The sequence below is a fragment of the Pinus tabuliformis genome, chromosome 3_1 (assembly GCF_031772625.1).
Source record: "Pinus tabuliformis cultivar Carrire ecotype Pingquan chromosome 3_1, CPIR1, whole genome shotgun sequence".
Taxonomy (NCBI): Eukaryota; Viridiplantae; Streptophyta; class Pinopsida; order Pinales; family Pinaceae; genus Pinus; species Pinus tabuliformis.
Window position 1 is genome coordinate 715474504 of NC_142301.1, and position 144179 is coordinate 715618682.

At 35.7% G+C, this 144179-nt stretch overlaps 3 protein-coding genes across 3 annotated transcripts; all 3 read right to left on the reverse strand.

The window, feature by feature from the left end:
• Window positions 1-52734: 52734 nt before the first annotated feature.
• On the reverse strand, window positions 52735-79328 carry LOC149189256 ((R)-mandelonitrile beta-glucosyltransferase-like). Its single transcript, XM_089411776.1, has 2 exons — window positions 78713-79328; window positions 52735-53896 (listed from the first exon to the last, which is right to left on the reverse strand). The coding sequence occupies exons 1-2, from the start codon at window positions 79254-79256 to the stop codon at window positions 52941-52943; spliced, it is 1500 nt and encodes a 499-aa protein (XP_089267902.1). The 5' UTR covers window positions 79257-79328; the 3' UTR covers window positions 52735-52940.
• A 3272-nt stretch (window positions 79329-82600) lies between these two features.
• On the reverse strand, window positions 82601-96706 carry LOC149189257 ((R)-mandelonitrile beta-glucosyltransferase-like). Its single transcript, XM_089413176.1, has 2 exons — window positions 95940-96706; window positions 82601-83863 (listed from the first exon to the last, which is right to left on the reverse strand). Exons 1-2 carry the CDS (start codon window positions 96400-96402, stop codon window positions 83322-83324), a joined length of 1005 nt encoding a protein of 334 aa, XP_089269302.1. The 5' UTR covers window positions 96403-96706; the 3' UTR covers window positions 82601-83321.
• Window positions 96707-116590: 19884 nt separating this feature from the next.
• LOC149189258 (UDP-glycosyltransferase 85A8-like) lies at window positions 116591-130184 on the reverse strand. Its single transcript, XM_089413177.1, has 2 exons — window positions 129546-130184; window positions 116591-117827 (listed from the first exon to the last, which is right to left on the reverse strand). Exons 1-2 carry the CDS (start codon window positions 130084-130086, stop codon window positions 116863-116865), a joined length of 1506 nt encoding a protein of 501 aa, XP_089269303.1. The 5' UTR covers window positions 130087-130184; the 3' UTR covers window positions 116591-116862.
• Between the last annotated feature and the right edge of the window lie 13995 nt (window positions 130185-144179).

A 144179-nucleotide genomic window follows, 5' to 3' on the forward strand; every position in this document is an offset into this window, starting at 1 on the left:
TCAACTTCAAAGTCTCCAAGGAAAGGAAAATTTCTTGAGGAGATTTATAGCAAATTATGCCGAGATTACCAAAGGATTTATACATTTGCTTAAGAAAGGAGTTCCATTTTTATGGGACGATTTTGCGTTATGATCTTTTGATGCTTTGGAAAAAGCATTAACCTCTACTCCATTATTGAGTCCACTAGATTATGGCATAGATTTCCTTTTGTATCTCACTGTGGCAGAATCAACCATTGGTATGGTTCTAGTTCAGGAGGATGATGCTCTTAGTAAGCATGTAATATACTACTTGAGTCAAGGTTTAGTAGGACCTGAGCTATGCTATTCTCCCATCGAGAAATTGGCCTTGGCAACTATCCATGCTGTCCAGCGACTTTGCCATTACATTTTGTTGCACAAAAGGTTCGTCTTGGCAGCTGTCAATCCTTTGCAGTTTGTCCTCAGTAGGCGAGTGATTGGGGGTAAGTATAATCAATGGATTATTATTTTGCAAGAGTTCAATCTCGAATTCTTGTCAACTAGATCTAAGAAGTCATTAGTTTTTTCAAAATTGATTTCGGAGCTGCCTTGTGAGGAAGCTATTGTTTATGGGGAAAATTTTCTCGATGAACATTTACTTCTCATTCCTTCACAAGATCCCTGTTAGGAGATATCATTATATATCTCCAGACTTCGAAGTTTCCACCTACTTTCTCTAATGATGAGCGTCAAAAGTTACGTCACCTTGTCAAAAACTATGTTATTATTGGTGATATATTTTATCGTAGAGGGGTTGAATCAATCCTTAGGTGGTGCTTAACTTTGGAATAAGTTGATTCTGTACTTAATGATTTCCACAGTGGAGCTTGTGGCGGTCATCTATTAGGGCTTGCAACAGCCCAGAAAATTTTGTGAGCAGACTACTTTTGTCCTTCACCGTCCTTATCAAATTTATACTCGAAAAATGTGTGAACATCTAGCTCCACCTTTTCTTGTTATCATTGTAGGTCCATTTACGAAGTGGGGAATTGACTTTATTATTTGTAATCTAGCTTTAGTAGCGAATCACAAGTACATAATTGCAGCCGTAGACTACTTTACAAAGTGGGTTGAATTCATGCCTACTTAGAAAAACGATAGTGAGACAACAACCTTGTTTCCCATCAACCGGGTTATTTCACAATTTGGTATCCCAAGAGAGATTGTCACTGACCATGGTAGTCACTTCCAGAATCAACTGAGGACAGAATCGGCTCTCAAGTTGGGCTTCCGGTAGGAGCATTCATATCCATATTATCCTCAGGCCAATGGGCAAGTCAAAGCCATGAATAAGTCCCTTAAGGCTATCCTGGAAAGAACAATTGATAAAAATCCATCCAATTGGCACATCATGTTGTACCTGGCGCTCTGGGCATATCGAACATCAGTTAAGATTGCCACCAGTTTTACTCCTTCTCAACTAGTTTACGGGTTGGAATATATTTTCCCTGTCGAATGTGAAATTATCTCTCTTAAGCTAGCTGTAGAACTTCTTCTAGAGATGTCTAGTCTCGATTAACGCCTCGTCATTTGGAACATCTTGATGAGAAGCATTGAGATGCAGTCGTAATAAACAAAGCCCATAAGAAGAGGATAAAAACTCAATATGATAAAGTTGTCTGTCCTCAGGTTTTTTCTGAAGGTGACCTTGTCTTAGAATATGACCAAGAAAAAGATGCCCTAAGGGCAGGAAAATTCAAATATATGCGATATGTTCCCTTTATAGTCAAGTGATTTTTAGGAAAAGGGGCTTATGAATTAATTGATTTTGAAGGGAACAAGTTGGCGGAGCCAAAAAATGGGCTCTACCTTAAGAAGTATTTTTCTTAGGCTTCGGCCGAGCAATTGCTTGTTTGTATATATTGTATCTTTGTACATATTTGTCTGGCATTTTGTGATATCGACATTTTTTATCTGCTTTGGCAGGTATTGATGGATGATTTGATATATTTTGGATTCGTCAATGGTGCAAGTCAGCACACTCAGAATCTTGCTTTCATGGCTTGGGTGATTTATTATCCATCTGGCTAGTTGATGGTGTTGAGGGGAGTATGTATTGGCCCTGCTTCGAACAACATTTCCGAATATACTGTCATTCTTAATTTACTATCTGAAGCAATATCTTATGGGATTGATTCATTGGTAGTTTATCTAGACTCACAATTGGTGGTGTCGCAGTTAAATAACACTTATCGAGTTCGTGATCCTTATTTATATCACCAATTTTTGAGAGTGAGAGTGTTGCAACGATCATTTATTTATATTACATATGTTCACATTCCACGATCTGAGAATTCATTAGCAGAATCTATTGCTAATCAAGAATTAGATTAACACATTAATCATTCATCTAATTAAATAACATACAAAAAGTTTGAATCTGTATATATATCACAAAATATCCTGTATAGATAGAGTGTTCAAAAAATAATATACAAAGTTGGGACAAGATGCCCTCAAAATTTGGGTTCATGCCCATAATCATGTCCAGTCATACATAGATCTATCTAATGACCCGGCTCAAGATGAGTGGCTAAAAAGTTAACCACCGCATTGGCTGCACGCTGAAGTATCAGGACCCAGTCCTGTGGTACCCCTACCACATGGCGCTACATCTCCTCAGGTAGATCCTCTATGGCTATCATAGGTACTTGGTGAGCTAGTCCCACCAAGTTTTTCTGAACAACATAAAGGACTCTCTCTGTCTCAGCTGCTACCCCTTCAACCCCTCTTCCACGCCACCTGTGCCTCGGAAATCCATCTGGTCTCACTGGACCCACATCTGGAACATGGTCATTTTGTGAATATTTTATCTCATCAAAAATATTTTCTAAGTTCATTTCATATTAAAAAATTCAAAAAAAAATATTAAAAAATTCACAAAAACTTAAAAATTGTTACCTATGTCTCCCCATGCCACATTTGGTGGTAGCACTAAGCCTAGATCTCCTCAAAAATCCATACCGGCAGATGGGTAGTCGCCGACTGCAATGATCTGTTGATCCCACCAGGTTAAAAACGCATCATGAAAGCTCGTTCTAGGCATGTCCCCACCTCCAAGGTGTTTCATCAAGTCTTCCCATCTACCCATGCGTGGATCTCTAGGGTTGCTGATGGACACTGATACTTCTCAAAGAAGAATGAACACACTATGGTTCCATAACCAAAATTCTTCATCTGAACCTTCTGTATAAAGGTCAATTGGCTCTTCATGTTAGTCAAAAGAGGCATGAACTAGTCAAATATCATCGTAAGACATTCCACTGCCAGGCTCATAGATACTCTTGACGCCTAATGCAGGGAATCTGACCCATTTACCCATGCAATGGTAAATAGAAAAATCCTCATAGATAAAATTTCCACATGTTTGATTGGAATTTGACTTCCAATCTTCTCTGGATGTCCAGGACAATATATATGGACATAGTCTTCCACCAAAAGACTACCCCTCATCCTGTCTATCGAATGCATGGCCTCCCCTCTTTGGGAGAGACCGATAACAAAATAGATATCTTCGATCTCAATCCATAAAGGCATCTGGTCTATCATGAAAGCATCATCCTCTGCGCTCCAGTAGTGGATCAATAGTTCGAGCAAGTGGGTATTGGCTTTCATATTTGGCATTTTGAAGAATTTCAATAAGCCACAGCCTCTCAGAGTGTCTAGTGCATTTTGGTCATTCATTACCTCATTATCAATAGTGGTATGCTCTCTTTCCCTCCAAGTGATAGTCATCCTGCAAAAAATTGGAGTTTCAACTGTTAGTTTTTATGTTAAAACTTTAACTCACGTACACGCGAGTTCCCTTTACACACAGTCGCGTGTAGGGCCATCATATATGTGGGTTGATCACATCCAACTTGCGTGTATGTAGAGTTGAATTTTTGGCATAGTTTCCCATGATCAAAACTTTGAGAAAACTTCTAAAAACTATCATAAAACATTACAAGTATGATTTGAGCATTACCTGGTTACTTTGTGGTGATTTGAATGGTCCAATTGTTCAGAGGAAAGCTTGCTTCATTTTGCTCCACAGCTCTTTTCTCCAAACAGAAATGAAAAAACTGTGAGTCTAAAAGTCATTATATAACTTTGAAATTGCAAAATATTTTTTCAAAATTTGATTTTTTTATCATGGATTTTTGACCTGTGGGCTTAGATTGTCATGAGTGGATTTTTTTTTCAGGATATTTTGGATACTTCTTCGCGATGTTATTTTGGTCCCATGACCATTGACCCGTCATGGCAGGTATCGTTCTCTCACTGGCATTTAATTTAGGGAAAACCATTTTCTGTTGCATCTTGCATACTAGCCTCCATTTAGTGATACATTAGCCATAGGGTTAGCAAACCATTTCACTCGTCGATTTTTAAATCATGATGCAATGGTAGAGCCATCCTTTACATGGGCATCTTAGTTAGAACCTCGCTGACATTGGTTGCCCATGCTGCTATATTGAGCAGGCTCGGGAGTCCTCTTTTATCCCACCATGAATGATGCGTTGAAGACATTCTCCTTTCTTCCGCACTAATTTCTGGCCTTATACCCTAGAGGCTCATTTGTGTTGAGTTGTACTACTGCATTGCATTTTGACTATTTGCACCTTTTCACCTTGAGCCAGCTTCACTTGGACTCGTGTGTAAGCCACTTATCTGACCATGTCTTCTGCAAAAATCAACCATGCAATCACTTAGCCTCTGTAACTTGACGCATCCTTTTACCCATGGAAATAACATTCCTTCGAGTGTCCTTAACAAGTTTTGCCTCCCTGCATTGAGTATAGGAATGTTCCCCTCCCAAGAACTAGATCATCTATCTCTTTGACACTCATTCTTTCCACTGTACTATAGCATTCTTTTATTCTTTTTCCAGCTTAAAGAAAAAGACAAAGAAATTTATATATTCCAAAAAGAGCAGGAACAGGGCAACATTTCCATATTTTGTTGGCAGCTAGAGTCAGTGGTGGCACCCTTGAACAAAGCACTCGAAAGAAAGTCTCTACTCCATTTGGGTGGCATTTAGTTTGACTTAAGTGAGCCTTAACCTTGTTATTGAGTCAGTACTCCTCCAATTGGTTACCTCTTCCAATCATATGGAGAGTTTGCTTATGCCTCTTGCATGACAAACTTATACAAAGTTATGACATGTTGCCATATAGTCGTCATTGAGTCGTGCTTTCCTTCAAGGGAAGTAAACCTGAGTCGGCCTCTCTACGGTGTCCCTTGACCTAATTTTCAGTCGGCCATCCCTGGATTTCAGTTTCATGTTTGTCATCATATCAGTTATATTAGTCCTTTGCTCGTGTCAGTTTGAGAAGGTATCCATTTACTTCTTACTAGCAGGTCTTGTCCTTATCGACTACGACATATTGCTCTCAGGGCAGGCCTAGAGCCGCACCCTGGCCCTATTTTCATTATTGATAGGTCACCTTGTGCTCAACATCGATCAATATCATGGGTCTTTGACTGAGTGGCTTCCCTTGTGTTCGACATCAGCTTACATTATCACACATTGGGATTCGTGTAGTGCCTTGATTTCCATTTGACCCTATTGGTCGATTCCTCGCCTCTGTGTCAGATTTCATTATTGGTTGGTTCAGAGGGTTTCTATTGTGTGCTAGCTACATCTTGTGTATGCCAGAAACGTGCTTCAATTGGGTTACTACATCTTTTTCATCTGATTCCTTCCACATTATTGGCCGACAGGTTACACTCGCGCTAAATTGATGAAGGATGCCTTAATGACTTCCTTCTAGCGGATCTTTTCCTATCAACTACAACTCATTTTCTCTGGGACAAAGATCTAGAGTCTATTTGGCAGTACCTTGGGGTTTGCAGTCATCAGCGGAAAATTCCTTCGCTATCGATAGTGGGAAACCATCATTGTCTCCTGATTGATAGATTCTTTCAATTGTTCGCCTTCAGCTCATTTATTCACACTTGTTAGATTGTACTGGGTACCTTGACTCTCATTATCATTATCAGTGAGTAGTCTCGAATTTGTTAACAGTATACTTCAATGACCGGTATCAAATGATTTCTCACGTGGTCGACTTCAGATCATTCATTCCCATTGTGTAGAAATGTACCACGACAGTCGGTGAAGACCTCAGGTTGCATCGGCATCTTTTGGTTCACTTGTCGGTTGCCTCTGTTGCTACTAGTTGACACCATCCACCTTATATGTTGCAGTTCTTCACAACAACATCTTGTATGCTGGAATCCGAGTTGCGATGTAATATCATTTTATTCCATCATGTTCATTTGGTACTATTTGTTATAGACATTTTTGTGCCCTACAACCTCAAGCATGAAATGTCCATAAACCAAGGGCTCCTAAGTCCCTAAACGTGTTGTTCTAACCCCTAAAGGAACAAGGTCAACAGATTACAGCTTCTCCCAGAATTTCTCCACCAGAAACTGCTCGGAATTGGTCAAAACAGGATCATTGCAGCTGCTCCATTGGCTAAGTGCGTTGCATCTCACCTAAATACACTGTGAGGGTGCGTTGCATTTCAAAAGTGCCTTCTATGGGGTGCGATGGGCGAGAAATGACAAATGGCAATGTCATTCCGCAAAGTGGAGAGGCAATGGAAGCTTGTATAATCTTCTCCTGTGACACTTGCCTCACTAAATTCGACCAAGGATGAGTAAGAGGCCCTCAGTCTCCAAGTGGAAGCAAGAACTGACAGAGAGAAGACACTAATCAAATCACAAGCTGACTCATCCTCCCTACAGATATCTATATATGGATCCCTCATCCCAGAGATCCAGAGGCTGGAATTTTGCATATTGTAAGGAATTGCTATTGGTTTCTAAAGACAAACATCAGATTGTTGGGTGATCTAAGCTTTGTTTGAGGTGAAGAGGGGCTTCTTTGCTGGGAGGTTGATGCTGGGTCAGAACAACTGGTTGTAACTCCTCCTGGACCTTTTCTTGTTTATCAATAAAAGCTATTTGAGTTTTCCTCCATGCTTTTCTATCATTGATGCTTGTTACATTTGTATGGTCAATTTAAATCTGATCCTAAGTTGTTTATGATATAGATCCATGTCTTTGTATAGTGCTATGCTTCTGTGATCTTACAGGTACTTTGTGAAATTGGGCATGAAAGGGAGCAGGTAGCTGGGGACTATCAAAGAAGAGAGGGATCGAATCAAAGGATCAGCGCAAGACAGAGATTGGTCTTTCTATTCCTCTCTATCTATAATTCATAAAGGAAAAACATAAGTAGCTTTTCTCTGTTTGTTTCTAAGGCAACTATCACACCTTAGTGGGATAGAGCAGTTCTAAATAGACGCTTTTCCCTGCAACACTATTGGATTAGTTTTTGACATCAGTGATTAGCTTCATCCTTCAGCATCATTGATCATCTTCTTATATATGATATTCAGACATGTACTTTTTTCGATCATGATCAGATGATCCATTATATACTTTCAGTTATTTATACTTGTATACATATTGGATCCTCTTGTACTTGATATGCAGACACGCTTTACTTTCTTTAAGCATGGGTATGTCCGCCTCAAACAATGGTTTCTTTCTGATCCCTTTTGATGGCTTGGCAAGCTGATTTCTAGTGAAGTCCTTCTCAGTATCGACATGATTCTTTTCATACACTTCGTGCATTTCAGCCATCATGTGCCCCTTCTGACCTCATATATTAGGGGGCATATGTTATAGCACCATTTACCACTCTTGGTATTTGTGATGCTTTGTTTATGGCCTAGACCAACCCCTCCTTCTAAAATTGGTCCAAATATATAAAAAACAGTGTTTTATTCCATGTACGCTACTTTGCGCTCATCTAAAAGCATGTACACGTAGGTCAGTCAATACCCAACCTGCATATATGTATTAAAACACTTAAAAAACTTAAATTTTCATTATTATGGGTAGAGTTCATGGGTTTTACCTGTTAATTACCTCCTATTGCCCGTGGCCCAACTATTTCCCAAGTAAAAAACTAATTGGGAGAAGTATAAATAGACCTCTATGGGAAGGCCTTAAGGAGGAGAAGAAATAGACTTATTATACTGAGATTATCCCTAACTGAGTCTGATGAATCCCTGTGCCACATGCACTTTCCCAAGCTTCAGGAAACCCTTGTTTCCTTGATTATAGATATTCTCCCTTTTGCTTGAGATATCATGGTGTTGGTTATGGAAGAAGATTGTTGAAGGCTGGGATAGGATGAATCTAGAGGATAGTTCCTCTTGGAGCCGGAAGAAGAAGACTCAAGTGAATTCTCTCCATGTTATTTATAGCTTACTGCAATAAAAGAACTGTTTTCTTGTTTCCGAAATTAACTATGTTTATTCATTAAGTTATGTTTTAATTCATTTATGAATGATGTTTTGATGTATGATCAATCATTTGTTTATATGATATAAACTCAATTACATGAATATGCATTACTTCTATACTGTTATGTATGTTTGAATTGAATGATTTTCAAGCTCGAAGAACATCGAGAGTTGCAGAGGGTCTGAACCCTGCGGGACCTACTCGAACGAAGGAAATCTGGGTACAGTCGCTCTTACGTAGTTTGATTATATAAGAATTTTGCCTGAGTTATATTAGTGTTTCTTGTTGTATTTTTTCTGCTCTGTTGGGGTTCTAACCCAAAGCCCTAGGGTGCTTCCGACCGAAACAGTTTCCTTTCCTACGTATCACGTAGGTGGCTACGGAGGGGAATCCTGTGGCACCTAAGGCAGACGTTGCATCACATTCATTAGTACTTCTGGAGGGTGACCTTACGAAGCATGGGTGCTTGCACTGGCAAAGGTTGTTGTCTAGAGGGCAATGTAACTATTTCTGATACCTTTGCTAGTAGGCCTGGGCTGTCATTACCCCAAAGTATTTTATGAAGGCCCTTGATTTTTGCTTTCTTTTATTTTGGTGTCCGGTCCTCATCACTCGGAGTGGAAATAATTGGAAGTGATTTGATTGACTGTATCTTTAGGGAATTTTAAAGAGTTCTCTTTTTTCCTAGCTGACCTAGCTTTACAATTTTTTTGAGTCTTTAATTTAGATTTCTTAAAAATAATTAAAAGTGGCTGATCAACTAGTTCATCGGCCTAGGAGGATTCATGGGCTTTCACCTACAAGTGCTGAGCCTTCTCCTTGAAGGCGTAGGAGCAATTTTTCCAGTGATTTTTAATCAGTGGCAGCAGATGCATCAAAGATTGATCCTCTAGTTGGAGTTATTGATTTACAAGATATACCTGGTACAAGTACAAAGTTGGAGAGGAACACTCCAGTTCTTTCTAGAGTCCTCTTCCAGTTGGAAGACGTTATTGAGATCGAAGAGCTTCAAGAGTGTCTTTTGACCCCTAATTCTCCTCTTCCTCCCAATCACCCAACGTTTTATTATACGTCGAGACTCTGAACAATAGGCCTTCGAGCCCAGGTTTATTTTGATATTTTCCTTCAATGACCATTACTGGGAGCATGGCATACACCATGAGTGATACTACTATGCAAACTCCTATATTCGTAAAAGGAGGAGGTGTTGGCTTGATGGGCTCTGACAAGAGTTGAGTGTTAGTCAGCAAAGAAAATCCCTACACTACTGGCCCTTTCAACATCATCTCGCGGAGCACGGACCGAAGTCTCACCTGAAGTAGGATGGGGGGATGCAAGAACCAAGTTTTTGCACCCTAAGATGGTTTTGATTTCAGTCTATACTTCCTGATCCTGCCTTCATGTAGATCGATAAGTCTTTAGGGCTTATCAATGTCCCTTCTCTTCCATCCTTCAGGACCTCTACGAAGGTACTTGATTAATCTTCATGTAGCCCTAACCTGAGGTCCAGGCACTTACATGCCTCTGTGATTGAGTTATTGTATAAGTTCCCAAGTTATCTTAAGTGTTACCTAATCTACCCTGCATTTATAGTTACCTTCACGTAATCCTTTACTCTTGCTTGCATTCAATTAATAGATATAATCAAATACATTCATGCATCAAATAAGCATTATAATGTAAACCCAGATCATAACATAATATAATCAGATGCATTAAACATAGACAAAATACACAATGATTATAGAATAATTCTCTTTATTGATATCTAAAGTTCAGTACAGAATCTATCCACCCTACGTACACAGCTGCAGGGGTCCACGCACTCAACTGCGGACTTCCACCCTAGGCCTCTGCGCACTTAGTTGCAGATCCTCTACCTACGTTAACACTCGAGAACACTTAGAACTTCTTACCCAAAATCCTTCCTCTTATTTTTTCTTCATAGACTCTCTTAAGACTTCCCTTTTATACAATCCCATGGTCTGCATACCATGGGTAGATCTTTACAACTGACATGATACAAAACAAGGGTGGACAACCCTTTGACCACTTTGTGCTCTGGGACCACAAAATGTGGAGACTTTACATCTTTATTACACAATTTGGGCCTTCTGCCCCAAAAAATGTGCTTTTAGCCCCGAAACTGGCTCTTGGGAGAACCCGTTCCCAACAAGCCCCCAAAAAAAACATGGTGACTCATCCTCAAGTCATTTTGTGGGTGTGAAGACCCCCCAGCTCGAATTGTGAAACTACTACCTCGGCAGTGCACTGTGCGGCTGCCTACTTTATTTCCTCGACCAACTGCTCTATTTTTGGCCTTGCACTGTCAACTTGGAGCTTCTGTTAAGTCTCATGTAGACTAACTAGCTTGTCTTCAATGGAGGTCATGATCAAGTAGGCCTCGTGCAACCAAGGCTTCAAGCATGCCTTCAACACTGCCTCTTTGTGTTGAGTTGCATCTACCTACTCCATCAATGCCTTGACCTCCTGCAGCTTCATGAGTCTCTATGTGAGGGAAATAGTATGCACTATCCCTTTTAGCTCATCGTAGCATGGCTACAACTCTCGCACCTTTGTTTCCAGCCTCTGCACAGTAGGGTCCTCTTGTAAGCTAGTTAGGACTTTGAACGACTATTCAAAAAGCATTGTGCAGTTCACCACTACACTTTCTACTGCTATTATTGCTTATGTGATAGTAATCACGGGCTACTCCTTGACTTCCTGTGGAGTTGAAGGTTGGGCCCTCAATTGCAGTTCTGCAATTTGGAGGTTCAGCACCAACTGAAGCTTTGCCAATTCTATGTGGGCACCGCGCACCCCCATAGCAAGTTTTCGAACGCACACATATACCGGCTCATCTGCAGGAATGGCCAACTCTGGGACCATTCGGCATGCTTCCTCCATGACCTAGACTATGTGCTTGTTCTTATCGGTCATGTTGTTTGCAGTGGCGATGGCAGAATCTCGTTGTACAGCTATCTGATCATTGTTAATGATCTGCTCGCTGATCACTTGTAAAGCGTGTTTTTTACGGGCCCTGAGCTCTGCAATCAGCCCATCCTACAACAGGTTGAGTTCCTCACTAGGAATCATTGCCACGTTCAACCTTACTCACTTGAGTGTGCTAACAGCGGGCCTGTAGGCTTCAATTTCTATCATCAGTGCCCCATCTGGCAGCACTATGGCTCAGGAGTTCTTTGCACGCAGCATCTCGATGACTTCTGAAGTACCGATGGCCAAACTAGTGGATGTCACGCTGGTTTTTGTTGTTTGAATCTACAACTCTCACAGATTAACCTAAATATCCCCCAACGCCTATTGTTGCCGCTGCTTAAATTGCTGCAGTATTTTCACAGTGGCATCCCACACTGTATCCCCAATGTCATTCAAATCCCCCTTTGTTAGGGTGATTGGGTCCATGGAAGTATTTTTTGCCTTGGACTTCTTCCATAGCCCTAGTTTTTCTTGTCCCCTTGGATGCTTGATACAGAATGGATGTATTTGTGGGTCCACTCCTCCCTGTTATTTTGGATCGTCCTCTTCTTCCTATTATTCTAGGGAGGGTGACTTCTCTTTGTCAAGGTCATGCTCCTCTCCTCCTATCTGTCCACTTGTCTCCTATGTGGTAGCGCGGTCTACCCTAGCCTTATCCTCAGCCTCCTTCCTCCTTTTCTCAGCCAACTCCTCCATCTTGAGCTTGGATTCATACTTCTTCTGCTGTGTGGATGTCTTGTTGGATCCCGTCATTAAATCTGAGGTAGTGTGCCATTATGTCGGCCAACTTTCAATAACCGCTTGAATTGCATCATTTTTAGCTAAGTAGGGCAAGTCATTCCACTTATGATCGGGGTCTTTTCGTGCCATTATGGATACATGGTGGAAATCAGCCTTAAACTCTGTGTACGGCTGCAATTTATCAAACACAGTAGGCAACAACCATGGCTTGTGGTTGATGTCCATCAGCACATTCATCTCCATCAAGATCCAAAATATTTTGTTGTCCTTGATCCAATGAGGATCCTTAGTCGCCCATAGCGAAGCATACTTTGTAGCCTCAGGCAAGTCCGTCGTTACTGAGGGAAATTGGATGTCTTTAGGTAGCTCCCAGTCTACTAGCATGATGGACAGTAAGAGCCACGTGTAGTGGAAGGTCTTGTTGAGATCTTGCACCTCACTGGAGTTTGCAAGGAACTCACCGCAAAGGTAGCGTGCCTAATTAAACTGAACCCCCTCCATGCATTGGGCCACTAGAGCTATGATAGGCACCAGTACTTCATCGGAGTGACACTTTCGCATGACCTTCCCTGCCAATATTTATGTGGCCACTTTGAATCCAGGGTCAGAAATACTTGTAATCACATAGCCGCGCAGCTTCTTTACTAGTCCAAACTTCTTCTTCATGGCCTCCACGAGGGCCAGTTCACCCACCTTTCCACCAAACATCATAGTCGGATTCTCCCCTGAATATTGAAGCCTTGTGATTCTGTGGATTAGTCTATTAGTGATGGGTATTGGCTTCTCTAGCCATAGGCACCCATCATGTACCAAGCACAACAACTGCTTGATTACCAACAAGGTAATGGGTGTGCGATTGTAGTGCAATAACCATAGCAGGTTGTGTAGGCCTGCCTTATCCATGCCTTTAAGTCACTTCTGTGGTTCCAATGAAGTCACCCAAGTGGTCTTATGGATGACGTGGTGCATCACTTGGTCTGTCGCCAAGTGAGGGAATCACTCGGTATTAGTTAAGTCCCAATCCTCCAATTTCAACATTAGAATCTACGCCAAGCGCGGTCCTTAAAAAACAACATTGTTCGATAGCAGAGGTGTGTACAAGGTGACCTTGCTCTCATCAATGTCCTTAGGCACCTTGGCCTTGCTCGTACGCAGAGGGACATACTCAGGAAATTTAGTAATGGGGTCAGACCCATCAACTTCAATGTCCTTCGTGTCAATCCCCAGATCCTCATCATCCATTGGGATATCCCTAATTTCTTCCTCCTCTGGTTCCAGGTTAATGATTTTTCCCTTTTCTTGAGCACTAGGCTTTTCCTTCGGCGGGTTTCTCCTAGGTGGCGCATGCACCGGTGGTGTCGCGGCCTCATTTCCTTTCTTTCCTTTCACACCTTCTTAGGTCTAGGTAGGACTTGGTCTAGGTGACCGTGGTGACTTGGGTATCTCTGCAACCTCTGGAGAAGTTCCCTTTACTTCCATAGCAATCTCTGGCATAGCCCCTTCGACTCTCACTGCTTCCCCAATATCTATAGTTTATGTCTGTGTTGACATGACACTATCCAACAATTCTTCAGTCTCCTTTGGTAATTGCTCAAACGCTGAAATCACTATCAAATCTTCAAAGAATTCACAATTCATACGCATCTGAGAGATCAACAATTGAATGCTCAAAATGCCAAGTGTTCTTCATTGGGCAGACACATGTAATTTATAGACCATTTTGAGTTCAAATCATATTATTCCCCCAAAAAATCAGTTCATTAATGCTTGATTGGCGGTAGATTTTCAAGAATCTCACCCATAAATTTCATCTTAAATGCCACCCCTTGCTCCATTTGACCGTTTCTCCGTCGTCAAATCATGAACAGTGACTTTAACAGTCACTTTCCAGCTGACCTGTGCTGTTTCATCTTAGGTAGCACAAGCTTCTGCACGCTCATGTGGTCTCTGTGACATCCCCTCATCCCATGCAATTCATTCATCACGCAGTTCCCCAACCTGTGCAGTGTAGTTTATAGTCCCACGCCTCCTTTCAGCTGCTTGGAGTGCTAAGACTATGCTTCCTTCATATAGTCATCTAGTCGGATCACCATTGTATGGCTTCAATCGGCTACCATTCACTTTTCCTGGGAAGGGATCCCCATTTAACTTATCCAACTGAACTGCTCCACCGTCGGTAATAACTTTGATGACATAGGGCCCCAGCCAATGCATCCTAAATTTTCCTGGAAATTTATCAAACTTGTTGTCATATAGAAAAACTAGATCATTTACCTAGAAGGTGCGAAGTTTAATGTGTCGATCATGCCATGCCTTTTTGTGCTCCTTTTGAACTTGTTGATGAAATCTAGCTAGAAATCGGTCCTCTTCAAGCTCTGCTAGCTACGTGAGCCTCTCTTCGAAGGCTCTGCATTTCGCCATTCTGGTGAGTGTTGCTATGCATAGACTAGGTACAATGTATTCCATTGGCATCACAACTTCTACACCATACACGAGTCTTAAAGGCATTTTCCCAGTCATCATCTTGCAAGTCATTCTATAGGCCCACAGTAGGATCCAAAAGTGGACATGATGGGCATCTAAATTAGACATAAATTAAGGCCCAAGCCTCTAAATTAAACAATAACTTAAGGCCTATGACCATCCTTCAACACATTAAACCTCTCTTTTTGCATTAGATAATTTATTTTTAACTTTAATATATTCATTAGGAAGGTTTACGATTAATTGGATATTTGTGCCTAATAGTACTTCCTTTTGTGGAATATAATGAGAATATTGGGCAGAGGATGAAGAGTTGCAGGAGGAGATCATCTAGTGACTTGTTCCATACTACTGGATGATCAATAATAAACAATAAGTCAAGAAGATATTATGGAATTATGGCACAAATGGTGGAACTCCAATGATTGAGCAAATCTAGGAATGTGTTACACTAATCAAGGGAGTAGATCCAACAATCAAAGGGACTAGATCCACTAATCAAGATATTTTGGTGGGGAAAGCTTCCTCCATTCATGGGGAATGATTTCTAATCATTTTGTATAAGTACCAAATCGAATTTGCATCTAGGGGACTTTTTTTTGAATCTTCAAACTTTTAGATTTTGATTAGAGTTATGATGTAGAGAGATTGTACTTTTGCAACTCCATTGTATTTTCTAGTAGAGATGTAATTCTTTTTCTGAAAATAATGAAGATTGGTGTCATGTTCAGCTTCTAGATCTTGTTCTCCTCCATAGGTCTCCGAGTTTCCTTGGGCTTGGCCATCCCAGGAACCTCAGAGCCCTTTTTGTATCACTGTCTTTCCTTCTTTTTATTGCTTATTCACATGCATCTCTAGTTCTTATGTCTTTCTATTTTTGCATTTAGCTTCTTGTTGTAGGATTGATTTAATGGTTAAGTGATAAAATTATAGATTGAGTTGTCAATGAAGTTAGGATAGAATTTGATTCATAAAAGAGGAAAGAATGTAATGACAGAGAGTTTAGATGATCGAGAATAGAGTGGGTAAGCGAGAGGTGTGATAGAGATAGGGTTTGATATTGAAACAAAGGTCAGACAAACTGTTGTAATCGAGTCGAGAGGGTGAAGACTCTGTAATTTCCATTTTGTTGAATAATTGATTGAAGTGTGGTGTGGACACACTATTCTGGTGTAGGAATTCATTTGTCTCTATGTATCGATGTTCTAGACGTTAATCGGGTGTTTTTATCTATTTATGTGTTTTATTGGTAAAATCACAGGCGATTAGCATTAAGATTTAACAGTAAGATTTAGTGCTAAACCCTTGGTTAAATGTCTTTCCTTAGGTTCCGTATCGATTAGCGTTAAGAGTTAACACTCAGAGTTAGCGTTAAACCCTTGGTTAAGCATCTATCTTTAGGTTCATTATTGATTAGAATTAAGAGCTAACCCTAATATTAAATGCTAAACCCTTAGTTAAACGTCGTTTCCTTAAGTTCTGTATTGAGCACGTGGGTGGTTTAACAAGGATGGTGAGTGGTATCTCACGTGCCCTAAAGGTGGGAAGCAGTATTAAAAAAATTTCACTCGATTACCCTTAGCGGGCGACACATAGCATAAGAAAACAACTTTTCTCACTTGCTTTCAGAGTATTAACGGTCATGCAAGATTTCATGCGAGATTGCGCAATAGTTGTTCAATTGGACAGATCACATTGATGGTGGAGATCGTCCTTTCTAGTTGGCGAGCAGGTTGCGCGATAGCCTTTGGATTGGATGGGTCAGATCCGAAGGTAATCACATTGGAAGTTGCACACGATTTAATCTAGATTTTAGACGCGATGTTTTATGGACTTTGATTTAGTCCAGTTGAATTCTAGATTGATCATAGCCGTTTGTTATGAAAGGACGAGATCTGACGGTAATCGCGTTGGAATATGCAGCTAATTTAATCTATATTTCGGATGCAATAAAGTTTTGAATAGGATTAAATTTATTTGGGATCTGGTCATAACGTCAAAGAGTTGATAAATGTGATATCCGTTGGATCTAGCAAAGTGAGATCAATAGAAAGGATTGAAGCGCTTGATAAAGTCAGATAAGCAGGACCCTCTGGGTGAAAATCCATGTACAAAGTCTATTTGTGCATGCTGATTGGTTACAAAGCTAAACCGTAGTTGAATTACAACCTACCACCTCATTTTCGTTAAGACAAAACGACAAAAAGAAAAACAAAGTTATTTTATTCATTTACATGCACAACAGTAGAAGGTTTTATGGTTTGAATTTGCATGCTTAGGACAATAGGATTGCATACATGTTAACTTAGCATTCTTTTGCAGAAAATCCTCTTAGGAGTTAGTTAGAAAATGGTGTGTTTTATCATTTGATTTCATTCTCTTCCCTTGTACTTTCTTTCTTGCAATAGGTTAAGGTTCCATTTCAACAATTTCATCTTATGCAATTAGTTTAGGATTTGACTTCAGTACATGCACTCCATTACATCATGAAAACAAAGGAAGGACACATTGTATGTTGCACATATAGTGTTTATACCTCTTAAGTTTGTACGAACCCTAGGTTGATATTTAAAGTTGGTAGCAGTGGGAGTTGTAGCATTCTTATTGCAATACCAAGGCTCATCACTTTTTGGCAACGTTGTCGAGGAGGTGTCAAAGTATGCATTGTTTTCTTCCCTAATTGATTCATTTCCTTTTACTTTTTGCAAAAACTAAAAAGATCAGTTGCATTAGGTATATTTAATTTAAATTGTAGAAAATTGCATTGCATTATAGTTTTCATTCAATCATAAAGAAAAAAAAAATTATCCAACACCAACCCACCCTCCAATTTGATCACATGGTGCAGTAAGAGCCATATCACCATCCAATTTTGCAGGTAGAAGAAGAAGAAGACGACAAAGAATGGGGAAGAAATTGATGTTGATGATGAAAATGAGGAAAATCCTATTGGATTTCCCATTCAAGGCACTGATGGAAGTGTACACATGAAGAGCATCCCTCCCTCTTTTCTTCCAAAATTTCATGTTCTAAGGTCAGAGGATCTGAAAACCTTTCTCTTTGAATTTGAGATTGTTTATAGATCTTATGGTTACTTATTAAAAGCTCAAAAACTGAGATTTTTTCCAGCAACTTTGAAGGATAGATCTCTTAGATGGTTCATGAGTTTAGGGACTGATTCAATAACATCGTGGAATGATATGCAAAAGATATTCCTAGAAAAATATAAAGATCATGACCTTAAAGAAGAAATATTTAGAATGAATCAAAGAGAAGATGAGAATCTAGAGGATCTAGCAGAGAGGTTCATGTATAATGTTAAGAGGGAAAAGCTACACCATTTAGGATCCGACACACTAAAACCCCTTTTACTTAAAACAATTAGGGATGAATGGATTTATCTCCTTAATCTCATGAGTAGAGGTGATGTATATCAATTGTCATCTGAGGAAATTTGTGAAACATGCAAACACATATCAGGAGGAAAAGCAAGAGTCAGTAAGTCAAGCTAAACATGGAAATTTGTTTGATGATTTTAAAATAGAAATTCTTAGCAATCTAACAGAACAAGTAGAAATGTTAAGAATACAATATGAAGGAAAAGAAAATGCTAATATTTGTGCTACAAAATCACAGGATGTTAAACATTGTACATCATTACCAAGGTTGAAGGAAGTTCACCAAGAGAACAATGGAGCAAGTCAATTGCCAATGCAGCAATGTTATATAGCTCCAAGAGGACCATGGTATCCTATTCAGCGTGATATGATGAAAGAGCCTAATTCCCAATTTCAAGGTTATGCATATCCACCTCAAAGTGATTGGAACACACCTTTTCCTTGGCAACATTGGCCATCTCAACCTCAAAACCAATCTTGGCATAAGGTTGGCAAGGAACTTATGGGAACCATCCACAATATCCTCAATATCCTCCATACCAAACTCCATGTTATCCTTACCATTCACCTCCACCACAACCACAACCCCATCCACATCCATCTCAAATATACACTCCCACTCAACTACCTATACCACCATTTCCAAACCTACACATTGAAGTAGCTCAGCCCACTTACAATGTTGAGATACAACACTTCCAAACATCTCCTCTTGAGATCAATGGTATTCACCATAACTCGGGAAGACCATTGCAAAAAAAAGATTCTCTTGATATATTTGAAGGACAACATGCATAAGAAGAAGATTCAAAAGAGAAGATCAAATAACCATGGGCTGCATTTGAAGAAGAGCAGACAGAAAATCAGAGAATGAGAAAGCTCCCTCATGGTTATCATCAAACCCTCCATGTGTTCAAGAGAACAATAAAAAAAAAGATGAAGATTTGAAGGTCATGAAAGAAGAAGACATCCAAGATGATCCAAATCAGAAAATGGACTAGGGATATCACAACTACATTGAAATATGGTTCCAGACAGTCACTAAGTTGTAGCATCACTCTCTTCCTCGACAATGCTTGATCCTTTCAAAGTCAAATCATTTGGTCTCTAAAATCCAAGTACATGACAAAGCATACATTTCAAGCCTCCACATCATTTTCTCTGTGATATTTGTGTGCACATGGCTCCATTGGCAGTATTCTTATACTTGAACGTGATTTTGTTTTCAAGTACAGTAGGGTAGGAAAAAAAAAAGAGGAAAAAGATGAAAATAAGAGAAAAAACAAATCTTAGGTGAAAGCCTCCTTTGAGGTGCCTAAGCAAACCTACTAGCTAAAAACCTCATTGAGGGAGCTAGTAGGCCTAGAAGAACAACAAAGAGAATAAAATAAATCCTTGCTCCATGCACCTGTTTGATAAATGCATGTACTCTCCAACATCTGCAAGCAACAAGAACAAGTTGGTCAAGCCTAGTCAAAAGAGGTCAAAATTTGACTTTCTCCTCCTTTGCTCAATTGCTCCAACAAGGCCAAGGCCATGCCAATCCATCACCCTCATCTATTTTCACCATCCACCCATCATTCTCAAGCTTCTACCATTCAGTTTACTTGTTTTCCTAAAAAAGTAGAGGATGCTCTGTTTTACTACAGAATACAAAAATACATGGAGCAGAAATTTATTTTTTCCATAACTTGAAAACCATGCATCCATTTGCCAAGTTGTTTCAGGGGAGATGCATATGGATGATAGTAACATGCCCAAGAAATTTCAACAAATTCAGTGCACGATTTCCAGGAAATTGGCATCCATCACCTTCATCCATTTTTCATTTTCTCGAGAGTCGTGCATCCATTGACCAAACGTTTTCTATGGGAAGGTGCATAAGTATGATGGTAACATGCTCAGAAAGTTTCAGGTCAATCCAGTCTACCGTTTGGCAGATATGGACAAAACAAGTCACTATCTTATAAACCTAGAGGATACAGAACAACACCTACAGAATTAGCAGCGAGCAGTTTTAAAGGAGATCCATAGGTCAAATAAGCTCCTCCAGAGCTTAGCAGCAGCACCAAGATCATCAGCATCACCATCCAACACCTACACATCAACATCAACTCAGTAGCAGCATGCATGTCTCTCTAACAACCATAAGGTAGGTACAAGTATGCAATATCCTTGACCTCTTCTCTTGAGCATATTATAGTTAGAAATTTGTTGTCAATGCATGAGAGATGAGGTTTTATAAGATAAGGATGGGTCAACAATCTTAGCCGCCTTCAACTAGTTGATTTCATCTCACTCCTTCACTCATGCTATATTGAAAAGTCAAAAGGGTGATGATTTCAAAGAATGAGGACAACAGCTAAAAGAAGAAATTTTTGCAAAAGCCAAGTCACCACAACACTACAAGCCTTCCATCCACCTCATATTCACTATCTATTCATCATTCATCCATTCCATTTCATTCTTGAAAAAAACAAACAAGAGCATCCTCTCCATTTTCACAAACCTACACTACTCCCTTTGAGCCCTAGCATCATCATCCAATCCCTCTTCATCATTTCTCATCACTCACATATAGTTAGAAGAATATGAAGGAAGAAGGAATGACTACTACAGGAAGGAAGAATGCTGCTACAAGAAGGAAGAAAAGAAAATTGTTCTAAAACCCCAAAATGACAGTGCCTAAGAGATACCTAATCAAATTAGAGAACTCCAATGCCATTAGGCAATCATCTAGGCCACAAGGAGAAGAAGAAGGAAGCAGAAAGAAATAAGGCATTCACCAACAAAATATGAATCAAACTGCAGTGATATTAGAGGTGTTCAAATGGAAAAACAGGGTAGCAGAAGGTTGATAAAGGTGTGGAAAACCTTGCCAAATTGAAAAATATTCAAGAACCAATCTTGAATAAAGAAAAGAAAGCAAGCTAATGATCTCAACAAAAAAATAATTTTTCTTTTCACACACATATTTTTGGGCCTGTCCTTGTAGAACTTGCAGCCAATATTCTTAATACACAATAGAGAGGCCACCAAGGCCATGGAGGAGGCACAATGAAGACACTAAGTTTCTCAGACGATGAGCAACCCTTTCAGCAGGCGGGTATGATGGGCCTCTAAATTAGACATAAATTAAGGCCCATGCCTCTAAATTAAATGATAACTTAATGCCTGTGACCATCCTTCAACACATTAAACCTCTCTTTTTGCATTAGATAATTTATTTTTAACTTTAATATATTCATTAGGAAGGTTTATGGATAACTGGATATTTGTGCCTAATATTACTTCTTTTTGTGGAATATTATGAGAATATTAGGCAGACGATGAAGAGTTGGAGGAGGAGATCATCTAGGGACTCGTTCCCTACTACTGGAGGATCAATAATAAACAATAATTCAACAAGATATTATGGAATTATGGCACAAATGGTGGAAATCCAATGATTTAGCAAATATAGGAATGCGTTGCACTAATCAAGGGAGCAGATCCACCAATCAAAGGGACTAGATCCAATAATCAAGGGATTTTGGTGGGGAAAGCTTCCTCCATTCATGGAGAATGATTCCTAATCATTTTTTATAAGTACCAAGTTGAATTTTCCTGTAGGGGACCTTTTTCTGGATCTTCAAACTTTTATATTTTGATTAGTGTTATGATGTAGAGAGCTTGTAGTTTTGCAGCTCCATTGTATTTTCTGGCAGAGATGTAATTCTTTTGATGAAAATAATGAAGATTGGTGTCATGTTCAGCTTCTAGATCTTTTTCTCCTCCATAGGTCTCTGAGTTTCCTTGGGCTTGGCCATCCCAGGAACCTCAGAGCCCTTTTTGTATCATTGTCTTTCCTTCTTTTTATTGCTTATTCACATGCATCTCTAGTTCTTATGTCTTTCTATTTCTGCATTTAGTTTCTTGTTGTAGGATTGATTTAATGGTTAAGTGATAAAAATAGAGATTGAGTTGTCAATGCAGTTAGGATAGGATTTGATTCATAAAAGAGGAAAGAATGTAATGACAGAGAGCTTAGATGATCGAGAATAGAGTGAGTAAGCGAGAGGTGTGACAGAGATAGGGTTTGAGATTGAAACAGAGGTCAGACAAACTGTTGTAATCAAGCCGAGAGGGCCAAGACTCTGTAATTTCCATTTTGTTGAATAATTGATTGAAGTGTGGTGTGGACGCACTGTTCTAGTGCAGGAATTCATTTGTCTCTGTGTATCGGTGTTCTGGACCTTAATCGGGTATTTTTCTCTGTTTATGTGTTTTATTGGTAAAATCACAATCGATTAGCATTAAGAGTTAACACTGAGATTTAGTGCTAAAACCTTGGTTAAATGTCTTTCCTTAGGATTCGTATTGATTAGCGTTAAGAGTTAACACTGAGAGTTAGCGTTAAACCCTTGGTTAAGCATCTTTCTTTAAGTTCCATATCGATTAGCATTAAGAGTTAACCCTAAGATTAAGCGCTAAACCCTTAGTTAAATGTCTTTTCCTTAAGTTCTATATTGAGAATGTGGGCTATTTCCAAGGATGGTAAGTGGTATCTCGTGCACCCTAAAAGTGAGAAGTGGTACTCAGAAATTTCACATGATTACCCTTAGCGAGCGACACATAGCATAAGAAAATAACTTTTCTCGCATGCTTTTAGAGTATTAATGGTCGTGCAAGATTTCATGCGAGATTGCATGACAGCCGTTCGATTGGACGGGTCACATCGACAGTGGAGATCGACCTTGCTAGTTGGCAAGCAAGTTGCACGATAATCGTTGGATTGAATGGGTGAGATCCGATGGTAATCGCATTGGAAGCTGCACATGATTTAATCTAGATTTCGAACGCGATGTTTTATGGGCTTTTATTTAATCCAATTGAATTCCGGATCGATCATAGCCATTTGTTATGAAAGGACAAGATCCAACGGTAATCACGTCAAAAGATGCATGTGATTTAATCTAGATTTCAGACACGATAAAGTTTTGAATATGATTAAATTTATTTGGGATCCGGTCATAACGTCAAAGAGTTGAGAAATGCGAGATCTGTTGGATCTGGTAAAGTGAGATCAACGATGAGGATTGAAGCGCTTGATAAAGTTAGATAAGAGGGACCCTCTAGGTGAAAATCCACGTATAGAGTCTGTTTCTGCGAGCTGATTGCTTACAAGGCTAAACTGTAGTCGAATTACAACCTACCACCTCATTTTCGTTAACACAAAATGAAAATAAAAACAAAGTTATTTTATTCATTTACATGCATAGCAGTAGGAGGTTTGATGGTTTGAATCTGCATGCTTAGGACAGTGGGATTGTATACATGCTAACTTAGCCTTCTTTTGCAGCAAAGCCTCTTAGGAGTTAGTTAGAAAATGGTGTGTTTTAGCATTTGATTTCATTCTCTTCCCTTGTACTTTCTTTCTTGGAATAAGTTAAGGTTCCATTTCAAGCATTCATCTTATGCAATTAGTTTAGGATTTGACTTCAGTACATGCACTCAATTACATCATGACAACAAAGGAAAGACACATTGTATGCTGCACATATAGTGTTGATACCTCTTAAGTTTGTACGAACCCTGGGTTGATATTTAAAGTTGGTAGCCTTAGGAGTTGTAGCATTCCTATTGCAATACCAAGGCTCATCAGGAAACAAAACAGACACTTCTTTAGATTGAGTGTGATCTGGTACCTTCGACAGGTATCTAACATTAAGTGCAGACTTGCCACATCACATTGACCAATCCAAACATTGTCCAATCATCAAAGTACACTTCCAGGAACTTACGAATAAAGTCTTTGAATGCCGCAATGACTACGTGCGAAAATATGGCTGCGCATTCTTCAGCGCAAAAGGCATTACAGTATACTAAAAACATCCCCATTCCATTTCAAAGGTCATCTTGCTTCTATCTTCAGGCGCGATTTTGATCTGATGATACCCAGAGAACCCATCAGTGAAAGCGTATGCTTCTTGGCCGCTTGCATTATCCATTCATCAGTGAACAGGGTCGGGAAGGGGTCATGCACGCAAGCATCATTCAGCTTCTGAAGATCCACACATATCCTTATTTCTTCTTTCTATTTCTTTTCCTGAACCACTATCGAGCTAAGCCAATCAAACTCTTCTACCGGTTCAATAATCCCTGCCACGAGCATCTTATCCAACTCAGTGTGAACCCTTTCCTTATACTTAGGATTAAGGCGGTAAGGTCTTTGTTTCACAAGCTTCGCGTCTGGTTTTAGGGTGATCTTATTGACAACCAGGTCTCCTATTATCCCTTTTAGATTAGAGAAATTTGTGGGGAATAAATCTTGATATTCCCGTAGGAGCTCAACAACCTTCTCTACTATCGCATCATCCCAATAGTCCCCAATTTTTGCAAATTTTGGGTTCGCCTCTATGCCAATGTTGAACTTCATGGTTTTCAGTAGCTTAGTTATGTCAAGCTCATCAATCTATAGACCTTCAACCTCGTGGTGACCTTCATTTGTTATAATATTAACTTATCGGGCATCCTCGTCTTCTTCTTCAACGATCACGTTATGGAATTCTAGTGCATGACTCAACTTGGTAGTCCAATCAGGTTGGATCAGGTCCAAAGGATCTTATGGTATCCAAAAGATCGTTTCTTTAACCTCCTATAGCACCATGTGAATACAGTCAAACCCATCCTCAAAGTTGAATGTCATTAACAATCCCTAGCACAGGATATCCCATTCCTCCATGCCATGGCATAGCTCAGTTTCCAAGTACCAATTAATTGGTATGACACCAAGGGTATGACAAAACAGATGAACCCATTCAGGCTGGGGCTCCGTGCCATAAACCTTATTCCATTTAGCCAGGTGATTACGCGAGTCATCTTGTCCATCATACTTATCTGACATCCACAACTTTGGCTACCCAAAACATATTCTCATCATCCTCCTATAGTCACGCCAAGCACTAAAACTATCTTGCAGGCATAGCGTATAGTACCCAGTCCAAGGCCTAGAAGCGATGCTTCTCCAGTACTTCTCTTTCAAATGCATCTAAAAAGCAATGAACATTAGTTAGCCCATCATAATGAGGCAGATTACTGACTTCAGATGACACACAACGCAGCGATTTGGTCATCATATTACAATGCAGTGTCAATAATTCATGCACCCAGTTCTGCCAATGCTCCAATTCTTCATCCAAATCTGACATGCATGACTTTCGCGATACAATACAATGCATCCATCCACTGTTGGATTCACCCAATCCTGGTCTTGCATCATTATTTTGTAAATCTGGTCCAGATCATCATCGCTTTCATAATCTCGGACTGGCTCTTTATAGCGCAATCCCTCCGCAGTATCCAGTGGCACCACTATGCAGAGCGACTTGTTTTCAAATATCATCTTCTGCTTCTTCAAGTTGATTAACCCATTCATGTTAGTGGCCCAATTGATTCCAAGGAGCGTAGGGTAGGGATTGTTATCATCCACAAACTCTATTACCTAAAAATCCACCAGTGTGTTTACACCCTTAATGTCAATTGTGACCCCTTACAGCCTCCCCATTCGGATAATTTTCTGTTGATTTGTCATCCTTAACTATATCAGAGACCACTGGAGCACAGGTATCCCCATTCTTTCCCAGGTCTGTTCTGGAAAAACATTCGTGTCGGACCCCTAATCCAAGATAACTTGGTCCATCTCATATTCCCCTATTTGCGTGGTGAGTCTCATCTCCCACCCAGTCCTTGCCTTATGCTTGCCAAGCTTCCTGACCATGCGCGGTTCACTCATAGTGCTATCATTACCATCGCACTGATTACTCAGATCCTGCAGGCCCTTCATAGACTTACTGTCACAAAGCAGGTTCATGCAGGTCTCCAAGAACATGGTAAGCATGGACGGGTCCATTTCTTCAGCTGGTTTCTCTTAACTTTGGGAGGTAGAGGACCCAGCGAAGCTTTTATTCACTTCCATAAATGTTTCTTTTGCACGCTCCAAATCAAACCTAGTCTCCTTTTTTCGTGCTTTGCAGACCCATACACCCTCTAGAGGCTACCTCCCTTTATCCTCCCTAGTAATGGTTCCACTCTGTAGCATAATGTTTACCTTAGGGTCTTCCTCGTGAGGCTCGGCCCTCATCATCTGGAGGTTCTGCATCGGTTGCAGAGACTAGGCCCCATTTTCACGAATCTTAGCCAAAAATATTGGGCAATCCTTAGTCGCACGGTCAAACTAAGTACAATACCAGCATGACAATCACGTTGGATTCAGACAGTCCCTCGTGTAGTGTCCTGGGCCCCCGCAATTGTAATAAATCAGCTATCCTCGACCTCTTCTAGACCCTCCTCCACCTTGTCCTCGGCCATGTTCCTGATATTCACCTCGTGTTCTCCCAACACCTTGGTATGGAGGAAGCGTATCTCTGCATTCTGTATGCAGGTGTATTATCCATCATCAATTCGTAACTTTGACAATTGTGCTCGTCATGGCCAACTGGTGTCGAACAGTTGCTACGGTGTTTGTACAAATTTCTGTAGCAAGTGGCAATTATCAGTGATTTGCTTCCCTGCTACCTGACATATATCACACCATATAGAAGGTCCTACACTTGGCCTTTCTACGGCCTCCGGTCATAGAGGCATTGTTCCTCCTATTGCAATGTATTTCATGAACACTAGGTAGTGATCCTTGTCATGCCCCTGAACCTTGCATTTTATGCACCAAATCTCTTCACACACCTCTAGCCGAGCAGTTTTGTCCTACTTCAAACTTTGCATTTCGAGACAAAGGTTTTGCAACTGTGCATGAATCTGTTGAACCCCCAAATTTGGGTCTTGCATCAATGTTTCGTGCAGTCTCATTGAAATCTCCAAGGCTTCCACCTAAGTCATAATCTTCTATTGTGACAGTGCAACCCTCAGGTGAGGTAGGAGTGAAGCCATGAACCACTTGCGGTGTTGCCCATCTATCAGATTCATATTAGCTTTGCGGATTTTACACTTCAATCTCTGATCTAATTCCCAAGGGGCCTCGCCTGGTTTCTCGTGATTTCCTTGAATCCCACAATCAACTGCGCTTCGGACTTAGGCTTACTGAATTCCTTATTCAGTGTAGTCAGGATCTCTAATAGCATAGTTGCCTAGTTGTCATTAGAGCACTTGATGTACCAAGTTATCGTGTGATATTGTAAATCACTAAACAATGCCATCCTTACGTGATCATCAGCAACGCCCTGACCTTCCCATACAGCCTTTATGAAGAACCAAAATTGGTCGAGGTCCTCATTCCCTATGCCCTTGAATACAGGTAGTTTTATGAGTTTTCCATATTCAATAGTGGAGGTGGCGGTGGTGTGGGTGATGGGGTGAGCGGTGGAGGCAAGGATGGAGGTGGTGTGGATGGATGTGATGTGGGTAGAGGTAGTGTAGGTATTTTCGAGAACCCTCGTCTTATCAATTGACTAGTGCTTAGGGGAGAAATATGCGGTGTCCCTTTGTCATCACTTAAAGGGAGTCCGATCAGTGGGCTATACTTAGGACCTTTTCTTCCTCCGTCCCTGAAAGGTTTTCCACTTCGTGTAGCTACAAACATCAAGGTAACCACATAACTCGTTGAACACACAAGAGCATCTTAATCCAAGTATTCAGTGATTTTAAATACTTACCTTGCGATCATTTGAAGAAGTGGCACTCTGCTTCACTGTAACTAACAGAGGTATTGAATGCAAAATTGATCACAAATCCTTCTATGATACATCCGAGCCAATGGTCAACAATGCACACGATCTTATCTTCAGAAGCTTCTAACCTTCGTACTAGCTTCGGTGTCGAAACAATCGACTTCTCAAGCCTCCACCTTCCTTGACCATCTGCCAACTTCACTATCCACTCGTATAACTCAACCAAGAAGGAACGGAAGAAGATTTCATGTATTTTTGTGTACGAGTATCTGTCCAACCACTGTTCTTTCAATAATCGTGGGCTCTCGTTTTCCTATGCCACGAATTCCTGGATCTTTCTATCCAACCAGGTTTCAATTTATTTCTTAGTTGGATTCCAATGATATGAAATCACACATCTCTCATGTAGATCCCGGTCCTAGCAATGGAACCATTTGTTGGCTTGATGGGCCCTGACTCGAGTTTAGCACTAGTCGACAAAGAAAATCCCCACACTACTGGCCCTTTCAGCATCAGCCTACGGAGTGTGGACCGAAGTCTCACTGAAAGCAGTATGGGGGGGATCAGGAACCAACTTTTTGCACCCTGAGATGGTTGTGATGTCATTCTATACTTCCTGATCCTTCCTCAGTGTAGATCAGTAAGTCTTTAGGGCTTATCGATGTCCCTTCTCTTCCTTCCTTCAGTACCTCCGCGAAGGTACATGACTGATATTTTCGCAGCCCTAACTCGAGGCCTAGGCACTTACGCGCCTCTGTGATTGAGTTATTATATAAGTTCCCAAGATATCATAAGTGTTACCTAATCTACCATGCATTTATAGTTACTTTCGCGTAATCCTTTACTCTTGCTTGTGTTCAATTAACAGATATCATCAAATACATTTGCGCATCAAATAGGAATTATAATGTAAACCCAAATCGTAACATAATATAATCAGATGCATTAAATAGAGACAAAATACACAATGATTATAGAATAATTCTCTTTATTGATATCTCAAGTTCAGAATAGACTCTATTTTCCCTGCGCACACAGCTGTAGGGGTCCATGTACTTAGTTGCAGACTTCTACCCTAGGCCTTTGTGCACTAAGCTGCAGAGCCTCTACCTATGGTAAGACTTGAGAACACCTAGAATCTTCTTACCCAAGATCCTTCCTCTTGTTTTTTCTTCTTAGACTCTTCTAAGACTCCCTTTTCATACAATCCCATGGTCTACAGACGATGGGTAGATATTTACAGCTGACATGATACAAAACAAGGGCAGACAACCCTTTAACCTCTTTGTGCTCTGCGACCACAAAATGCGGAGACTTTACATCTTTATTACACAATTTGGGCCTTTTGCCCCAAAACATGGGCTTTTAGCCCTGAAACTAGCTCTTGGGGGAACCCATTCTGAATAGGAGGAATGATTTCCATACCTTCCATTACCCCTAGCACTGTTATACTTGGCTCTACTTCCATTTCATCTTTGAGTAGGGGCGCCCAACCCTTTAGCTCTAACACTGGTTTATTCCCCTACGGAATTCTAACAAGTGCAATTCCTTCAGTTCCGTTAAGTATTCCATCAGCTGCATCCACATCCATGACTTCCATGGCAAGTGGGTCAGCTTCTTTTTAGGGTTTCCCATTTGGGGGTGGTCACATACCACATTACAACCCATCTTTAGGATCAGTACCTTTTACCTCTATGGTCCAACCTCCTATATGACCTTAAGGAAGTGGAGCCGAAAAACAAGACCTTACAAACCTCCCTCGAGTGTTAAAGGACCCCCAAGAGCTAATCCACCACTCCAGGTTCCCAACTGTTACAGGTTTATTTTGGCACATCACTGCCAACTTACATGTCAATGTTATTAGGGTTCATCAGCCCCCAATATAATTGTTACATGCCCTAAAGAAGTTAATCATCAAAATTCCTCACTCCCAAAAAAGTTCCATCATAGAATACATCCAAAAAGTGTCTCTAAAGAGATACTTGCAGGAAGCCTTTTATCAGGCTGCAATGCATTGTAGGTACCACACTGACTAAGTGCTATGAATTGCACTTAGTCCCACTTTAGTCTGCAATGAGTGAACTTGGGCAAAGTTCCGGGAGGGTTTGAAAATTCCCTATCCATGGGAAACCTCTACAAGCTTCTCAAGTGCCACCTACCCCTCTGAATTCGCCCAAGGATGACAAAAGGAATTAGGAAACATCAACCTCCTATTCTCTTATCTGTTGATTATAAGAAAAGTAGTGAATTATTTTAACTATTGTTTCTAGGTTATCTACCAAACCTAGAGGGTTAGCATTTTTTAGAAACACTAATTATTCCCAAAACAAATTGGCGACCATACTAGGGAGCGTTTTCCCTTTTTTGTAGTTTAGTATCCTCTTACAACGTTCCAATACACTATGCTTTCTATCAATTATTGAATTCAATTCTAATATACTAACAATGGAATCGAATTTGAGCCAAAAACACCTTCAAGGTTGCTTATTGTAATCATCGCACTGTCCTTAACTGAGACCTACTATGCATTGCACTTCCTGCATGAATACATTGTTATGCATCACATTGTCTATCACCACAGCATGCACTGATTTCTTGAAGATCAGTTTTTCCATCTAGGAACTGAAGTTTTTGTCAAGTTTCATCTTTGATTGAATTGCTTGCTGAACATGAATGATGTCTCATCTCTGAAACCATCCTTCATCTCTTTAATTTGGCCCTATTTAGACTAGGATTGGTGAATGTTTTTTATGTATTTGTTGTATCATTTGCAATCCATTGTCGAAAAATAGTCTTTGATCGATTGTCGTTTCGATAGAAAAGTGTCTTAAAGTCCTCATTTTCTTCGAAAAGTGAAGTGTCATAAAGTCCTCCTTCATAGCTAATTGATTAATAAATTTTGTGCATTTGATTTGATTTCATTCAAAGTGTCGAAAAGCTTCATTTCTTCAAAATTGAAAGTGTCATACAAGTCTTCCTTTCTCTTTGAAAGAAAATTGTCGTAAATCACCATTTTTTATGAAAAAGTTCTAAATCGTTTGTGCATTAGTTTTTCTTATTGTATCATTCACATTAAGAGAAACTGAAAACAAATACATGCATTTGCATTTTAGAGTCATATTTTGTGTGCTAAACGGAATGGTTTAGGGAATTGCATTAGTTTGTGCTCTTTGTTGTTTGCTCAAAAGAACTTCTATGCTCTATCCCTTATAGTTTGGATTTTCATTGTTGAAATTAAACAAAAAGAGTGCTTATCATTCTAGTTGCATTCTTAGGAATTTCAGAACACATTTCGCGGTGAACCTTCAAAGGAAAATTTCTAAGCAAGATCAACTTAAAATAAACATCAATTAATCTAACAATGCTTTGGAACTTAACGAAAACATCTAGAGGTCTAGGCTAGAGATGTGTTCTAGCATCTTTAAACCTAGTGGCTGTCGTTTTCATTGAAGGTTGGGTGATTCCTCCTCTTTGATCCAATAAGTACTAGTACAGGCTTGTGCTCCCTGTACCGTCACTATATAGTGAGAGACCCCAATAGATTGAAATACTTTATCCTTAGGAAGCTTAGTCTTCTACCTTACCGATCGTAATCCACTGAAAACAAAATTCGGGAAGATTGACTGCCGTACGAAAAGTCCTTGGTAATTTTTCTTTCATTTATCACCAAGGTGTATATTGCAGTTTTTCAATTTGTCTAGTAAAAGCTCTTGTCTAGAATCTCTAGAGCAGTCACTTTCGTTCCTTTTTGACTCTTTAAAAGAAAAAGGATCATCTTAGCACTTGTCCTTTCAGGCTCATTAAAAATCGAAGGCAACTAGAGTCATCTTTTGCTTTTTCTCGACTCTTTAAAACTTGAAAAAGCAAAGTTGTGTCCAAGTGTTGTTAAAATTAATTAACCACGAATAACATCCTTATTCCTTAGTTGAGTTTTAAGTTGATAAAGTAATCCGCAATCGTGGAAGAAAGTCAACCCAAACCCCGTCATTCGCAGAGAACAACGATTCAACATCCTTTGCCTCCCGAAGCAACACCAATTCGGAGAAAGCGGTCTCATTTAACTAAGTCTAGCACAAAAAGAACTCCTAGTTCTTCTTCAACAACTTCAAAGACTCCAGTTTCTCCAATTATTTCTGGTACATCTATTCCTAAAGAGGAAGTTTCACAGTTACCTGAGGACATTAGTACTGATCCTAGTATAATAGTAACTGAGGTTGTCCAACAACAAGTTGATCCTCAATTTGAAATTGTTCAACTAGGAAGTTTTTCTGAACCCGAAATAGCTCCATCAGGAGTTGGTCCAGAATCTATCCTAGTCCAAATCGAAGTTACATCTGAACCAAAAGTTGTTCAGTGACCTCCCTTTGAAACTGTTGTTCATTTACCTGAACATCTGGACTTCAAATTTCAACATTCAGAAGTTGTTATTCCTCCGACATCAGTCACTATAGAAACTACACTTTCATTAACACTAGAAATCTTTTATGGACTTGACGGTCAACTTCTTCCACCAGATTTGATTGCTATAGAAGAGATAGTAGAGGATTCCACACCTGAAAGCCCGTTTCACTTTGGACCTGGGATTAACCTTTATCCTGCTACTTTTGATTACTTTGCTTCATCTAATCCAACTTCCTTGCAAGTTCCCGTCAAGTCTTTAGGACAGCTTTTGGCCCAATTAACTACGATTGAACAACCGTCAACATCCAAGACTGTATGATTTGATGCAGCTACAGCAGAATCTTTTGTTGTCACTCCCTCGATGTTTTCTGCCACACCTGAGTCACACCTATATGGTGAATCATCTGTCCCATTTGGTTACCAATCATTGTCTAGAACCCACTCAGGGGTTGCTTCTGCACCATGGTCAACACCCATAAACTCGTCCAGAATTCTACCTGGTTTTTCCCACATGGGAACTCAACAATTTGATCCTGCACCTTAGTATCAATTTGGGAACTCTAGTCACCAAAGACCAGTGTATCCATTAAATACTGGATTGCCACCATATGGAGAGCAATATGCTTATTCATCGTTTCCTCCCTTTTCCGGGGGACAACCATATGGTAATTTCCCATAGTATTCAAGTCAAACTAGAGTTAGAGTTTGTCAATGGAAACCAATAATGCCAGATCAACCAAGGCTTGTGTATCCAACACAACCAATGCAAACTGTGTCAAATATTCCTACTACACCAGCTGTTACTACTGTGCCACAATCACAATCTCAATCTGTTGTATCTCAACCAATACAAACTGATCCTTCTTCCTTGGAACCACAAGTTTCAAGGAAATAGGTTCAAGTTTCTCAAGTTGTTATACAACAACCACTTGTTTATGGAGCTCAACAAAAACCTCTGGTTAGTATACCTTTATTCAATATGACCCAGGCTTACACTGGTATAGTTGATCCATAGATTGGCCAATCTTTCATTACTGGGTAGCAACAGTTGGTTCAACAACCGTGGCTATCACAATTCCAACAACCTCAATTTCAATAGTCCCAGCCTCAGTTTGGACTTGGTTCACAAGCTCAAACTGGTTTTGGTCAATATCAAGCTTACCAAGGACCTAGGCAACAAGGCTTTGTAGGTTATGGACAACCACAATTCCAATCTGGTTATCAACAACCACTTTATACTAGTTTTATCCAACAACCTTACCAAGGTTACCAAATGCAAATGCCCTATGCTAGTATGCAAAGACCTATTGCACAGGCAATTCCATCCTATCCTGGGTATGCTCCACCTGACTTGAATCGAAAATTGTCATTCGTAGCAACTTTAGAATTACCAGATTTAAACCGACTCACTAATGATCCAATTGCATATGCACCTTGGTGGCCGGTGATTCCTCATAAGTTACCATCTGATATTCCGAAGTTTAATGGAAATCCAGGAGAAGACCCATCGAATCATGTTATGACCTTTCATTTATGGTGTTCATCCAATACTTTGAATGATGATTCGATCAAACTTCGTCTTTTCCAAAGAATGCTTATTATTCCAGCTGCTAAATGGTATATTGAATTACCAAGAGCTTCTTTCAATAACTTCACCATTCTAGCCACTACCCTTTTGACCCACTTCTAGTTACCTATCAAGTACGAGACTGGAACAGAACTCTTGACCAACTTTAAATAGACTACCTCCACCCATATATCAGATCATATTCATGAGTGGCGGCGTCGTCGTCGAATGGTTAAGACGTATGTTCCTGATCAACTTTTAGCTGAGTGGTTCATAAAGTCCTTGTTGCCATCAATCACTGAGGATGTGGCAAAAGGAGGAGTTGTCACAGAAGAGCAAGTTATCACTCGTGCCCAATATTTGGATTTGATTTACACACAATCAGGCATGCTCTATGATAAAATTCCCGATGCACCTAGACCAGCCTTCACTGTTCCACCACCTCCAAAATTGAGTAGGGACTCTCATGCCGGTGATGGCATGATCAATTCTTCAAGCACACAGATGACAAGAGGACCATATATTCAAACTCTTGCTATTTCCAATAAAAATGAAAATCCATCAGAAAACACTCTTACCTCAGAGATTAATGTCGTGTCATCTGACAAAGGCAAAATCCAAAGCAACCAGGAGGTAAGAAAAGGGGAAGAACAACTAAAAGAAACAGGAAAATTCCACTCCTGATAAATCATCTGAATCCCCTACTACGGCTAGGAAACCTCGTTATCCATGTCTGATATGTAATGACGAGCATTATACAAGAGATTGTCCACATTGATCTAAGGTCTCTAAACTTCTAAAGACTTCGAATACCTCAGCAGTGTTGACAGATCCATTTCCAACCCCAGACACACATTCGATTGCAACTGATAATGCTTCCACATCCCAAGTACTCATGTTGTCTATCGCAAATATGCAAAACGATGTTTTGGTGTCAACAAGGAATAAAGATTATGGAAATCCATCGTCATCGAATAACCAGGCTACTGATCAACCTAGTACTTCGACCTCGACTTCACTAGAAGTTGTTCCACCAATTGTACCTAAATTAACAATAAAGCCACCAAAGGGAGTTGTACACAAATCAACATTCAATCCTCGTGCTCGAGCAGCTCAAAACTATAATATAGTGGAAGATCTGGCTCAATCACCTTCCGCTATGTCGACACTTGAGGTGCTGTAAAACTGTCCCTCCCAGAAGCAAGCTTTATTGTCAGCTATAGGTGGAATAGATCCTACGGATTCTAATCTTGTGGTTTTTAACCATACAGGATATACACCACAGTTACCAGCATAGTTAGCTTTCCTAATACAAGTAAAAGCTCTCAATAAAAATGTTCACCGAACTATTATTGATGAGGGAGCATCTACTTGCATTATGTCCATGAGCTGCTGGAAAACTCTTGGTTCACTGCCCTTGTCATGATCACCAACTACATTAAAAGCTTTCTATGGAAGAACATACACTCCATATGGGATTTTGAGTAACCTGCAAGTTGAACTAGGGGGAAAAACCGTAAATGTTGAGGTTGAGGTAGTTGACAGACTCCTTGATTACAACATTTTACTAGGAAGGCCTTGGGTATATGCTATGGTTGCTGTTGTTTCCACATACTTTCGAACAATTGCATTTCCCTTCAAGGGTGGAATCACAGTCATTGATCAGCTAGCCTTCTTTGCCAATAGTTCACAGGCTACAGGAAGCATTCCATTGATACATGGAAACTCACAATCGCTTCAAAATGTTGGAGTAGGTCTCCTAAAAGATCCTTCCCTAATGGGCACTTTTACCCTCCTGTCACCATCTGGTTTCACGGAAGTGGCAAGAGTGGAGAACTGCAACATGATTTCTTCTACATCATATGATTTTAAGAACAATTCCAACTACTTTGAAATTGATGATTATGGGAAGGTAATGCCGCCAAGCCCCATTCAATCATTATAGCAATCAATCTATTGGGCTTGTGTGGCAAACCCTAATCCTCACTCAACAATTGCATGGGCAGATAGGTCTTTAGAATATGGCACCTCTTTGGATCCTTTTTCACATATACATTCCACCGATGAAGGAATCGTCCAATCAATGATGATAGGAGAGACGCTGTGGGAAGATTATCATCATCATTCCCACCTTCGAGATGACAATGAAGATTATTCAAATGAAATAAATCACCCATCAATCATTGATTTCTTATTGAATTCTGTAAATACAGTAGATTCTGAGCATAATCTATCTAACATAGAAGAAAAAATTTCTATAAACATTTCGACCAAGCCTAACATTGTAGAAAATATTCATGTCGGCAAATCTTGTTCTCCCTTAGAACTAAATAATTAATGTGCTCTTTTCCGCGAACTTCGAGATGTATTTGCATGGTCTTATGAGGACATGCTAGGCATTGACTCAGGCATTGTTGAACTTGAAATTAAAATGTACCCTGATGTCAAACTAGTATGACGGCGGCTTCGACCCGTTCATCCTAAGAAAGTTGTTGCCATTAAAGCAAAGGTTGAAAGACGTTTTCTTGCTGGCTTCATTTTCCCTGTACCTCTTACTAATTGGGTATCTAATATTGTTCCAGTGATGAAAAAAAAGGGACAATTCAAGTGTGCATGGATTATAGGGATGTAAACCAAGCATGTCTGAAGGACAACTATCCTACACCTTTTATCGACCAGATTATTGACGAATGTGCTGGATGCGAAATCTTTTCATTCATGGATGGATTTTCTGGCTACAATCAAATCAATATCTGCCCACAGGACCAATCAAAAACTGCCTTTATATGTCCGTGGGGCACATTCGCATATCAAAAGCTACCCTTTGGTTTGAAAAATGCAGGGGCTACATTTCAGAGGGTGATGAATTATGCCTTCCATGACATCAAACACATTGTTCAACCTTATCTTGATGATTTTCCTACTCATTCGCGAAAACGGACTGATCACCCGCAACATTTGAGAGCAATATTTTTACGTTGTCGACACTACAAAATAAGACTCAATCCACACAAATGTGTGTTTTGTGTTGGCTCTGGTTGATTGCTCAGATTCATAGTTTCTAAAGACAGAATTCGACTCGATCCCATAAAGGTTCAGGCAATTCTTGACATGCCTCCACCTTCAAATTTGTTACAGATACAAAGACTTCAAGGGAAGGCAAACTTTCTAAGGAGATTCATTCCAAACTATGCTGAATTAGCTAAAGGTTACACACGTCTATTGAAGAAAGGGGTACCCTTCCATTGGGACCAAGTTGCGCAAGCTTATTTTGATGCTCTCAAAGATTCCCTGATTAAAGCATCATTAATGTATGCCCCAAACTATCAAAAAGACTTTTACCTGTATCTCGCTGCTGCAGATACAACCATTGGTATGGTTTTAGTTCAAGAGGAAAGTGGAATCGAACATCCTATATATTATTTGAGTTACAATCTCAATGATACAGAAAGTAAATATTCATATGTTGAAAAGTTAGCATTGGTCATCGTTCAAGCTGTGCAGAGATTTCATCATTACATCCTCCTTCGTAAAACTACCATTGTATCAGATTGCAACCCTATGACATACATCTTGTCACGTCAATTGCTGGGGGGCAAATATTCTAAATGGATAGTTATCCTACAGGAGTTTGATTTGGAGTTCATCAAATCTAAATCAAATAAATCTCTCGTCTTTGCTAAGCTACTTTGTGATCTTCCCTCATCCTCTAATGATTTAACATCAAAAGCATCAATCTTGGATGAGTCTCTGTTTCAGATTTCGTCAAGTGATCCATGGTATGGAGATATACTGGTCTATCTCTAGACCGAAGCTTTTCGGCCTAATACCTCTCGCTCTGAACAACGATGTACTCTTTACCAAGCCAAAGATTTTCTGATCATTGATGATACACTTTATCGTCGTGGTGTCAATATGATCTTACGTAGGTGCCTTACTCATGAGGAGGTCGAGAAAGCTTTGAGTGAATGTCATTCAAGTGCTTGTGAGGGGAATTTATATGGTTACGCAACTACACAAAAAATTCTGCGAGCTCATTATTTCTAGTCATCTATATTCAAAGATTGCATTCTTGTTATCAGAGGGTACCATTCTTGTCAGATTTTTTATTGTAAAACTAGATTACCAGCTGCACCACTACATCCAGTCATTGTTATTGGCCCATTCGCAAAATGGGGCATTGATTTCATGACATGTAACCCCACCTCGGCCGGGGGGCACGGGTATTTTACAATCGCTGTTGACTATTTTACCAAATGGGCCGAGGCGATGCCTACATTGAACAATACTGGCGAAATAGTTTCTCTCTTTCTTTTAACCATGTGGTTTCTAGGTTTGGTGTGCCACAAACTATAGTCACAGATCGTGGGTCACATTTTCAAAATCACATGATGATTGAATTAACTACCAAATTAGGACCGCCGCATGATAGTTCTACTCCATACTACTTGCAAGCTAACGGACAAGTTGAGGCAATCAACAAAGTCCTTAAGCGCATGTTGCAAAGAATGATTGGAGTCCATAAACGGAATTGGCATTTAATCCTGTACTCAGCTCTGTGGGCATATCGGACCTCGGTGAGAAATGCAACTGGATTTACGCCTTTTCAGTTGGTATATGGTTTGGAAGTAGTCTTACCAATCCAATGTGAAATCTCATCCCTCAAGCTCGCAATTGACCTGCTACTCGATACTTCTAAAGAAGAAGCACGTTTCTTGGAATTAATCCATCTAGATGAAACCCATCGTAATGCCACTTTGGCTAACGAGGCGCATAAGAAACGCATCAAGGCACAATATGACAAGAATGTTAAGCCTCGTGTCTTCTCAGAAGGTGACTTGGTCTTGCTTTACGGTCAGGATTCTGACAAACTAGGAGTAAGGAAGTTTGAACCATTATGGATGGACCCTTATATTGTTAAACGTGTGTTGACAAAAGGAGCCTACGAGTTAGTCGATTATGATGGGATTCCATTGTCACAGCCCCGGAACGGGTTATATCTTAAAAGTTACTATGCTTAAATTAAGTGTAGTAAAACTCACTGTACATATGCTTTGATTGCATTTTATGTGTTATTTTTCTTTTAGATTTTTTATTTGATTAGAACAATGTAAAATTTGAAACGGGAACTGATACTGTTACCCGTTTTGTAGAGATAGCAAAAAAGTGACCCGATTTTGAAAAGGGATGATGCAGAACACACATGTTGTTTTTAGAGCATAGTTTTTGGCACTTAAATTTTTTTAAATTCTTGTTATGTACATTGCTTTTTAGAATGATAGTGATTTTCATGCCGATTTAAAAAAGTGGTTATTCTGCATCAGACCCTTTTTTTAAAAAGCCTGTTTTCTTGACTTTAACTTTTCTAATGTATGAAATGTAAATAATTATTTTGTAGATTTAATAATTTTGGAAGTGGTCTTCCTCTTCATAGTTTTTTGTTTTTATTTTTATTTTTATTTTTATTTTTTTGTAGTGAGGTTTTTATTGATTTGCATATTTAAAGAAGAAGGTCGATATTTTATATATTTATACATCGTTAATTAAATTTTCAATCCAAATGAAATAATTCTCTCTAAAAAACAAATAAAAAATTATATATAAAAAAAGACAAAAATAAAAAAATAAAAAATGTTAAAAAAAATATCTTATAAACCACAAAACAATTTGGAAATAAAAAACAAAATTAATATAGATATATATAAGTCAGTAAAAATTGAGGGAAAAAAATCATGAGCAAAAACTAGGGAAAAAAAAATTAAAAACAAACTAATTAAAAAAAAAATAATGAAAAAAATTTTAAAAAAAAAAGTAAAATTAATATTTAAAAAAAAATGTTAAAAAAATTATCTCACAAACCATAAAAGGATTTGGAAAACAAAGAAAAAACACAAAATTAAAATATACCATAAAAGGATTTGGAAAACAAAGAAAAAACACAAAATTAAAATATATATATATATATATATATATATATATATATATATATATATATATATACAGTAAGTAAAAAAACAAAAAAAAACAAAAAAACGGGAAAAAAAAAATTTAAAAACAAACTAGTTTAAAAAAAAATAGAAATTAATGAAAAAAATTTAAAAAATAATAAAATTAATATTAAAAAAAAAAAAAAAATGTGTATTTTTTTATTAAAAAAATAAAATAAAATGTAATTATTTTTTATTAAACATAGATATTTTGTTGAAAAAAAATCAAAATTTAATTTTTTTTTAAACAATCTCTTTTATTCTTAAAAACAAATTTTATTTCTATTTCTATTTTTTATTTAAAAATAAAATTATCCAACATATCTTTTATATTTAAAAAAAAAAAAAAAAAAAACTGTATTTTATATTTTAAAAAAAAAAATTACATTAAACTTTTTTTTTAAACAATGTTTTAAAAAAAAAATGAATTTTTTTTTTTTTTTTTCACAATTATTTTTTTTTTAAACCATTTTTTTGTTACAATTAAGAATAGTTTTTTTTTTAAACCACTTTAATTTTCTTTATTTAAAATTTTAAAAATTATTAAAAAAAAATAAAAATTTTAAAAATGAAATCAGTTTTTTTTTTTAATTAAAAATTTTAAAAAATTAATATCGTTTTTTTTTATTTTTTAAATTAAAAATTTTAAGATCGAGGGCCCGCACCCCGGCCGCCCGTGGTGGCGCTGCTGAGGGCGGAGCGGCCTGCATGCAGGCCCTCCGCCCAAAGCAGTGCCACCACGGGCAGCCGGGGGGCGCCAATTTTTTTTTTTTTTAATTAATAAAAAAACATAAAAAACATTTAATTTTTAAAATTTAAAATTTTAAAATTTTTAATTTAAAAAATTAAAACGATATTAATTTTTTAAAATTTTTAATTTTTAAAATTTTATTTAATTTTTTAAATTTTTAATTTTTTAAAGTTTTATTTAAAAAAAACAACGATTTCATTTTTAAATTTTTTTTTTTTTTTTTAATAATTTTTAAAATTTTAAATGAAAAAAAAAAATTAAAATGGTTTTAAAAAAAAAAACTATTCTTAAATATAACAAAAAAATGGTTTAAAAAAAAATAATTGTTAAAAAAACAAAATAATTTTCATTTTTTTTCTAAACGTTGTTTAAAAAAAAATTTAATGTAAATTTTTTTTTAAATATAAAATATAGATTTATTTTTTTTAAGTATAAAAGATCTGTTGAATAATTTTATTTTTAAATAAAAAATAGAAATAAAAGTAAAATTTGTTTTTAATAATAAAAAACAAATTTAAAAAAAATGAATTTTTTTTAAACAAAATATCTATGTTTAATAAAAATTAATTACATTTTTTTTTAATAAAAAATACACTTTTTTTTTGGTTTTTTTTTTATAATTTGATTTTTTTTTGTTTTTTCTTAATATTAATTTTATTAATTTTTAAATTTTTTTCATTAATTTCTTCTTCTTTTTTTTAAACTAGTTTGTTTTTAATTTTTTTTTCCCGGTTTTTTCTAATATTTTTTTTTTCTCTATTTTTACTTACTTAATATATATATATATATATATATATATATATATATATATATATATTGTTTTTTTGTCTTCCAAATTCTTTTATGGTTTGTGAGATAATTTTTTTAACATTTTTTGTTTTTTATTTTTATTTTTGTCTTTTATATATATTTTTATATTTGTTTTTTAAGTAATCAACATTTTAATCTTAATTTTAGTAGCTTTTAATTTTTTTATAATTTTCTATTTTTTTTTTTAAATTTAGTTTGTTTTTAATTTTAATTTTTAATTTTTTTGTTTTCTTGTTTTCTTGTTTTTTTGTTTTTATTTTTTTTTATTTTTCTATTTTCACCCACTTAATTTTTTGTTTCTTTTAAATGTTTTTTTTTTTTTTCCATATATATTTTATTTTTCCAATTTTTTTTGGTTTACAAAATTACTCACTTTTTTCCCCATTTTTTTAAAATATTTTTTTTACTATTTAATTGTTTATAATTTTATTTTATTTTTTGAGCTTTTTTAGTTCTTATCATTAATTTCGTTTTTTTTACATTTCATGATTGATTTTTTTTTTTCATTTTTTTTTTTGTTTTATATTTTTCTTTTAATAGATATTTTAATCTATGTTTTGTTTTTTTGGTTTTTTTTTTGTGTTTTTTCATTGTTTTAATTTTTAAATTTTTTTTTTATTTTATGTTTTCATTATTTTTTTAAATTTAATGTTTTTTCGGGGTCATGATAAAATATTTCATGCCATTATTTCGAGATGTTGAAATTTAACTTTTGAAAAAAAAAGTCTTCTTCCAGAATCAACCCTTTTCATTTTGAGGGTGTTTTTTGGATAATTTTTGCGCAAAAAATTGGTTTTCACCGCCATTTTTAAAACATGTTGAAAATTTACCCAAGAAAAGAAAAAGTGTTATTCCAACATCAACACTTTTCACTTTTAGCACTGTTTTTTATGTTTTTTCGGGGTTTTTTGGCCAGAGTTCCCGTTTTGAGTTTACAGTTCCCGTTTTAAAGTTTACATTGTTTTAGGTAATCCACTTCATTGTTGCAAATGTCTTTTTCGGAACCATTTATTAGGTATGCTGACAGGGTTAGTCATAGTACGCAGAACCTATCCTCTGCAGCATGGGCCATTTTTGCTCCAAGCGGTGAGTTAGTGAGTTTCAGAGGGATATCTATTGGTCAATCAACAAGCAATATTGCTGAGTATAGTGTGTTGATTTAACTCCTCTCTGATGCCATTTTACATGGCATACATCGAATCATTGTTAGGCTAGATTCACAACTATTCGTATTACAACTTACTAGCGTCTATTATGTTCGAAGCCCAACAGTCCATCGCATGTTCCATAGAGTTCGAATTTTGGAAAGACATTTTGAATTTATTCAATATCAACATATTCCCAGAAATTTAAACACATTGACTGACTCTCTAGCAAACTATGTGTTAAATAGACATTTGCAACATATGTAAAGAAAGCAATTTTCAAATCACATCATCATTTGAACAGGATTTCATCACTTAACCACAATAAAACCTTGAAATCCAAATAGATAGTTGTATATAAGTTTTTTACAAATAGTTTCTGTCCAAGGCAAAATCGGTCATCTGACCCAAAAAACTCAAAAATGAATGCAGAAAATATCCTAATAGACTAGTGCTGCTGATGATAATAGGTCACAGCCTGTGCTACCATACAAAGGAGTCTCATCCAACGACTCGGCATGCCAATGGTATGGCGTTGTAATCTCATGCGTAACTCCTCAATCCAGACATTCAGAATATTGAGAGTTAAACCCTCTACGTGATCCTGCAACTAAGCCAAGGTCTCTACTATGTCTAAATCTCTGAGAACTGACCTCCCAACAACTCTCTGCACTGGTGCACCTGCCTCCCGTGGGCGTACCACAAGTCAAATGGATCCAACATTTGCATACATATACGAGTTTATTTAGTCTTGGTAACAATCAAAAAACACAAAAAAAGGTAAAATCTTCAAAAAGAGAGGTGTGGTCAAATCAATTTACCAATAGCGCTCCACTGCGCCCCAGCTGGCAATACCAGATCTGGATCACCACAGAAGTCCATCCCGGCATATGGATATTCCATGAAAACCATCTCCTGACAGTCGAACCACTCGAAGAAAGCAGAGCAAAAATGAGATCAATGATTGGCCAGCATACCTATCCATAACATCTACCCACCTCTGCATCTGTGGGTCTCTAGGTCCAGGTACTCCCAGAGAAATGTGTTGTGGCTACATAAGTGGGATTCTCTTCAAGGTGATGGAAATAAAGACAGACCCATAACCAAATTTTTTTTTCTTTCCAACCTTCACCTTGGTTAGTTGTTCTCTCATAGATGGAAGAATTGCCTCGCACCAGTTGAATATCTTTGGTTCCAGGCATTCTAAGGCACATTGCATATAAGATCTGTTTGCTAAATGTAAAGCTGCATTGCCAGCCAGTCTAGCAAGGGTAAAAAGGATTGTTCTCAAAGGTCGATCACTAACATCTTGGATATGAATCTTTCCATCTCTGTTGGGTTGAGATCCTTCTTGACAGAATTGATGAATATAATATCTCACTGATTCACCTCCTCTAGTGAATCCTGATAATGAAATGGGGGCACCCCGCCTCAATAAACCTGTCAGAAAGTAAACATCCTCAATGGTAAAGGGGATCTCTTTACCCCTAATGTGAAAAACCTAGTCAGTAGGATCCCAAGCATGAACAAGATATTGTAGTAGTTCAATTTGTTGCTGCATGCTGGATAAGCGAAAGAACTTCAACAACCCACAATTCCTTAAAGCATCAACTATGCCCTGATCATTTAAGGGAATCACGTCTTGTTCCTCGTGTTCTCATTCTCTCCATGTAACAACCATTTTGATCCAATGAATATCTGAAACACAATCATTAGATAAATTAGGATCCAACTTGTGCAAAATCAGTTAAAAATTTGGGAAAAAACAACTATTTAATTTTAGTTTTTGCGCCCATCACACTTTCCCTTTAGAGACAGTGCTATGCATTGCATGCTGCCTTTTAGGTGCATGAAATGCATCGCATTTTTTGATAGGGAAAGGATGCGATGATCCAGAAAATGCAAGATGAAACCCTAGGTGCCTGAAAAATTAAGAATTTTTTCTCAAAATTGAAAATGAATGGAATAGAATGAGAGAATATTGGGATAGCTCCTACCTAGTCCTGGCAGTGCGAGAAATGATCCACAGAATCCTTCGCATTCAGTTGGTGAAGTTTGGGGTAAAAAAGTGCTCCAAAGCTCCAAATCAAATGGTAAAATTGAATTATCAAACTTGTTTTTTCTATTTACTTTTACTTGTAAATCAAGTAAATGATGTCTTTTTATTCATTTTTATCTATGAACATGTATTTTTAATCATCTTTGGTGGAGTTTTGAGCAGGATGAACGACTGAAAGCAGAATCTGATATATTAAATGGCAAATTAAGCATCTTTGACCACAAAGCAAACCTTTTGTTTCTTTTTCAAGCTTTGATAAAAATGAAAAGAAACCATAGAGTCCTCTTTAAACTCTTTTCAGACTCTTTAAATAAGAAAAGATAGTCGAGCGTTTGTCCATTCCAGCTCGTTAAAGTATTGGAAATGACATCTCTCTTGTATTATTTTATCCTTTTTCAGACTTGAGGGATAATTTTTACGAAAGAGAACTTATAGAGCTTTCTTTTCGTCCCTTTTCAAACTCTCTAAACATGAAAAGGACTGAGTTATGTTTGTCGTTAAACTTGTTAAAATATCATAATAGTGACAAACTTGTCCATCTAGGCAAGACCGAGTTTCACCTTCGCTAGACTCGTTAAAACATCAAATAGTGATGGGTTTGCCTGAAAGGGTGAATTATAGAATAAGCATAAGTTATCCTCCTCAAGCTTGATAAAAATAAAGAGGTACTGGTAAAAAATGACTGGGGAAAATGGGAAAATTTGAGAAAATTTTATGGTAGCAAGTCGCTCTTGAACATGACACTTTCACTTCATCTCCATGATTTGTTGTGTTGAGTCATTCAGCTTGATGGTTATCACACCATTTGTCTCTCACGCCATCCATCACTTTTGTTTTAGGTCAACGCTACCAATTCATGTCAGTGTCACAAGAGAAGTCATCCAATTAAAACTTCATCCGTTGCAATACTGTAAACCTTCATTTTCATGACTGCCATTCCTCAACCTTGTGTCATCAGTCGATTCTCATCTCCAAAATCATTTACTTCGTTTCATGTCGTAGATGTGGGATACACCAAGGCCCTCCTACAATGAGTCACTTATTGTCGAAATCAACTCATCATCCAAGAAGTTGACTTAGAAACACCCTTTCAGTGCTTTGAAGCTTGCATACATTGACGACAAGTTTCTCACCTCCAGCAACAGGTTGACATAAATGGCCTTCGACCGTAAGACTTTGCATGGTGTTAGAAATCCAATCATTTATTCACACCATGCAAAATGTACTATAATACCTTAAGGATCATCATTATTATCGGTGATCCCTCTCGCGTCTATTAACAGCTTACATCATTAGCTAGTAATCAAGTGATGTCTCTCCATGTTCGACCTCAGAACATCTATTCACATGGTTAAAATTGTACATTGAGTGAAGATTGAACGAGATTGAAGACCCCGGATCTAGTTTCATCCATCCAGGTTGCGATATATTTAGGAGTACCAAATCAAATGTACAAAGGCTTTACACATATGGTCATCATAATCATGGATCACAAATATATATCTGAAAAAATCATAAGTCTATATTTGTAGACGACTATTTGATCTATGTACATGTAATGAAATTTTATAAGTTGAGCATGGGAATGCCTCCCTCAGCTAGTTCATGAGAAAAATTAGATTATCATGATGTATTGTATTGTAATTGATGCAGGTCACCTTCCATTTCGAAACGTCCGATCCTCATGGTAAAGCATTTCACCCAACATAGATATTTACGACCTCATACTTTAGGGGGCAACTGTTACAGGTTTATTTGGGCACATCAACGCCAACTTACATGTCGATGTTATTAGGGTTCATCAACCCCTAATATAGTTGTTACATGCCCTAAAGAAGTTAATCATCATAATGCCTCACTCCCGAAAAGGTTCCATCACAAAATACATCCAAAAAGTGGCTCTAAAGAGACACTTGCAGGAAGCCTTTTATCAGGCTATAATGCATTGCATGTACCACACTGATTAAGTGCTATGCATTGCACTTAGTCCCACTTTAGCCTACAATGAGCGAACATGGGAAAACTTCCGGGAGGGTTTGAAAATTTCCTATCCATGGGAAACCTCCAGAAGCTTCTCAAGTGCCACCTACCCCTCTAAATTCACCCAAGGATGACAAAAGGAATTAGGAAACATAAAACTCTTATCTCCCTCTTTCATGGAACCAATTTCTTAAAATAGAAAGGCATTCATCATCATCATTGATGACCCAACCTACTTCACTCATCTATAAATAGATCACTCATCCAAGAGATCTGGGGGCTGAATATTTCTAAGTTTTAAAGAGATGTTGATGGTTTTAGTATTGAGTCTAAGTATTGTGGTAATTTTGGAATGTCTTGTTGTTCATGAGGTGAAGAAGTTTTGAAGCTGGAAGGATGACGCTGAATTGAACTCATGGGTTGTAATCCTCCTTTCTATCAATAAATGTTTTCAACATTTTTCCCTTATTTTTGTGTAATCTGTTAATGAATTCATAGGTTTGTCATATTTTCGATTCTATGTTATTTATGGATAATAGATCATTATGCTTTGACGGGTCTTTGTTTCTGTAATTGCACAGGTACTTTCCAAGTGAGTTAAGTACGGAAAGGAGCAGCTAGATTGGTCAAGGGAGAGAGGGATCAAGCGAGGAATGAAGCGAAAGTTGCAGGTTGGTTCCTTATAGTCTTTCTCTTATCTTTTGTTTATAGGAAAAGTATTGAATTGTTTTAACTATTGTTTCTAGGTTAGCTACCAAACCTAGAGGGTTAGCATTTTTTAGAAACACTAATTATTCCCGAAACACCAACCCCTGAGTTAATATATCCTTTCAATGAATTAAACCCCTAGTCACTCACATGACAAGGCATGTATGTGACTGTCTAGTCGCTCCCACAATTCCTTCAAGGGGGATACAGTAGTCTTTTTCATCCATTTATGTGCTAGAGACCGCAATATTTAAGCCACTTTTTCAAGGCTAGCATCCAAACCACTGCCCAGAACTTTATGAGACTTTCGAGACAATAAATGACACCAAGACAAATATTCTATCATAAAATTTGATTAATGAATTTAATTAACTAAGCCAAACCATGACATTCATTCCGTCAAACACATGATGAACATGCAACCTACAGGTCATGAGTGTAAGTTTGAACATAAGGATGTGAAAACATATTATAGGTTTAACGACAAGAACCATTGCCTTCTCAGATTACTTTTCATAACATCAATTATGTCTTGCATTCATTATTCATTCAGTTACAAATAAAAACATGGAAAGAGCCATGACTAAGAACTGTAAAATAACCATGCTTATAACCAACATATAACCAGATAAAAGATAATGAAAGAACAACCATTAAAGCCACATAATAACAAGTACATATACTCATCAAAAGAAAGCGAAACTTAGCTCATATTAAACATAGTAAAAATCCAACCAGGTTCAGGACTTCCACGTACCACCCACCATAGATTGGTTGAACCAAATCTTTCTTTCAGCTAGTCACCCTCGTGCCAAATTTCAAGCATGAATATGGGATCTCATGGGATAAACCAATCCATTAATAACCAAGGGAATCCAGAGGTTAAACCACCTCCACCGTCACCATACCATGACCTCACCTAAACCGATACTGATATCACAAAACCAAATTGAGCTTAGATGCCTCATAATTGATTCTCCAATACATTGAGGAATTTTCCCATGTCCACCCTCCGCTTTATCGTGTATGCCACTATTACAGTTCAAGAGATTCCTAGACCTTTGGGAATTTCTTGAGACCACCTCACCCCAATCTAAAATATTCTAGCAATCTAAAGCTCAAACCAAGAAAAGTCCCATCACATCACGGCTATCGAGAAATGGAAAGGCTAGGCTAAAATCCACTGTTGAAAACAAGAAAAATCCATGCCAATGATAGCAAAAGCACCAAATACCAACATGCACATGCCATGCATGTCAAAACCAGCTAGGAAATCATACATGCAACGTGTTACCTGCAAGTATTCCTCCTGAGGCTTCTTGATTCAACTTTTCCTTACTTGATCCTTTCTTTTCCTTTGCTTTCCTTCTCCTTCCTTTGCTTTCTTTCTTTCATTCTCCTCTTGGTGTTGTTCTCCTCTCTTAGACTAATTCCAATATTGAACTGACAAAAAGTTGTGAGTTGATCCTCATAATCCCTTTTATCATTGATGCCTCTAATTTCTTCAATTTTCCATTATTTTCCTTCATGTTCCTCCTCACATGCAACCCTGTGAACTTCCACCTCCCTTTTCTCCTATTTTCCTTTATTTTCATAAATAAAATTTCAATTAATGCCTCTATGCCTTTTCAAAGCCTTTTCCATTGCCTTTACCAATTTTCTCCTAGCCATAATAATTGAAAATAACACCAACTAGGATGTTTTGCCCAACATTGGTTCATTGTAAATGGGTTTACAAATCGACTAATGTAGCAAATGAGTTTTTTGACAAACTTAAGGCATGTCTTGTGGAAAAGATATTTTCACAAATTGAAGGGGTTGATTATCCTAAAAACCTTTGCATCTATTGTAAAGATGAATTATATATTCCTTGTGTTGTCTCCTTATGCCTTCCAAAGCTATTTAAATGTACAAGTTCGAGGTTATGAACCTCTTTCTACAAGGTGATATAAATGACGAAATCTACATGGAGAAGCCTCATGTTTAAGAGTAGGATTCTTCTAATATTTGTTGACTTCAAAGCTCATTGTATGGTCTCAAACAAGCTCCTCAACCTTGATATGAGAACATGGATAGTTTATTCGCTCCTATATGGTACAATCATTGTCATTCTCATCCTATAGTTTACATTTAGAGGAAGAAAACATATATTTTTACTATTTGATCCTCACAGGGAGTTTTTCATCTAGTTATGCAATTCTTAATAGTTAGGAAGTTATTTGGATTCGAGAATTAATGATAGAGATTGACATTCATCATTTCATCCCACTGAACTACAATTATTTGGCTTGGTTAATTTTCCTACTGAACTACAAGTTGCTCACATGAGGTCTAAATAAATGTTAACAATATGTTGAGGTCTGAAATTTTAAGTGAAATTTATGATTCAGTTGTTGATAGTAGTCATTCATTCTTGGTTAATTTTCCTACTGATATACAAGTTGATCACATATTCACTAAACCTTCCACATCAATTTTAATGTATGTTGAGGCCTGAACAAATGTTAGTAGTATGTTTGGACAACGATCCGCTACTATGAGAAAATGAAAACAAAATTGTAATTAAACTCTGTAAAAATTGAAATAAATAACTTGAATATACTGTGAAATGTTTTTTGATGGTATGTCCCCAAGGTTGGTAAATAGTATGAATGTAAAAAATGCAAGCTCAACAAGGGTTGAACTTATTTTATAGTTTTTTGCACTTGAATTTGATTGGTAGTAAGGATTGACATGGATTTATATCTATTAAGTTTGAATGTGTGATCTAGATTGATTTGGATGTGATCCAATGGTTAGGAATTTGTTATGGTTGATCATTGTGATTTAAACTGTTTTAATGGGAAATTTAATGGCTTGGGTGTCATTTATTGAACACAATGATTGAATTGTTGAATAACACAACAATTATGCCTAACACACATCAACTTTTTATATGTGTGGGCATGAATGTGCATTTGGGATACATAGCTTCAGTTGAGTTCAGTAGGGGTTGAAGTGATGAATACTTTGTATTTCTGGAATAGACCATTTTGGAAGGATTTGTAGTTTTATTTGTTTTCTAGCTGGGAAAAGATGTTTTGTACTCTTGATATTTAAAAAACTATTTATGAACATTTGTGGGCCTAGTGAATATTTTGGGAATTCTTGGACATAAATTAAAAGATATTTGCACTTAATGTTATATATTTTTGTTTAAATATTGGTTGCACGTCTCTCAATTTATAGTGGCTTGGGGAAATAGTACTATAAAAACCACTGATCGTTTCACAACATTAGGCATCTCCCCTAAGTAATATCAATTATCAAATTTTATTTTTTTATTATTCTAGGGTAGAGGGGATTCCATGCTTTGTTTCTCTCACTTTTCAAATCCATATTTACTTTTGTTGCTTAAAGTAGACGTCAATATTATATGTGGAGATTAAGTGGGGCATCACCCGTCATTTGTCATATACGCTGTTACTCTTTCATGCTAAATATAGAGGAGAGGATGAATGAAAGTACTGGGATAAGGCACATATTACACATGCACCAAGCTTTCTTTCCTAGTGGCTAATAAGTACCATTGCATCTTGCATGTAGAATCTGCTTTCCAACATAGACTTATTCATTTCTATTTGCACTGTTTATGCCTAATGATTATCCAAAGCAGTAGACCATTTTCCTGTTACCCCGCAAAATTCTCTGAACTTTATCTCCATTACCCCACAGGCCTTTCATGTCACCTTGTCGCTTTGTTGCTTTTGTCAGTTGTGGGTTGGATTCTAAATTTTACGACTTCGTCATTTCTTTTTTAAGGAAAGCAACAAGACAAGAGCCTAATCGTATTTTAACATTTTATGTTATATTTTTCTATCAATTTTATTAAAAGTTTGGTATGGTTTAGTCGGAAACAGTTGTATGGTTTATATAATTTGACTAGATACTTTAAAATCTATTTTAAATCATTAAAATTCATATTTAGGCTCACGTCGATTTACCATTTTTATTTATTTTTTAAATAATTTATATGTGTTTTTCTAATATGTTAATTATTTTTATAATTAATAATAATAATAGTTTAAAATAAAGTTGGGTGAGACATGAATGGGAGGAGTTATGTTTAACTAAATGAAGAAATATTTTAACTTTCAATGTTTATGATTTATACTTAAATGTGTATAGTGTAGGATCACATATTGTGATTCAAGATAAAGATGAACTTCTAGTAAATCCAAAGATCCATTATAGATGAGTCTATGCTTATGTTGAAGTCTCATCTTAAAATCTTAGTATTGTAGGTGTTGCATAGTGCCATACTTATCTTGGAGTCTCAACCAATAGAATCACTAACTTCTTTTGTTATCTATAGTTTTATATGAACTTTATTTCATATATGTAGATATATATGTATATATGGATGGTAAATTTGAAAGTTGCCGATCAAATTGATGGTTTGGAAAATTAGGTAAAGGCCAAGAAAGAACTGGAAGAGGGGTTTAACTTTTAGTGGAAAAATAAATGAGGGGATAATTAGTTTAAGAAGCAAAATAATTAAGTTTTGGAAGATAATGGATATATAATGACCCAAAAATATTTTCATTTGGATGATTATAGAAAATAAGGCATTGACAATGGAATCACTATTATGTGAGGTCAAAATAAAAACAAAATAAAAATTTAATCAATGGTATATAGAGCTCTAAAGAGAGAGGTGAGAAGTAAAAGAAAAATGAGAAATTGCAATGTCGAATGAAGAGTATTAAAGAGGAAATAGCATGTATAGAACCAACAAAACAAATTCTCAAAGCCAATTTAAGGTCCCAAACTCTTCTCACACATCAATGTTAGCTCCACATTTAAATCCTAGGATTAGATGTAGTTATTTCAAAGTATAATGTTGAGATGAACTTTGTTGGACCATCTATTTTAAGTGTATAATGAAAAGAACTTAATACATAAAAACATTCTAGTTTGTCTTGTCTTAGTAGCTTGAGTTGTTGGGAGCTAGGTGTGTTCTTCCATCCAGTTGGATTCAATCTTGAGAGATATGTGTGGCCCATTGTGATGAGGTTAAAAGGGTAGGTGTTCAATTCCAAGAGACATGTTTGGCCCATTGATAAAGCTAGAAGTGTAAATGGACCAACTACAAAGGATGTTTCTCAACTATTGCTAAGTCACAAGTCATTGCTATATTTGACTTGTAGACATTCTTACAAACAATAACACCTAACTACACAACTAGAGTAAATTCCTTTTACCTAATTATGTCATAAAATATCCTCACCAAAACCACTAAGAAACATACATTAATGTATACCCCTAATAACTACCTAACATATTAAAAAGATCAATTTCTAATTTCTTCATCACCAAAACTCCACCTAACTGCATCTATAAATAATAATAAAACATTAGTTCTCACCATCATATACAAAATTTTTGACACCTCCTAAAAATTTCCCAGCAATGATTCAATAAGGGGTGGTTGATTAAACCTGCATTGTAACTTTTCATAATAAAATTGTCCCTCACCTACTTACATGAGAAGATAACGTCTCAACTATTTGCTGGCATGATAAGATAACATTCTAGGTGATGGATATGACACACATCTTTCCATTAATTTATTTAAACCATGAAATGCAGTGGGGCTGATCATAACATTTATGTGAGCCATATATAAAACATAAAATATATATTAACCAAAAAAATTTGTGTTCAATAGAAATATTAAAAATATATTTTTCAAAAGCCAAAAATTTCTTTGGTTAAGAAGGGTATTACAGGCATTCCTGAGAGGCTTTAAAGCCCTCTCCATCCCTGTTCGTCTAGGAAACGGGAGAGTTATCCAAAGATTCAGCACAAATTTTGATAGCGATCATCACCTTATTCTCAAATCTCCATGTATTTTTATGGCATATTCTGAAAACCGAGTCACATGGTTTCATTTTCGGATCGGACAGCTTTACTCATCGTCGTCATGTCTCTAACGAAAGTGTTTAAATTCAGGAAGGAAGATCCTCCGGGGAGGATGGACTTCACTGCGGACTCCTTCAGCCTGAGAACATTGTCTCTCATCTTCTTTCCTTCGGGTGTTGTCATCATTCTCCTGATAACATCCTCCACTTCTTCTTTCATGACCACCTTGTGGTTATCTACCTCCACATCGTGGAAAGCTAGGCCGAATTTCCACACCTCCTTGGCGAATCTGCAGTTAAGGAACTGATCAGCGGCATATGGGAATCCCACTACGGGAACTCCCATGCTCATTGCCTCCAAGGTAGAGTTCCATCCGCCGTGTGTGAGGAACAATCCCACTGAGACATGGGCAAGTACTTTTGACTGTGGTGCCCACCTCACAAACAGTGCCCGCTCCTTTGTTCGTTCTTCAAAGCCGTCGGGTAATATCGCAACCTGGCCTTCTGCGATATCCGACCGAAGAACCCACAAGAAAGGTTGTCCGCTGCCCTCTAGCCCTAGCGCTAGCTGTTCTCGCTGTTGCTGGGATTTCGCAGCCATGCTCCCAAAGGAAACGTATATAACTGATTGTGGTTGTTGCACATCGAGCCATGCGAGGCAGCTCTCCTCCTCCTCCAACAGACTACTGCACGAATACCTTCCCTGTAAAAAATTGGGAAGAAAAAGAGGTCCAATCGCCAAAGCAGGACAGCCATTCAAAGAGAGCGCTGTTATTGCATCCCTCCCTTCGAGTTCCTCGAACGTGTTCACTAATACGTAGTCGCCTTTGCTTTGCTTCTGTGATTCGTAAAGAAAGATATTTAAACGAATGCCCGACGGATCGTGGTCTCCTTTCCGGTAAATCAGGTCGGTTGGCTTCAATGGTGGGATGTTTCCCGGAAGGCAAGTGATGAGCTTTTCTTGATTTCTGGCTTCCCTTACGGAACAAGTCACAAAGAAAGTATAATCATTATCTTTGCAGAGCAAATGAAAAGCATTTACGTTTCTATAGAAGATTAAAATAGAAATGAAATGATTGCTTTATCTTTCATTCTCAATCTCCGATACTTCCTTGCAATTAGAGTCACGAGGATTAGCTCGATATACATCGTAAATATATAAATGCCGAAAAGATTCCCGTAAACATGAAAAATTAAAGATAAGAGTAATAATCAATCATTTCTTATAAATTTGTTTTAATTTTAAATTTAATAAATAATTAATATTAATTAAATAAATTCATGTTTTTCAAAATCTGGATAAGTCTAATGGGATAAGTCTAATAGAAAAAGATTGAAAATTTTGTATCCTTAAGTCACCCAAAACTCACTTTTATAAGAAAATCGAAGACGAAAATAATAATTAATAATAATAATTTTTTAACAATAAATAACTTTGTTAACTAATTAAAAATTAATCAAAAAATTATAAAGTGATTAAAGGAGAGAATAATAATAAATAATTTTGGAATGAAGATTTTTACATTTTACTGAAAATAAACGGTAAGTTTGAAAATAATAAAATAATAAATTAGAAATAAAGGTGGGTAACCCTTAATCATGAATTTTCAAATTTATAGTCTATGAAGATCGAATTTTCAGATTTAGGATCCATGAAGATGGGTCAATTATTCAGTCGAAATATTGGACATTGAAATTTCTCCATGCATTTTTTCCTAAAAATTTTTATTTTCAATAATAAATTATTTTTAATAAATTTATTTTTATTTTAAAATAATTATTAATAATAAATAAATTTATAAATATAATATATGAAATTATTAATATAATATTATTATATTTTCTAATTTGAAATAATGGGAAAGCTAATTTTTATAACATTTAACATAAAAAAGAAAATTAAATTAATAAATAAAATGTAGGAAAAAAAAATGTTACTGGAACTATTTCTATGTTGGTTGATGGTAAAAGAAGAGGTGAGATTTGAAAGATGGAATACTACCATTTCTAAAAGCACGAGAAACTACTTAAATTATTTCTAAAAACATTGAATAAAAAATGTTGCTAAATGCAAAGCAGTGTTTCCTATTAACTATATATATATATATATATATATATATATATATATATAAAAGAAGTAAAGGAGACAAAAATTGTCAAAGCTCATTATCTCTCTCACTCTCTTTCTCTCTCTCTATATATATATATATAAGTAAAAAAATGTCAAATTAGATATCTGTAGGCACATTATAATTTACTTAGCTACAATATTTCACATTGTGTATGCATATTATATATAAAAAAAATATGTTAGTTAATTCTAATTTATTTATTTTAATAAATAATATATATTTTTTCCCGCAATTTAATTGGTGATGAGCTAGTTGCATTTGCAATGACTCAGTGGTAGATTGACAATTCCCTAATTACAAATTCCTCTACTAAATAAATAATAATAATAACAAAATTTTGAAAGCAATTTTTACTTTAAATGTTAAAATTCAAATAAATAAATAATATATAAATTTTTAAACATAAAAGGTACAAAGAGAGTTAAATATTGCGAAATAAAAAAAAAAAATAGGAAAACAATTCAAATCTAGTAGAGAATAATGTTTTGATATACCACACAATTTCAACACTTTATCTTCATATCTAGCAAGACAAAGTGTGGACCACTATCATATCTTCCTCGATGTAATAACAAAATTTTACTTTTAACGTTATAATTAAAACATTAAAATTAATAATATAACTTAGATCTATATATTTAAATGAATGAATAATCTCCTTGCTTGGGGTGTGAGACGGTTGGGGTGTGAGACGATAACCGGGCATTGATGGGATTTGTGCCATGGCCAATTGAGTAATGGGAAAGGACAGTGGCCAATTGAGTAATGGGCAAGGGCAGTGGGTGGTTGATTTCTGACCATCACACACTCGCGTTCAAGTGCAAGGTGGCAAAGTGCATGACAGACATTAAATGGGAGTGGAGTGACCAATGAGATATCTCATCGTTGGGGTTTTTTGCAACAAGCCTAACTCAGTTTGGAGGTATTGTTTCAGTTTGCTTGCAATCTCCAGGCTACCCGTGAAGGCATCTCAACATGTTAGCCATCCAAGTGTAAATGGCTTCACCCTCTTCCTAGTGGACGACGACTGCGGGTATGTTAACTCTATGTGTTAATTTCATATCCTTATCCCTGAGATTCATACCCTTATCCTTAAGATTCTCTACTCTCTAATACCTCGCTAGAGGCATGTCTTTGAGATGTTATCTTGGGTCAGAAGGGAAACCTCTCATGAAATTAGGGAGGCAGGAATAGTTTACTCTGGTGGGTTGTCTGAATATAGTAGAAGTATCTCTATCTATTATGGAATTTTTCTTTCCAGGATGTGCATGCATTTTTGGTTTGAACAATGGAATTCAGTCTTCACTTCTTGCATGAGGGAATTTTTCTATTATTTAGTATCTTTGATGTACATGTTGCCTTGTATGAAAAGGGGATTCCTCGAAAAGGAAACTCCCGAATGGACACTGGGTCTTGCTCCAAGAACACTAGGGGAGCCATGGGTTGTTGTGAAAGGCCTGTTTTGACAAACCCAGTTCATTATCATGGTGAAACATTTGGTTTATAGTCTTCATGCTCATAGTCATGTTGTATTATGTTGTTCCAATAATATAGATTCGAACTCCCAGTGTTTGTGCTAGGACCCTAAGCTAGGTTGTCTCCCCGAACTAACAATCTTGGCTTTTGATTTCAGGTTATTCCATTACCTTTATGGTTGGCATAGCTTCAGAATGGCGTGTTTGTTCTCTGGTAGAGATAACTCGACAAGGAGAGGCGCGGGAGGAATCAAGGTAGTGGTCAGAGGCAAGGAAGCCAACCCAACCATGTCCAGCTAGGGGACGGGGTCGTAGATCTGCCCCATTTCTAACTCGGGAAGCTTCTCAAACCTACCATCTCAATACTCAAAACCTCAAATCACCTGATAATTTTTTAGTGGAAAGTTGACTTAAATCAATATGCAAAAAGAGTGGATCTAGATATGGAGGAATGGCAGGATCTTGTGCCGGACCCTGGACATTCAAGAGGCTACTCTTCTCAATGTAAATAGATTGTGTATCTTTATTGGTTGATGAAGAATATCATATCTAGAGCCTTAACGACTTCATTTGCTAGACCTTCCAAGACTGAAACAAAATTCTAGGAAATTCACAAGGAATTTCAACCCATTCAATTCTAGATTCAACAATAGAATGCCAACCTCGGCCGCATAGAGAAGCACATTCCATGCCTTCCTTAGAACAAATTGTTAGGTTCCAGTGAAAAATACCCAAGACCCGTGGACTCATCTAACGAGTAGTAGCATGACTTGCATAGTTTGTCTTTTTACATTTTGCTATGTATAAATGAATGATTTGCAAACTTTGATGTTTTGTCTTAGTTATCTCGTCACTAGGAGAATTAAGGACAATCAAGCTTATATATCTATGATATATAGTGTCAAAATCTTTTGTTTTTGGATGGCTTATAATGCGGTAAGGATGCCAACAAACCTACTTTCCCAATAGGCAGATTAAGGCCACTTAACCAAATGGATACGGATATAAAACCTACTTATTTTTATTGAAAATGAATAAAAAAAAACTATCAAACTTACACACAAAAAATTAAATAAATAATTATATGAAATATTAAAAATACAATAAATTTTAAACCCAAAAATACAAAATACATTATAATTAAATTATAATACTACAACTCACATCAATGAATAAATAATAATATAAAATATTAAAACTACAATAAATTTTAAACATAAACATCACAAATTCATTTTTGCATCATTCCCCATAAACAACGCAAATAAGTATTGCTAAAGAAAAATAAGAATAAAAAACATTCCAGTCGCGCTTAACCTTCAAAACCACTTTATTGGAATACGAATTAATGTTTTGATTTCTTGGATGGTAGAATTTCAACATTTTATCTTCATATGTAGCAGTACAAAGTGTGGGCCTCTATCTTTTCTTCCCTTGTAATCTTCTTCATATATATAAATCTTACTCTGTCATGGAATCTCGTGAAATGCAGCAGCATAAGAAAGTTATCGAAACGCGTTGAATATTTTCATCACAAGAGGAGAAAACTTGCCTTCGTATGGTAAAAGTCTTTTGGATTCAACATGTAAATCAGGATAGTAAAGCAGGAGCAGCTAAGAATGAAAATATAATTTTATTGTGCTCTAACTCTTTTCCTTCAGAGAAGCATGACTATTCGACACAAAGTCCTCTTTGTAGATGAGTAGGCAACCAAAGTTAGCGAGTTAGACATGTGATCAGGATTGGTTTTGTGCTTATACGAAGCTGCTGTAGATCCTAACTATTCGTGTAGTAGACAATAAGACAACATGGAAAGTCAAGGAGACATCCGCGGAACCTTGACTATGTAGGCCTCCCAGGGACACACAAATTTCTTAGTAGTGAAGTCCAAATACCTTCATCTGCATATGTGCTGTAAGTTTTAAGGCCTGGACATAAAAATTCCTCGAAACCATATATGTTTGGTCGATTGCAAAAGACACTAATATCTTTTCACATTTATATTTGAACCTAAACCAATGCTTAATGGAAATAATTCCATCATTTTCACATGATTTGATTCGATTAATGTCCTTGGCATCAATCAATCATGAAAAAAATAGGCTTTTAGTTACATTAACAAAATAACAATTTTCGATTTGGTTTAAAGTTCGGAGAATACTATAACGATCATGTTATACACTCGTATATTTATTAACTTTTATCAATTTATATAATTACATTATAAAATTTCATGAAAATTGGTGATCCCTTTGAAAACTGGCCAATTCTCGAGGTGAGCAAATTTCATTGGCAATATGAGAGAAATGTTTAGAAAATGAAATGATAACAATTTTTTAATTTTTTTTTAAATTAAAATAAAAAAGACTTTAATCATTTATAAATTTAAGCATTATAACTTGCCATGCTCAATGCAAAACTAATAGTGGTCAATAAGCAAATCGATGAAGAGTTCTACCTAGCTAGGGACTAATAACACAGAGAAACTACCTAAAATGACATGCCATAAGAGGGATATTGCAAAGAAAATAAAATGCAAATAAAACATTATATATATATATATATTTTAGTGTAGTTATATAAATAAAATGGGTGTGAAATGTTGATAGCTATCAATCTATAATAAATGTCAAAACACTTACTTCATGCTACATCTTTCAAAAAACACATAAAAACTATCTAAATTAAATTATTATAATTATTAATTATAAAAACAATTAATATATGATTTAAACAATATTTTTAACCACGGAGATTCATCTCACTTTAACATAGAAATTCTTAACATGTAAATAGATTTTGATACAATATCATGGCTTATCAATACCACATGCCAAATATGACACATTGATATGACGTTTTCTTTTATTAATTAATTTGAGATAAAAAAAATAGCAAAACATAACTAATTTGGAAATAAATATTAATCATCAATTTATGAGTAAAAATATGAATGTTCTAGCATATTCCCTTGAGACTAAATCTCTACCAACCACCTAATAATTACATATAATTGAATTAAAATTTTTGAAGGCCTATTTTGAAATAGACATGCCTATTGGCATACATAAACGTTGGTAAACATCCATAGGCATTATTCCATGATAAACATCCAAACACTTACGATACATTACATTTCAAGTTGCCAAAACTTAAAAAGTTAGTTAAATTATAACTTTATATAAATTATTACTATATTAATTATAAAAAGTATTAATATTGCATTAAAAAAAACATGTAACAAAATTATCAACCATGGAAATTTACCCTCACTCATGAGATTCTTAATTTTAAATAGACTTTGTCACAATACCATGGCTTATCAATACCACATACCCAAAAAAATTAATCATTTTACACGTGCTCATATGATAATTTTTTAATTAATCAATTTATTTAAAAAGGAAAAAAATGAATAACTATTTTGGAGATAAATATCAACCTTTGATCTATGTATACAACTAAAAACATTCTAAAATATTCCATAGATACTAAATCCATCACAACAATATACCATATACTGAATAATTATTGATAATTAAATTAAAATTTTAGAAGTCTTGTTCCAAAATAAACACACCTATCCATGTAATAAATGCGAAGAGGTATGTCATAGCCGTCACCTAAAATGATCTCTAATCATGCAAGCAAGTAATTGAGTGCACATTTTATTATGAAAAGCTACAATGAACATTTAATCAACCATCCCCTTATTCAAGCATTGTTGGGAATCTTTTTGACGCGTCAAGATCTTGGATATGATGGTGAGATTTAGTGTTTTTTATTATTATTTATATGTGGAGTTTTAGCAATGAAGAAATAAGAAATTGATCTTATTCTAATATTTTAGGTAGTTTCTAGGGTTTTATTTAAGGTATATGGTTCTTAGTGATTTTGGTGAGGATATTCTATGGTATCATTTTGTGGAAGGCATTTACTCTAGTTGTGTAGTCATGTATTATTGTTTGTAAGAATGTCCACAAGCCAAACATAGCAATGACTTGTGACTTAGAAAGCATTGAGACATGTCTTTCACATTGGGAGCGTTTACTCTTCTAGGCTTATCAAAATAGGTCAATCATGTCCCTTGGAGTTGAACCTAGTGGGTGCGCTTATCCTTCTAGCCTCATCAGAATGAGCTAAACATGTATCTCAGAATTGAACCCAGGTAGATGGAAGAACAAAACTTTCTCCCAATAACTTGAGTTGCTAAGACAAAACAAACTAAAATGTTGTTATGTACTTAGTTCTTTCCTTTAGAGACCTAACATCGATGGTTCAACAAATTTCATCTCAACATTATAATTTGAAATAACTACCTCTAGTCCTAGGATTTAAAGGTGGAGAAAACATTGATGTATCAAGATAGTTTGGGATCTTAAATTGACTTTGAGAATTTGTTTTGCTTGTTCTATACATATTATTTCCTCTTTAATACTCTTCTTTTGATATTGCAATTTCTTTGTTTTTTTTGGTGACTTCTCACCTCTTTCTTTAGATATTTATATAGCATTGATTAAATTTGTATTTTATTGCTATTTTCACCTAGCATATTAATGATTTTATTAACAACACCTTAATTTGTATAATCATAGAAATACAAATATTGTTGGCTCAGTATATGTTTGCATCTCAAAATATTTGATCCATGTTGATGCTTGGGTGCCACCTGCTACTAAAGGAATACCATTGTTTCACCCTCTACTAGAGGAATATCAATGTGTCAATCAATCCTCTTCATTCTTCTGCCTTGATCTGAATGGGAAAATTGGTTTTGATGTGCTAATCTCCTTTTTAGAATATGTTAAAAGTGCTTAAGGATTCATGAGGTTAATTGCAAGTTAAACATGAGTTTTTGAGTGCTTTTATGTAAATTTTATGTGCAAATTAACATAAACAAATGACTGAATAACATCATATAACAGACATGAACATCACCAAAAATAGTATCACAATAGCACGTGATGAAGGACTTCACCCCTCCTGGGCTACGTCTCCTTGGTCTAGCTTCCAATGGCTTGACCCTCTCTATTATGCTCAAAAGTGTGAATACATCAATTTACAATGCTCAAAAAGCTCTTAAACATGTTCCAGTGGCTCTAGAATGCCCAAAAATGCATGTGTAGCTTTTTTCTTCTCTTGCTTTGGTCAAAAACTAAAGAAGTTATGGCTTCCACAAGTATTTCTGCTAATCACACCTCAAATTCCCCAAAATTCGGCACCATCCTACAAACTTGCTCCAAATCACTCTAACGGAGCAATAATTTCAACGATTTTCGGTCGAAATTGTATGACATTTTAATTAGCCTCCAATGCCTTATATCCGAAATTTGTGGCTATATGGGGGCCATGTGCCTAGGGCTAAGGCCAACAGCCAAGCCCCCACTCCATTTTCTAGTGGTCGTATCGGTGGCATGTGCCCAAGTGCTGGTCCCCATGGGTTGGCCCTTTCCTCGGATTGGCGCGCCCATACAATTAATTATATGTCGAAACAATTATATGTTAAGACTTATGGCATGACATATTGGTATGTGGCTTGTCTCGTTTCTTGGAGGTCATGGGTTCGACCCCCACTGCTGCTACCCAGACCTTGACCCAAAATTTGGTGTCCTCTCAATTGCCATGTGGCGGCCTCTAGCTAGGCCACGTGTCAGCCCTTGGTTGACCACCAAATAGCCAACCAAAAACCGCCAAATTGCACCCAATGAGAATGTGCCACTTGGCACAACCTGATTCGCCAAATGCCATTGACCAGTCAAACAACAACATAGACCTGCATAGTCAGTAACACGTGGATGCTGACTGGGCTACCACATTTTACAAAAATTCTTCTGTTTGGGAAAGTGAACAGAACATGATTATGGGAGCATATGGTGTCCATTTCGCACGAAATGAGTTGTGTCAGATTCAGGATGACACGAAATACGTGGTCATTCAGGTTCCACATTGATCCAACAACTTTGAATTTTGGGCTATTTTTTTAGCACATGATCGTTCCTCCCGATTGGATGCCTTTTGGACCCCAAAATATCACTTTCAATTTTCCAACAGGTGCATATACAGTTCCCTCACCTTTCCAATCTCTATCCATTTGGATTTCGAAGGATTTTTTCCTTTGATCCCCTCTCGAAGGTAATCCACATTCCCTCATTTTGAAGACCTTGTTCTTCGGTCAAGAATGGTGTCTTATTGTAGTTCATTAAGGTATTTAGGAGAAAAATCCTCAATGGAAAGAATTTGGACATTTTCTCCTTAATATTCTATCAAAGGAGGCTCATACAACCTTGAGTTCTCAACATTAACAATAACATAAATTTGCATATATGAAGGAAAATCCAACCTTAAGGCATTGTTACCAATCTTTTCCATAATTTTGAGTGGACCATATCTAATTGGTTTTAGATTTCTACCTTCTCCTTGGAGCCTCTCTTTGCTAATGTGAAGCCAAACTTCATCACCGAATTGGAACTTGTGATCTACACTATGCTTGTTGTTCCTTTCTTTGTACATGCCTTGGATCTTTTCTAACTTTTCTTGAGCTCTTTGTTGTACCAATTGAATTTTTTCAATGAACCTTCTTGCTTTGTCTATGTCACTATGACCATCAATAGAAACATCCTTTCTAAAAATGAAATCCAAAGGAGACTTAGGAAAGTATCCCAAACATGCTTCAAATGGCGATGTTTGAGTTGAAGAGTGCTTGCCTTGGTTGTAAGCATGTTGACTGTAGTATAAATGTTTATTCCAAAAATTAGGATACCTGCTGCAATACCCACGAAGAAGATGTATCACTGTCTTGTTCACCACCTCTGTTTGACCATCTGTTTGTGGATGAAATGTTGTACTCTTTTTCAATTTGGTGTCCATGAATCGCCACAAACTTGACCAAAAGTTTCCCAATAAAGCAAGAATCTCGATCACTAACAATGGATGTGGGTAATCCAAAATGCACCCATACATTTTGAAAGAATAACTGAGTAGTTTTTTCAGCTGTAATTTTCTTTTTACATGGCATCAAAATACACATTTTTTCTGAACATATCCACATCTACATACAAATAATCATGACCTCTTTTTGACAATGGAATACCTCCTACAAAATCCATAGAAGCACTCTCCCACGATCGTGAAGGAACCAGAAGTTGTGTGTACAATCCTAACTTCCTATTGCTAGGCTTACTGATTGCACCCTTTGAACATTCTTTAATAAAATGTGACACACTTTCAAGCATATGAGGCCAATAACAATACCTATGTAGATGTGCCACCATCTTACTTACACCAAAATGACAAGCATTAAGAGAAGTGTGTGCCTCTTTTATGATGTTGACTCTTTCTCCCTATGGAATACAAAGCTTTCCAAAATGGTACAACAAGTTATCATGCAAATGATAATTCAATTCCACTACTTGGTTATCTTGACTCAATCTTGCATAAACATCATGAAACTCATTATTTAATGCATATTTCTCAATATAACTTTCATGAAAAACATAATTATGCTTGAGTAAAGTCGATGCACTAATAATAGGCCTAAAAATCATATTAGCAACTTTATTGTAGATACCTTTCTTATACCTTATTACCAAGTGGAATTGTTGAAGAAAACCCATCCATCGGAAGTGCCTTGATTGCTACAACTTAGATTGAGAATGCAAGTATTGCAATGGCTGATGATCAATGTGAATGATTATTTCCTTCCCATCAAGTAGTGTTTCAACTTTTTCACACATTGCACAAATCCATACAATTCCTTGTCATGTGTAGAATAATTAATCGCCGCACCATTGAAAGTTTCTGAATGAAAAAAGATAGGCTTACCATGTTGCATGAGGATTGCACCCATGGTGTAGTCACTAGCATCCATATGGATCTCAAATGACTATGTCCAGTCTGGAAGTGCAAGTACTAGAGCTAAACTGATCTTTTCCTTCAATGAATCAAAGGCATTTTAATGTTTTCCTTCCCACTGAAAAACCTTTTTCACACTAGTCAATGCATGAAAAGGAGCTAATATAGAAGAAAAGTTAGTAATGAATTTCCTTCAATATTGGGCTGCTCCCAAAAGACTTCTTACCTTGGTAACTGTTGTGGCCCTTGGCCAATTCAAAATGACATCAACCTTGCAGGGATCTATTTTCAAATCACCTCCTCCGATAATATGACCCAAGTAAACAATTTTTTTTTTCCAAACTCACACATTGACATCTTTAAATACAATTATTCTTTCTTTAAGATATCAAGTATTTTTCTCACATGCATGACATGTTCATGACGAGATTTATTGAAAACTAAGATGTCATCTAAGTAGACTATAACAAACACATCAAGAAAAGGCCTCAACACATCAGTCATCAAACACATGAAGGTAGCAGGAGCATTACATTAACTAAAAGGCATAACTAGCCATTCAAACAAACCTTGTTTTGTTTTGAATGTTGTCGTCCAAATGTCTCCTTCAACAATTCTAATTTGATGGTAACCACTCCTTAAGTCCAACTTAGTAAAATAATTTGCATCTTTGAATTGATCAAGTAAATCATCTATTCTAGGCAGTGGGTCATGGTTCTTTACCATAATCTTGTTCAATGCACGGAATTTCACACACATGTGCCATGTTCCATCCTGCTTTGGAACCAAAAAATAGGTGACCCACGTGGCGAAGAACTTGGCCTAATGATCCATTTATCCAACAACTCTTGAATTTTACTTTTAGTTTCTACACTTTCCATCACTGACATCATATACATTCCAATGTTAGGAAGAGGACTATATTGCTACAACTGTATCTCATGTTGGATTCCTCTCTTGGGAGGTAATCCTTTTGGTTCCTGAAACATCTCACCATATTGGTTAACAAAATCAACCAATTCAGATTTCAATCTTGAATCACAACCTTGAAAAGCTTCATTATCAATATCTTAACTGGGTTTGATCATTAGAAGCACAAAATTCTTGCTAGAATTCACTAGTCCTTTCATCTGCCCTGCATTAACAAGTGAAAGATTTAGTTTCTTTCTATGAGCTCTCACAATATATTCTACTCCATCTTTGAACAAATGGTATTTTTTTCATGTCAATGGATGATAGCCTTTCTGTCATAGAGATACGGGCTGCCCAAAACTATACCACATATGTCTAATGGCACAACATCAAGCTCCACTTCATATATGAAATTTGCAGTAATGGAAAATTTCAGTTTACACTTTCTAGTTACTTGAAATTGTGCATTGTCACACACCCATTCTAATGGATATGGCCTATGATTTGGAATGGTTTCCAAGTTTAAACTTTTGACAATGTTTTCAAAGATGAGATTAACTTGAGAGCCACTATCAAAAAGAGTATCAATTTTTCTATAATTTGAGATTACCCTTATGTGAAAAAGTTATATCATCTTCTTTTCATTTGGAGTTTCATTGTGTAAACTTGAAGTACTAGTACTAGAAATGAATTCTTTTCCTTTCATACCCATGGATGTAATTTTAGTTTCATGACCCAAATCAGATCCTAAATTCTATTGATTGGTTACGATTTTCTTTTATTTTCCCTTGTTGTTGAATTTCTTTGGTTTTATCTCGAGATAAAGCTTCGAACAATGAGATTCATCAATGCTTGCATGTTAATTTCTCTCCTTCCTTCTTAACAGATGCATTTTTCTTTCCCTTCCCTTTGAAACCCTTTTCTTTTCCTTTACCCTTAAACTACTTTTTACTACCCTCTTTCGAAGTATTTTTCCCTCTTGCCTCAATATGAGTGGCTTGCACACACACCTCATCTACATTATTGGGATTAAACACAAGGATAGTATGCCTAAGGTAATTTTGTAAACCCCCTATGTACTTCAACAACGTGTCTTGTGATTAAAAATCCACACCTAACATTAGAGACCTTTTCCTAAATTCTTGGGTCTAATCTTACACATTTTGACCTTTAAGTTGTCTAAAGTTATGCCAATTCATGATGGATTTCTACATATATGCTAGAGGGTAGAATTGTCTTTTAATTGCAGCAATGAAATAGGCCCAAGAAATTGATATCTTATCATGTTTTTTTAATCTATTCTTATGCCTTTGATTCCCACCATACTAGTATTGCACCCTCCAGCCTTAAGAAATTTAGCTGCATCTTTATGTCATCATCTTGAAGGTTTTGAATTATGCAATAGACCGCCAACTAACAAACCCAATTGTCAAGCTTCTCTGCATTCACTTCACCATTATACATGGGAATTTCAAATTTAACATCACGTTTTAACAGGGGTGATTTACCAATTCCTTTTGAGGTATGTTGATGAGTATGAGTAAGTGTTGTATTAGTGGAAGAGGGTGAAGATTCCTGTGAAGATAAAGATGAATAAAATGGGGAGAGGGTGGAGGTTTACCTCCATTTCCATTACCTCCTCCTCCTGAAGAACCTTCTCCTTTGGGAGGCTTGGAGCTTTCACCCTATAGTCTGGTATTCCTCTCTTCATAGAGGACCTTCACCATCTCTGTCATATCAAAGAAAGCCTTCCCAAACACTTTCTTATTCTCTATCATGTTTGTAGGCTCTACTTCATGAGACATGCTCACTGAAGCCTCAACTGCAACTCGAGGAAGAATTGGTGGTGGAGCTTGTGGCAACCTTGCACTCCTTCTCCTTGACCCAACTTTAGTGCTTTCAACCAGCTTCACTTCTCCTCTCTTGAGCTTCAACATTATAAGCATGGCATTCACTTGCAAACAGTTAAATCCTTTATGCACAAAGAAAACCAAGAGCTCTGATACCAAACTTGATCTGAATGAGAAAATTAGTTTTGTTGTGCTAAATTCCTTATCATAATATGTTAAAAGTACTTAAGGATTCATGAGGTTAATTTCAAGTTTAAACATGAGTTTTTGATTGCTTTTATGTAAATTTTATGTGCAAATTAGCATAAACAAATGACTGAACAAAAGGATATAACCAACATGAACATCACCAAAAATAGTATCACAGCAACATAAGATCCAACTTCCAATTGCTTGACCCTCTCTATTTTGCCCAAAAGTGTAAATACATCAGTTTACAATGCTCAAAAAGATCTAAAACCTATTCCAATGGCTCCAAAATGCCAAAAAATGCCCATGTAGCCTCTTTTTGCTCCTGATTTGGTCAAAACTTGAAGAATTTATGGCTTCCCCGAGCCTTTCTACTAATCGCACAACAAATTCCCCAAAATCCGACACTATCCTATAAATTCGCCCCAAATCACGCTAACGAAGTGATAATTTTGGTGATTTTCGAGCGAGATTGTCAAACGCTTTAATTAGCCTCCAAGGCCTTACATCTGAAATTTGTGGCTATATTGGGGCCATGTGCCTGGGGATAAGGCTAGCAGCCTACCCCCCTCTCGCCAGGCCCCTGCTCCATTCGCTGGTGGTCGTATCGGTGGCACGTGCCCAAGGGTTATCCCCCACAAGCTAGCCCTTTCCCTAGATTGGTGCGCCCAAATAGTTTAAATATATGTCAAAACCATTATATGTTAAGACTTATGGCATGACATATTGGTATGTGGCTTGTCTCGTTGCTTGGTGGTCACGGGTTCATTCCCCGTTGCTGCTGCCCAAACCTTGACCCAAAATTTTGGTGGCCTCGGGCTACCACGTGGTAGCCTCTAGCTAGGCCACGTGGCAGTATCTGGCTAGGCCATGTGTTAGCTCGTGGTTGGCCACCAACCAACAAACAAAAAACTGCCATATTGCACCCAATGAGAATGTGCCACTTAGCACAATGTGATTCACCAAAGGTCATTGACTATTCAAACTACCACATAGACTTGCATAGTTAGTGCCATGTCAATTGTACGAACTACTAACTCGGCTATCACATTTTGCAAAAAATCGCTTATTTGGGAAAGTGAACAGAACATGATTCTGGGAGCATACGGTGTCTATTTCACGTGAAATGAGTTGCACCGAATTCAGGATGAAGAGCACTACACGATCATTTAGGTTCCAAAATGATTCAACAACTTTGAATTTTGAGCTATTTTTTTGAGCACTTGATCACAGCTAGCTACCTAATATGCTTGTGCAAGTGTTCAAGACAGTGCATGATAACCATACGATTTCATGTCACTCTAAGATCATCCATCCTAGTAAAAATTTGACCTGCCAATACATGTCTACAATGTGCATGTAAAGATTGAGCCTACCCCTTGGGTGTCTTGGATCTCGGATTCAAAAAACCCATTCAGCCAACACTTCTGTGTTTGAGAGAGTAGTCCTATGAGAGGATGATTCTCCCTTAGATCAATAGATTCCTTCCTAAATGTTGGCCAGTGTAAGCTCGCGATACCAAGATGCAAATACTTCTAACCTATGAAGCATACAAGTGTCGCCTCAATGGAACCATTCTTGTTAATAATCAACCCCTATTTGAACCCAATCCTGTTGGCATGGCATGTTGGTCCTACTAGGAAAAGGAATCTAGACAATGACTAGTCTCAATCCCATGTGTGAGAGTTGCAAAGGTGCAAACCCAAAAAGTCTTCAACTTGAACAAAACCTCCAAGTCTCCCTCAAGTGAGAAAGGGACTATATAATTCCACCACCCATAGATTTTTTGCCCAACTTACAACACTAATAGAGTCAATAAACCACATGAAAATCCACCTCTCGATAGTGCAAAAGCTTGCTGCCAACAAGACTTTGACTCTATTCGTAGAGAGGGTGAGTTAGTAACACTAAAAGAAGAAAACAAGCAAGATAGGAGGTTGAGGCTCTACCGCAATAATTGCCCAAGGAAACAAGGAAAAGGAACTAAAAATGAGAAACAACAGATTGACCTATCGGCTACAACTTCCCCAGGAAAAACATCCCACCACCAGTATCGAGAAACCAAAAAGATGGAACTCCACTCAACATGAGATAACCTCCATGCAATAAGAGAGCCAACACTCGTCAGATAGGGTGGAAGACGATAATGGAAAACTTAGAATAGAACTGGGGGAATGGGCTTAACAAATCACTCTAATATTTTCAAAAAACAAAAGGGGAAATCTCTACTTTGATAAACCGTCACGAGAGAGTGAGGATAGAAAAAGAAAAGGCCAACGCTCTCGTTTATACACCACACAGAACCTCTTGCAATAATTCCAACTTAATTGAAACGAAGGAAAGGCATGGATAAACATAATGATACCAGGTAGTCAATGAAGCCACATTGATTAGAGGAGGATATCAGTTGCGTGCAGGAAGCAGACCAACTAAGGGTTGGAAACACCACCTTGTAGACACCTTCCTCTTGCTACATGTTTAAATACCCTAATCACTAGCGGGGTGGACACATCCTACACCACTTGCTTCCATCTATATGTAGCCAAGCCTCCAACATTCCATTGTTGTGAATTTAACAAAATAAGTGAAATTGCTGCCTCTCCTGGCATCATACGAATACGACATCTTCCCTCACCAGCCACAGCCTATCATCTTCATCTTCCAATGAGGATGAAAAATCTTGCTCAATATCGAATATTCTCATGTGTTATGTGCATTGAACTTGATTAGGGGCGGGCGCCACATCCCCTCACTCATTTTCCAGCTTAGGTGGCATTGTCTAGTACACACCCACTGCCACATTTGTCACCCCATTCAGAGTAAAATAACATAAAATCTAATTAAATAATAACTTTATTGTTATTAAAATAATTAATATATAAGTTAAATACATATACATTTAAAAACCATGTAACAAGTATTTTAAACCATGGAGATTCATACTCATTTTATCATGGAGGTTTGTTATAACACTGTACATTGATTTATCAATACAAGATTGTCCAAAAAAACAATAAATCATTTCACATTGGAAATATTTTATGTATTATTTATTTTAATTTTGTTTTACAATATTTTTTAATTAAATTGAAAAACAAAAAAGTATAACTACCTTTGAAATAAACTTTAGCTCTATATCTCTTGCTACTATTTAAAATATTTTGTGGAGAAACCATGTTCCAAAATAAACACATCACTCACAATTTTTTTATCTTAAATTTAATAGTTTTAGATTGCATTTTATATTTTAAATTTATTTTTTTATAAAGTTTTAAAAATAAATATGAGTTAAAAAATTAATTGAAAAAAAATATCTTTGTAAAGGAGGGAAAAACTATTTTTCATATTTTTTTTTGAATATAATTAAATTAAAATTAATTAATAAAAATTTAAAATAACAATGATAATAAGTTGAGGTGGGGAGACATGTTGCTACCATCCTACTAGCTAGCTCATGGGCTAGCCACACACCCCGTGTTTAATATATGTCATGCAACATTACCATTTGGAATAATGCTCCATCGTACGCTCTCACACCTAAGCAACTTTCAGTTGGCCGTAGGAGGAAGACATTCGGTTTCAAATCATAATACTATGATCGATAAATCATTATTTGGCAATGTACAAGGTGTGACTTTGGTGTATCTTCTTAGGAATGGAGGCAATCCAACAACCCAGAGCTTGGGGTTTCTTCTTCTTTAACCTCCATCACATGAAAGTTGGCATTCTCCTTCTCCTCATCAATTATTTAGGGTGAGAGTTAGCTAAACTTGGGTCTCTTCCTCGAGGATACAAAGAAGAGTTACCTAATACAAGTGGTTTCCCTCACCCGTCCTTGTGGATTATATACAATCCAATGTTTTTGGGTGGTTTATGTTGGAATATTAATTCCAACTGCCGTGCAGCGTTGCCAGAAGCTGCCTGTAAACGGCGGCTGCAAAACCATTGAAGAAAACCATGAAGACTTCCCTGCACCGCCTTTTGCCATAAGTGGTATTTCCCGAAGGGCCTCCGAACACCCCGACTAAATGACATGCGTCCATTGTACGTCTCGAAAACTGCCCATTCCCCGGGCGGTAAACATCGTTTGGTTTGTGTGGCTGAAGGATGCGAAATGCGTCCGATCTGGTCAACGCACATGGATCTCATACAACCTGCCAGAACATTAGTTTTTGATTTTACCGTCGGTTTCATTTAATGCATTTAATGATTTGTCATAGTCTTAGGTAAAGTTTTTAATGTTTTACAGCATGTAATGTTTTTTTTTAGCCCATATGGAGTGTATGCGTTGACTTGTTGTATTGTATTGTACACAGGGATGAAAAAAAACCAAAGCACTGCAGTGCGAAAGAGTTTATTGCACATGGAATGAAAATAAACTGGGTTCGCAGCAGCGAATAGAAATCAGGGGAGATGCACAGTAGTGCATAAGATATGCATTTGTATTTGTAATGCTTTGTGTGTGCACTCATTTGTATGTGAATTGAGTGTGTAATGAAGTGGAAAGGAGAGAGCACTGAAGTGCGAAAAAAATTGAAACCAGAGCAGGGATGAAATGAAGAAAGACTCCCGGCAGTGAATGAAATTTGGGATTCTTCTTACAGGTGCTTGTAGTTGTTCGTTGAAACGAATGGGAATGGAATGTAAATTTTTTTTATTGAATATGTAATGTGAAAACCCATGAATGTAATGAAAAAAATTTCACTCAGAAGTGAATGTGAAAGTTTTTTTAGCAGTAAACCCATGTAAGGAATTTTTATTTTTACAGCAGTCAATGTAAAAACTTTTCACATAGCAGTGAATGAAGATTTTACACAGCAGTGTAAAATTATTTGTAAAAGAGGCAGAGTAATTTCTTTTTGTGAAAGTTCTTGGTGAATCCCTTTGAGAGACAAGAAGAAATTTGTATCAGGCAGTTTATAAATTAATACAAGTTTGTTTTGGCTGAGAAACTCTGCTTGGATCAGAAAACTTTTTTAACTTTCCTGTACAAAAGATCCTGTGGCAGAAACAGAGCATTTTCTCGGTTCTTTTATGTTTGAAATCACCAGAAATTTCCAACATGGTGTCCAGCAGATCCAGGGTCTTTGGAGGGGAGAAAGAAGCTGAAGGAAGGAGTTTTTTTGTTGCAACAACTTCTCCAACAGAGTGAAGTCTCAGGCAAAAGAATCCAAGGTACTTCTCAGATTAATTTTCATTGTTACTGCTGAAGACAGTTAGTTGTTTTAAAACACAGCCAAGTATTTGAAGCATAGTTAAGAATGGCAAGGTCAAAGAAGAAAGTCTCAAATCCTCCTAAGGATGTGTCTCCCTCTACTACTAAAATAGAAAACAATCTATTTGAAAGCATTCTATTTGAGGCTCCAAGGTTCAATGGGAACTTTGATATATGGGAAATAAAAATGAGGACTTTCTTAAAGTCTGAAGGGATTGAAATTTGGGAATCAGTGATTGATGATAGCAAGATGGATAGAGAATCCAAGGAGTATAATGCACAAGCAGCAAAAACAATCTTGGATGGACTGCCTGATTCTGTAAAGAAGAATCTAGGAAAATATTCATCAGCAAAGGATATATGGGACAAACTTCATGACCTTCACGTAAAGGGAGCACTAACCATGACCATCAGTCAAGAAGGAAATTCTGAACCCATCATAGAAGCTGAAAATGAGAAGGTTGACCTCATCAAGCTTCAAGTACAAGAAAGGGATGAAGAGCTCGCCAAGCTTAAGAAGGAACTTGATCAAAGCAAAAGGAAGCATCATGAAGAAGTCATATCCATGACAAATCAATTGAATAAAGCAAAGAAGCAGGAAGATGCCTTGTCAAGTCAACTTGAACAAAGGCACAAGAGAGTGAACAAACTTGTAGAAGAGATTGGACAGTACAAGGTAGAGGTATCCTCCCTTAAGTCTGAATTACAAGAAGCCAGGAAACAGGCACAAGAAGCTGAGAAGAAAATAGAGCGCAGTCAAGAAAAGAATGAAGAAATCTTAAAAATGAAGTCTCATATCATCTCCCTTAAAATAGTAGCAGCTGAAGCTACTCGTAGCAAGGAAGAAACTGAGGAACAACTTGCAAAGAAGAATAATGAGTGTGAAAGATTGGAAGAAGAGATTGTCCTCCTCATGAAAAAGGTTGAAGGGATGAACAAAATCATGAAGAGCTCTCAAGCCTTGGATGACATGCTCAGCCATCACAGATCTCCATCTGATAAATCAGGACTCGGGTATGTAGGTAAACCCTCAAGCAAGAATGAAAATGCTTTAAGCAAAGGAGATGTAAAGAAGCCAGAAAGAGATTGTGATGCTCCTAGTTCTAGCAAAGGCAAGGAGAAAGATCAAGGTTACAATAGAAGAAATCCTACTCCAAGTAGAAAACCAGCTCCAAGAAGAAATATTGATGATGTCAAAGAGGCAAGAGGCAATGGTTATCATCAAAGGATCTCAATGCAGAAAGGCTTCAGAAGTACATCAAAGAAACCTCAATCTCCTAGGTACCAAAGTTCATTTTTTGGTTATTGTTATTCTTGTTCAAACTTTGGTCATATGGAAAAAGACTGTAGAGCATTTCATAAAGATAGATGTTATGGTCTCCGATAACCTCCAAGAAACAATTTACAGGAATAAATCATGAAATCTTCATGAACAATGTAGAATGTTTCAAGTGTCATAACATTGGGCATATGGCACGTGATTGTAACTTAACATGGGCTCTTACACAAGCTAGACCCATGCAAAAGAAGAAAGTTACACAAGTATGGAGAAGGAAGGAAATACAGTCCGAAAGTCCCTTGAGCTCTCCAGTCGATCTAAGTTTCTTTTGAGAAGACTCTGCCAAAAGGAGACAATGCATATAGTTAAGGAGAGCCTGTAATTCTTGATCATTATTGCTGAAATATATTAACAGTCATTTTTTTTATGAAGATCTTCTTATAGGGGAGAGATATGGAATTAAATCTGCCATAAAAGTAGAGAAGAAAAGTCTGCAGAGCATGGAGATTGCATGGAGGATGTATTGCGCAGCAGAGCGCAAATGAAATATTTTTGTTAATCCCTCTGAAATGTAATACGCAGCGGTGTCGAAAAATGTAATGTTTTTGCTTTGTTTTTATCACATATGCAATGCAATATGCACAGAAGTGCGGAGAAGAAAAAGGGGCAGCGTTGAAATGTGAAGTGCAGTAGCGCGGTGAAAAGAAATGTTTTTACGCACAGCAGTGCGAATGTAAGTGCAGTGAAGTTTTTGGTTATTGTCCATTTTGAAAACAAAAGGAAGAAAAACACGCAGTAGTGTGCAGAAGTGAAAATTATTTTGTGGTAATGAGAAGAGGGCAAAACGCAGCAGAGCATAAATGCCCAGTGTTTGAGAATGCAATGAAATTTTTCACACAGCAGTGAAAAGGGTAATGTAAGTCTTGTTTTTGTTGTTGGAGAATATGTAGTAAAAACACATAGCAGTGTGAATATGAAAAATGTAGCAGCATGAAGATTTTTTTTTGTTGAAGAAACGAAATGTAATGGGTAGTAGCACATGTAAAAGAAATTTTTCTTTACAGCAGTAAATGTAAGTGCAGTAAGTGTGTCGTTCGTTGAACTGAAATGCAATATATTGCAACAGCAGTGAATGTAAGAAATATTTACACACAGCAGTGTAAAACTGTAAGCTGGGATAGAGTAAGTGTTCCAGAAGAGACAGAGTATTTTGTTTTTGAAAAATGCACAGCAGTGCAGACACAGTAGTGCTTCAGCAGTGTTAGTTTTGAAGACAGAGAGAGAGTATTTTTCAAAAGAGATAGTGAAGATTATTTTTGTTTTGGAACTGCACTTGAAGCAGTCTCTTGGTGAATCCCTTTGTTAAAGAGGAAGATGTTGTTCAGCATAATCTCCAGTGAATCCCTCTGTTAAGAGGAAGATCTATTGTCTTTGGTGAATCCCTCTGTCAAGAGGAAGATGCTTTTCAGCATAGACTGGTGAATCCCTCTAGTTAAGAGGAAGATGCTCTTCAGCATAATCTCTTGGAGAATCCCTCTGTGTGAGGAAGACCCTTTTGTTGTTTATGGAACTGCATCTGAAGCAGTGTTGGTGAATCCCTCTATGTGAGGAAGATCTTTGTGTAACAGCAGTTTTGTAATCCCTCCGTTAAGAGGAAGACCTTTTTTTTGTAACAGGTAGCAAAAAGGATTCTTAGATGATCGGAAAAGAACATCCAGTTATGTTTTTCACATGGGTTCAGGAGCCATTTCATGGGCTTCTAATAAACAGCCTATCGTGGCGTTGTCTACAGCAGAGGCAGAATATGTGGCAGCTACAACAGCAGCATGTCAAGCAGTGTGGATGAGAAGAATGTTGAGGAGCTTAGGCCAAGAGTAGGCAAAAGCAACAGTGATTTTTTTTGTGACAATAGGTCAGCTATTGCAATATCTAAGAATTCGGTGCTTCATAAGAGAACGAAACACATTGACACAAGGTTTCATTACATCAGGGAATTGGTAAGAAATGGAGAAATTGTTTTACAACATTGCAGGACTCAGGAATAGGTTACAGACATTTTGACAAAGCCACTGGACCAGAAAAGCTTTGAATTTTGAGGAAATGTTTGGGTATGACTTAATGCCCAGCAGTTGAAATTAAAGGGGAGTGTTGGAATATTAATTCCAACTGCCGTACAGCGTTGCCGGAAGCTGCCTGTAAACTGCGACTGCAAAACCATTGAAGAAAACCACGAAGACTTCCCCGCACCACCTTTTGCCATAAGTGGTATTTCCCGAAGGGCCTCCGAACACCCCGACTAAATGACACGCGTCCAGTGTACGTCTCCAAAACTGCCCATTCCCCGGGCGATAAACATCGTTTGGTTTGTGTGGCTGAAGGATGTGAAATGTGTCCGATCTGGTCAACGCACATGGATCTCATACAACCTGTTAGAACATTAGTTTTTTATTTTACCGCCGGTTTCATTTAATGCATTTAATGATTTGTCATAGTCTTAGGTAAAGTTTTTAATGTTTTACAACATGTAACGTTTTTTTTGTTAACCCATATGGAGTGTATGCGTTGACCTATTGTATTGTATTGCACACGGGGATGAAAAAAAACCAGAGCACTGCAGTGCGAAAGAGTTTATTGCACATGGAATGAAAAGAAACTGGGTTCACAGCAGCGAATAGAAATCAGGGGAGATGCACAGCAGTGCATAAGATATGCTTTCGTATTTGTAATGCTTTGTGTGTGCACTCATTTGTATGTCAATTGAGTGTAATGAAGTGGAAAGGAGAGAGCACCGAAGTGCGAAAATAATTGAAACCAGAGCAGGGATGAAATGAAGAAAGACTCCCGGCAGTGAATGAAATTTGGGATTCTTCTTACAGGTGCTTGTAGCTGTTCGTTGAAACGAATGGGAATGGAATGTAAATTTTTTTTTATTGAATATGTAATGTGAAAACCCATGAATGTAATGAAAAAATTTCACTCAGAAGTGAATGTGAAAGTTTTTTAAGCAGTAAACGAATTTTTATTTTTACAGCAATCAATGTAAAAACTTTTCACATAGCAGTGAATGAAGATTTTACACACCAATGTAAAATTATTTGTAAAAGAGGCAGAGTAATTTCTTTTTGTGAAAGTTCTTGGTGAATCCCTCTAAGAGAGAAGAAGAAATTTGTATCAGGCAGTTTATAAATTAATACAAGTTTGTTTTCGCTGACAAACTCTGCTTGGCTCAAAAATTTTTTTTAACTTCCCTGTGCAAAAGATCCTGTGGCAGAAACAAAGCATTTTCTCTGTTCTTTTATGTTTGAAATCACCAGAAATTTCCAACAATTTAATGGTAAACGAGTAAGGTTGGAAGTGAAATTTCCATCCATCCTCGGTTCTCAAGTTAAATTTTATCGTTTCCGTGAGTGTCAAATCACCTCTAACCACCAGTAGTCCGGGGTGGCATCAACAAGAAATTAGAATTTAATTATCAACTTATTTTTCGAATAGCTCATCTGTTGACGACTTAGTGTCCTTTGCTTCCACAGTAGCAACTCAATCAATCTGCGCTCTACTCTACTCAAGGGTCAGTGCTCAGAGACCTAGCCCCCTTCAGTCTCGTTATTCTCTTTGAGAAATAACGACCAGTTGAACATAGCTTAACGTGGCAACTTGTTGGTAGTGTTGACTTTCTCTTTCAATTGACATTCATCATGCCCCAACATAGAGCAAGAGTATGTTGAGGTGCTACATATTACCAGGAACGTGAGCCTTCAAGGGTGCAAATGTAGGGTGAGGGTTTGACATCCAGATATGGGGAGCTCATTTCTCAACCGGTTCAAAAGGAAGTTGCCCACACAAAGCATGAACTAGTTGATGAAAGGTGCACTCTCACTGATATAAAGCTTTGACAAAGGTGGAATACTAGATTCCAAATGCAGGACATACTAGAAACCTCTACAACTAATACAAGTACACTTTTGATTTTTATTGACACTTCAAATTTCATGTGGGAAGAGTTTTAGTTAATAAGAATGAAATCAAAAAAAGATATCCCACTTACAGAAGCACATGATGTCAATGGATCAAATACTCGTATGTGGGCATCCCACTTACTCCCCAGACAACAACAAGAATCCCATACTACAACAACCATGGATTTTAGTACCTCTAATTAAATGTCTGTAGCTATCATGTTTTTACTATTTGGATGTTTATGTTGTGTAGTTTTTTAGCTCAAAAATAGTTGTAGAGACCAAATAATTAGTTATAGTATTTTTGTTTTCATGATCCTGACCACGGCTCTTTCTTCCGGAATCAATACAACAATTAAAATTTTGTATTTGGTATAGTTTTTCCAAACCAAAATAAACTCCTGTACAGATAAATATATATCTTTAATCAGAAGAAATAAAACATATTTACTTATAAAAAAATACTTATTAGGTGAAATTATTCAACAATTCTCGCAAAACGTGAAGTGTCCACCGGTTAATCCTGGAAGATCACTGTTAAATTCTGTAAAATTAAATTCACAAAACGTATCGCGTCCTACGATGAATCTTTCATGATCGTGGATAAATTATGTAAAATAAAATTCTCAAATACATAATTAAAATGAAAAATAAAACAACGCTGTGCACTTAACGGAAGAAACGATTCAAATTAATACCTAAATAAATGGACACCTAAAATTATTTATAGTTATCCCAGTTTAAATTGAATTTACGGAAACGGAGAAATAAAAAAGAATATGTATGGCATATTTGGGATTTTTTTACAACTTTGCTCTGGTATACTTTTCTATTTATCCAATTCAAAATATTCAGAAATTAAATTCAACGGACTAAATGTTAAAAAGAAAAATCTATACTGGATGTAGACTGCAAAGAGAAAGACATACCATTTACTGGAATATGTCCCTCAGAAGCAAGCAAATTGCTGTAGCATTGAGAAATGGAGGCAGCAGCACATAGAGGCCAGAAGATAACTCTGGGCAATTTCATATTGCTCGCGACTTGCTCCGTGCAGGACATGAAGGCGTCTGTGATTATGAATGTGATGGGTGGAAATGATGGTGATTTGCCATGATCAGTGGTAAGCAGGTCCTCCAAAGCAGGCCCTAACTTTTGCAGCGAAATTAATAACTCGGTCGTGTTGGAGATGCGGCCATGGTTAGGCGGTAAACCATCAGGAATGGACAGAAAACGAATTCTCCCTCCTTCCTGCTCCAAATCTAGATCGCCTTTGGAAACAGGAGATTCAGGTTTCTTTGAAGTTTCCACCATGCGTTCATGTATCCACTCAGTATTGACGAAAGTGACAAACACTCCCCTAATAGCCAACAGCTGCGCCAATTCCATGAGAGCATTAACATGACCCTGTGCAGGAATTGGCACAATCACTGCGTGCAGAGCATGTTTCCCCTCTTGACTCGTCATATTCATATCAATATTGCCCAGCTTTATTCGTTTCTTTCCCTTAATCCAGTACCACAGTTTCTTGCTCTGGATTTGAGCTGCGAATTATGCACCCACATCTGATTGTCATCGACCTAAGCAGTGATGTCAGCATCAAATAATTGCGGTCCATGTTTTGTTTTGTGTACTTCAACTTGCTATTTGTCATCAATGGCAACTTGCCAACAAACTTTCCTAAATCAATCTCGTTCTCATGATTCACACCTATCTTTATTTAATATTAACAATACCATGTTTATTAAGTATTTAAAAATTGGAAATTGATGGGCAGTTGAAAAGTGATTTCTTTTTTAAGATTTTATAATGTTTTTACTACTATTTCCCCGCAATTTTATGCAATGATGAATGGAAGTACATGGATAAATACAGAGGCAATGATGAATGGAAGTACATGGATAAAGATAAGATAAGCCATGTATTCCACATGGGCCCAGCTTTCTTTCCGGTGGCTAATAAGGACCATTGCGACAGGAATCTACTTTCTAACGTAGATTTATTCATTTTTATTGCATTTTTTAGTAGGGTTAGAATTTCGAAACAAATACACTTCGCCCACCTTTCTTTCCGGTGGCTAATAAGGACCATTGCTACAGGAATCTACTTTCTAACGTAGACTTATTCATTTTTATTCATTTTTATTGTATTTTTTAGTAAGGTTAGAATTACAAAACAAATACACGTTTTAAATATGATGAACATTTTCGCATTTCCCACTAGTATTCAATAAAAAAATTTACAATTTTACAAATTTCATATCTATATTTAACAGACAAATCACCTTATAATAAATAATTTCATAACAAATAATTTGCCTGTCAATTTCTATCCCTCCTCTCTATGCTTATCCCTGCTCTCTATGCTTATTGACTACTTTAATAGCATACCATTTTTCTCTTAACCAGAATAATTTCCTAACAAATAATTTGCCTGTCAATTTCTATCCCTGCTCTCTGTACCTCAATTTCTATCCCTGCTCTCTGTACCTATTGACTATTTTAATAGCATACCATTTTCCTCTTACCCAGCAAAATCCTCTGAACTTTAGTCACCCTCCCACTTTTGTCATCTGTCGGTTGGATTTAGAATTTTACGACTGGATCGTTTCTTTGTTTCGGAAAGCAACGGGACAGGCTAATCGTATTTTGACATTTGAAGTCATAATTTTTAAATCAATTTTATTAAAAAGTTCGGTATAGATTAGTCGGAAACAGTTGTATACTTTATACAATTTGACTAGATACTTTAAAATTTATTTTAAATAATTAAAATTCATATTTAGTTTAATATGTGTTTAATTTTTTTTATTATTATTAATGTATATATATTTTTTAATATGTTAATTATTTTTATAATTATAAATAATGATAATTTAAGATAAAGTTGAGGGATGTAAGAGTGGAAGGGGTTATTTTTTTGTCTAATGAAGAAATATTTTATATTTCAATGTTTATGGTTAAGTGTGTACAATGTAAGATGAGATGTTGTGATTGAAAACAAAGATGAGCTTTTTCTAGTAAATCCAAAACTCCATTATAGAGGAGTTTATGCTTATCTTGAAGTTTCATTTTAAAATTTTAGTATTGTGAGTGTGGCATAGTGTTATATTCATTTTGGAGTCTCAACCAAGAATCACTAACTTCTTATGTTTCCTATAATTTTATGTATTCATATATGGATGGGGGTAAATTTTTGAGTCACCTATCAAATTGATGGTTTGAAAAATTAGGTAAACGCAAAGAAAGAAGTGGAGACGTGGTTTAACTTTTAGTGGCAAAGTAGATGAGGGAATGATTAGTTTAAAAAGCAAAAGAATTAAGTTTTGGAAAATAGTAGACATATAATGACCCAAAAATAAGGCATTGATAATGAAATTATTGATAGGTCAAAATAACAAGAAAAATAAAAATCTAAATAATGGTATATAGAGCTCTAAAGAGAAAGATGAGAAGTAAAATAAATTATGAGAAATTACAATGTCAAATGAAGAGTATTAAAGAGGACATAAAGAGTATTAAAGAGGAAATAACATATATAGAATTAACAAAACAAAATTCTCAAATTCAATTTAAGATCTCAAAGCTCTTTTCATACATTAATGTTGGCTATTGTAGGATTAGATGTAGTTATTTAAAATTATAATGTTGAGATAAACTTTGTTGGACCATTATTTTAAGTGTCTAATGAAAAGAACTTAATACATAACAACATTCTAGTTTATCTTGTCTTAGCAGCTTGAGTTGTTGGGAGCTAGGTGTGTTCTTCCATCTAGTTGGGTTCACTTCATTGTGATGAGGCTAAAAGGGTAGGGGTGCCCACTGGGTTCAAATCCAAGGGACATGTTTGGCCCATTGTGATAAAGCTAGAGTGTAAGCACCCTTACTATGAAGGATGTTTCTCAACAATTGCTAAGTCACAAGTCATTGCTGTATTTGACTTGTAGACATTCTTACAAACAATAATACATGCCTATACAACTAGAGTAAATGTGTTCCACCTAAAGATGTCATAGAATATCCTCACCAAAACTACTCAGAAGCAAACCTTTAAGTAAACAGCTAATAACTACCTAACATATTGAAAAAAAAGATCAATTTCTAATTTCTTCATCACCAAAACTCCACCTACAAATAATAAAAATAAAAAAGCATTGGTTCTCATAGTCATATCCAAGATTTTGACATGTCAAAAAAGGGGAGGTTGATTAAACTTTCATTGTAACTTTTGAATAATAAAATTTTTCATGAACTACTTGCACGAAAAATAACATCTCAAGTATTTGCTTGCATGATAAGATAACATTTTAGGTGATGGATATGACGCATTTATTTCTATTAACTAAGTTGGTATGGGTGTTTATTTTGAAACAAGATTTCCAAAATTTTAATTTAATAATTTTTATTTACTTATCAATAATAATTATTAGGTAGATGATATGAGTCTAATCTATAAAAAATATTTTAGAATATTTCTAGTAATATACACAAATCAAAAATAATAATTGTCTTTTTTATTTTTTAATTAAATTAATTAATTAAAAAATATAATATATACAAGTTTCATAACCTAAAACTTTTTTAGCATACAATATTGATCAACCATAATATCAACTCATAATATTACAACAAAAAAATCATAATATTAAACCTTGATATTACAACAAAACCTATTTAAAATTAAAAATCTCATGACTAAAAAATAAATCTCCCTATTTAAAATTTTTACCATGGTATCTCCATATGATACAGGAGAGTTGGAATATTTACTACATCATGTAATGGAAAACTAAGAAAGCCTTAAAATTAATGAATTTATTTACAGTGAGGCTAATCATAACATTTATGTGAGCCATATATATAACATAAAATGTCTATTAACAAGAAAAAAATGTTAAAAATATATTTTTCAAAAGCCACAAAATTCCTTTGTTAAGAAGAATATTACGGGCATTCACCCAGTGAACACAGAGGTGAGTGAAACATGAGAGGTTTTAAAGCCCTCCCCATCCCTGTTCGTCTAGGAAACGGGAGAGGTATCCAAAGAGTCAGCACAAATTTTGATAGTGATCATCACCTTATTCTCAAATCTCCATGTATTTTTATGGCATATTCTGAAAACCGAGTCACATGGTTTCATTTTCGGATTGGACTGCTTTACTCATCGTCATCATGTCTTTTACGAAAGTGTTTAAATTCAGGGAAGAAGATCCTCCGGGGAGGACTGCCTTCGTTGACGACTCCTTCAGCCTGAGAACGTTGTCTCTCATCTTCTTTCCTTCCGGTGTTGTCCTCATTCTCCTGATAACATCCTCCACCTCTTCTTTCATGACCACCTTGTGGTTATCTACCTCCACATCCTGGAAAACTAGGCCGATTTTCCACACGTCCTTGGCGAATCTGCAGTTAAGGAACTGATCAGCAGTATATGGGAATCCCACTACGGGAACTGCCGCCTCCAAGGTAGAGTTCCGTCCGCCGTGTGTGAGGAACAATCCCACTGAGACATGGGCAAGTACTTTTGACTGTGGTGCCCACCTCACAAACAGTGCCCCTCCTTTGTTCGTTCTTCAAAGCCGTCGGGTAAAATCGCAACCTGGCCTGCTGATATATCCAACCAAAGAACCCACAAGAAAGGTTGTCCGCTGCCCTCTAGCCCTAGCGCTAGCTGTTCTAGCTGTTGCTGGGATTTCGCAGCCATGCTCCCAAAGGAAACGTATATTAATGATCGCGGTTGTTGCAAATCGATCCATGTGAGGCAGCTCTCCTCCTCCTCCAACAGACTGCTGCACGAACACCTTCCCTGTAAAAAATTGGGAAGAAAAAGAGGTCCAATGGCCAAAGCAGGACAGCCATTCAAATAGAGTGCTGTTATTGCATCCCTTCCTTCGAGTTCCTCGAACGTGTTCACTAATACATAGTCGCCTTTGCTTTGCTTCTGTGATTCGTAAAGAAAGATATTTAAACGAATGCCCGCCGGATCGTGGTCTGCTTTCCGGTAAATCAGGTCGGTTGGCTTCAACGGTGGGATGTTGCCCGGAAGGCAAGTGATGAGTTTTTCTTGATTTCTGGGTTCCCTTACTGAACAAGTGACAAAGAAAGTATAATCGTTATCTTTGCAGAGCAAATGAAAAGCATTTAGGTTTCTACGAGGATTAGCTCGATATACATCGTAGATATATAAATCCCAAAAAGATAGCTGTAAACATGAAAAATTAAAGGTAAGAGTAATAATCAATCAATTTTTTATAAATTTATTTTAATTTTAAATTTAATAAGCCATTAATATTAATTAAATAAATTTATGTTTTTTAAAATCTGGATAAGTCTAATAGAAGAAGATTGATAATTTTGTATCCTTAAGTCACCCAAAACTCACTTTATAAGACCATCGAAGATGAAAGTAATAATAAATAACTTTGTTGACCTACCAAGTTAATAAATAGAAATTAATAGTTTTTTAATCAAAATTTTATTTTTTAGAAGGATTAAAGAAGAGATTAATAAAAAATAATTTTGGAATAAAGATTTTTACACTTTAATCATTTTCAAAGATGGTAAGTTTGAAAATAATAAATTAATAAATTAGAAATAAAGGTGTGTAAATCTTTAATCATGAATTTTCAAATTTATAGCTTATGAAGATCTAATTTTCAAATTCTCTATACAATTTTTTCTAAATTTTTTATTTTCAATAATAAATCATTTTTAATAAACTTATTTTTATTTTAAAATAATTACCAATAATAATTAAATTTATAAAGATAATATATGAACTTATTATTATTAATATTATTATATTTTCTATCCTGAAATAATGGAAAGCTAATTTTGATAACATTTTAACATTGATTTAAAAAAGAAAACTAAATTAATAAATAAAATTTAGGAAAAAAATTATAACAAAAATATTACTGGAACTATTTCTATTATGGTTTATGGTTACAGAAGAGGTGAGATTTAAAGATAGAATACTACCATTTCTAAAAACATTGACTAATAACACATGAAACTACTTAAATCATTTCTAAAAACATTGAATAACGAGTGTTGCTAAATGCAACACAATCTTTCATATATATATATAAAAGTAAAAGAGACAAAAATTGTCAAAGCCCATTAACCATATATATATATATATAAAAGAGGGAAAAATTGTTAAATTAGATATCAGTAAGGACAATATAATTTATTTAGCTGTGATATTTCACATTGTGTATGCACGTTATATAAAAGAATATTTTAGTTAAATTGTAATTTACTTATTTTAAAAATAAATAAAAAATTTTCTGCTTTTAATTTGTGATGACCTAGTTGCATTTGCAATGACTCAATGGTAGATTGACAATTCCCTAATTGTTCCAATTCCCTAATTGAAAATTCCTGTATTAAATAAATAATAATAATAATAAAATTTAGAAAACAAATTTTACTTAAAATGTTAAAATTCAAATAATAAATAATATATAAATTTTTAAACATAAAAGCACAAAGAGAGTTAAATATTACAAAAGAAAAAAATAGGAAAAAATATTCAAATCTAGTACATATGATACCATAGAATTTCAACATTTTATGTTCATATCTAGCAAGACAAAGTGTGGACCTCTATCATATCTTCCTCCATGTAATAACCAAATTTTACTTTTAGCGTTATAAATAAAACATTAAAATATAATATTACAACTCACATCTATATATTTAAATGAATAAATAATCTCCCTAGTTGGGGTGAGAGACGATAACCGGACACTGATGGGATCCGTGCCATGGCTAGACGAGTAATGGGAAAGGACAGTGGGTGGTTGATTGCCGGCCCTTGCACACTCGCGTTCAAGTGCAAGGTGGCAAAGTGCATGATAGACATTAAATGGGAATGGAGTGATCAATGAGATATCTTATTATCGGGATCTTTTGCAGCAAGCCTAAGTTGGTTTGGAGGTATTGTTTCAAGTTCGATTGCAATCTCGAGGTTGCTCGTGAAGGCATCTGAAAAGGTTAGCCATCCAGGGGAAAATGGCTTCACCCTCTTCCCAGCGGACAACAGTTGCAGGTATGTTAACTCTGTGTGTTTCATTCATGCCCTTATCCTTGAGATTCTCTACACTCTAATACCTCGTTGGAGGCGTGTATTTGAGATGATGTCTTTGGTTAAAAAGGAAACCTTTCATGAAATTAGGGAGGCAAGAATAGTTTACTCTGATGGGTTCTCTGAATATAATAGAAGTATATATGTCTGTTATGGGATTTTTCTTCCTAGGATGTGCATGCATTTTTGGTTTGAAAAATGGAATTCGGTGTGCACTTCTTGCATGGGGGATTTTGTCTATTATTTAGTACCTTTGATGTACCTGTTACCTAATATGAAAAGGGGATTCCTTGGAAAGGAAAATCCTGAATGGACACTAGGTCTTGCTCCAAGAATGCTCAAGGAGCCATGGGTTGCCGTGAAAGTCCTATTTCGACAAACCCTGTTCATTATCGTAGTGTTCATTATCACGGTGAAACATATGGTTTATAGTCTTCATGCTCATAGTGTTGTTGTATTTTGTTGTTGCAATTCTACAAATTCGAACTCTCGTTGTTTGCGCCATGACCCTAAGCTAGGTTGTCTCCCCGACCTAGTAGTCTTGGCTTTTGATTTCAGATTATTCCATTACCTTTATGGTTGGCATAGCTTCATAGTGGCGAGTTTGTTCTCTGATAGAGATAAATCGACAAGGGGAGGTCACAGGAGGAATCAGGATAGTGGTTAGAGGTGAGGAGGAAGCCAACCCGAAGCACGTCCAACTAGGGGACGGGGTCATAGATCCACCTCATTTCTAACTAGGGAAGCTTCTCCAGCCTACCATGCCAACACTCAACCACAAATTCACCAGCTAATTTTTGAGTGGGAAGTTGATTTAAATCAATAGGCAAAAATAGTGGATCTAGATATGGAGGACTGGCGGGATCTTATGCCGAACCCTGGATATTGAAGAGGTTACTCCTCTCAATATCAATAATTTTTTTATCTTTATTGGCTGAGGAAGAATATCATGGCTAGAGCCTTGGCGACTTCCTCTGCTAGACCTTCCAAGACTAAAACAAAATTCTAGGAAATTCACAAGGAATTTTAGCTCATTCAATTCCATATTCAACAACAAAATGCCTACCTTGATCGCATAGACAAGTATTTTCCATGCCTCCCTTAGACCAAATTGTCAGCTTCTAGTGCAAAAGACTCAACACACGTGAACTCGTCCGACGAGTAGTAGCATGACTTGCATAGTATGGATTTTTACATTTTTCTATGTATATATGAATGATTTGCAAACTTTTATGTTTTTTTCTTACTTATCTCGTCACTAGGAGAATTAAGGACAATGAGGCCTATGTAGCTATGATATATAGTCTCAAACTCTTTTGTTTTTAGATGGCTTATAATGCGGTAAGGTGGCCAATAGACCTAGTTTCCCAATGAGTGAGTTGAGGCCACCTAACCAAATAGATATGGATGTAGAACTTACTTGTTTTTCTTGAAAATGAATGAAAAAAATTGTCCAAACTTACACACAAAAAAATGAATAAATAATCATATAAAATATTTAAAATACAATAAATTTTAAACATTAACGACACAAAGCACATTATAATTAAAATATAATATTACAACTCACATCAATGAATAAATAATTATATAAAATATTAAAGATACAATGAATTTTAAACATAAACCTCACATATTCATTTTTGCACCATTCCCCATAAAGAACGCAACTAAGTATTGCTAAAGAAAAATAAGAATAAAAAACATTCCAGTCCTGCTTAACATTCAAAACCACTTTATTGGAGTATGAATTAATGTTTTGATATCATTGATGGTAGAATTTCAACATTTTATCTTCATATGTAGCAGTACAAAGTGTGGGCCTCTATCTTTTCTTCTCTTGTAATCTTCTTCATATATATAAATCTCTCTATCCTGGAATCTCATGAAGTGCAGTGGCATAAGAAAGTTATCGAAACGCATTGCATATTTTCATCATGAGAGGACGCAACTTGCCTTCGTCTGGTAAAAATATTTTGGATTCAGTATGTAAATCAGGATACTAAAGTAGGAGCGGCTAAGATTGAAAATATAACTTTATTGTGCACTAACTCTTTGCAATGAAATTCGATAATCACGAAGTCGAGGCATTAAAGGAGCATGCGGAGGTGGAAGACCTAAAGAAGACACACAAAGAAAAACCCTATGAGGAGAAGCCATCAAGGAAATCATTGTGCATGAGTTTCTGTAAGTTTAAAATTTTTCCTTCAGAGAAGCATGACTGTTCGACACAAAGTCCTCTTTGTAGATGAGTAGGCAACCAGAGTTATCGAGTTAGACATATGATGAGGATTGTTGTGGCCATTTTTGTGCTTATATGAAGCTACTGTAGATCCTAACTATTCGTGTAGCAGACAATAACACAACATGGAATGTCAAGGAGACATTTGCGGAACCTTGACTATGCAAGGCTCCTAGGAACCCACAAACTGCTTAGTAGTAAAGTTCAAATACCTTCATCTCCATATGCACTGTAAATTTTAAGGTCTGGACATAAAAATACCTCGAAACCAGATCCGTTTGGTCGATTGCAAAAGGCACAGTAATATCTTTTCATACTTTTATTTGAACCTAAACTATTCGTGTAGCAGACAATAACACAACATGGAAAGTCAAGGAGACATTTGCGGAACCTTGACTATGCAAGGCTCCTAGGAACCCACAAACTGCTTAGTAGTAAAGTTCAAATACCTTCATCTCCATATGCACTGTAAATTTTAAGGTCTGGACATAAAAATACCTCGAAACCAGATCCGTTTGGTCGATTGCAAAGGGCACAGTAATATCTTTTCATACTTTTATTTGAACCTAAACCAATTCTTAATGGAAATAATTCCATCATTTTCACATGATTTGATTCGATTGATGCCCTTGGCATCATGATTAACATGAAAGAAATAGGCTTTCAGTTACATTAACAAAATAACAACCTGTGATACAATTTCGTTGAAAGCTTGGGAAGACTCTTAACTATCACGTTAATAATATAAATTTATATATCTATTAACTTTTATCAATTTATATAATTATATTACGAAATTCCATGAAAATTGGTGATTCCTGTGAAAATTAGTGAGTTTTTGTGGTAAGAAAATTTTATAGACAACATGGGACAAATGTTAGGAAAATGAAATGATAACAAATTATTTTTAAATTAAAATAAAAAATATTTTAATCATTTTAAATTTAAGCTTTATAACTTACTATGCTTAGTCCAAAACTAATACTAGTTAATAGGTAAATCCATTGCTAGATTCCTACCTAGCTAGGGACTAATAAAACAGAGAAACTACTTAAAATGACATGTCACATAAGGGATATTGCAAAGAAAATAAAATGCAAATAATATATATATATATATATATTAGTGTAGTTATATAAATAAAATGGTTGGGAAATGTTGATAGGTATCAATCCATGATAAGGATACAAACACTTATTGATGATATATTCATATAAACTATTACAACCATATAAATTAAATGTCTAGTAAATGTTAATAGGTATCAATGTTAAAACACTTACTTCAGCGTACATCTTTCAAAAAACAAATAAGAACTATCTAAATTAATTTATTATAATTATTGATTATAAAAACAATTAATACATGATTTAAATAATATTCTTAACCATGGATATTCATCTCACTTTAACATAGAAATTCTTAGCATGTATATAGCTTTTGATACAATATCATGGCTTATCAATACCACGTGCCAAATATGACACATTGATATGACATTTTCTTTTATTAATTAAATTGAGATAAAAAAAAAAAAAAAATAGAAAAACATAACTAATTTGGAAATAAATATTAATCCTCAATCTATGAATACAAATATGAATGTTCTATCATATTCCCTTGAGATTAAATCTCTACCAATCACCTAATAATTACATATAATTGAATTAAAATTTTGGAAAGCCTATTCCGAAATAGACATGCCTATTCGCATTAAATGTTGGTAAATGTCCATAGGCATCAATCCATGATAAACATCCAAACACTTACGATACATTTCAAGATGGCAAAAATAAAAAATTAACTAAATTATAACTTTATATAAATTATTACTATATTAATTATAAAAGGAATTAATATACAAATTAAAAATCTATACATTAAAAAATAAACATGTAACAAAATTCTCAATCATGGAGATTCGCCCTCACTCATGAGATTCTTAATTTTAAATAGACTTTGTCCCAATACGATGGCTTATCAATACCGCATACCCAAAAAAACTTTAATCATTTTAGCTGACACCAACTCATATGATAGTTTTTTAATTAATCAATTTAATTAAAAAGGAAAAAAAGTAATAACTATTTTGGAGATAAATCTCAACCTTTGATCTGTGTATATGACTAAAAATATTTTAAAATATTCCATAAATATTAAATCCATACCAACCATATACCATCTACTGAATATTTATTGATAATTAAATTTGGAAGTCTTGTTCCAAAATAAACAAACCTATCCATGTAATAAATGGAAAGAGGTATGTCATAGCCATCACCTAAAATTCTCTTCTATCATGCAAGCAAGTAATTGAGGGAACATTTTATTATGAAAAGCTACAATGAACATTTAATCAACCATCCCCTTATTCAAGCATTGTTGGGAATATTTTTGACATGTCAAGATCTTGGATATGATGGTCAGATTTAGTGTTTTTTATTATTTATATGTGGAGTTTTGGCGATGAAGAAATAAGGAACTGATCTTCTTCTAATAGTTTAGGTAGTTGCTAGGGGTTTATTTATGGTACATGGTTCTTAGTGGTTTTGGTTAGGATATTCTATGGTATCATTTTGTGGAAGGCATTTACTCCATTTGTGTAGTCATGTATTATTGTTTGTAAGAATGTCCACAAGCCAAATGTAGCAATGAATTGTGACTTAGCAAGCATCGAGACATGTCTTTCGCAGTGGGAGGGTTTACCCTTCTAGCCTTATCAAAATGAGCCAATCATGTCCCTTGGAGATGAACCTAGTGGGTGCACCTATCCTTCTAGCCTCATCACAATAGGCCAAACATGTACCTCGGAATTGAACCCAAGCAGATGGAAGAACAACCCTTTCTCCCAACAACTTGAGTTGCTAAGACGAAAAAAACTAAAATGTTGTTATGTATTAAGTTATTTCATTTAGATACATAACATAAATGGTCCAACAAAGTTCATCTCAACATTATAATTTGAAATAACTACCTCTAGTCCTAGGATTTAATGGCAGAGCATACATTGGTGTATCAGGAGAGTTTTGGATCTTAAATTGACTTTGAGAATTTGTTTTGCTTGTTCTATACATACTATTTCCTCTTTAATACTCTTCTTTTGATATTGCAATTTCTTTGTTTCTTTTTTTGGTGACTTCTTCCCTCTTTCTTTAGAGCTTTATGTATCATTGATTAAATTTTTATTTTATTGCTATTTTGACCTAGCATATTAGTGATTTTATTGCCAACACCTTAATTTCTATAATCATAGAAATGAAAATATTTTTGGCTCATTATATGTTTTCATCTCAAAAGATTTGCATCTCAAGAGAGTTGATCCCTCTTGATGCTTGGGTGCCTCCCGCTACTAAAGGAATATCACTGTTTCACCCGCTACTAGAGGAACACTGAGGTGTCAATCAATCCTCTTCATTTTTCTATCTAGATCCCTCAGATGCTTATGCAAGTGTTCAAGAGAGTGCATGATAACCAAATGATTTTCACAAGTCTATAATGTGCATGTAATGATTGAGCCTACTGTTTGTGTCTCTTGTATATGGGATCCAAAAACCCCATTCAGTCAACACCTCCATGTTTGAGAGATTAGTAAGAGGATGATTCTCCCTTAGATCAAGAGATTCCTTCCTAAAAGTTGGCCAGTGTAAGTTCCCAATACCAAGATGAAAATCCTTCTAATATATGATGCATATAAGTGTGGCCTTAATGGACACACTCTTATAATAATCAACCTCTCTTTGAACCCAATCATGTTCTCGTGGTATGTTGGTCCTCCTAGGAAAAGGAATCTAGACAATGAATAGCCTCAATCCCATGTGTGAGAGTTGCAAAGGTGCAAGCCCAAAAGATATCCAGCTTGAACCGAACCTCAAAGTCTCTGTGGAGTGAGAAAGGGACTATAAAATTCCACCACCCACAAAATTTTTACCTAACTTACAACACCAATAGAGTCAATAAACCACCTGAAAATCCACCTTTTGATAAAGCAAAATTATGCATGCCAAACAAACTTTAACTCTATTTGTAGAGAGGGTGAGTTAATAACACTGAAGGAAGACACTAAACAAGATAGGAATTTGAGGCTCTACCCCAATAATTTATCAAGGAAGAAGGAAAAGGAACTAAAAATGAACAACAACAGATTGACCTATCAGCTACAATTTCCCCAGCCAAAACATCCCAACACAAGTATTAGAAAACCAAAAAGATGGAACTCCACTCAACATGAGATAATCTCTAGACAATATGAGAACCAACACTGGTCATATAGGGTGGAGGACGATAATGGAAAACTTAGAATAGAACTGGGGGAATGGGCTTAACAACTCACTCTAATATTTTCAAACAACAAAAGGGGAAATCTCCACTTTGATAAACCATCACAAGAGAATGAGGATAGAAAAAGAAAAGACCAACACTCTCGTTTATACACAACACAAAGCCTCGTATAGTAATTCCAACTTAATTGAAAGGAAGGAAAGGGAGGGATAAACATAATGATACCAGGTAGTCGATGAAGCCACATTGATTGGAGGAGGACATCAATTGCATGCAAGAAGTAGACCAACTAAGGGGTTGTAAACACTACCTTGTAGGCACCTTCCTCTTGCTCCCTGTTTAAATTCACTAATCACTAGTCGGGTGGACACAACCTACACCACTTGCTTCCCTTTGTATGTAGCCCAGCCTCCAACATTCCATTGTTGTGAATTTAACAAAATGGGTGAAATTATTGCCTCTCCTGACACCACATGAATACAACATATTTCCTCACCAACCACAACCTATCGTCTTCATCTTCTAATTGAGGATGAAAACTTTTGTTGAATATCCAATATTCTCATGTTTTATGTGCATTGAACTTCATTGGGGGCGGGCACCTCATCCCCTAACTCATTTTCCAGGTTGGGTGGCGTCGTCTAGTGCAAACCCACTGCCACATTTGTCATCCCATTCAGAGTAAAATAACATAAAAATTAATTAAATAATAACTTTATTATTATTACTATTAAAATAATTAATATATGAGTTAAATAAATATACATTTAAAAGTCATGTAACAAGTATTTTAAACCATGGAGATTCATACTTATTTTACCATGGAGGCTTGTTACAATACTGTACATTGATTTATCAATACAATATTGTCCAAAAAACCATAAATCATTTCACAATGGAAATATTTTATATATAATTTATTTTAATTTCATTTTACAACATTTTTTAATTAAATTGAAAAACAGAAAAGTATAACTACCTTTGAACTAAACTTTAGCTCTCTATTACTACTATTTAAATATTTTGTGGAGAAACTATGTTCTAAATAGGCACTTCACTCACAATTTTTTATCTTAAATTTAATAGTTTTAGATTGCATTTTATATTTTAAATTTATGTTTTTATAAAGTTTAGAGATAAACATGAGATTTAAAAAAAAAAAGAAAATTTTTCTTTTCATTTTCTTTTAATGAATCTAATTAAATATTTATTAATACAATAGGAAAATATATTTATTAATTAAATTAAAATTAATTAATTGAAAATTTTAAATAATAATAAGAAGTTAAACGAGGGAGGCATGTTTCTACCATCCTACTAGCTCATGGGCTAGCCGGATATAGCTACACACCCGCTTAAGTGTTTAATATATGTCATTCAAAATACACCATTTGGCATAATGCTCCATGGTCTCGCAGTATCAAAAGTTAATTCCTACAAGGAGTTTATGTTAATGGGGTTGGCAAGCAGTATGAGCATATCTGGAGAAGTAAATGGAATGTGTACTAGTTAGCAAGGGGAGCCTATCAATCTATGCTCTCACACCAAATAAATCTTCAATTGGTAGTAGGAGGAAGACATTTGTTTTCAAATCATAATACTATGATCGAGAAATCATTATTTGGTAATGTACAAGGTGTGGCTTTGGTGTACCTTCTTAGGAATGGAGGCAATCCATCAACCCGGAGCTTGTGGTTTCTTCTTCTTTAACATCCATCACGTGAAGGCTAGCATTCTCCTCCTCCTCATCAATTATTTAGGGTGAGAGTTAGCTAAACTTGGGGTATCTTCCTTGAGGATACAAAGAAGAGTTAGATCATACAAGTGGTTTCCCTCACCCTCCTTGTGGATTATGCACAATCCAAGCTTTGTGGGTGGTTTAATGGTAGACAGGTAGGATTAGAGGTGAAATTTCCATCCACCCTGGGTTCTCAAGTTAAAATTTATCGTTTCCCTCATTGTCAAATGAGCTCCAATAAATAGTAGTCCAGGGAGGCATAACCAAGCAATTATATTTTTCTTATCAACTTGTAGTTCGAATAGTCCATCTGTTGACGACTTAGTCTCCTTTGCTGCCCCTAGTAGCAACTCAACCAATTTGCACTCTACTCTACTCAAGGTCTTTTAGGATTCTTGATTGGCTAGCATCTTTGCACTATTTGGGGCCCTCAAGGACTCATCAGTCCTAAGAGACCTAGCCCCCTTCACTCTCGTTATTCTCTTTGAGAAATGATAATCAGTTGATCGTAGCTTAACGTGGCAACTTGTTGGCAGTGTTGACTTGCTTTGTCAATTGACATTCATCATGCCTCCCCATAGAGCAAGGGTATGTTGAGGCCCGACATATTACCAGGAACGTGAGCGTTCAAGGGCACAAATGTAGGCTGAGGGTTTGACATCCAGATATGGGGAGCTCATTCCTCAACCAGTTCAAGAGGAAGTTGCCCACACAAAGCGTGAACTAGTTGATGCAAGGTGGACTATCACTGATATAGAGGTTTTGGCAAAGGTGGAAGACTAGGTTCCAAATGCATGACATACTAGAGGCCGCACAACTAGTACACGTACACTATTGATTTTTATTGACACTTGAAATTCCATTTGGGAAGAGTTTTAGTTGATAAGAATGAAATCAAGGAAGACATGCACATGGATGAAATACTCGTATGTCTAGAGAAGCAAATGGGAATCACCATGGATTCTAGTACCTGTAATTAAATGTCTTCTAGTTATCATGTTTTTACTATTTGGATGTTTATATTATGTAGGTTTTTTTGGTTCAAAATTAGTTGTAGAAATCAAATATTTAGTTATAGTATTTTTATTTTCATGATTCTGATTATAACTCTTTCTTCTTGAATCAATTCAACAATTAAAATTTTGTGTCTGGTATAGTTTTTCCAAATCAAAATAAATTTTTGAATACATAAATATATATTTCTAATTAGAAGAACAAAAAAATAGTTATTATTGTTAAAATTAAGGTTATTGAGAAGAGAGACAATCAGCCTTTCAGCTCATTCTACAGCACAGCCCAGTATGATGTGTAGTCATCAAAGTTGAAATTTTACTAATATTTATCAAAAATAAAATAAAATAAATAAAAATCTAAAAATGGGAAAAAATTTGCAGATGAAACCTGTAATATCACTGTTAAATTCTATGAAATTAAATTCACAAAACGTAACGCTCCTGCGATGAATCTTTCAGGTTTATTTCGTTAATAAATTCTGTAAAATAAAATTCCCAAATATATAATTAAAATGAAAAATAAAACGACGCTGTGTCCTTAACGGAAGAAACAATTCGAATTAATACCTAAATAAATGGATACCTAAAATTATTTATAGTTATCCCAGTTTAAATTGAATTTACGGAAACGGAGAAATAAAAAAGAATATGTATGGCATATTTAGGATTTTTTTACAACTTTGCTGTGGGTGTACTTTTCTATTTCTCCAATACAAATTATTCAGAAAATAAATTCAACGGACAAAATGTTCAAAAAAAAATTATATTCGATATATACCGCAAAGAGAAAGACATACCATTTACTGGAATGTGTCCCTCAGAAAGAAGCAAGTTGGCGTAGCGTTGAGAAATGGAGGCAGCAGCACATAGAGGCCAGAAGATAACTCTGGGCAATTTCATATTTCTCGCGACTTGCTCCGTGCAGGACATGATGGCGTCTGTGATAATGAATGTGATGGGTGGAAACGATTGTGAATTTCCATGAGCAGCAGTAATTAGGAGGTCCTCCAAAGCTGGGCCTAACTTTTGTAGCGAAAGAAGTAACGCTGTCGTGTTGGAGATGCGGCCATGGTTGGACGGTAGACCATCAGGAATTGACAGAAAACGAATTTTCCATTCTTGCTGCTCCAAATCCAGATCGCTTTTGGAAACAAGGGATTTAGCTTTCTTTGAAGCTTCCACCATGCGTTCATGTATCCACTCAGTATTGACGAAAGTGACAAACACTCCCCTAATGGCCAACAGCTGCGCCAATTCCATGAGAGCGTTGACATGACCCTGTGCAGGAAATGGCACAATCACTGCGTGCAGATCATGTTTTCCCTTTTAATTCATCATATTTATATCAATATTGCCAAAATTTATTCGTTTCTCGTCCCTTAATCCAACACCACAGTTTCTTGCTCTGGATTTGAGCTGCCAATTATGCACCTACCACTGTTCTTATTGAGTCCATCTCATTGTCAACAACTTAAGCAGTGATGTCAGTATCAGATAATTGCGGTCCGTTTTGTTTGTGCATTTCAACTTGGTATTTGTCGTTAATGGTAACTTGCCAGCAAACTTTTCGTTCCTTTCTGCAGGATAATCTCCTTCACACGTTAATATTGACGACTCCAGATTTGATTTGTACCACGCGGTAATACTTTTTTCCAATGCATAGCTGGCAGCATGTGGTGCTATTACTTAACACACAACATATAAACCAAGGGAAGTTCTTATTTCTACTTCTATAGGTTTATTAATGCGCCTTGACATGCGCTCTTGATAGTCCGATGTAACACGGCTTTATTTTTTTTTCCACCTCTATAATCGCACGCATGTTATATTTGGCTATCAGGGTGCATGTCAGGGCGCATTAATAAACCTATAAAGGTGGAAATAGGAACTTCCTAAACCAAGACTACATGTCAGGTGCATTAATAAACCTATAGAGGTGGAAATAGGAACTCCCTAAACCAAGATTACATGTCAAGCGCATTAATAAACCTATAGAGGTGGAAATAGGAACTTCCTAAACCAAGACTACATGTCTGGCGCATTAATAAACCTATAGAGGTGGAAATAGGAACTTCCTAAACCAAGACTACATCGCTGACAGGGTCCACGACTCGTGGATTCACGTAGATGGCACACTTTTTTAAGGTAAGTTTGGTGGGTTACATTTTTATCATATTTAATATTGAATTGGTGAAGGAAAATGGTAGACATAATTATTTTGATGGGGACGTTTGCAAATAAAATAACTGCTGGTCTCAATACTTCACAATTTCACTTAGAAAATAATAGAAATTTCGGTATGATTTAGAAAATTTGACAGAAATTTTTCAAAATTCAGGTTACAGGGTTTTGGGTGCCAGAGTTTTAATGATGTTGAATCCATTTCTACAACCAAAAAATAGATTTAAAACACTGCCCAATTTAGATTTCTAAAAAAATTAACCCCATTTCAACTAAAAATTCACTCTTCAAACTAAATTGAAATTATGGCCTCTATAGAAAAATGTCATAAAATAATATTTAAAATTCTTAATTTAAAGAAATTATTTAATTTAAATTATGAAAGGGTTATATATTCCTTAACGAATATATTTTTCTCTTATTTTTAAGAATACAAATTTGTAAGAAAATTTATATTTTAATTGAGAAGAAAAAGTTAAACATATATTTAGAAATAAAATTAATTTTTCAAAATTATTTATTTTCTAATTTTATATCGTTAGAAATTGATGAAAAAAAAATAAAATAAAATTCATTGATGTTGAATTTTTTTTAAGAATTTCAAAGTATTTATAAACCGGTTTTGTGGGGCTTGCACCCATTTGTATAAGATAAAGCCACGTATTCCACACGCGCCAAACTTTCTTTCCGGTTGGCTAATCAGGACCATTGCATCTTGCGTCTACAATCTACTTTTCAACATTGACTTATTTATTCCTATTGCACTCTTCATGCCCACTGACTTTTTTAACAGCAGACCATTGCATATTGCACTCTTCATGCCTATTCACTATTTTAACAGCACACTATTTTCCTGTTACCCCGCAAAATCCTCCGAACTTTAGTTCCGTTACGCCACAGGCCTTTCATGTTACCCTCCCGCTTTTGTCAGCTGTCTGTTGGATTTTGAATTTTACGACTAGGTCGTTTCTTTGTTTGGGAAAGCAACGGGACACGCTAATCGTCTTTTAATATTTAATGTCATATTTTTCTATTAATTTTATTAAAAAGTTTGGTATGCATTAGTCGGAAACAGTTGTATAGTTTATATAATTTGACTAAATATTTTAAAATCTATTTTATAAAATTTATATTTAATTTTATTATTATTAATGTATATGTTTTTTAATTATTTTTAATTAATAATAATAATAATTTAAAATGAAATTGGGGTAGGCAAAAGTATGAGAGGTTATCTTTAGCTTAATGAAAAAATATTTTAGATTTCAATGACCCAAAAATATTTCCTTTTCTATGATTATAGAAAATAAGGCATTGAGGATGAAATCACTATTATGTTAGGTTAAAATAACAATAAAAATAAAAATTAATCGACGGTATATAGAGTTCTAAAGAAGGGTGAGAAGTAAAAAAATAAAGAGAAATTACAATGTCAAATGAAGAGTGCTAAAGAGGAAATAGCATGTATAAAATCAACAAAACAAATTCTCAAAGTTAATTTAAGGTCCCAAACTCTTCTCATACAGAATGTTGCATTCACCTTTAAATCCTAGGATTAGTTGTAGTTATTTCAAATTATAATGTTGAGATGAACTTTGTTGGACCATCTATGTTAAGTGTCTAATGCACAGAACTTAATACATTACGACATTCTAGTTTGTTGTGTCTAGCAACTTGAGTTGTTGGGAGCAAGGTGTGTTCTTCCATCTAGTTGGGTTCACTTCCGAGAGACATGTGTGTCCCATTGTGATGAGGCTAAAAGGGTAGGCGTGCCCACCGGATTCACTTCTAAGGGACATGTTTGACCCATTTTGATAAAGTTAGAAGCGTAAACACTGCCACTATGAAGGATGTTTCTCAACTATTGCTAAGTCAAAAGTCATTACTATGTTTGACTTGTGGACATTCTTACAAACAATAACACATGACTACAAAACTAGAGTAAATGTCTTCCACCTAATGATGTCATAGAATATCCTCACCAATACCACTAAGAAACATACCTTAAGTAAACACCTAGTAACTACCTAACATATTAGAAAAAGATCAATTTATGATTTCTTCTTCACCAAAACTCCACCCACAAATAATAGAAAAGCATTGGTTTTCACTATCATATCCAAGATTTTGACACATCCTAAAAGTTTCCTAACAATGGTTCAACAAGGGGAGGTTGATTAAACCTTCTTTGTAGATTTTCATAATAAATTTCCCCTACTACTTGCATGAGAAGATAACTTCTCAACTATTTGTTTGCATGATAAGATTACATTTTAGGTGATGGATATGACACATCTCTTTCCATTAATTATGGTGGTAGGTGTGTTTATTTTGAAACAAGACTTCCAAAATTTGAATCTAATAATTTTAATTTAGTTATCAATAATTATTACATGGATGGTATGGGTTTAATCTATACAAAATATTTTAGAATATTCTTATTAGTATACACAAATCAAAAGTAGTTATTGTCCTTTTTTCCTTTTTAATTAAATTGATTAATTAAAAAAATATAATATGAGCAAGTATCATATAAAATGACCCACGACTTTTTGCGCATGTAGTATTGATAAACTAATATGAAACCAGCTCACAAAAAGATAGAAAGGATAGATAAATTCCTTAGAAATAAGCCTCTTCAAGGAGGCAACCTCCTTTACATTACACAAATGAACAATTCTTGGATGATACAAATGACAATGCATCCTTTCTATATATAGGAGTCTAAGGGGTCATAATATAATCAGAGTGGACATAACAATAATAATGTAAGGGCACAATAATAACAATAGTGGGCTTCTATGGGGCACAATAATAACAATATGGGGACTACATGAGCACAACAATATAATAAGGGGTTTGTAATAATACCAATAAGGGGTTACACTAGTGGTATAGGGACCTAACATGCCCCTCTCCTTCAAAAAGTGTTTTCCTCAACACTTGAGTAGCTCTTGATGCTTCTGTATAAAATTCTTGTCCTCCCATGTGGAATCTTTAGTGGGTAAGTTCTTCCACTTGATAAGATACTCTGAAATTGAACGATTTTGTAGCTGTCGGGTTCTTGTTTCTCTAACTACTCCAGGTTCCAATATCATTTTTCCTTCCTCATCAAGTTCTAGAAATATTGTTTGAACTGGGATCTTCTACAACTTTTGAATGAGTTCCCACCCTGCTTTTTCATTCTTTCATTCATCCCTTGCTTTGTTTATTGAATTTGGTTGGATAATTATACCAAACCCTAGCATTTCTGCAACCATACATTCAATTTCACTCTTTTGGGCATATGGATATCTGTAAGGCATGATGTTTGGAGGAACACTTCCTAGAAGTAAATGAATAGCATTGTCATGATTACGAATAGGTGGGAGGCATTTGGGAGTCTCAAATACTTTGGAATGATTGTCCAAGACTTTTTGGAGATCTGGAGAAATAGATGATTTCAATCTGGGAACCTCTAGCGAACATAATTGTGCAATTACGCCACGCTGTTCTTTCTTTAGAAGCTTTGTCATTGCATTAAAGTTGATTATCCTTCCTTGTTTCCCTGTGATACCCCTTACTTCAACTTCCTTTCGATTCGAAGAAAATTTCATGAAACGTTCTTGAAAATTAAAAGCTATTGTACCCAAGGATTGTAGACATTGGACTCCCAGTACAACATCAGCGCCACCCATTGAAATGGAAAGCATTGGGATATTCAATACATATTCTCCCATGGATAGCTTGATATTATGCCACTTTCCAGAGCAATTTATGGTTCCTCCACTTGCAACCATCACTTGGCACTATGGTGTTGGATATATGAAGAAATTCAATTCCTTGGCTATCTTACAATGAATAAAATTATGGGTACTACCCAAATCAATCAACACTATTACCTTTTTCTTCTTGATATGCCCTTCTATCTTGAGAGTTTGAGGAGTGGTAATTCCTGTCAATGCATTACAAGATATGGTTAGATTCATTTCATCTTTCTCTGCGATTGGTTCCTAGTGTATATCCTCTTCTTTCAATGTTTCTTGTTCCTTTTCTTGCTCCTCTTCCCCATCTATGTAAATTAATTTCTTCTTAGCACACTTATGACCTTTAGTGTATTTTCTATCACAATTGTAACAAAGCCCTTTTGATTTTTTTTCTTTTAATTGTTTTGGTGTAAACCGTGTAGGTGGTGAACAGATAGGAGAAACAATAGTTCTATCTTTATAGTTATAAGTGGTAGGCTTCCTTGCTTCCATAATTTTTCTTTCAACTTTTCTTGCCAACATGTATGCCTTCTCCAATGAATCAGGTTCCTAAAGGTGAACCTCATGTTGGATGTTATCATTTAAGTCCCTATGAAGACTTCAATCCTATGCTTCTCTAGAATATCATTTATCCTTATATTCAATTTTTGGAAGTCCTCAATGTGCTCTACCATCGAACCCTTTTGTTCTACATTTATCAATTGGCTAAAGAAGGTGTTACTCTTTGTATCCTCATAATGTGCTATAATTTCTTTCGTCAAAATTGACCAAGTGACAAGTGATTTACAAGAACAAAGCCCTTTATACCATAAAAATTGATTTGGTTCTAAATATAAAGATGCAATATATACCTTTTGTAATAGTGGTACATCATGTATATCAAAATATTTCTCCATCTGTAGTATCCATGTTATGGGATCCTTGCCATCAAAATTCCTCATATCTATCTTTGGAATATGCTAGGTCTTCAATCCAATGTTATATTCTATGAAATCATCATTAACATTACTTTTGTTCTCATCATGAGTTTCCTCTACTACCTTTCGCCATTAGGAGGCCTTTCTTGTAGTAGCTTTGTCCCACCTTCCTTCAAACCTTCCATGTCTTTCTTCAAATCCTCCTTGCATTTCTTCCAATATGCTTTCATATCATTGATATCAGCTTCCATGGAATAGATAAAACTATTTATCTTAGCTTTGATTACATTATTCAAATCATCCATCCAATTTTGATTAATAGGTGTTTCTATTTTCTTGATTCGAGTAATTATTGTTCGTGATTTTAGGACCTCGATCTTGAATCTGTTGTATCTCTAAACCTACGGATCTCCAAGGTCTGAAATTGTGACCTGTGGTAGCTCTTTGAGTCCTCTTTCTAACCTCGTAAGTCTGACCATCAATAGAAACATCCTTTCTAAAAATGAAATCCAAAGGAGACTTTCTAAAGTATCCAAAACATGCTTCAAATGCCAATGTTTGAGTTGAAGAGTGCTTGGCCCAGTTGTAAGCATGTTGAATGTAGTGCAAATGTTTATTCCACAAATTAGGATACTTGTTGCAATACCCACGAAGAAGATGTATCACCGTCTTGTTCACCACCTCTGTTTGACCATCTATTTGTAGATGAAATGTTGTACTCTTTTTAAATTTGGTGTCCATGAATCCCCACAAGCTTGACCAAAAGTTCCCAACAAAGCGAGAAACTCAATCACTAACAATGGATGTGGGTAATCCAAAATGCACCCATACATTCTGAAAGAATAACTGAGTAGTTTGTTCAGCTGTAATTTTCTTTTTACATGGCATCAAAATACACATTTTTCTGAACCTATCCACATCTACATACAAATAATCATGACCTCTTTTTGACAATGGAATACCTCCTACAAAATCCATAGAAACACTCTCCCACAATCGTGAAGGAACCAAAAGTGGTGTGTACAATCCTAACTTCCTATTGCTAGGCTTACTGACTACACTCTTTGAACATCCTTTAATAAAATGTGACACACTTTCAAGCATACGAGGCCAATAACAATACCTATGTAGATGTGCCACCATCTTACTTACACTAAAATTACTAGCATTAAGAGAAGTGTGTGCCTATTTTATGATGTTGACTCTTTCTCCCTATGGAATACAAAGCTTTCCAAAATGGTACAACAAGTTATCATGCAAATGATAATTCAATTCCTCTACTTGGTTACCTTAACTCAAGCTTGCATAAACATCATGAAAGTCATTGTTTAATGCATATTTCTCATTATAAATTTCATGAAAAACATAATTATGCTTGAGTAAATTCGCTACACTAATAATAGGCATAAAAATCATATTAGCAACTTTATTGTAGATACCTTTCTTATACCTTATTACCAAGTGGAATTGTTGAAGAAAACCCATCCATCGAAAGTGCCTTGATTGCTCAACTTAGATTGAGAACGCAAGTATTGCAATGGATGATGATCAGTGTGAATGATTGTTTCCTTACCCATCAAGTAGTGTTTCCACTTTTTCGCACATTGCACAAATCCATACAATTCCTTGTCATATGTAGAATAATTAATCGCTGCACCATTGAAAGTTTCTGAATGAAAAAAGATAGGCTTACCATGTTGCATGCAGATTGCACCCATGGCATAGTCACTAACATCCATATGGATATCAAATTACTATGTCCAGTCTGGAAGTGCAAGTACTAGAGCTAAACTGATCTTTTCCTTCAATGAATTCAAAGGCCTTTTGATGTTTTCCTTCCGACTGAAAAACCTTTTTCACACTAGTCAATGCATGCAAAGGAGATAATATAGAAGAAAAGTTAGCAATGAATTTCCTCCAATATTGGGTTGCTCCCAAAAAACTTCTTACCTCAGTAACTGTCGTGGCCCTTGGCCAATTCAAAATGACATCAACCTTGCAGGGATATATTTTCAAATCACCTCCTCCAACAATATGACCCAAGTAAACAAAAAAGTTTTTCCAAACTCACACATTGACATCTTTAAATACAATTATTCTTTCTTTAAGATATCAAGTACTCTTTTCACATGCATGACATGTTCATGACGAGATTTATTGAAAACTAAGATGTCATCTAAGTAGACTATAACAAACACATCAAGAAAAGGCCTCAACACATCATTCATCACATGCATGAAGGTAGCAGGAGCATTACATTAACTAAAAGGCATAACTGGCCATTCAAACAAAGCTTGTTTTGTTTTGAATGTTGTCTTCAAAATTTCTCCTTCAACAATTCTAATTTGATGGTAACCACTCCTTAAGTCCAACTTAGTAAAATACTTTGCATCTTTGAAATGATCAAGTAAATCATCTATTCTAGGCAGTGGGTAATGGTTCTTTACCATAATCTTGTTCAATGCACAGAATTCCACACACATGTGCCATGTTCCATCCTGCTTTGGCACCAAAAAAATAGGTGACCCACATGGCGAAGAACTTGGCCTGATGATCCCTTTATCCAAAAACTCTTGAATTTTCTTTTTAATTTCTACACTTTCCATCACTGACATCATATACATTCCAATGTTAGGAAGAGGACTATCTTGCTACAGCTGTACCTCATGTTGGATTCCTCTCTTGGGAGGTAATCCTTTTGGTTCTTGAAACATCTCACCATATTGGTTAACAACATCAACCAATTCAGATTTCAATCTTGAATCACAACCTTGAAAAGCTTCATTATCAATATCATTATTGGGTTTGATCATTAGAAGCACAAAATTCTTGCTAGAACTCACTAGTCTTTTCATCTGCCCTGCATTAACAAGTGAAAGATTTAGTTTCTTTCTATGAGCTCTCACAATATATTCTACTCCATCTTTGAAAAAATGGTATTTTTTTTCATGTCGATGGATGATAGCCTTTCTATCATAGAGATACGGGCTACCAAACACTATACCACATACGTCTAATGGCACAACATCAAGCTCCACTTCATCTATGAAATTTGCAGTAATGGCAAATTTCAGTTTACACTTTCTAGTTACTTGAAATTGTGCATTGTCACACACCCATCCTAATGGATATGGCTTATGATGTGGAATGGTTTCCAAGTTTAAACTTTTGACAATGTTTTCAAAGATGAGATTAACTTGAGAGCCACTATCAAAAAGAGTATCAATTTTTCTATCTTTTGAGATTACCCTTATGTGAAAAAGTTATATCATCTTCTTTTCATTTGGAGTTTCATTGTGTAAATTTGAAGTACTAGTGCTAGAAATGAATTCTTTTCCTTTCATACCCATGGATGCAATTTTAGTTTCATCACCCAAATCAGATCCTAAATCCTGTTGAGTGGTTGTGATTTTATTTTGTTTTCCCTTGTTGTTGAATTTCTTTGGTTTCATCTTGGGATGAAGCTTCCAACAGTGAGATTCATCAATGCTTGCATGTTAATTTCTCTCCTTCCTTCTTAATAGATGCATTTTTCTTTCCCTTCCCTTTGAAACCCTTTTCTTTTCCTTTACCCTTAAACTAATTTTTACTGCCCTCTTCTGGAGTTTTTTTCCCACTTGCCTCAAGATGAGTGGCTTGCACACACACCTCATCTAGATTATTGGGATTAAACATAAGGATAGTATTCCTAAGGTAATTGTGTAAACCCCTTATGTGCTTCAGCAACGTGTCTTGTGTTTAAAAATCCACGCCTAACATTAGAGACCTTTTCCTAAATTCTTGGGTCTAATCTTGCAAATTTTGACCTTTAAGTTATCTAAAGTTATGCCAATTCATGATGGATTTCTACACATATGCTATAGGGTAGAATTGTCTTTTAATTGTAGCAATGAAATCGGACCAGGAAATTGAGATCTTATCATGTTTTTTTTATCTATTCTTGTGCCTTTGATTCCCACCATACTAGTGTTGCACCCTCTAACCTTAAGAAAGCTAGTTGAATCTTTCTGTCATCATCTTGAAGGTTTTGAATTCTGCAACAAACCTCCAACTCACAAACCCAATTGTCAAGCTTCTCTGCATTCACTTCACCATTATACATGGGAAGTTCAAATTTAACATCAAGTTTTAACAGGGGTGATTTACCGGTTCCTTTTGAGGTATGTTGATGAGTATGAATAAGGGTTGTATTAGTGGAAGAGGGTGAAGAAGCCTGTGAAGATGAAGACGAATAAAATGGTGGAGAGGGTGGAGGTTTACCTCCATTTCCATTACCTCCTCCTCTTGAAGAACCTTCTCCTTTGGAAGGCTTGAAGCTTTCACCCTACAGTCTGGTATTCCTCTCTTCATAGAGGACCTTCACCATCTTTGTCATATCAAAGAAAGCCTTCCTAAACAATTTCTTATCCTCTATCATGTTTGTAGGCTCTCCTTCATGAGACATGCTCACTGAAGCCTCAACTGCAACTCGAGGAAAAATTGGTGGTGGAGCCTGTGGCAACCTTGGACTCCTTCTCCTTGACCCAACTTTAGGGCTTTCAACCAGCTTCACTTCTCCTCTCTTGAGCTTCAACCTTGTAAGCATGGCATTCACTTGCAAATAGTTAAATCCTTTATGCGCAAAGAAAACCAAGAGATCTGATACCAAACTTGATCTGAATGAGAAAATTAGTTTTGTTGTGCTAAATTCCTTATTAGAATATGTTAAAAGTACTTAAGGATTCATGAGGTTAATTTCAAGTTTAAACATGAGTTTTTGAGTGCTTTTATGTAAATTTTATGTGCAAATTAACATAAACAAATGATTGAACAAAAGGATATAATAGACATGAACATCACCAAAAATAATATCACAACAGCATAAGATGAAGGATATCACCCCTCCTAGGCTACGTCTCCTTGGTCCAACTTCCAATGGCTTGACCCTCTCTATTTTGCTCAAAAGTGTAAATACATTAGTTTACAATGCTTAGAAAGCTCTAAAACCTATTCCAATGGCTCCAAAATGCCAAAAAATGCCTGTGTAGCCTCTTTATTCTCCTGATTTGGTCAAAAGCTGAAGAATTTATGGCTTCCCCAAGTCTTTTTGCTAATTGCACAACAAATTCCCCAAAATCCGACACTATCCTATAAATTCGCCCCAAATCACGCTAACGGAGTGACGATTTTGGTGATTTTCAAGTGAGATTGTCAGACGCTTTAATTAGTCTCCAAGGCCTTATATCTAGAATTCGTGGCTATATTGGGGCCATGTGCCCGAGGATAAGGCTAGCGGCCCACCCTTGCTAGCCGGGTCCCTGCTCCATTCGCTGGTGGTCATATTGGTGGCACGTGCCCAAGGGTTATCCCACATGGGCTAGCCCTTTCCCTAGATTGGTGCGCCCATACAATTTAAATATATGTCGAAACCATTATATGTTAATACTTATGGCATGACATATTGGTATGTGGCTTGTCTCATTGCTTGGTGGTCATGGGTTTGTTCCCTGTTGCTGCTGCCTGAACCTTGACCCAAAATTTTGGTGGCCTTGGGCTACCATGTGGCGGCCTCTGGCTAGGCCATGTGGCAGTCTCTGGCTAGGCCATGTGGCAGTCTCTGGCTAGGCCATGTGTCAACCTGTGGTTGGCCACCAACCAACCAACAAAAAACCGCCAAATTGCACCCAATGAAAATGTGCCACTTGGTACAACGTGATTCACCAAAGGTCATTGACCATTCAAACTACCACATAGACTTGCATAGTCAGCGCCATGTCAATTGTATGGACTGCTGACTGGGCTATCACATTTTGCAAAAAATTGCTTGTTTCAGAAAGTGAATAGAACATGATTCTGGGAGAATACGGTGTCTGTTTCTCGCGAAATGAGTTGCGCTGAATTCAGGATGAACAACAATACATGGTCGTTCAGGTTCCAAAATGATTTGACAAATTTGAATTTTGAGCTATTTTTTTGAGCACCTAATCACAACTAGCTACTTGAGATGCTTGTGCAGGTGTTCAAGAGAGTGCATGGTAACCATATGATTTTCATGTCATTCCAAGATCGTTCATCATAGTAAAAATTTGACCTGCCAATACAGGTCTACAATGTGCATGTAAAGATTGAGCCTACCCCTTGGGTGTCTTGGATCTCGGATTCAAAAACCCATTCAACCAGCACTTCCGTTTTTGAGAGAGTACTCCTATGAGAGGATGCTTCTCCCTTAGATCAATAGAGTCCTTCCTAAATGTTGTCCAGTGTAAGCTAGCGATACCAAGATGAAAATCCTTTTAACCTATGAAGCATACAAGTGTGGCCTCAATGGACCCATTCTTGATAATAATCAACCCTTAATTGAACCCAATCCTACTGGTGTGGCATGTTGGTCCTACTAGGAAAAGGAATATAGACAATGAATAGTCTCAATCCCATGTGTGAGAGTTGCAAAGGTGCAAGCCCAAAAAATCTTCAACTTGAACAAAACCTCCAAGTCTCCCTTGAGTGAGAAAGGGACTATATAATTCCACCACCCACATAATGTTTTCCCAACTTACAACACCAATAGAGTCAATAAACCACTTGAAAATCCACCTTTTGATAGTGCAAAAGCCTGCTGCCAACAAGACTTTGACTCTATTTGTAGACAGGGTGAGTTAGTAACACTGAAAGAAGAAACCAAACAAGATAGGAGGTTGAGGCTCTACCCAAATAATTGCGCAAGGAAAGAAGGAAAAGGAACTAAAAATGAGCAACAACAGATCAACCTATCGGCTACAAGCTCCTGAGGCAAAACATCCTACCACTAGTATCGATAAACCAAAAATATTGAACTCCACTCAACATGAGATAACCTCCAGGCAATAAGAGAACCAACACTCGTCAGATAGGGTGGAAGATGATAATGGAAAGCTTAGAATAGAACTGGGGGAATGGGCTTAACAAATCACTCTAATATTGTCAAACAACAAAAGGGGAAATCTCCACTTTGATAAATCGTCATGAGAGAGTGAGGATAGAAAAAGAAAAGGCCAACACTCTCATTTATACACCACAAAAAGCCTCTTGCAGTAATTCCAACTTAATTGAAACAAAGGAAAGGCAGGGATAAACATAATGATACCAGGTAGTCAATGAAGCCACATTGATTAGAGGAGGATATCAGTTGCATGCAGGAAGTAGACCAACTAAGGGGTTGGAAACACCACCTTGTAGACACCTTCCTCTTGCTACATGTTTAAATACCCTAATCACTAGCAGGGTGGACAAAACCTACACCACTTGCTTCCCTCTGTATGTAGCCAAGCCTCCAACATTCCATTGTTGTGAATTTAACAAAATGGGTGAAATTGCTGCCTCTCCTGGCATCACACGAATACAACATCTTCCCTCACCAGCCACAACCTATCATCTTCATCTTCCAATGAGGATGAAAAATCTTGCTCAATATCCAATATTCTCATGTGTTATGTGCATTGAACTTGATTGGGGGTGAGCGCCACATCTCTTGACTCATTTTCTAACTTAGGTTGCATTGTCTAGTAGACACCCACTGCCACATTTATCACCCCATTCAGAGTAAAATAACATAAAATTTAATTAAATCATAACTTTATTATTATTAAAATAATTAATATATGAGTTAAATACATATACATTTAAAAACCATGTAACAAGTATTTTAAACCATGGAGATTCATACTCATTTTATTATGGAGGTTTGTTATAATACTGTACATCGATTTATCAATACAAGATTGTCCAAAAAAAAATAAATCATTTCACAATGAAAACATTTTATATATTATTTATTTTAATTTCTTTTTCAATATTTTTTAATTAAATTGAAAAAACAAAAAAGTATAACTACCTTTAAAATAAACTTTAACTTTCTATCTCTTACTACTATTTAAAATATTTTGTGGAAAAACCATGTTCCAAAATAAACACATCACTCACAATTTTTTATCTTAAATTTAATAGTTTTAGATTGCATTTTATATTTTAAATTTATTTTTTAATAAAGTTTTAAAAATAAATATGAGATTTAAAAAAATAATTGAATAAAAATATTTTTTTTAAAGGGTGAAAATTTATTTTTCATATTTTTTATGAATCTAATTAAATATTTATTAATTAAATTAAAATTAATTTAAATACAAATTAATTAATAAAAAATTTAAAATAACAATAATAATAAGTTGAGGTGGGGAGTCGGCCTGGAGTATGCCGTAAAACTGCTTCTGCTTGGCTAAGAGCTCGTCTTTCTCGGACGTAAGGAAACAGGTTAACGGCCCAAGACCCAGAGGCATCTGGCAGGAGTGAAACCCTGCTCCCTTACGGACCACCAGCGGGTTATTACAGGTGGCGTGGTTTTCCTTGATAACGGTGATGAGTCAAATCGACATTGGCGGATAGCAGCCAGAGATGATTGTCCTCACTGTTGGTTTGACACCTGAGTTTGATAGATTTTGCCACCTTCGGAAAAAAAAAAAAAAAAAGTTGAGGTGGGGAGACATGTTGCTACCATCCTACTGGCTAGCTCATGGGCTTGCCACACACCCCGTGTTTAATATATGTCATGCAACATACACCATTTGGCATAATGCTCCATCGTCCGACGATATCAAAAGTTAATTCCTACAAAGAGTTTATGTTAACGGGGTCGGCAAGCAGTATGAGCATATCTGGAGGAGTAAATAGAATGTGTACTAGGTAGCAAGGGGAGCCTATCAATTCACGCTCTCACACCAAAGCAACTTTCAGTTGGCCGTAGGAGGAAGACATTTGGTTTCAAATCATAATACTATGATCGATAAATCATTATTTGGCAATGTACAAGGTGTGGCTTTGGTGTATCTTCTTAGGAATGGAGGCAATCCGTCACGTGAATGTTGGCATTCTCCTTCTCATCAATTATTTAGGGTGAGAGTTAGCTAAACTTGGGTCTCTTCCTCGAGGATACAAAGAAGAGTTAGCTAATACAAGTGGTTTCCCTCACCCGTCCTTGTGGATTATAAACAATCCAAGGTTTGTGGGTGGTTTAATGGTAAACGGGTAGGGTTGGAGGTGAAATTTCCATCCACCCTCGGTTCTCAAGTTAAATTTTATCGTTTCCGTCAGTGTCAAATCACCTCTAAGCACCAGTAGTCCGGGGTGGCATCAACAAGCAATTAGAATTTTCTTATCAACTTATAGTTCGAATAGTCCATCTGTTGACGACTTAGTGTCCTTTGCTTCCACAGTAGCAACTCAACCAATCTGCACACTACTCTACTCAAGGCTTTTTAGGATTCTTAACTGGCTAGCATCTTTGCACTATGCGGGGCCCTCAAGGACTCATCAGTGCTCAGAGACCTAGCCCCCTTCAGTCTCGTTATTCTCTTTGAGAAATGACGATCAGTTGAACATAGCTTAACGTGGCAACTTGTTGGTAGTGTGGACTTTCTCTTTCAATTGACATTCATCATGCCCCAACATAGAGCAAGAGTATTTTGAGATGCTACATATTACCAGGAACGTGAACGTTCAAGGGTGCAAATGTAGGCTGAGGGTTTGACATCCAGATATGGGGAGCTCATTCCTCAACCGGTTCAAGAGGAAGTTGCCTACACAAAGCGTGAACTAGTTGATGAAAGGTGCACTCTCATTGATATAAAGTTTTGACAAAGGTGGAAGACTAGATTCCAAATGCAGGACATACTAGAAGCCTCTGCAACTAATACAAGTACACTACTGATTTTTATTGACACTTGAAATTTCATGTGAGAAGAGTTTTAGTTAATAAGAACGAAATCAAAAAAAGATATCCCACTTACAGAAGCACATGATGTCAATGGATCAAATACTCGCATGTCGGCATCCCACTTACTCCCCAGACAACAACAAGAATCCCATATTACAACAACCATGGATTTTATACCTCTAATTAAATGTCTGTAGTTATCATGTTTTTACTATTTGGATGTTTATGTTGTGTAGTTTTTTAGCTCAAAAATAGTTGTAGAGACCAAATAATTAGTTATAGTATTTTTGTTTTCATGATCCTGACCACGGCTCTTTCTTCTGGAATCAATACAACAATTAAAATTTTGTATTTGGTATAGTTTTTCCAAACCAAAATAAACTCCCGTACAGATAAATGTATATCTCTAATCAGAAGAAAAAATACTTATTAGGTGAAATTATTCAACAATTCTCGCAAGACGTAAAGTGTCCACCAGTTAATCCTGTAAGATCACTGTTAAATTCTGTAAAACTAAATTCACAAAACGTATCGCGTCCTACGATGAATCTTTCATGATCGTGGATAAATTATGTAAAATAAATTTCTCAAATATATAATTAAAATGAAAAATAAAACAACACTTCGCATTTTTTTTTTTTTTTTTCGGAAGGTGGCAAAACCTATCAAACTCAGGTGTCAAACCAACAGTGAGGACAGCCATCTCTGGCTGCTATCCGCGAATGTAGGTTTGACTCATCACTGTTATCAAGGAAAACCACGCCACCTGTAATAACCCGCTGGTGGTCCGTAAGGGAGCAGGCTTTCACTCCTGCCAGATGCCTCTGGGTTTTGGGCCGTTAACCTGTTTCCTTACGTCCGAGAAAGACGAGCTCTTAGTCAAGCAGAAGCAGTTTTACGGCATACTTAACGGAAGAAACGATTCAAATTAATACCTAAATAAATGGACACCTAAAATTATTTATAGTTATCCCAGTTTAAATTGAATTTACGGAAACGGAGAAATAAAAAAGAATATGTATGGCATATTTGGGATTTTTTCACAACTTTGCTCTGGTATACTTTTCTATTTATCCAATTCAAAATATTCAGAAATTAAATTCAATGGACTAAATGTTAAAAAGAAAAATCTATACTGGATATAGACTGCAAAGAGAAAAACATACCATTTACTGGAATGTGTCCCTCAGAAGCAAGCAAATTGCTGTAGCATTGAGAAATGGAGGCAGCAGCACACAGAGGCCAGAAGATAACTCTGGGCAATTTCATATTGCTGGCGACTTGCTCCGTGCAGGACATGAGCAGTGGTAAGCAGGTCCTCCAAAGCAGGGCCTAACTTTTGCAGCGAAATTAATAACTCGGTCGTGTTGGAGATGCGGCCATGGTTAGGCGGTAAACCATCAGGAATGGACAGAAAACGAATTCTCCCTCCTTGCTGCTGCAAATCTAGATCGCCTTTGGAAACAGGAGATTTAGGTTTCTTTGAAGTTTCCACCATGCGTTCATGTATCCACTCAGTATTGACGAAAGTGACAAACACTCCCCTACTAGCCAACAGCTGCGCCAATTCCATGAGAGCATTAACATGACACTGTGCAGGAATTGGCACAATCACTGCGTGCAGAGCATGTTTCCCCTCTTGATTCGTCATATTCGTATCAATATTGCCCAACTTTATTCGTTTCTTTCCCTTAATCCAGCACCACAGTTTCTTGCTCTGCACTTGAGCTGCGAATTATGCACCTACATCTCATTGTCATCGACCTAAGCAGTGATGTCAGTATCAAATAATTGCGGTCCATGTTTTGTTTTGTGCACTTCAACTTGCTATTTGTCATCAATGGCAACTTGCCAACAAACTTTCCTAAATCAATCTCATTCTCATCATTCACACCTATCTTTATTTAATATTAAAAATACCATGTTTATTAAGTATTTAAAAATTGGAAATTGATGGGCAATTGAAAAAGTGATTTTTCTTTTAAGATTTTATAATATTTTTACTACTATTTTTTTAATTTTTTAAAAATTGGTTTTTAAATGAATATTTTAAAAAGTTCAATTTGAATCATTCCCCGCAATTTTATGCACGATAATCACCGTGCAGAAGACTATAATATCAATTACGAAAGTTTATTGTTTTATTTCATTCACGATTCTCGGCTAGAGCAATTCCATGCTTTGTTTCTCTGACTTTCCAAATATATATTTGCTTCTTTTGCTTAAAGCAGACGTTAATATTATATGTGGAGATTAAGTGGGTGCATCGCCCCTGATTTCTCATATATACGCAGTTACTCTTTTATGCTAAATACAGAGGCAATGATGAATGGAAGCACATGGATAAAGATAAGATAAGCCACGTATACCACATGCGCCAAGCTTTCTTTCCCGTGGCTAATAAGGACCATTGCGACAGGAATCTACTTTCTAGCGTAGATTTATTCATTTTTATTGCATTTATTCATTCAAAACAAATAATTTGCCTGTCAATTTCTATCCCTGCTCTCTATACCTATTGACTATTTTAATAGCATACCATTTTCCTCTTACCCAGCAAAATCCTCTGAACTTTAGTTCCGTTACCCCAGAGGCCTTTCATGTCACCCTCCCGCTTTTGTCAGCTGTCGGTTGGATTTTGAATTTACGACTTGGTCGTTTTTTTGTTTGGGAAAGCAACGGGACAGGCTAATCGTATTTTAACATTTGAAGTCATATTTTTCTATCAATTTTAGTAAAAAATTTCGTATAGATTAGTCGGAAACAGTTGTATAGTTTATATAATTTGATTAGATATCTTTAAATTTATTTTAAATAATTAAAATTTATATTTAGTTTAATATGTGTTTAATTTTATTATTATTATTATTATTAATATATATATATGTATGTGTTAATTATTTTTATAATTATAAATAATAATAATTTAAAATAAAGTTGGGGGAGGTAAGAGTGGAATTGGTTATTTTTAGCTAATGAAAAAACATTTTACATTTCAATGTTTATGTTTTATGTATGTACAATGCAAGATGAGGTGATGCCATTGAAAACAAAGATTAGCTTTTTCTAATAAATCTAAAAATCCATTATAGATGAATCTATGCTTATCTTGAACTCTCATTTTAAAATTTTAGTATTCATCTAGGCATCTCAACCAAGAATCACTAACTTCTTTTGTTTTCTATAATTTTATGTGTGCATATATGGATGGGGTTAAATTTTTAAGTCACATATAAAATTGATGGTTTGAAAAATTAGCTAAAGGCAAAAAGAGAAGTGGAGACGTGGTTTAACTTTTAGTGGAAAAGTAGATGAAGGGATAATTAGTTTAAGAAGCAAAAGAATTAAGTTTTGGAAAATAGTAGACATATAATGACCCAAAAATAAGGCATTGATAATGAAATTATTGATAAGTCAAAATAACAAGAAAAATAAAAATTCAAATAATGGTACATAGAGCTCTAAAGAGAGAGGTGAGAAGTAAAAAAAAAATATGAGAAATTGTAGTGTCAAATGAAGAGTATTAAAGAGGAAATAACATATATAGAACTAACAAAACAAAGTTCTCAAAGTCAATTTAAGATCTCAAACTCTTTTCATACATCAATATTAGCTATTCTAGGATTAGATGTAGTTATTTAAAATTATAATGTTGAGATAAACTTTACTGGACCATCTATTTTAAGTGTCTAATGAAAAGAACTTAATATATAACAACATGCTAGTTTATCTTGTCTTGGCAGCTTGAGTTGTTGGGAGCTAGGTGTGTTCTTCCATCTAGTTGGGTTCAGTTCATTGTGATGAGTCTAAAAGGGTAGGTATGCCCACTGGGTTCAAATCCAAGGGACATGTTTGGCCCATTGTGATAAGGCTAGAAGTGTAAGCGCCCACACTATGAAGGATGTTTCTCAACAATTGCTAAGTCACAAGTCATTGCTATATTTGACTTGTAGACATTCTTACAAACAATAATACATGACTACACAACTAGAGTAAATGTCTTCCACCTAAAAATGTCATAGAATATCCTCACCAAAACCACTCAGAAGCAAAACAACTAATAACTACCTAACTACCTAACATATTAAACAAAGATCAATTTCTAATTTCTTCATCACTAAAACTCCACCTATAAATAATAGAAAAGCATTGGTTCTCATTATCGTATCCAAGATTTTGACATGTCGAAAAAGGGGAGGTTGATTAAACTTTCACTATAACCTTTCATAATAAAATTTTCCATGAACTACTTGCACGAAAAAATAACATCTCAACTATTTGCTTTCATGTCAAGATAACATTTTAGGTGATGGATATGCCACATTTATTTCTATTAACTACATTGGTAGGCGTGTTTTTTTTAAACAAGATTTCCAAAATTTGAATTTAATAGTTTGAATTTACTTATCAATAATAATTATTAGATGGATAATATGGATTTAATCTATATAAAATATTTTAGAATATTTTTAGTAATATACACAAATCAAAAGTGATTATTGTCTTTTAAAATTTTTTAATAATACTTTTTAAATTTTTTAATTAAATTAATTAATTAAAAAATATAATATAAATAAGTTTCATGGATTTTAAACTTTTTGAACATACAATATTGATAAATCATCATATCAGATCATAATATTACAGCAAAAAATATCATAATATTTAAACCTTTATATTACAACAAAAAGCTATTTAAAATTAAAAATCTCATAATTAAAAATAAATCTCCCTATTTAAAATTTTTACCATGGTATCTCCATATGATACAGGAGAGTTGGAACATTTACTGGATCATGTGATGGACAACTAAGAAAGCCTTAAAATTAATGAAGTTATTTATAGTGAGGCTGACCATAACATTTATGTGAGCCATATATATAACATAAAATGTCTATTAACAAAAAAAACGTTAAAAATATATTTTTCAAAAGCCAAAAAATTCTTTTGTTGAGAAGAGTATTACGGGCATTCACCCAGTGAACACAGAGGAGAGTGAAACATGAGAGGCTTTAAAGCCCTCCGCATCCCAGTGAACACAGAGGTGAGTGAAACGGGACAGGTATCCAAAGATTCAGCACAAATTTTGATAGTGATCATCACCTTATTCTCAAATCTCCATTTATTTTTATGGCATATTCTGAAAACCGAGTCACATGGTTTCATTTTCGGATTGGACTGCTTTACTCATCGTCATCATGTCTTTTACAAAAGTGTTTAAATTCAGGAAGGAAGATCCTCCGGGGAGGATGGACTTCACTGCGGACTCCTTCAGCCTGAGAACATTGTCTCTCATCTTCTTTCCTTCGGGTGTTGTCATCATTCTCCTCATAACATCCTCCACCTCTTCTTTCATGACCACCTTTTGGTTATCTACCTCCACATCCTGGAAAGCTAGGCCGATTTCCCATACCTCCTTGGCGAATCTGCAGTTAAGGAACTGATCAGCAGCATATGGGAATCCCACTACTGGAACTCCCATGCTCATTGCCTCCAACATAGAGTTCCATCCTCCGTGTCTGAGGAACAATCCCACAGAGACATGGGCAAGTACTTTTGACTGTGGTGCCCACCTCACAAACAGTGCCCGCTCCTTTGTTCGTTCTTCAAAGCCGTCGGGTAAAATCGCAACCTGGCCTGCTGCGATATCGAAACAAAGAACCCACAAGAAAGGTTGTCCGCTGCCCTCTAGCCCTAGCGCTAGCTGTTCTAGCTGTTGCTGTGATTTCGCAGCCATGCTCCCAAAGGAAACGTATATAACTGATCGCGGTTGTTGCATATCGAGCCATGTGAGGCAGCTTTCCTCCTCCTCCAACAGACTGCTGCACGAACACCTTCCCTGTAAAAAATTGGGAAGAAAAAGAGGTCCAATGGCCAAGGCAGGACAGCCATTCAAAGAGAGTGCTGTTATTGCATCCCTCCCTTCGAGTTCCTCGAACGTGTTCACTAATACATAGTCGCCTTTGCTTTGCTTCTGTGATTCGTAAAGAAAGATATTTAAACGAATGCCCGAAGGATCGTGGTCTGCTTTCCGGTAAATCAGGTCGGTTGGCTTCAATGGTGGGATGTTGCCCGGAAGGCAAGTGATGAGTTTTTCTTGATTTCTGGCTTCCCTTACTGAACAAGTCACAAAGATAGTATAATCAAAGAGAGTATAATCATTATCTTTGCAGAGCAAATGAAAAGCATTTAGGTTTCTACGAGGATTAGCTCGATATACATCGTAAATACATAAATCCCAAAAAGATTACTGTAAACGTGAAAAATTAAAGATAAGAGTAATAATCAATCCTTTCTTATAAATTTATTTTAATTTTAAATTTAATAGATAATTAATATTAATTAAATTAATTTATGTTTTTAAAAATCTGGATAAGTCGAATAGAAGAAGATTCATAATTTTGTATCCTTAAGTCACCCAAAACTCACTTTATAAGACAATCGAAGATGAAAGTAATAATTAATAATATTAATTTTTTTAATAATAAATAACTTTGTTCACCTACCAAGTTAATAAATAGAAATTAATAGTTTTTTAAGTAATCAAAAGTTTATTTTTAGAAGGGATTAAAGGAGAGAATAATAAAAAATAATTTTGGAATAAAGATTTTTACACTTTACTCATTTTCAAAGATGGTAAGTTTGAAAATAATAAATTAATAAATCAGAAATAAGGGTGTGTAATCTTTAATCATGAATTTTCAAATTTACAGTTCATGAAGATCGAATTTTTAAATTTGTGATCCTTGAAGATGGGTCAACTATTTAGTCGGACATTAAAGTTTCTCCATGCATTTTTTCATAAACTTTTTTATTTTTAATAATAAATTATTTTTATTTTAAAATAATTATCAATAATAAATAAAATTATAAAGATAAGATATGAGATTAATATTATTAATATAATATTATTACATTTTTTATCTTGAAATAATGGGAAGCTAAATAAGGACATTATAATTTATTTAGCTGTGATATTTCACATTGTGTATGCATATTATATAAAAAAATATGTTAGTTAAATTCTAATTTATTTATTTTAATAATAAATAATATTCTTTTTCAGCTTTTAATTTGTGATGACCTAGTTGCATTTGCAATGACTCAGTGGTAGATTGACAATTCCCTAATCGTTAGATTGCCAAATCCCTAATTACAAATTTCTCTTTTAAATAAATAATAATAACAAATTTAGAAACCAAATTTTACTTAAAATGTTAAAATTCAAATAAATAAATAATATATAAATTTTTAAACATATAAAGAACAAAGCCAGTTAAATATTACAAAAGAAAAAAAATTGGAAAAAATATTCAAATCTAGTACAGAATAATGTTTTGATACCATAGAATTTCAACATGTTATGTTTATATCTAGCAAGACAAAGTGTGGACCTCTATTATATCTTCCTCCATGTAATAACCAAATTTTACTTTTAATGTTATAATTAAAACATTAAAATATAATATTACAACTCACATCTATATATTTAAATGAATAAATAATCTCCCTAGTTGGGGTGAGAGATGATAACCAAGCACTGATGGGATCTGTGCCATGGCTAGACGAGTAATGGGAAAGGACAGTGGGTGGTCAATTGCCGGCGCTCGCACCCTCGCGTTCAAGTGCAAGGTGGCAAAGTGCATGATAGATATTAAATGGGAATGAAGTGATCAATGAGATATCTTATCATCGAGATCTTTTGCAGCAAGCATAACTTGGTTTGGAGGTATTGTTTCAGGGTTGATTGCAATCTCCAGGTTGCCAATGAAGGCATCTCAACAGGTTAGCCATCCAGGTGCAGATGGCTTCACCCTCTTCCCAACAAACGATAGTTGCGGGTATGTTAACTCTGCATTTTTCATTCATGCCCTTATCCCTGAGATTCTCTACACTCTAATACCTCGCTAGAGCCATGTCTTTGAGATGATGTCTTGGGTCAGAAAGGAAACCTTTCATGAAATTAGGGAGGCAAGAATAGTTTACTCTAATGGGTTCTTTGAATATAATAGAAGTATCTATGTTTGTTATGGAATTTTGCTTCCTAGGATGTGCATGCATTTTTGGTTTGAACAATGGAATTTGGTGTGCACTTCTTGCATGGGATATTTTGTCTATTATTTAGTATCTTTGATGTACCTATTGCCTAATATGAAAACGGGATTCCTCGAAAAGGAAAATCTTGAATGGACATTGGGTCTTGCTTCAAGAACGCTCGAGGAGCCATGGGTTGCCGTGAAAGGCCTGTTTCGACAAACCCAGTTCATTATCGTGGTGAAACATATGGTTTATAGTCTTCATGCTCATAATCATGTTGTATTCTGTTGTTTCAATTCTACATATTCGAACTCTCATTGTTTGCGCTAGGACCCTAAGCAAGGTTGTCTCCCCGAGCTAGTAGTCTTGGCTTTTGATTTCAGGTTATTCCATTACCTTTGTGGTTGTCATAACTTCAAAATGGCTATTTTTTTCTTTGATAGAGATAAATCGACAAGGGGAGGCTGCGAGAGGAATTAGGATAGTGGTCAGAGGTAAGGAGGAAGCCAACACCAAGCACGTCTAGCTAGGGGACGGGTCGTAGATCCAGCTCAATTCTAACTCGAGAAGCTTCTCCAGCCTACCATGCCAATACTCAACCACAAATTCGCCAGCTAATTTTTGAGTGGGAAGTTGATTTAAATCAATAGGCAGAAATAGTGGATCTAGATATGGAGGAATGGCGGGATCTTATGACGGACCTTGGATATTCAAGAGGCTACTCCTCTCAATATCAATAATTTTTTATCTTTATTGGTTGATGAAGAATATTATGGCTAGAGCCTTGGTGACTTCCTCTACTAGACCTTCCAAGGCTAAAACAAAATTCTAGGAAATTCACAAGGAATTTCAGCCCATTCAATCCTAGATTCAACAACAAAATGCCCGCCTTGGTTGCATAGAGAAGCATTTTCCATGCCTCCCTTAGACCAAATTGTCAGGTTCTAGTGCAAAAGACCCAACACGCATGAACTCATCCGACCAGTAGCAGCATGACTTGCATAGTTTGGACTTTTACATTTTTCTATGTATAAATGAATGATTTGCAAACTTTGATGTTTTGTCTTAGTTATTTCGTCACTAGGAGAATTAAGGACAGTCAGGCCTATATAGCTATGATATATAGTCTCAAACTCTTTTGTTTTTGGATGGCTTATAATGCGGTAAGGTGGCCAATAAACCTGGTTTCCCAATGGGCAAGTTGAGGCCACTTAACCAAATAGATATGAATGTAGAACCTACTTGTTTTTCTTGAAAATGAATGAAAAAAATCATCCAAACTTACACACCAAAAAATAAATAAATAATCATATAAAATATTAAAAATACAATAAATTTTAAACATAAACTACACAAAGTATATTATAATTAAAATACAATATTACAACTCACATCAATGAATAAATAATTATATAAAATATTAAAGCTACACTGACTTTTAAACATAAACATCACATATTCATTTTTGCACCATTCCCCATAAACAACACAAATAAGTATTGCTAAAGAAAAATAAGAATAAAAAACATTCCAGTCCTGCTTAACATTCAAAACCACTTTATTGGAGTATGAATTAATGTTTTGATATCATTGATGGTAGAATTTCAAGATTTTATCTTCATATTTAGCAGTACAAAGTGTGGGCTTCTATCTTTTCTTCTCGTGTAATCTTCTTCACATATATAAAACTCTCTGTCATGGAATCTCACGAAATGCAGTGACATAAGAAAGTTATCGAAACGCATTGAATATTTTCATCGCGAGAGGACACAACTTGCCTTCCTCTGGTAATAATCTTTTGGATTCAGCAATGTAAATCATGATAGTAAAGTAGGAGCCGCTAAGAATGAAAATATAACTTTATTGTGCACTAACTCTTTGCAATGAAATTTGATAATCACGAAGTCAAGGCATTAAAGAAGCATGCAGAGGTGGAAGACCTAAAAAGGCACACAAAGAAAAACCCTATTAGGAGAAGCCATCAAAGAAATCATTGTGCATGAGTTTCTACAAGTTTTAAAATTTTCTTCAGAGAAGCATGTCTGTTCGACACAAAGTCCTATTTGTAGATGAGAAGGCAACCAGAGTTATCAAGTTAGACATATGATCAAGATTGTTGTGGCCATTTTTGTGCTTATATGAAGCTAATGTAGATCCTAACTATTCATGTAGCAGACAATAAGACAACATGGAAAGTCAAGGAGACATTTGCAACACACAAAGTGCTTAGTAGTAAAGTTCAAATACCTTCATCTGCATATGCGTTGTAAATCTTAAGGTCTGGACATAAAAATACCTCGAAACCAGATCCGTTTGGTCTATAGCAAAAGGCACAGTAATATCTTTTCATACTTTTATTTGAACCTAAACCAATTCTTAATGGAAATAATTCCATCATTTCCACATGATTTGATTCGATTAAAGCCCTTGGCATCATGATTAACAGGAAAGAAATAGGCTTTCAGTTACATTAACAAAATAACAAACTGTGGTACGATTTGGTTGAAAGCTTGGGGAAGACTTTAACTATCACGTTAATAATATACATTTATATATCTATTAACTTTTATCAATTTATATAATTATATTACGAAATTCTGTGAAAATTGGTGAGTTCTAGTGGTGAGAAATTTTCATGGGCAACCTAGGACAAATGTTAGGAAAATGAAATGATAACAATTTTTTTTAAATTAAAATAAAAAATACTTTAATCATTTATAAAGTTAAGCATTATAACTTGCCATGCTTAGTCCAAAATTAATAATAGTCAATAGGCAAATCGATTCCTAGATTCCTACCTAGCTAAGGACTAATAACACAGAGAAACTACTTAAAATGACATGCCGCACGAGGGATATTGCAAAGAAAATAAAATGCAAATAAAAGATTATATATATATATATATATATATATATATATATATATATATATATTAGTGTAGTTATATAAATAAAATGGTTTGAAAATGTTGATAGATATCCATCCATGATAAGCATACAAATACTTATTTATGATATATTCATATAAACTATCACACCCATATAAATTAAATGACTAGTAAATGTTAATAGGTATCAATCTATGATACACGTTAAAACATTTACTTCACGACACATAATTCCAAAAACAAATAAGAACTATCTAAATTAAATTATTATAATTATTAATTATAAAAACAATTAATACATGATTTAAAGAATATTCTTAACCATAGATATTCATCTCACTTTAACATAGAAATTCTTGGCATGTAAACAAATTTTGATACAATATCATGGCTTATCAATACCACATGCCAAATATGACACATTGATATGACGTTTTCTTTTATTAATTAATTTGAGATAAAAAAAATAGAAAAACATAACTAATTTGGAAATAAATATTAATCCTCAATCTATGAATACAAATATGAATGTTCTAGCATATTCTCTCGAGATTAAATCTCTTCCAACCACCTAATAATTACATATAATTGAATTAAAATTTTGGAAAGCCTATTCCGAAATAGACATGCCTATTGGCATTAAATGTTGGTAAATGTCCATAGGCATCAATCCATGATAAACATCCAAACACTTGTGATACATTTCAAGTTGCCAAAACTTAAAAAATTAACTAAATTATAACTTTATATAAATTATTAATATATTAATTATAAAAAGAATTAATATACAAATTAAAATTTATACATTAGAAGATAAACATGTAACAAAATTCTCAATCATGGAGATTCGCCCTCACTCATGAGATTCTTAATTTTAAATAGAATTTGTCGCAATACCATGGCTTATCAATAGTGCATACCCAAAAAACCTTTAATCATTTTAGATGACACCAGCTCATATGAGAGTTTTTTAATTAATTAATTTAATTAAAAAGTAAAAAAAGGAATAACTATTTCGGAGATAAATCTGAACCTTTGATTTGTGTATACAACTAAAAATATTCTAAAATATTCCATAAATATTAAATCCATATGAACAATATACCATCCACTGAATATTTATTGATAATTAAATTAAAATATAGGAATTCTTGTTCCAAAATAAACACACCTATCCATGTAATAAATGGAAAGAGGTATGTCATAACCATCACCTAAAATTCTCTCCTATCATGCAAGCAAGTAATTGAGGGATCATTTTATTATGAAAATATACAATGAACATTTAATCAACCATCCCCTTATTCAAGCATTGGTGGGAATATTTTTGACATGTCAAGATCTTGGATATGATGGTGAGATTTAGTGTTTTTTTTATTTATAGGTGGAGTTTTGGCGATGAAGAAATAAGGAACTGATCTTCTAATATTTTAGGTATTTTCTAGGGGTTTATTTAAGGTATATGGTTCTTAGTGGTTTTTGTTAGGATATTCTATGGTATCATTTTGTGGAAGGAATTTACTCTAGTTGTATAGTCATGTATTATTGTTCGTAAGAATGTCCACAAACCAAACATAGCAATGAATTGTGACTTAGCAAGCATCGAGACATGTCTTTCATAGTGGGAGAATTTACCCTTCTAGCCTTATCAAAATGAGCCAATCATGCCCCTTGGAGATGAACCTAGTGGGTGCACCTATCCTTCTAGCCTCATCACAATAGGCCAAACATGTATCTCGGAATTGAACTCAGGTAGATGGAAGAGCAAACCTTTCTCCCAACAACTTGACTTGCTAGGACAAAAAAAAACTAAAATGTTGTTATGTATTGAGTTCTTTCCTTTAGAGACATAACATAGATGGTCCAACAAAGTTCATCTCAACGTTATAATTTGAAATAACTACCTCTAGTCCTAGGATTTAAAGGTGGAGCATACATTGATGTATCAGGAGAGTTTGGGATCTTAAATTGACTTTGAGAATTTGTTTTTCTTGTTCTATATATATTATTTCCTCTTTAATACTCTTCTTTTGATATTGCAATTTCTTTGTTGTTTTTTTGGTGATTTCTTACCTCTTTCTTTAGAGCTCTATGTATCATTGATTAAATTTTTATTTTATTGCTGTTTTGACCTAGCGTATTAGTGATTTTATTGCCAACGCCTTAATTTCTATAATCATAGAAATGAAAATATTTTTGACTCATTATTTGTTTTCATCTCAAAATACTTGCATCTCAAGAGATTTGATCCCTCTTGATGCTTGGGTGCCTCTCGCTACTAAAGGAATACCACTGTTTCACCTGCTACTAGAGGAATACTGAGGTGTCAATCAATCCTCTTAATTCTTTTGTCTAGATCCCTCAGATGCTTGTGCAAGTGTTCAAGAGAGTGCATGATAACCATATGATTTTCATAGGTCTATAATGTGCATGTAATGATTGAGCCTACCCCTTGTGTGTCTTGTATATGGGATCCAAAACCCCATTCAATCATCACCTCCATGTTTGAGAGATTAGTCCTATGAGAGGATGATTCTCCCTTAGATCAAGAGATTCCTTCCTAAAAGTTGGCCAGTGTAAGCTCCCGATACCAAGATGAAAATCCTTCTAACATATGATGCATACAGGTGTGGCCTTAATGGACCCACTCTTGATACTAATCAACCTCTCTTTGAACCCAATGATGTTGTTGTGGTATGTTGGTCCTCCTAGGAAAAGGAATCTAGACAATGAATAGTCTCAATCCCATGTGTGAGAGTTGCAAAGGTGCAAGCCCAAAAAATATCCAGCTTGAACCAAACCTAAAAGTCTCCCTGAAGTGAGAAAGGGACTATAAAATTCCACCACCCACAAAATTTTTACCTAACTTACAACACCAATAGAGTCAATAAACCACCTAAAAATCCACCTTTTGATAAAGCAAAATCCTACATGCCAAAAGTACTTTAACTCTATTTGTAGAGAGGGTGAGTTAATAACACTGGAAGAAGACACCAAACAAGATAGGAATTTGAGGCTCTACCCCAATAATTTCCCAAGGAAAGAAGGAAAAGGAACTAAAAATGAGCAACAATAGATCGAACTATCAGCTACAAGTTCCCCAGCCAAAAAATCCCAGCACAAGTATCATAAAACCAAAAATATGGAACTCCACTCAACATGAGATAATCTCCAGGCAATAAGAGAACCAACACTGGTCATATAGGGTGGAGGACGATAATGGAAAGCTTAGAATAGAATTGGGGGAATGGGCTTAACAACTCACTCTAATATTGTCAAACAACAAAAGGGGAAATCTCCACTTTGATAAACCATCACGAGAGAGTGAGGATAGAAAAAGAAAATACCAACAATCTTGTTTTTACATAACACAAAGCCTCTTGTTGTAATTCCAACTTAATTGAAAGGAAGGAAAGTGAGGGATAAACATAATGATACCAAGTAGTCGATGAAGCCACATTGATTGAAGGAGGACATCAGTTGCATGCAGGAAGTAGACCAGCTAAGGGGTTGGAAACACTACCTTGTAGGCGCCTTCCTCTTGCTCGATGTTTAGATTCGCTAATCACTCGCCGGGTCGACACAACCTACACCACTTGCTTCCCTCTGTATGTAGCCAAGCCTCCAACATTCCATTGTTTTGAATTTAACAAAATGGGTGAAATTATTGCCTCTCCTCGCATCACACAAATGCAACATCTTCCCTCACCAACCACAACCTATCGTCTTCATCTTCCAATTGAGGATGAAAACTTTTGCTGAATATCCAATATTCTCATGTGTTATGTGCATTGAAATTCATTGGGGGTAGGCACCACATCCCCTGACTGATTTTCTAGGTTGGGTGGCATCGTCTAGTACAAACCCCCTGCCACATTTGTCATCCCATTCAGATTAAAATAACATAAAAATTAATTAAATCATAACTTTATTATTATTATTATTATTATTATTATTATTAAAATAATTAATATATGAATTAAATACATATACATTTAAAAATCATGTAACAAGTATTTTAAACCATGGAGATTCATATCCATTTTATCATGGAAGCTTGTTACAATATTGTACATTGATTTATCAATACAATATTGTCCAAAAAAACATAAATCATTCACAATGGAAATATTTTATATATAATTTAATCTAATTTCATTTTACAATACTTTTTAATTAAATTGAAAAACAGAAACATATAACTACATTTGAGATAAACTTTAGATCCCTATTACTAATATTTAAAATATTTTGTGGAGAAACCATGTTCCAAAATAGACACATCACTCACAATTTTTTTTTATCTTAAATTTAATAGTTTTAGATTGTATTTTATATTTTAAATTTATTTTGTTTTATAAAGTTTTAGAGATAAATATGAGATTTAAAAAAAATTAATTGAATAAAATTAATTTTTTAAAAAGGGAATTTTTTCTTTTCATATTTTTTTTATGAATCTAGTTAAATATTTATTAACACAACTGGAAAATATATTTATTAATTAAATTAAAATTAATTTAAATAAAACTTTAATTGAAAAATTAAAATAACAATAATAATAAGAAGAAAAAGTTAAGGTAGGGAGGCATGTTTCTACCATCCTACTACCTCACGGGCTAGCTGGATATAGCTACACACCCCCTTAAGTGTTTAATATATGTCATGCAACATACACCATTTGGCATAATGCTCCATGGTCTCGCAATATCAAAAGTTAATTCCTACAAGGAGTTTATGTTAATGGGGTTGGCAAGCAGTATGAGCATATCTGGAGGAGTAAATGGAATGTGTACTAGTTAGCAGGGGGAGCCTATCCATCTACGCTCTCACACCAAATAAATATTCAATTGGTTGTAGGAGGAAGACATTTGTTTTCAAATCATAATAATATGATCGAGAAATCATTATTTGGAATTGTACAAGGTGTGGCTCTGGTGTATCTTCTTAGGAATGGAGGCAATCCATCAACCCAGAGCTTGTGGTTTTTTCTTCTTTAACATCCATCACGTGAAGGTTGGCATTCTCCTCCTCATCATCAATTATTTAGGGTGAGAGTTAGCCAAACTTGGGGTATCTTCCTTGAGGATACAAAGAAGAGTTAGCTAATACAAGTGGTTTCCCTCACCCTCCTTGTGGATTATGCGCAATCCAAGCTTGTGGGTGGTTTAATGGTAGACGGTTAGTGTTAGAGGTGAAACTTCCATCCACCCTGGGTTCTCAAGTTAAAATTTATCATTTCCCTCAGTGTCAAATCAGCTCCAAGCAATAGTAGTCCAGGATGGCATTCACAAGCAATTAGATTTTCCTTATCAACTTGTAGTTCAAATAGTCCATCTGTTAACGACTTAGTCTCCTTTGCTGCCCTTAGTAGCAACTCAACCAATTTGCACTCTACTCAAGGTTTTTTAGGATTCTTGATTGGCTAGCATCTTTTCACTATGCAGGGCCCTCAAGGACTCATTAGTCCTAAGAGACCTAGCCCCCTTCACTCTTGTTATTCTCTTTGAGAAATGACAATCAGTTGATCGTAGCTTAACGTGGCAACTTGTTGGCAATGTTGACTTGCTTTGTCAATTGACATTCATCATGCCCCAACATAGAGCAAGGGTATGTTGAGGTGCCACATATTACCAAGAACGTGAGCGTTCAAGGGTGCAAATGTAGGCTGAGGGTTTGACATCCAGATATGGGGAGCTCATTCCTCAACCGGTTCAAGAGGAAGTTGCCCACACAAAGCATGAACTAGTTGATGAAAGGTGGACTCTCACTGATATAGAGGTTTTGGCAAAGGTGGAAGACTAGGTTCTAAATGCAGGACATACTAGAGGCTGCAAAACTAGTACACATACACTATTGATTTTTATTGACACTTGAAATTCCATTTGGGAAGAGTTTTAGTTGATAGGAATGAAATCAAGGAAGACTGGCACATGATATCAATGGATCAAATACTCGTATATCTAGAGAAGCAAATGGGAATCACCATGGATTCTAGTACCTCTCATTAAATGTCTTGTAGTACCTCTGATTAAATGTCTTGTAGTTATCATGTTTTTACTTTTTGGATGTTTATATTGTGTAGGTTTTTTTGGCTCAAAATTAGTTGTAGAGATCAAATATTTAGTTATAGTATTTGTGTTTTCATGATTCTGATCATAACTCTTTCTTCTTCAATCAATTTAACAATTAAAATTTTGTATTTGGTATAGTTTTTCCAAATCAAAATAAACTTTTGAATATGAGCAGACAAAAATAGTTATTAGGTGAAATTATAATTAAGGTCACTGAGCTGAGATGCAATGAGCCTCTCTGCTCATTTTACAGGCCAATATGATGTGTAATGCGAGCCCTATGTCATTAAAGTTGAAATTTTACAAAACAAATCTAAAAAGAATAAAATTAAATAACTATACAAAACATTTAAATTATATCAACGACATAAATTTAAATTATATCAAGTTAGATGCATATTTAAAATAGATCTGTGCTAATTATTCAACCATTCTTGCAAAACAGTAACATCTAGGCCGATGAATAATAAATTCACAAAACGTAACGCGTCCTGCGATGAATCTTTCATGATCGTTGATAAATTCTGTAAAATAAAATTCTCAAATATATAATTAAAATGAAAAATAAAACGACGCTGTGTCTTAACGGAAGAAACAATTCGAATTAATACCTAAATAAATGGATACCTAAAATTATTTATAGTTATCCCAGTTTAAATTGAATTTACGGAAATGGAGAAATAAAAAAGAATATGTATGGTATATTTTGGCAATTTTTTACAACTTTGCTCTAGTGTACTTTTCTATTTATCCAATACAAAATATTCAGAAATTAAATTCAACGGACAAAATGTTCAAAAAAAATAAAATTCGATATAGACTGCAAAGAGAAAGACATACCATTTACTGGAATGTGTCCCTCAGAAAGAAGGAAGTTGGCGTAGCATTGAGAAATGGAGGCAGCAGCACATAGAGGCCAGAAGATAACTCTGGGCAATTTCATATTTCTCGCGACTTGCTCCGTGCAGGACATGATGGCGTCTGTGATAATGAATGTGATGGGTGGAAATGGTTGTGAATTTCCATGAGCAGTAGTAATTAGGAGGTCCTCCAAAGCTGGGCCTAACTTTTGTAGCGAAAGAAGTAACTCTGTCGTGTTGGAGGTGCGGCCATGGTTGGACGGTAGACCATCAGGAATTGACACAAAACGAATTCTCCATTCTTGCTGCTCCAAATCCAGATCGCCTTTGCAAACAGGGGATTTAGCTTTCTTTGAAGCTTCCACCATGCGTTCATGTATCCACTCAGTATTGACGAAAGTGACAAACACTCCCCTAATAGCCAACAGCTGCGCCAATTCCGTGAGAGCGTTGACATGACCCTGTGCAGGAAATGGCACAATCACTGCGTGCAGATCATGTTTTCCCTTTTCATTCATCATATTGATATCAATATTGCCAAACTTTATTCGTTTCTCTTCCCTTAATCCAGCACCACAGTTTCATGCTCTGGATTTGAGCTGCCAATTATGCACCTACCACTGTTCTTATTGAGTCCATCTCATTGTCAACGACCTAACCAGTGATGTCAGTATCAGATAATTGCGGTCCATGTTTTGTTTGGTCAGTAAGGTTACGTTATTGTTGTGCACTTCAACTTAGTATTTGTACCAGCAAACTTTCCTTTCCTTTCTGCAGGATAATCTCCTTTCGTGGTAATACTCTTTTCCAATGCATAGCTGGCAGCATATGGTGCTATTACTTAACACGCAACATATAAAACAAGGCTGCATATCTCGCAGGATCCGCGACTCGTGGATTCAGGAATATGGCACACTTTTTTAATGTAAGCTTGGTGGGGTTACATTTTATTATGTTTAATATTGAATTGGTGCACGATAATCTCCTTCGTGGTAATACTTTTTTCCAATGCATAGCTCGCAGCATAAGGTGCTATTACTTAACGCGCAACATATAAAAGAATGCTGCATTGCTCGCAGGATCCGCGACTCGTGGATTCTGGAATATGGCACACTCTTTTAAGTAAACTTGGTGGGGTTACATTTTATTATGTTTAATATTGAATTGGTGCAGGATAATCTCCTTCGTGGTAATACTTTTTTCCCATGCATAGCTCGCAGCATAAGGTGCTATTACTTAACGCGCAACATATAAAAGAATGCTGCATTGCTCGCAGGATCCGCGACTCGTGGATTCTGGAATATGGCACACTCTTTTAAGTAAACTTGGTGGGGTTACATTTTATTATGTTTAATATTGAATTGGTGCAGGATAATCTCCTTCGTGGTAATACTTTTTTCCCATGCATAGCTCGCAGCATATGGTGCTATTACTTAACACGCAACATATAAAACAAGGCTGCATTGCTCGCAGGATCCGGGACTCGTGGATTCAGGAATATGGCACACTTTTTTAAGTTAAGCTTGGTGGGGTTACATTTTATTATGTTTAATATTGAATTGGTGAAGGAATTTGGTACATAAAATTATTTTGATATTGATATTGATGTTTGCACATAAAATAATTCTTAGTTTGAAGAGGTCATAATTTCACTTAGAAAATAATAGAAATTTTGGTAAGGTTTAGAAAATTTGGTAGAAATTTTTCAAAATTCCGGTTACAAGATTTTAGGTGAAGGGGTTTTAATGATGCTGAATCTATTTCTACTGTTATAAAATAAATTTAAACACTGCCAAATTTAAATTTCTGAAAAAAAAATTAGCCCCATTTCAAGGAAAAATTCACTTTCAAACTAAATTGAAATTATGGCTTCCATAGAAAAATGTCATAAAATAATATTTAAAATTCTTAAAATTCTTAATTTAAATGCCCGGCTACATGCGCCCCCGATAGTTGTTTAACACACGCGTGGTGATAGATAAATAAAAAATAAGCGAGTGTGTGTTAAACAACTATCCAAAACTCATGTAGTTGGGCATTTAATGCCTCGTGATAGCCAGCTACCTGAAAGGTGGCAGACCGCCTCTTCGATTCCTCGGCGGTCATTGCCATCACCCAAAAGACATGCGTGGCATCATAGAGAGGCAACGTGGGTTGCATGCAAGCACGATGTGGACGATAAAAAAACCAAATGGAGAGGTCTAGTATAAGTTAAAGTAATCTCGGAGTCCAAATTTTTTTCCATGACAACACCCGAATTTAAGAATATTGTAAGGCACAGGCCTCATAAATGCGCTTTTCTCTTTCTCATATTTTAAACAAAATGATGTGTTTGCTGAACCTAAATATTATAATACATCTCGCAATAAGTTCAAATAGGTGTTATCTATTTTTCAAGTCATTTACTCATGAAGTGTGCGCTTATATCTGTGAATGCAAAGACGCGACGCGGGCATGTTTTACAACATTAGAGTTGATATTTATCATGGTAGGGCACGTTTTACAAAATTGTTTAATTTCATACATTTTGATTGAATGTTAAAATTTAATATTAAAAACTTTTTAAAATATACCGTATCGTAACTTAACCGATAACTGTTTTTATTGAATATTAAATTTTAATGTTTCCCCTCTCCTCAAAAGACGATCACGAGATTCCAGCTGGCCGACAATACATTGCTTTCTATATTTCGATTTCGCCCGCAGATTTTTGTCAGTGGCGTTGTGATCCAAGCAGCGATACATCCGGTGCGGTTGCTCCGCTGCGATGGAGGTGGATGCCCGGGCTGTGAAAACGTCCAGGCGAGACATTTCCCTCTGTGGAAAGTAGTAATCGAAATTTAAAAACCCCGGCAAGACGCTGAAGAGACGTTTGTGGGTTGTTTGGGAGTAAGTACAAGAAGCGAAAGCTGATGCGGATCCCCAAGTTGCCTTCTATTGACCGTAACGTCATTCTGCCCCTCGAGACTCCCCACCGGGCGCTGTGGTGTATATTCACTCTGTGGCACGGACTCCAATAACTGGCCATTGAATTGCTCTTGATCTCGTATTGAAGGGGTACATTTCGACAACAATAAATCAATACCTTTTTCTAAACATGCTGGAGCCATATGGTGGTTGCATATCTGCAGGGACTACCGCCGCTTGCGGATCTTGTTTATTCCTATTGCACTCTTCATGCCCATTGACTTTTTTAACCGCAGACCATTGCATATTGCACTCTTCATGCCCATTGACTTTTTTAACCGCAGACCATTGCATATTGCACTCTTCATGTTCTTCCTGTTACCCCGCAAAATCCTCCGAACTTTAGTTCCGTTACGCCACAGGCCTTTCATGTCACCCTCCGGCTTTTGTCAGCTGTCTGTTGGATTTTGAATTTCACGACTTGGTCGTTTCTTTGTTTGGGAAAGCAACGGGACACGCTAATCGTATTTTAATATTTAATGTCATATTTTTCTATCAATTTTATTAAAAGGTTTGGTATGCATTAGTAGGAAACAGTTGTATAGTTTATATAATTTGACTAAATATCTTAAAATCTATTTTATAAAATTTATATTTAAATTTATTTAATTTTTTTATTATTAATATATATGTTTTTTAATTATTTTTGTAATTATTAATAATAATAATTTAAAATAAAATTGGGATAGGCAAAGGTATGAGAGGTTATTTTTAGGATGAAAAATATTTTAGATTTCAATTAACCAAAAATATTTCCATTTTTATGATTATAGAAAATAAGACATTGAGAATGAAATCACTATTATGTTAGGTCAAAATAACAATAAAAATTAAAAAATAATCAATGGTACAGAGTTCTAAAGAAAGGGGTGAGAAGTAAAAAAAATAAAGAGAAATTACAATGTCAAATGAAAAGTATTAAAGAGAAAATGACATGTATAGAACCAACAAAACAAATTCTCAAAGTTAATTTAAGATCCCAAACTCTTCTCATACATGATGTTGGCTCCACCTTTAAATCCTAAGATTAGATGTAGTTATTTCAAATTATAATGTTGAGATGAACTTTGTTGGACCATCTATGTTAAATGTCTAATGAAAAGAACTTAATACATAATGACATTCTAGTTTGTCGTGTCTTAGCAACTTGAGTTGTTGGGAGCAAGGTGTGTTCTTCCATCTAGTTGGGTTCACTTCAGAGAGACATGTGTGTCCCATTGTGATGAGGTTAAAAGGGTAGGTGTGCCCACTGGATTCAATTCTAAGGGACATGTTTGACCCATTTTGATAAAGTTAGAAGCGTAAACACCACCACTACGAAGGATGTTTCTCAACTATTGCTAAGTCAAAAGTCATTACTGTGTTTGACTTGTGGACATTCTTACAAACAATAACACATGACTACAGAACTAGAGTAAATGTCTTCCACCTAATGATGCCATAGAATATCCTACCAAAACCACTAAGAAGCATACCTTAAGTAAACACCTAGTAACTACCTAACATATTAGAAAAAGATCAATTTATGATTTCTTCTTCACCAAAACTCCACCCACAAATAATAGAAAAGCATTGGTTCTCACTATCATATCCAAGATTTTGACACGTCCTAAAAGTTTCCCAACAATGGTTCAACAAGGGGAGGTTGATTAAACCTTCTTTGTAGATTTTCATATTAAATTTTCCCCTACTACTTGCATGAGAAGATAACATCTCAACTATTTGTTTGCATGATAAGATTACATTTTAGGTGATGGATATGACCCATATCTTTCCATTAATTATGATGGTAGGTGTGTTTATTTTAAAACAAGACTTCCAAAATTTGAATCTAATAATTTTAATTTAATTATCAATAATTATTACATGGATGTTATGGATTTAATCTATACAAAATATTTTAGATTATTCTTATTAGTGTACACAAATCAAAAGTAGTTATTGTCCTTTTTTCCTTTTTAATTAAACTGATTAATTAAAAAAATATAATATGAGCAAGTATCATATAAAATTACCCACGAATTTTTGTGCATGTAGTATTGATAAACTATTATGAAACCAGCTCACAAAAAGATAGAAAAGATAGATAAATGCCTTAGAAATAAGCCTCTTCGAGGGGGAAACCTTCTTTACATTACAGAAATGAACAATTCTTGGATGATACAAATGACAATGCCTCCTTTCTATATATAGGAATCTGAGGGGTCATAATATAATCGGAGTCGACATAACAATGATAATGTAAGGGCACAATAATAACAATAGTGGGATTCTATGGGGCACAATAATAACAATATGGGGACTACATGGGCACAACAATATAATAAGGGGGTTGTACTAATAACAATAAGGGGTTACACCAGTAGTATAGGGACCTCACATTCCCCTCTCCTTCAAAAAGTGTTGTCCTCAATGCTTGAGTAGTTCTTGATGCTTCTGTATAAAATTATTGTCCTCCCATGTGGAATCTTCAGCAGGTAAGTTCTTCCACTTGATGAGATACTCTGAAATTGATCGATTTCGTAGCTATCGGGTTCTTGTTTCTGTGACTGCTCCAGGTTCCAATATGATTTTTCCTTCCTCGTCAAGTTCTAAAAATATTGTTTGAACTGGGATCTTCAACAACTTTTGAATGAGTTCCCACCCTGCTTTGTCATTCTTCCATTCATCCCTTGCTTTGTTTATCAAATTTGGTTGGATAATTATACCAACCTCTAGCATTTCTGCAACCATACGTTCAATTTCACTCCTTTGGGCATATGGATATCTATAAGGCATGATGTTTGGAGGAACACTTCCTGGAAATAAATGAATAGGATTTTCATGATCACGAATAGGTGGGAGGCCTTTGGGAATCTCAAATACCTTGGAATGAATCTTGTCCAAGATTTTTTGGAGATCTGGAGAAATAGATGACCTTGATGTGGGAACCTCTAGCAAACATAATTGTGCAATTATGCCTTGTTGTTCTTTCTTTAGAAGCTTTATCATTTCGTTAGAGTTGATTATCTTTCCATGTTTCCCTGTGATACCCCTTAATTCAACTTCCTTTCCTTTCAAAGAAAATTTCATGAAACGTTCTTCAAAATTAAGAGCTATTGTACCCAAGGATTGGAGTCATTGGACTCCTAGTACAACATCAGCACCACCCATTGAAATGGAAATCATTGGGCTATTCAATACATATTCTCCCATGGATAGCTTGATATCATGGCACTTTCCAGAGCAATTTATGGCTCCTCCACTTGCAACCATCACTTGGCACTCTGGTGTTGGATATAGGAGGCAATTCAATTCCTTGGCTATCTTACAATGAATAAAATTATGGGCACTGCCTGAATCAATCAACACTATTACCTTTTTCTTCTTGATATGCCCTTATATCTTGAGAGTTTGAGGAGTGGTAATCCTGTCAATGCATTACAAGATATGGTTAGATTCATTTCATCTTTCTTTGGGATTGGTTCCTAGTCTATATCCTCTTCTTTTGACCTTCCTTGTTCCTTTTCTTGCTCCTCTTCCCCATCTATGTAAATTAATTTGTTCTCAGCACACTTATGACCTTTAGTGTATTTTCTATCACAATTGTAACAAATCCCTTTTGCTTTTTTTTCTTTTCTTCCAATTGTTTTGGCATCAACCTTGTAGGTGGTGAACAGATAGGATCTTTATAGTTATGAGTGGTAGGCTTCCTTGTTGCCATAATTTTGCTTTCAATTTTTCTTGCCAACCTGTATGCCTTCTCCAATGAATCAGGTTCTCAAAGGCAAACCTCATGATGGATGTTATCATTTAAAGTCCCTATGAAGACTTCAATCCTATGCTTCTCTGAAAAATCATTTACCCTTATATTCAATTTTTGGAAGTCCTCAATGTGATCTTCCATTGAACCCTTTTGTTTTAGATTTATCAATTGGCTAAAGAAGGTGTTACTCTTTGTATCCTCATAATGTGTTATAATTTCTTCCATCAAAATTGACCAAGTGACAAGTGCTTTACAAGAACAAATCCCTTTATATCATAAAAATTGATTTGGTTCTAAATATAAAGATGCAATATTTACCTTTTGTAACAAAGGTACACCTGTAGATCAAAATATTTCTCCATCTGTAGTATCGATGTTATGGGATCCTTGCCATCAAACTTCCTCATATCTACCTCTGGAATATGTTGGGTCTTCAATCCAATGTTATATTCTATGAAATCATGATTAACATTACTTTTGTTCTCATCATGAGTTTCCTCTACTACCCTTTCGCCATTAGGAGGCCTTTCTTGTAGCAGCTTTGTCCCACCTTCCTTCAAACCTTCCATGCCTTTCTTCAAATCTTCCATGCATTTCTTCCAATATTTTTTCATATCATAGATATCAGCTTCCATCGAATAGATAAAACTATTTATCGTAGCTTCCATTGCATTCTTCAAATCATCCATCCAATTTTGATTAATAGGTGTTTCTATTTTCTTGATTCGAGTCATTCTTTTTCATGATTTTAGGACCTCGATCTTGAAACTGTTGTATCTCTGAAACTGTGGATCTACAAGGCCTAAAATTGCGACCTGCGGTAGCCATATGAGTCCTCTTTCTAACCTCGTAAGTATAATCAAGATTTGATTCTCCAAGGAAGAGTTATGTCAAATCTCCCAAGATGACTTGATTATCGACTTGTTCAGTAGAGCGAACATGTACGAAGTGTCATGTGTCACTGTTTTGACTTTAGGTTCTTAAAATGATACCCAACAAACTACAGTCCGTCTAATTTCTATCACTTTTTACGAAATTTCAATTAGATTCTTAGAGAGAGAGTTATGACGATCTTTCCAAGGTCACGTGTTTGGGATGTAATTCGGGAGCCTGCAAAAACCCTAACTTCCCTTGATCATATCTCTGAAAATATAGAAAGACAAGATCTGAAATTTGGACCCAAGGTTCAGAATGATTTCTTCTCAAATGATTTTTTTTTAGCTTCTGAAACTTTGTAGCAAAACAGTTATAGTGAAAATTTCATGGTGACTTGTTTGGAGTAGAAAAACCCTAGAATCCAAAGCTCTGATACCAAATGTTATGAAACCAACTCACAAAAAGATAGAAAAGTTAGATAAATGCCTCAGCAATAAGCCTCTTCAAGGGGGAAACCTAATTTACATTACACAAATGAATAATTATTGGATGATACAAATGACAAGACCTCCTTTCTATATATAGGACTCTAAGGGGTCATAATATAATCAGAATCGACATAACAATGATAATGTAAGGGCACAATAATAACAATAGTGGGCTTCTATGGGGCACAATAATAACAATAGTGGGCTTCTATGGGTCACAATAATAACAATATGGGGACTACATGGGCACAAAAATATAATAAGGGGGTTGTACTAATAACAATAAGGGGTTACACTAGTAGTAGAGGGACCTAATATAAACCATGATATTGGCCCGTGGTATTGCAACAAAGCTTATTTAAAGCCATGATATTGACTCTTGATATTGCAACAAAGCCTATTTAAAATTAAGAAACTCAATAGTGAGGATGAATCTCCATAATTGAAAAATTTGTCATGAACCAAATGAAGTTATTGAAGGAAAATATGTGATACACGAAACCTGATGTATTTAGAGGTCACATAATGGACAACTATGAAAGCCTTAAAATTAAATTTTTCATGAATGAAATGAAGTTGTTTAAACCATGAAATGTAGTTAGGTTGATCATAACATTTATGTGAGCCATATATATAACATAAAATGTCTATTCACAAAAAATGCATTTTTTATTTCTATTCCATAAATTTAGAAGCCAAAAAAAATATTTTGTTAAGCAAAGTAATACAGGAATTCACCCAATGAACACAGAGGTGAGTGAAACCTGAGATCATTTAAATCCCTACTCATTCATGTTCATCTACATCTAGGAAACGAGAGAGGTATCCAAAGATTTAGTGAGAATTTTGATAGTGATCATCAACTTATTCTCAAAAATCGTTGCATTTTTACGTCATATTCTGAAAAATGAGTCACATGGTTTCACTTTAGGATTGGACTTCTTTACCCATCGTCATCATGTCTTTAAGGAAAGTATTTAAGTTCAGAAAAGAAGAAACTTTGGGGAAGATGACCTTCGTTGCTGACTCCTTCATCCTGAGAATGTTGCCTCTCAACTTCTTTCCTTCGGGGGTTGTCATCATTCTCATCATTAAATCCTCCACCTCTTCTTACATGACCACCTTGTGGTTATCTACCTTCACATCCTAGAAATCTAGGATGGATTTCCACATGTCGTTGTTGAATCTGCAGTTAAGGAACTGATCAACAACATATTGAAATCCCACTACAGGAACTTCCGTGCTCATTGCCTCCAAGGTAGAGTTCCATATGCGTGTGTGAGGAACAATCCCACTGAGACATGGGAAAGTACTTTTGACGGTGGTTCCAACCTTGTAAACAATGCCCACTCCTTTGTTCATTCTTCAAATCTGTCGAGTAAAATTGCAACCTGGCCTTCTATGATATCCAATTGAAGAACCCACAAGAAAGGTTTTCCACTACTCTATAGCCCTAGCGATAGCTGCTCTAGTTGTTACTGGGATTTCACAGCCATGCTCCCAAAGGAAACACATATAACTCATCGTGGCTGTTACATTTCAAGCCATGTGAGGCAACTCTCCTCCTCCTCTAACAAGCTGTTGCGCAAATACCTTCGTTGTAAAAAAATGGGAAGAAAAAAAGGTCCAATGACCAAAGTAGGACAACCATTCAAAGAGAGTGTTGTTATTACATACCTCCCTTCGAGTTCCTCGAATGTGTTCACTAATACATGGTTTCCTTTGCTTTGCTTCTGTGATTCGTAAAGAAAGATATTAAAATCAATGCCCAATAGATCCTGATTTGTTTTTCGGTAAATCAGGTCAGTTGGCTTCAATGGTGGGATGTTTCCTCGAAGGAAAGTGTTGAGTTATCTTGATTTATCACTTCCCTTACTGAACAAGTCACAAATACAATGAAAAGAATTTAGTCATTCTTAGCACTGATAATGATGGCGAATATACTTCTCCTACTTTTGAACAATATCTGAAGGACAATGGAATCAAACACCAGACTTTCTTACCTTATAATTCGCAATAGAATGGTGTTGCAGAATGTATGAATAAAACTTTTCTTAATATGGTTATATCTATGATGTTTTTTAAGAATGTGAAGTTGATGTTTTGGGGAGAAGCAATTCTTTGTGCAACATATATTAGAAATCATTGTCCTTCTTCTGTTAGCAACAACAAAACTCCTTATGAACTTTGGTATAATAGACTTCCAACTATTCATCATTTTAGAGTTTTTGGATCTAAATGTTATGCTTTCACCCCTAAGAAACAATAAAATAAATTAGGTGCAAAGAGTCAAGAATGTATATTTTTGGGTTATTCTAATACTTATAAATCTTATATGCTTTATGATGAAGAAAATAATAAGTTCATGATTTCAAGAGATGTTATTTTTCTTGAACCGGATAAAAATAATTCCACTATATATAGGAAACTGACTCATTTGAAGAAATTTGCATCAAAAAAATCTATTTTGAATCCAATAATGATGTTCCACTCAGTGAAGGGGCAGTTCTCATTATGGTTCAGTCTATGGTTTTTCCATCTTTGAGTCATGAGAATGATGAGGATGTTATCGTTGAAGAAAATTTGGAGGATAATGTTGTTTCTACAAGGTCATAAAGTGCTCCTGAAGAACTTGTACTTTAGGATGAGCAACCATCACAACCACTTTAGCAACCTTTACAAAGATCCAAATGTGCTCGAAAATTTCCAAGAAAGTATGATGATTTTTAAACAAGAAGGTCTTCCAAAGGTGATTCAGGTAACATTTCTCATGACCGTGAATTTAATAATTCTAAGATTAGTGAACCTAGTTAGTTTGAAGAAGGTGTTAATTGTGATGAATGGAAGGACACAATGAAAAATGAATATGACGTACTTATTAAGAATGGAACTTGGAGGTTAGTGGATTGTTCCTGCGAGCATCAAACCTATTGGTTGCAAGTGGTTGTACAATATAAAGTACAAGGGAGATGTTTCACTTGATAAATACAAGGCAAGGCTTGTAGAAAAGCGCTACACTCATAAGGAAGGTGTTGACTAAAAAGATACCTTTGTTCCTATAGCAAAATGGGGCACAATTAGAAATCTATTTTCTCTTGCAACTCAAAATAGCTAGAAGATACACCATATGGATGTTAAAATAACTTTTTTGAATGACAATTTGAAGGAGGATGGTTATATGTTTCAGCAAGAAAGTTTTGGTGTCAAAGGAAAAGACACAAAGGTATGTGAGTTGGTGAAGGCTTTGTATGGACTCAAATATGCATCTCTAACATAGTATGAAAAATTAACTGAACACCTTCTCAAGTTGAATCATAAGTTATTTGATCTGGATGATGCAACTCTTTTTGTTGAGAAGATTAGAAAGTCAGTTGTATATGTAGATGATTTGATGATCAAAGGAAACAATGATGACTATATAGCATCCGTTAAAAGAGAATTATTAAAAAATTTTGACATGACAAATTTTGGTTTATTTCATTACTATTTAGGAATTGAAGTTGATCAAAACCCCAAATATATTTTTATTTCTCAGAAAAGGTATATTGGACAACTATTGGACAAATTTTGGATGAAAGATTGTAATCATGTCGCTACTCTAATAGAGAAAGATTTGAAGATTAATTCCACTAAAGGAAGTACGTTTGAAGATCTGACAAAGTATAAACAGCTTGTTGGAAGTTTAAATTTTTTAACTACTACTCGACCTGGCATAGCTTTTGTTGTAGGGAAACTTTCCAAGTTCATGCATTAGCCATGTGAAGATCATTAGAATGCAGAAAAGTAAGTGCTCAAGTATTTGAAAGGCACTCAAACATACGACATCAAATATTCCAAAGTTGCAAATTTCCATTTCACCGGCTACTCAAATTATGATTTTGATGGAGATAAGGACAATGAAGTCTCTACTTTTGGTTATTTGGTGAGTCTTAGATCAATAGCCATCAGTTGGAGATTATGCAAGAAATTTGTTCCTGTTGATTCTACCACCAAAGTTGAATATTTTGCAGCAACTCAAGCTACAAAATAAATCATTTGGCTTTGCAAAATACTTGAAGACTTATAGGAGAAAAAAAAGGCTTCAACTCCACTACTTATTGGCAACTCTTATGTAATTCAGTTGACCAAGAATCCCAAGTTTCATGATCGAAGCAAGTATATTAACACGAAATATCACTTGATTTGACATTATGTAGAGGAAAAATTTATTCATTTGACGCATTCTCCTACTTCATTTGACACATTGTCCTACTTCATAGCAAATTGTGAACATATTTACTAAAGCACTGGGATGAGAAAAGTTTGAAAATTTCAAAATGTTACTTGGCATATTAGATGTCCCTTTGGATTAAGGGGGGAATTTTAACTAATCCTTCGGGACTGTAAATGTGAATTATTAGTTTTAATTATTTGTATATTTCATTTTTCTACGGTCCAAGAAGTTAACACTCCGTAATTTTTGTAGGCCGAGGAGAGAAATCCAGAGGTAACCACAAACCACTTTTAGGCTAGAATCTAGCCCTTCTAGCATTGGAGAGGGCCCTTTCACTTAGGTTTCTCAACTAATCCGATATTAGGCTAGGTATAGTGCTCAAGAAGGTCTGATTTTCAAAGGTTTTCTGGTAAGAAAGGAGACAAATCCATTGGGTATGGAGTCATGTAAAATTGATTATTTGTCCAGTGAGAAGATGAAGAGAGAAAGGTTTTTTTCCACAAGGGCAAGGTAGGAAGTCTTGGTGATGGAATTGATTCATTGTAGGAGGGTGAGTGTGAGGGAAAAAAATGGAAATAGCACCAAGAGTGTCAAAATATTGATAAATTTTGAATGTTTCTTTAAGAAGAAAACATAGATCACTTGGTAAAACTAAAGCAGAGCACCTTTTAGATGAATTATGAGATAACTATCTGGCTTCCAAGCATGAAGACATAAATTAAAGAGATGTAAAAACATAAGAAAAATTTACAACATGAAATAAGCACAACACCATCAAGATCTGACACATGAATCCCTGCAAATCACCTTCTATCTTTCATTCACTATAAAAAATATTCAGAAAATACAATGCACAAAAAGTCTCTTTCCCTGCAATTTGACCAACAACCTTTTCCATTACATGTACATCATAATGTAGACTCAAAATATTCATTTCCCACATCTAGGGGTCGAATTACTCATTAGGAATATTGTTTCAAACTTCTGCAATTAAAATAGAATTGGCTGCTTAATACTAGGGACTACATAACTAGATACTTTCTTAAGAATTTTACATTAATATATTAGCTCCAAATTGAGCTCATGAGTAACTTCCTACTTTATCATAATTACAACAACCATCAAAACAAATTACATCAAGTTTTAGCTAAGATAACTCGCTCAAACATAACTCTCTCTAGAAACGCAGTGCCAGCACTATGTAACCTCCAATTTCTTCAGCAAGGAAGAAACACAACACTAGAAAACACGACACTTGACGGTTTTGGTACTTGTGGTCAGTTTCTAAGCTAATTAATGGCTCCAACACCTGCAAATGAATCTACACATGGTCACCTTCCCCTTCAAAAACTTAGCTTTACCATACAATACCTCAAAATCTGATAAAACCTCATGTGGAAAAAACACAGTGCCTACTTCAAAAGCACAACACCATCTTCATTTCTATGGTTTAAGTGGTGAGGATGTTTGTAGTGAATATGCACACATTGATGATGATGCTGAATTTGTAATAACCATGCCATATACTTCTTTCAAACTTCCCTTCCTAAAAAATGCCAAATGTCCACCTTGACACCAAAAATCCTAATGCTGGCTAGGGCACAAAATGTTTCAAAATTACTTCTTCAGAATAGCTTCAGAGTTGTGACTAGATATGGCTGCTAAAGGAGCTTTGTGAAAAACATAAACACCTAGAACTTCAATCCTATAAACAAGCTTACTTAAGGGAAAAGCCAATTTTGTTACTACACCTCCTTCCAACATTCAAAGCTTGGTTGCCTCATCCAATAGGTCCAGTTTGCCTCTTTCTTTCTCCTGTATCTCCCTCAGTTGTTTCTTAGTGTCCCTTAGTTATTTCCTCATAAATATGTTATGCCTACATACATTCTTCATTTTCCTATGAAGTGGAAGGGATCTACTCAACATGTATTTGGCATCATCCATGGCTGGTTGATAAATGTCCATAAGGTCACTCCATTGCTTCCTCATCTTACCATCATATTGCTTTAGCCTAGAAATTTCCTTGTGAGCCTCCTTTAACTATTTTCTCATCTTGTTAAAAGTGTGTTTTCCTTCATCCAGCTCTTTCGTTTCTTCTTGGATGGATTTTTATTCTTGTAGTTGTAGTTTTCCTTCTTGAATTTGCATCTTTGCTGATGTAGACCTAGTAACCATGATAATTGGAACCTCTTCCTTCTCAACATCTTCTTAAGCACACAGAATTAGGGTGGGAAGGATTGAATTTAGTTTAAACATATGGCATACCTTGCAAATGGAAGTTCTATAGAGGAAAAAGTGATATTGGCCATGATAAATGAAAAGTAT

What these genes read in the sequence shown, in the direction of transcription:
- LOC149189256 (XM_089411776.1), bottom strand. Translation starts at nt 79,256, where the DNA reads ATGAATATGACGAGTCAAGAGGGGAAACATGCTCTGCACGCAGTGATT. An exon ending in GGGACATATTCCAGTAAATG is followed by an intron (nt 53,897 to 78,712) that starts GTATGTCTTTCT and finishes CCGTAAGGGAAG; the next exon opens with CCAGAAATCAAGAAAAGCTC.
- LOC149189257 (XM_089413176.1), bottom strand. Translation starts at nt 96,402, where the DNA reads ATGGAATTGGCGCAGCTGTTGGCCATTAGGGGAGTGTTTGTCACTTTC. An exon ending in GGGACACATTCCAGTAAATG is followed by an intron (nt 83,864 to 95,939) that starts GTATGTCTTTCT and finishes TCACTTGTTCAG; the next exon opens with TAAGGGAACCCAGAAATCAA.
- LOC149189258 (XM_089413177.1), bottom strand. Translation starts at nt 130,086, where the DNA reads ATGATGAATGAAAAGGGAAAACATGATCTGCACGCAGTGATTGTGCCA. An exon ending in GGGACACATTCCAGTAAATG is followed by an intron (nt 117,828 to 129,545) that starts GTATGTCTTTCT and finishes TGACTTGTTCAG; the next exon opens with TAAGGGAAGCCAGAAATCAA.